Genomic DNA, 137,591 nt, shown 5'->3' with positions numbered 1-137,591 from the left:
GTAGTATGTCATTCCTGGCCTCAGTTGGATAAAGTACAAACCTTTCATTACCCTTTGGCCTGTGAACAACTCTGGGTATGTCTGCCACAAAAAATTGTTTATCAATCCAACCTTACAATGAGGTTCAGTTTCTCAATGGCATGTCATCCTAGCAATGAAGAGAAGAGATTCTGAACAACATAGACATCCACTTTCAACTGTTCCTCATTTTTTTCTGGATGGAAGTAGTAAACATTCCTTTCACGCTAAGTTTATATTTCCCTGGCCCCATGAGCACTTCCTTTGGTGGGTTTAGCATAAGCCCTGTTTTCTTCACCAGTTTTGTAATCAGACATTTGGGGATGTCCATTTTGAACGCCACTGCCTCATATTGCAACTGAACTGTAGTACATCAGCCTTGTCTATTTGAATCTATCCCCCAAGAAAAGCTCCCTCTTCATCTGAATCATGGTCTTCTTTGACTTGCTGAAGAAATGCTTTTGAGTGACACTGGATTTTATGAAGGCCTAACTCTATAGCATTGGTGGCATTTCATTTCTTTTGTTTTTCAGAGCTCTTTGATGTGGAATGGAGACTTGCCGCATCTCTTGTTGTTGGACATTTCACCTGCTCTTTGTTTTGCTAGTCTGTTTTGTTTGAGCCGAGCTCAACTGTCACCTCTTTCTGTAGTCTTGCTGACTGCAACTTTTTTCTACCCTGCTCTTTGTACAGCTTCTAACTTTACCTCAGCATCGTTTCTGTGCCTGAGTTCTACCTGTTGCTGATGAACATTCTCACTCTGCCTGACCATAGTAACAGCTTCCTCTAGTGAGAGATTTACCTGCAACTGAAGTTTCTCTGACAATTTGGTGTCTAGTAGCCTGACACAATTCCAGTCTCTAATGAGCTCATCTCTCAGATTTCCATAAGCACAGTTGTCTGTCTGTGCATACAATGCTGTGATGAAGTCATTTACACTTGAAGACCCTGAATGATTTTGTGGGGTTACACTCATCAACAACTGTTTTAATAGTCTGTATCAACCATGGTGTATTCATTCAGATCCACAGATGAGTCCTTGAAAAGGGCCCTGTCCACTGACTTGAACCAATCCCATTGCTGCTCCTCTCGTCTGGCTCCTGTTTTCTGGAGTTGAACTTTGTCCTCTCATATGTCACATTTTGCTTTCCTGTCTTTGAATTTGTTCTGCACTATTTTGTATTCCTTTTTCTGAGCATCTGTCATTCCTAATCCACTCATGCAGTATATCAGTGTGTTTACTCGATGCTCTTCTGAAGCCTGAAAGATTACTTGTAAACCTAAATCTCTCAAATCATCTGAGCCATTTCTCAAAGTCCCCTGTAAATTATTCCATGATTAGGCTCGGAGTATTGTTGGGCACTGCAGCTTGAAGGGCCAAGAAGAGCTTATTCCCTACTGTCTCTCAATAAATTATTCCAACAGCCCAGTCAGCAGCAGGAGCAGGCCTCAGCGATGAGGTTTCTCGCTGGTCACTGATGCTTGTTTAAAAGGAGAGCTTCATGGGCATTCCAATGGTCTAATCAACAACAGAAGCAGGCCACAGCTATGAGGTTTTTCGCGGGTTGGTGACGCTTGTTTAAAAGTATAGAAGGAACAAGTGGGAAAGCCATTATTGGGAGTAGTCCAGTGGTGAGAGTAGGAGTACTTTGGCCCAAAGAAGGCTTTGGCTTGAAAGAGGCGTTGGCTCTGGGTAAGCTTCTGTTGAGTCCCTTTTTTTTTCCTCTTACTGTACCTGCTGTAGTAAATGGCTGTGGTGTGCTCTTCATGCCAGATGTTGGTCCTGGGAGACTCAGAGTCTCCCCAGGAACTACATCTGTGTGAAATGCATCCAGCTGCAGCTCCTCAAAGATCGTTAGGGATTTGGAGCAGCAGCCTTCGGCTTGTACAGGAGAGCGAGGAGATAATCAATCAGATTTACAGGGAAGTAGTTATCCCTAAGATGTACTCAATAATAAGTATACTGCTTTGGATACTGTTGTGGGGGATGACCTCCCAGGGGAATGCCACGGAGACCGGGTTACTGGTACTGAGCATAAGTCCTTGGTGCAAAAGGGAAAGTAGGAAAAAAGGGGAGAGGTATGATAGGGGACTCAATATTCACAGGAACAGACAGAAGATTCTGTGGATGTGAACAGGACACCTGAATGATATGTTGCCTCCCAGGTGCCAGGGTCAGGGACGTCTCAGATTGCGTCCACAACGTTTTGGAGAGGGAGGGGGAGCAGCCAGATGTCTTGGTACATATTGGTACCAATGAAATAGAAGGAAAAGCAAAGAGGTCCTGAAAAGAGAATTTAGAGAGCTAGACAGAAAGCTGAGAAGCTGGACTTCCCGGATAGTAATTTCAGGATTGCCGTGCATGCCACGCACCAGTGAGGGTAGAAACAGGGTGATTTGGCAGATTAATGCATGGCTGAGAAGCTGGTGACAGGGCTTCAGGTTCTTGGATTATTGGTATCTCTTCTGGGGGTAGATAAAACCTGTTCAAAACTGGTGGGGTGCTCTTGAACCTGAGGGGAACCAATATTCTGGCAGGCAGGTTTGGTAGAGCTGTTGGGGAGGGTTTAAACTAATTTGGCAGGGGATGGGAACCAGAGTGAAGGGAGTCAGGATAAGACAGATGGAAACAAGCAAAGATAGTGTGCAGTCAGACTGTCAGGAAGGGCAGACAGCTGATGGGACATCATTGCAGCCATCAAGAGGGAGTATCAGTGCTCTAGGGATGCAGAATCAAAAAGGGTAGCAAATACAATACTCTCAGTGCACAGAGTATAAGAAATAAAGTGGATGATCTTGTTGCACTAATACAGATGGTCAGGTATGATGTTGTGGCCATCACTGATTGCTGGCTAAAGGATGATTGTAGTTGGAAGCTGAATGTCCAAGGTTACACGTTGTATCAGGGGGATAGGAAGATAGGCAGAGGGGGTGGTGTGGCTGTGCTGGTAAAGAATGACATCAAATCAGGAGAAAGATGTGACATAGCATTGGAAGATTTTGTATCTTTGTGGGTTGAGCTAAGAAACTGCAAGGGTGAAAAGAAGTTTTATGGCATTTATGTACAGGCCTCCCAACAGTAGCTGGGGTGTGGTCCACAAATTACAACAGGAAATAGAAAAGGTGTGTCAAGAGGGCAATGGAGATAGGCATGGGAGATTTCAACATGCAGGTTGATTGGGAAACTTAGGTTGGAAATGGATCTCAAGAGAATGCTCTTGTTGAATGTCTGTGAGATGGCTTTTTAGAACAGTTTGTTGATGAGCCTACTAGATCACAATATGATTAAGCTCAACTTGAAAACTAATAAGGAGAAAGTAAAGTCTGACATAGCAGTATTTCAGTGGAGTAAAGGAAATTACTGTGGTATGAGAGGGGAGTTGGCCAAAGTAAATTGGAAGGAGATGCTGGCAGGGATGATGGCAGAGCAACAATGGCATGACTTTCTGGGAAAAATGAGGAGGGTGCAGGATAGATGTATTCCAAAAACAAAGTAATATTAAATAGCACTATAGTGCAACCATGGCTGGCAAGGGAAGTCAAAGCTAATGTAAAAACAGAAGAGAGGGTATACAACAAAACAAAAATTAATGGGAAAACAGGATTAGAAAGCTTTTAAAACCCTACAGATGGCAACTAAAAGAATCATTAGGAGGGAAAGATGAAATATGAATGCTAGCAAACAGTATCAAAATGAATAGTAAAAGCTTTCCCAATTATATAAAAAATAAAAGAGTTAAGAGTGGATATCGGACCACTAGAAAATGAAGCCAGAGAAATAATAATGGGGGAAAAGAAGATGGCAGATGAACTAAATTTTGCATCAGTATTCACTGTGGAAGACACTAGCAGTGTGCCAGATGTTGTAGTGTGTAAGGGAATTGAAGTGAGTGCAGTTACTATTACAAGGGAGAAGGTGCACAAAAAACTGAAAGACCTAAGGGTATATAAGTCACCTGAACCAGATGAACTGAGGTAACACCTGAAAGAGGTAATGGTAGAGATTGTGGAGGCATTTCAAAAATCATTGGACTCTGGCATGGTGCCAGAGGAATGCAAAATTGCAAAAGTCACTCCACTCTTTAAGAAAGGAGGAAGGCAGCAAAAAGGAAATTATAAACCAATTAATCTGACCTCAGTGGTTGGAAAGATGTTGGAGTCAATTATTAAGGATGAGGTTATGGAGTACTTGGTGACACAAGACAAGATAGGACAAAGTCTGCGTAGTTTCCTTAAGGGAAGATCTTGCCTGACGAATCTGTTGGAATTCTTTGAGGAGATTACTTTTAAAACAGATAAAGGGATGCAGTGGACTTTCAGAAGGCCTTTGACAAGTGCCACACATTAGGCTGCTTACCAAGTTAAGAGCCTATGGTATTACAGGAAAGTTACTAACATGGTTGGAGCATTGGCTGATCAGAAGGAGGCAGCGAGTGGGAATAAAAAGATCCTTTTCTAATTGGCTGTCAGTGACAGACTTTTTATGCTGTATATCAATGATTTAGATGATAGAATAGATAGCTTTGTTGCAAGTTTGCTAATGATACAAAAATTGGTGGAGGGGTATGTACTGTTGAAACAGGTAGGCTGCAGAAGGACTTAGACAGATTAGAAGAATGGATAAGAGAGTGACAAATGAAACACAATGTTGGAAAATGCATGGTCATGCACTTCTGTAGAAGACATAAATGTTCGGACTATTTTCTAAACGGAGAAAATCCAAAAATCTAAGATGCAGAGTGACTTGGGAGTCCTTGTACAGAACACCCTAAAGGTTAATCTGCAAGTAGAGTCAGTAGTGAGGAAGGCAAATGGAATGTTAGCATTCATTTCAAGAATAGAAGAGTAGGGATGTGATATGGAGGCTTTATAAGGCACTGGTGAGGCTTCACCTTGAATATTGTGAACAGTTTTGGGCTCCTCATGTAAGAAAAGATGTACTGACATGGAGAGGATTCACAGGAGATTCACAAAGATGATTCAGAGAATGCAAGGATTATATGAGGAACGTTTGATAGCACTGGGTCTGTACTCGCTGGAATTTAGAAGGATTAGAGGAAATCTCATTGACACCTTTCGAACGTTGAAAGGCTTAGACAGAGTAGAAGTGGAAAAGCTGTTTCCCATGGTGGGGGAAGTCTAGGGCAAAAGGGCACAGCCTCCGGATAGAGGGACATCTATTTAAAACAAAGATGTGGAGAAATGTCTTTAGCCAGAAGGTGGTGAATTTGTGGAATTTATTACCACAGGCAGCTGTGGAGGCCAGGCCATAGGGTGTATTTAAGGCAGAGCTTGGTAGTTTCTTGATTGGACATGGCATCAACAGCTATGGGGAGAGGGCAGAGGAGTGGGGCTGAGGAGGGGGAAAAAAGGATCAGCCATGATTCAGTGGTGGAGCAGACTAGGCAGGCCAAATGGCCTAATTCTGCTCTTACGTCTTAAGGTCTTATTGTTACAATGTATCCACTTTTGGGTGCAGCTTGAAGGCAATGCCTAACAACCCTGGCCATTTCTCAGCTCAGCCTCGTGGTGCATACAGTCTAGCAAACAAGCTATTTTTTCATAGATCTATTTGAACAAAATCAGTGTTACTGAAAATTATTTCTTGTTGGGTCTGTAGCACAAATTCATTGACAAACAACTACTTCTGACACTGTGTTGTGTTCATTATTGAGGGATAGTGCTGAGAGACACTCAGAGGCCAGCTTTGCAGGATATTCATCTGAACATTATTGATGACACTGCTTGTACCCCTTCCAAAGGGCTACCCAAGTGGCATAGGACTACTACTATTAACTACTACGACACTCCTGACCCTTTCCAATGCCAACATGTCTTTTCTTAGATAAGAGCCCCAAAACTCCAAGTGGAGTCTGAACAATCCCTTCTAAAGCCCCAGCATTACATCCTTGCTCTTATATTGTAGTCTTTTCAAAATGACTGCTAACATTGTATTTGCCTTTCTTGCAACAGATTCAACCTGCAAGAAAATGTTTAGAGAGTCCTGCACAAGGACTTCCAAGTCCCTTTTTAACTCTGATTTTTGAATTTTCTTCCCTTTTAGAAAATCGTCTACGCCTTTATTCCTTCCACCAAAGTGCATGACTGTACACAATATTCCATCTGACGCTTCTTTACCCATTCTCCCAATCTGTCTGCAGACTCCCAGCTTCTTCAGCAGTATCTGCCCCTCCACCTATCTTCATATCATCTGCAAACGTGGCCACAAAGCCATCAATTCCCTCATCGAAACCATTGACATATAACATGTTGGCATCAGGAAGGAGGTACAGAAACATGAAGGCGCAACAGGAACATGAAGACACACACTCAACAATTCAGGAACAGCTTCTTCTCCTCTGCCGTCCAGTTTCCGAATGGCCATTAAATCCATGAACACTACCTCACTACCTTTTTCATTTCATTTTTTTTGCGCTACTTATTTAATTATTTAATATATACATATATACTTACAGTAATATAGTTTTTTCTCTATTATTATGTATTGCATTGTACTGCTACCACAAAGTCAAAAAATTTCACAACATACGCCAGTAAAGTTAAACCAGATTTTCATTCAGGTTCTGAAAAGAAGCAGCCCTAATATTGAGGAACACCATTAGTCAGCAGCAGACAACCAGAATGGGCCCCCTTTATTCGAATTCTTTGTCTCCTGCTGTCAGCCAATCTTCTATCCATACAAGACTCTTTCCTGTAATATATCGCGGTCTTCTATCTCCTTAAGCAGCCTCATGTGCAGCAGCTTGTCAAAAGGCCTTCTGAAAATCCAAGTAAATATATCGGGATCAGGTTTATTATCACCCGGCATGTGTCATAAAATTTGTTAACTTAGCCGCAGCAGTTCAATGCGATATATAATATAAAAGAAAATAAATGTATGTATATTGAATAGATTAAAAATCATGCAAAAACAGAAATAATATATATGAAAAAAGTGAGGTAGTGTTCACGGGTTCCATGTCCATTTAGGAATCAGATAGCAGAGGGGAAAAAGCTGTTCTGAATCACTGAGTGTGTGTCTTCAGACTTCTGTACCTCCTACCTGATGGTAACAATGAGCTAGGGCATGCCCTGGATACTGGAGGTCCTTAATAATGGACACTACCTTTCTGAGACACTGCGCCTTGAAGATGTCCTGGGTACTTTCTAGGCTAGTACCCAAAATGAAGCCAAATAAATTTGCGTCTCTCTGCAGCTTCTTTCGGTCCTGTGCAGTAGCACTCCCCCCCCCCACCCCGCCCCCACCCATACTAGACAGTGATGCAGCCTGTCAGAATGTTCTCCATGGTACATCTATAGAAGTTTTTGAGTGTATTTTTTGACATAGCAAATCTCTTCAAGCTCCTAATGAAGTATAGTCCATGTCTTACCTTCTTTATAGCTGCATCAATATGTTGGGACCAGGTTAGGTCCTCAGAGATCTTGATACCCAGGAACTTGAAACTGCTCACTCTCTCCACTTCTGATCCCTCTTTGAGGATTGGTATGTGTTCCTTCATTTTACCCTTCCTGAAGTCCACAATCAGCTCTTCTGTCTTACTGACATTGAGTGCAAGGTTGTTGCTGTGACACCACTCAACTAGTTGGTATATCTCACTCCTGTGCGTCCTCTTGTCTCCATGTAAGATACTACCAACAATCATCAGCAAATTTACAGATGGTATTTGAGTCTAGCCACACAGTCACAGGTATAGAGAGAGTAGAGCAGTGGGCTAAGCACACACACCTAAGGTGCACCAGTGTTGATCATCAGCAAGGAGGAGATATTATCACCAATCCACACAGACTGTGATCTTCTGGTTAGGATGTTGAGAATCCATTGCAGAAGGAGGTACAGGGGCCCAGGTTCTGTAACTTATCAATCAGGATTGTGGGAATGATGGTGTTAAAAGCTGAGTTATAGTCGAAGAACAGCATCCTAACATAGGTGCTTGTGTTGTCCAGGTGGTCTAAAGTTGTGTGGAGAGCCATTGAGATTGCGCCTGCTGTTGACCTATGGTGGCAACAGGCAAATTGCAGTTGATCCAGGTCCTTGCTGAGGCAGGAGTTCAGTCTAGTCATGATCAGCCTCTCAAAGCATTTCATCACTGCCGATGTGAGTGCTACCGGGCAATAGTCATTAAGGCAGCTCACATTTTTCTTCTTAGGCACTGGTATAATTGTTGCCTTTTTAAAGCAAGTGGGAACTTCCGCCCATAGCGGTGAGAAGTTGAAAGTGTCCTCAAATACTCCCACCAGTTGGTTGGCACAAGATTTCGGAGCCTTACTACGTACTCAGTCGGGGGTTTCTGCCTTGCGGAGGCTCACCCTCTTCAAAGACAGTCTAACCTCGGCCTCTGAGACAGAGTTCACAGGGACACCGGGTGCAGCAGGGATCTTCACACCTGTAGTTATATTCTCCCTTTCAAAGCGGGCAGAGAAGGCGTTGAGTTCATCTGGTACACAGACTACACCAGTCTGTTGGTCTGGTATGATCTCCACAGAAAGGCTCAGAAGTTGTGCATTCACCCATCAAGGTATCTGTATGCACCTGCAAATGACATTCTATTGTTCTTGTGTTGTGAGCTGGAAGAATGTCTAAGGCTACAACAGGATAGAGATCACCTGGAAAGTTGGGTGGGGTGTTGGCAGATGAATTTTAATCCTGATATGTGCCAGGATTGAAGGAGTATTGTTACGGGGAGAGATTGGATGGGTTAAATTTATTTTTCCTGGAGCAAAGGAGGCTAAATGTTGACCTAATACAAGTATATAAAATTGTAAAAGTCATAAAATCATACAGCACAGAAAAAGGCCCTTCAACACAACTCATCCATATCAATCAGGATATCTACCTAAGCTAGACCAATTTGTCCATATTTCATCTGTATCCCTTGAAACTTTTCCTATCCGTGTACCCCTCCAACTAGTCTTTTACTATAAAATTTGATGATGGAATTTTTATCTGGCCAAGATGGCACCAAGCTTTGATATTTGTTGATACCGTGGTTCAGGCTTAGTTGCTTTATTTTTAGCTTTGCAGGGAAAGTTTTGGGGATAGCGAGAGTTAGGAGAGTTAGGGAGTTAGGAGACAGGTTAGGATTTGGGGACAGGGATGAGGAGGAGTTAGAGGCCATGGGATGTAAATGAAGAGTCTGGGTAGGAGCTATGTTCAGAGTCTAAATTGGAGCCAAATGTTTGTATAAAACACTTCAAAACTTTTCAGCTGCCACATACTTGGTAAACGTTTTTGTGAAGGTGGAGAGTTGGATACTGGACACCAACAGCATTATAAAGCTTTACGGGTTTCAACTGAATTAGTACTTTTTAATTACATTGTTATGAATTACTGATTTTATTGTCAGAAAAATCAATTTTTAGTCCATTGTAATTAATCATTTACCACTCCAGGGACTACTGGGCAGCAAACAACCTGTTGTCACATGGCAGTAATTAAATATTTATTGTACTCTAATTTTAAGTAGTTGCAAGTAAATCACATATCATTAGCTAAATACTCTTCACAAACTGCAGGCTGTAGGTAACTAACACAAATAGTGAACAGAACCAAATACTTTGCTGATGAATCTGGAGAGGTGGATGCTCTGTGATTCAGGAGGATTTGATATGAACACTGCAAATAGATGGAATATTCCAATTGATTGAATAATAAGTGAAATCTAGGACAGCCTAAAGGTAAAAAAACAACTGGAGCAAGAGAATATGGGGAAATTACAAACCAGTGGCTATCAATGAAATAAATGAGAAATGATCTCCCACTATCACACTGTTTTCTAACTTCAAGCCAATTAGCCAGCTCTGTCTGGATTCCTTCCTGAGCAGCCTGCTGTATGTAATCTTATTAAAGCCCCAGTGCAATACAGCTCAAATGCCATCTATAGTTATTGTTGGCAGAATTTCAGGTGGTGACAAGGAGATGTACAGGAGAGAGAGAGATCAGTTGGTTGAGTGGTGTCGCAACAACCACCTTGCACTCAACGTCAGTAAGACCAAGGAATTGATTGTGGACTTTAGGAAGGGGAAATTGAGGGAACACGGAGACCTCATTGAGTGATCAGCAATGGGAAGGTCGAACAGTTTCAGATTTCTGCAAGTCAGCATCTCTGACAATCTATCTTGGGCCCAACAACATATTGATGCAATTCCAAAGAAGGCATGACATCAGCTATATTTCATTAGGAGTTTGAAGAGAATTGGTATGTCACTGAATCCACTGTCAAATTTCTGCAAATGTACAATGCATTCTAACTGTCTGCTATTTGGGGACCAATGCACAGGATCATAAAAAGCTGGAGAAAGTTGTAAGCTCAGCAAACTCCATCATAGAGCCTAGCTTCAAAAGGTGATGCCTCAAAAAGGCAGCATCCATCATTTAGAACCCCCATCACACAGTACACACCTTTTCTCATTATTACCATCAAAATGGTGGTACAGGAGCCCGAAGGCACACATTCAACATTTCAGGAACACCTCCTCCCCCTCCACAGTTAGATTTCTGAATGGACAATGAATCCATGAACACTCAGTCACTATTTTTTCACTAGTTATTTTATAAATATATATATGCTACTTATTGTAAATAAGTTTGTTATATATTGCAGTGTACTGCTGCCCCAAAACAAACTTTACGACATGTGCTAGTGATATTAAACCTGATTTTGATTAGGGTTGAAAAGGATAATCAGCCATGATGGAATGATGGAACCAACTCTATGGCTTAATTCTGTCTCTATTTGTTACTAGTAAATAAAAATGATCAAAAATAGCAACAACTGCTTCAAAAATGGACAGGTAAGTATCTGTAATCCTCATTTGATGTTCTCAGTGCACTACAAGATTTTTATCCTATCAACCAAATTTATCTTCTACTGAATGCATGTGATCTTTCAAATGTCAGACAAAGTTACCATGTCTCTACATGAAATGCCATGTCCCATTTCCATTAATCAATCCCTATGTCTATGATAAACTAAGTCTAAAATTCAGTCACCTCCATATTCCAGTTTCAAAATAAACCATCTCTCCAAGATTCTTTCAGTTTACTTTCTAAAATCAGAATCAGGTTTAATATCCCGTATATGTCATAAAATTTGTTAACTTGCAGCAGCAGTACAATGCAATACATGATAATACAGTATAGAAAAAACTAAATTAAAGTATAGATTAAATAGTTAAATAATTAGTGCAAAAACAGAGGTAAAAATAGTTATGTTCATGGGTTCAATGTCCATTCAGAAATCTGATGGTAGAGGGGAAGAAGATGACACAAAGTTTGGGGGTGTTGTGGATAGTCTGGAGGGCTGTCAGAGGTTACAGTGGGACGTTGATAGGATGCAAAACTGGACTGAGAAGTGGCAAATGGTGTTCAACCCAGGTAAGTGTGAGGTGGTTCATTTTGGTAGGTCAAATATGATGGCAGAATATAGTATTATGTATTAATGTTAAGACTCTTGGCAGCGTGAAGAATCAGAGGGATCTTGGGGTTCGAGTCTATAGGGCACTCAAAGTTGCTGTGCAGGGTGACTCTGTAGTTACGGTGGCATATGGTGCATTGGCCTTCATCAATTGTGGGATTGAGTTTAAGAGCCTAGAGGTAATATTGCAGCTATCTAGGACCCTGGTTAGACCCCACTTGGAGTACTGTGCTCAGATCTGGTCACCTCACTACAGGAAGGATGTGGAAACTATAGAAAGGATGCAGAGGAGATTTTACAAGAATGTTGCCTTGATTGGGGAGCATGCCTTATGAGAATAAGTTGAGTGAACTTGGCCTTTTCTCCTTGGAGCAGCAGAGGATGAGAGGTGACCTGATTAGAAGTGTATAAAATGATGAGAAGCATTGATCCTGTGGATAGTCAGAGGCTTTATGCCCCAGGGCATAAATAGCTAACACAAGAGGGCACAGTTTTTTAAGGTGCTTGGAAGTAGCTACAGAGGAGATGTCAGGGGTAAGTTGTTTTTTTAAAAACGCGGAGTGGTGAGTGCGTGGAATGGACTGCAGGCGACATTGGAGGAGGTGGATATGATACACGGAGCTTAGAAAATAGAGGGCTATGGGTAACCATAGGTAATTTCTAAAGTACGTACATGTTCAGCACAACATTGTGGACTGAAGTGCCTGTATTGTGCTGTAGGTTTTCTGTGTTTTTATGATAAACTTAGAAGCAGAAGTTGTGGAAAACTTGTAGGAAGGGTTGAATTGGTGCTTCCAGTCTTAGGAAGTGTATAAACAAGAAAATTAAAACGTCAGTTTTCAGCCTCTTTTGTACAAATTAATTTCCAAATATCTATACTCAGCATGTTTTTTCTAATTTTCAGCAATTTCCCTTTTAGATATTGAAGGTTGATGTCTGTCCAGTGATGTTTATCTGCAGTCTCCCAATACCATGTATTCTAAACAGACTTACAGTGAAGTACAGATTCTTATATGGTCATTAGAGAACTGTTGCAAAATTTGCTCTAGCACCATCAATTGAAAAGAAAATCCTTATTGAAGTTTTGATCTATCACAAATCCAGTTATTCATTTTTTTTTAAATTTAACCTTTCCTCCGTGGTGTTGTGCCATTTCTCAACTGATCTACAAATGTTGAAAGTAAAACCAACCTAATAGAACCATGCAACATCACTGCACAGAAACAGGCCCTTCGGCCCTTCTTGGCTGTGCCAAACCATTTTTCTGCCTCGTCCACTGACCTGCACCTGGACCATATCCCTCCATACACCTCTCATCCATGTACCTGTCCAAGTTTTTCTTAAATGTTAAAAGTGAGCCCACATGTACCACTTCATCTGGCAGCTCATTCCACACTCCCACCACTCTCTGTGTGAAGAAGCCCCCCCCCCCAATGTTCCCTTTAAACTTTCCCCCCTTCACCCTTGTGAACCCATGTCCTCTGGTTTTTTGCTCCCCTAGCCTCAGTGGAAAAAGCCTGCTTGCATTCACTCTATCTATACCCATCTTAATTTTATATACCTCTATCAAATCTCTGCTCATTCTTCTACGCTCCAGGGAATAAAGTCCTAACCTATTCAGCATTTCTCTGTAGCTCAGTTTCTCAAGTCCCGGCAACATCCTTGTAAACCTTCTCTGCACTCTTTCAACCTTATTAATATCCTGTCTGTAATTTGGTGACCAAAACTGCACACAATACTCCAAATTCAGCCTCACCAATGCCTTATACAACCTCACCATAACATTCCAACTCCTATACTCAATACTTTGATTTATAAAGGCCAATGTACCAAAAGCTCTCTTTACGACCCTATCTACCTGTGATGCCACTTTTAGGGAATTATGTATCTGTATTCCCAGATCCCTCTGTTCTACTGCACTCCTCAGTGCCCTACCATTTACCTTGTATGTTCTAACTTGATTTGTCCTTCCAAAGTGCAATACCTCACACTTGTCTGCATTAAACTCCATCTGCCATTTGTCAGTCCATTTTTCCAGCTGGTCCAAATTCCTCTGCAATCTTTGAAAACCTTCCTCATTGTCCAGTACACCTCCAATCTTTGTATCATCAGCAAATTTGCTAATCCAATTTACCACATTATCATCCAGATCATTGATATAGATGACAAATAACGATGGACCCAGCACTGATCCCTGTGGCACACCACTAGTCACAGGCCTCCATTCAGAGAAGCAATCCTCCACTACCACTCTTTGACTTCTCCTATTGAGCCAATGTCTATTCCAATTTACTACCTCTCCATGTATACTTAGTGACTGAATCTTCCTAACTAACCTCCCATGCAGGACCTTATCAAAGGTCTTACTGAAGTCCATGTAGACAACATCCACTGCCTTCCCTTCATCCACTTTCCTTGTAACCTCCTCGAAAAACTCTAATAGATTGGTTAAACATGACCTACCACACACAAAGCCATGTTGATTCTCTCTAATAAGTTCCTGTCTATCCAAATACTTGTAGATCCCATCTCTTAGTACTCCTTTCAATAATTTACCTACTACTGATGTCAAACTTACCAGCCTTTAATTTCCTGGATTACTTCTAGAGCCTTTTTTAAACAAATGAACACCATGAGTTATCCTCCAATCCTCCAGCACCTCACCCGTAGATACCGACATTTTAAATATATCTGCAAGGGCCCCTGCAATTTCAACACTAGTCTCCTTCAAGATCCGAGGGAATACCCTGTCAGGTCCTGGGGATTTATCTATTCTGATTTGCCTCAAGATAGCAAGCACCTCCTCCTCTTCAATCTGTATAGGTTCCATGACCTCATTACTTGTTTGCCTATTTCCATAGACTCCATGCCAGTTTCCTTAGTAAATACAGATGCAAAAAAAACATTTAAGGTCTCCCCCATTTCTTTTAGATCCATACATAGCTGACCACTCTGATCTTCAAGAGGACCAATGTTATCCCTTACTATCCTTTTGCTCTTAATATACCTGTAGAAGCTCTTAGGATTATCCTTCACCTTGACTGCCAAAGCAACCTCATGTCTTCTTTTAGCCCTCCTGATTACTTTATTAAGCTCTTTTTGCACTTTTTATACTTAAAGCACTTTATTTGTTCCCTGTTGCCTATACATCTCTCTCTTCTTCTATATCAGAGTTCCAATATTGTTTGAGAACCAAGGCTCCTTATTCACTTTGGCTTTAATCCTGACAGGAACATACGAACTCTGCACTCTCAAAATTTCTCCTTTGAAGGCCTCCCACTTACCAGTCACATTTTTGTCAGCGAACCTGTCCCAATCCATACTTTTTAGATCCCTTCTCATTTCTTCAAATTTGGCCTTTTTCCGGTTTAGAACCTCAACCCAAGGACCAGATCTATCTTTTTCCATGATCAAGTTGAAACTAATGGTGTTATGATCACTGGAACCAGTGTTCCCCTGCACACACTTCCGGCACCTGTCCTAACTCGTTTCCTAATAGGTGATCTAATATTACATCCTCTCTAGTTAGTACCTCTATATTGATTTAGAAAACTTTCCTGAACACATTTTACAAACTCTAGCCAATCTAGACTTTTAACAGTATGTGAGTCCCAATCAATACATGGAAAATTAAAATCCCCTACTATCATAACTTTGTTTCCTGCAGTTTGTCTGCTATCTCTCTGCAGATTTGCTCCTCCAATTCTCGCGACAATTGGTTGGTCTTTAATACACCCCCATTCATGTGGTCATGTCTTTCCTATTTCTCAGCTCTACCCATATGGCCTCTGTAGACAAGCCCTCTAATCTGTCCTGCTTGAGCACTAATGTAACATTTTCCCTGACTAGCAACGCCACCCCTCCACCCTTCATCCCTCTGTCTCTATCACGTCTGAAACATCTAAACCCTGGAACATTAGGCTGCCAGTCCTGCCCCTCCTGTAGCCAAGTTTCACTAATGGTTATAATGCCATTATTCCATGTGTCAATCCACGCCCTCAGCTTGTCTACCTTCCCCACAATACTCATTGCACTGAAATAGACACACCTCAGAAGATTACCACCACACACAAATCTTCTACTTGTGACTTTGCATGAACTTTTAACATCATTTATTTTCACCCTCGCTCCACTATCTGCTCTGTCACTCTGGTTTCCATCCCCCTGCAAATCTAGTTTAAACCCTCCCCAATAACACTAACAAACCTCCCTGCAAGGATATTGGTCCCCCTGTAGTTCAAGTGTAACCCATCTCTCTTGTACAGGTCCCACCTGCCGCAGAAGAGGTAAAAAAAAATCACAAAACAGTCTCACCAACAAGTTGGCTGTGGTCTGCAAATTTTCAAAATCAAATTTGCTATCATTGACTTATAAGCTGTGAAATCTACTGTTTTGCTTCAGCATTACAGTGCACAGATAAAATAACTCTAAATGACAAAAATAAAGTGCAAAAAAGGAGCAATGAGGTAATGTGCATGGAGCATTCAGAAATACTTTGTGGGAAGGGAAGAAATAGTTCTGAATCATTGAGTGACTGTCATCAGGCTCTTTTATCTACTCCACAATAGTAATAATGAAAAGACATGCCCTATATAGTTGTGGATACATAACAGACTGCAGCTGCTAGAATCTGGAGCACAATCTGCTGGAAGAACTCAGGTCAAGTAGTACCTGTGGGGTGGGATGGGATGGAGAGGAGAGGAATTATTGATTCATCAAGTCAAGCTCATCCGGCAGACTGTTTGTAGCAACAGGATGTGGATGATTTTTTTGGGAGCAGTGTGCCAGACAAAAAGGTCAGAAAATAAATGAAGACAGGACAAAATACAATTCTATTCAAAAGCCAGATCAAACAAACTTGCTCAGCAAGATCTGTGCTTTACCACAGTCACCTGTTATACTACATTTATTAGGTGGAGGACATGTTTATGCCATAAATATAATTCAATATCATGATATCAGTGTAATCACAAAAGCACCAGCTATGGTTGGAACTTTAATTTGTGAACAGTTGAGCTTAACTCTCACTGGACTCTTCATTAACTGAGCTTTTTTTTATATACACACACACACAGTACCTTCAGTCATTTTATACACTTGGTTAGCCAAATTGATCAGTTATATATAGTTCACATTACTCTTGTGGTACTCAATCAACAGTTACTTTTTTAATTTAATCACCAAAGTAGGGAAAGGGCAAATTGGAAAAAAAATGAAATTTAAGAAAAAAGACTCAAAGGTTCATTGAATTCCCAGACAAAAGTCATATTTATTTAAACACAAATACATTTACAGCATGCAGTCAGTCAAAACTAAATGATGGCTTAACCAAAACAGAATTTTATGTGCCTTCTGCTGTCCGACTTCTTCTGCACCATATTCCACAGGCGGATTATCTTAGTGTCATCTCATGTCAAATTTAGAACTATTACAGTAATTTCTTTAGCATTGTTTAAATAATGCAAATAATTTAGTTCATCACCATGAATAAATAGTAAGTTTTTATTCAAATGGTTTTAAAGCATAAACTCGATTATTTCTTGAAGATGTGAGGAACAAGCTTACAATAAGCACTTGAAGAGTACACTGCAATGCAATCAGGACAGCGAGGCATTTACTATTCAACAAATAATAAATTTGTATTCAACACCCAGCTAACAGCCCCGTCCAGAAGATTTGCAATGGTAACTTTGATACAGATGTCACAAATTGGAAATTTGCAAAGTATGCAATATCGAAAAATTGGCCCTTAAACTAGTTACTCCTTCGGCAGTGACTGCACCTAGCAACCAATTCTGAGTGTTAGATCTAATATACAGATTCTCTTATCTGCAAAAAAAAAGCCATACATAAATATGCAAAATCAAAACATTTACAATATTGGTGAGACAAAATTACAAAAAAGTGTTAAGTTCTGTCTTGGACAATGTGTGTAGCCTTATTCTGGTCTAAATACTTCTAATTACAAAAGAACATGGTGATACCGTTCTTAGGAATAAAAAATAATTAAATTTAAAGATGTTTATCATAAATACAGCTCTCGAGTTTTTGACTAAGCTGATTAGCATTTAGAATGTCAAATACCCATGGATTAAGTCTACAACAAAAAACCCCCAAATTAGATCTTCACCACTGCTTGAAACATGTTAGCACTGTGTTTACTTCACATTGCTTTACTGGCTGATTTGTTGGTCAGCCTCCAGCAACTGTAAACTTTAAAAATGCTAGAAAATTACGAGGCAAAAATACAATACAGTGCCAAAAATAATAATCACCACGTTTTTAAAAAGATGCATCATGGGTCTTGGTTTAGTCATTTAAGCTGCACTCTTCCCCAAACTGACCACTTAATAGGTGAATTTTCATTTGCATACAAATGAAATTTAAGCATCCAACAGTCAAGGCATGAACACTGACAAAGCGTAATCCATTGAGTTTAGGATAAACAGCCTTTTACCAAGAAGTTGTATACAATATCCTAACACAAACCTAAATGAATTTGCAAAGAGACCTGTATATTTGTGAAATTACAAATATTACATGTGGGATTGAAGCACTTTTAAAAAATGTACCATTTTAAGATACACCTAAAATTTATACTCGGTTGAGAATATTTGGGGACTTTTCTGTGAGGTTGCGTAGTTTACCTCATTGCTTTCTCACTTATTCCAATTGATTCACAGCAATGCAACTTTGTGCATCATTTAAATGGTTTGTTCCTTTTTGATTTGGGTTATTTTATTTTGCAAATATCTTAACTGCACAAGCAAAATGGTAAAAATTGAGTTACTTACGTAAAAAATGATTTGGTTATTGGCTTAGACTGTTTAGAGTCAACATAAGCATTTCATGCCATTAGAGTTCATCATAGTATTAATGTTTAGTACTTACCTACAAAGAACTAAATACAGTAAAACGTTTCCCATTTGTGACTCCTTTCTACATGCTGCATGTTAATGGCTACCTTACCATCGTGTATGGTAATCAATAGCATGTACCAAGCATTTTTTTTAAATTAGGTAAGAGCAAAATGTTTAAACACTGGAAAAAAGATTAACAAGTGCCATTCATTTAAAAAAAATTGTACTTCAACTGAAACCAATTATGCAACCAGAACAAGTGCAATTTCTTAACTCAAAAGCTCTTTTTTATGTTGTTTTATTATATAGCAAGCCCAGTGGTGACTGTTAGTTCATCATTAATTAAAAGAATCTGGACAGGAGATGCAGCTGCAAGTTCCTTCCGTTTCTAAATTTTAATGCCTTTTAACTTTTTCTGTTTACATTTATGGTCAGCATTACATTTTCAGCAGTTTAATCTGTTCTTTCCAAAACCTTAGCCAATGCGATGTCTATGTTAAACAACCTCTTCAAAACTTCCCAGAATTTTATTAGCAGCTTTTTTCCCTGTATAATCCTAGCTCCTTGCTCTAACCACAGTCAAAAATGCACCTTCAGTTTTCAAATTGTACTACTCCTCTTCATCTTAAATCAAAATAAAAATCCCATTTCAAGAAAAAACTTCAAGTACTGTCTTAATTTACACAAGAATTATAGCTGGGTCACTCCAAATATTTTTCCCCACTGTAAAACAAGCTTATCAGATCTACTTGGCGACATTGTTTCACAAGTCCTAAAACAATGAAATGTACACAAATTAGGCTTCAATGCTTTTGCTAAAGTTTTCCTGCAACAACGTACATTCAACTTGGCACAGTGCAGACTAAATTTAAGACATGAATGACAATGTACTGTGCAATGAAGCTACACATTAAATCACATGTAGTATTTGCAAGATGCCTACATTGCACTCTTATTTTGCAAGGATGTAGCTGTACAGGCCAGTTTTTATTTCCAATTTTTCCAAAAATAATCCTGTCAAAAGTCTAAGTTGCAGAGTTCACACTGCCTTGGAATGATGGGGTTTTTGGATGACATCTGCTTCTCCTTGATTATGTTGTTGCTTTAGCAGCTGGAAAATACAAGCAATAGCATACAAAAATTAAGCATTAACCAATACAGGTAAAAGCTGATTAGTTGAGACAAACACCTGCACTAGGTTGCAATACTGGAGAACTTCATAAAATGGCATGTTTATGCACTAAATAGCCAAGAGCAGAACATGAGCAACAGATCATTTTAAAAAAAATCAAAGAATTTAATTAGTGATTCTTCTTTAAGGTGATGCACTTTGGATGCAAGGAGAGTTGGAGGGGCCAGGTTTAACTTCCCTGGAATGAAAGAGAGGGGATGTGACTGAGATGTATAAAATTATAAGAGGTATAGATAGGGTAGACTGCAGGAATCTTTTCCCCTATCAGAGATGAATGGAACTAGAGGATGGATTTAGGGAAAATAATAATAGATTCAGAGATGATCAGAGAGAAACCTTTTTCACCTAGAGAATGCCGAGTACCTGGAATGCAAAGCCAGAGAGTGGTGGAAGCAGAATCCCTGACCTTGTTTAAGAGGAGTCTAGACGAATATTTGAACCATCTAGGCACTGAAGCTAAGGGACAAGCTACAAAATATAGGATTGATCTGGATGGCTGCCCACTAGCCGGCGTGGATGTGATAGACCATTTTCATACTGTAATTTCAAGGATTTTTAGCATTTGCTGAAAAGTTAACTGCATAATATTATGTTGACAATGTTGAAGCTAAATTTAAAAAATGTTCATTTGTCATTAAGTGATGTGGCACTTCAGAAGGATGAACCTTTTTTTTGTTGAATGATGACTGCTGGTCAATAATTTATAAAATTTTCTAACTCTCCCCCCAGCATGAAAAAGCAAAATACTATCATAAAAGCTAGACATTTTTCTATATTAAGGAAAATGGAATACACTGTCAGAAAGCATCAAGATCAATATATTTGAGTATGGCACCACAAAAATAACTGATCTTTTCTTTAAAAAGGTAGATAAAGTTTGAGCAGTCAGCTCACTTTTTTTAAAAAAAAAAGGATTTTAATCTGCAACACTAACTACCCTGATGGCTTCCAATCAAAATTTCAGATAATGGGAGGATTATCCATGCTCATCTTTCCAAACAGAGCAGTTTCCTGGTTTCCTGCTTTCCCATGCAGTTAAAATGGGTACTTGTTTCAAAATGGCATCATTACTAATATTAAAGGGTGCAGAGGAGATTTACAAGGATGTTGCCTGGACTGGGGAGCAAGCCTTATGAGAATAGTTTGAGCGAACTCGGCCTTCCTTTTCTCCTTGGAACGACGGAGGGTGAAAGGTGACTTGATAGGGGTGTACAAGATAATGAGAGGCATTGATTGTGTGGAGAGTCAGAGGCTTTTCCCCAGGGCTGAAATGGCTAGCACGAGAGGGCATAGTTTTAAGGTGCTTGGAAGTAGGTACAGAGGAGATGTCAGTGGTAAGTTTTTTACTCAGAGAGTGGTGAGTGTGTGGAATGGGCTGCCGGTGGCAGTGGTAGAGATGGAAACGATAGGGTCTTTTAAGAGACTGCTGGATGGCTACATGGAGCTTAGAAAAATAGAAGGCTATGAGTAAAGCCTAGGTAGTTCTAAGGTAGGGACATGTTCGCCACAGCTTTGTGAGCCGAAGGGCCTGTATTGTGCTGTATGTTGGAATCAAATGCAGCAGGTAAAATTATAACGATTTCTAGACAATGCTCAAACTTACTGCAAACTACCTGAATGATGACAAATGGAACAGGAGAGATGATTTATGCATACAATTATGTAAGCCCATTGGACTACTGAATGCTTAAAAAATCCACAAGTAAAGTTAGAAGAGGTAATTTCTGCTTAAATCATCTCTAATTTCAGATACAGGAAGGGAATTAACTACTAACACATCTGAAAAAAGTATTCACCTATTATCATTTATATCTCTTGGGCCATCTGCATGTTCCATGAAAACACAAAAAGAGAAAATGCAACAACACTGTCAATAATGTCATTGATTTTTGGAATAATTTGCTTAGCAAGCAGTGAAAAGACTGATGATATTGCTTCACAATGATTTTTTTTGTTACAGCAGCTTCTCCAAAATATACTGTCCATAGCTGCTGGTAGAGATTTCCAAGGTGAAGCAGATAGAGAAACACTATCCCTTCTGATGCACGAGTCAATAATGAAAGATACTGGTCAACAGGATTTATGCCAGCTGCTTAAACTGGTTCACACCTACATTGCCAATATGATTTTACAAATACTAATGTTAAAATTCAGCCAAAATCAAGTTGTTCATATTAGCACTATCAATTAGAGCTGAACACTCTATATTTGATCTTGTAAATACAAAAGTAATAAGTTACCTTGTTACAGAGCAGTTTACCAATAGATTAAAAATACATGATTGTTTATTCAAATTGATGAAAATTTGAATACTGTATATATTCTTAACTAACAATTAATCCACGAGTTTCTGTAGATGCCATATAAATGTGGAAAAATTATAATTCAAGAAACACAGCAACACTGTACTCACACCATTTCTAAATGCAATTAAAGGTCAGTTATTTACATCAAGAACTTTCAACCTGAATCATTCACTCTATTCCTTTCTACAGATGCTGTCTGACCAGCTGAGCACTTCCAATATTTTCATTCCAGACTGCAATATTTTCCTTATTCTGAACATAATTAACATTCTATTTGGAAATATTTAAAATAATCTCTTACATTTTATTGTTTATGATTAACTCAGCACAAAGATGACTTACCTTTAACAGTTGAAGGCAAGAAGCCAGTATCTCCAATTTCAGCATTATTAGCCATCCCTCCAGGGACACTAAAATAAAGTTAAGTTCTTGTTTAGTACACTTCTGGACATTCAAACAAATTCTGTATGATTATGCTTTGGAAGAAAGATCTAAGCATGCAATATTAAGTCTCCATTTGAATGACTGAAGAATTTAGCTGGTCAGAGGTTTGTAATAAAAGCAAAACAATGATTTACAAGCATGGTGCTCATCGTTTGAAAGATTTCAATCATTGCAAGTTGAACTTTAGGCATATTACTATGCAGCCAGGCCTTCTTCCACATTTCTGCTCAAGTAGCTGTAACTACCCACTATCATAGACCACTTCCCTTTTGATAGCCTCAGATCCTTCCTGAGGCAACATCACATCACACTATGATACCACCCACCACTGCTTCAAGTCAGAAAGTACGCATCCTTGCACAGATGTTGCAGTGCCTCCATTAGATTGATTGTTGTTCTTGCAAACTCTCCTTTCAGTTTGATGAGCATCAACTTTAAGTACCAAACAAAAAGATGGAGGAACTCAGCAGGTCAGGCAGCAACTGTGGAGGGGAATGTTCAGACATCTTGGGTCAAGACCCATTATCTGGACACCAATCCATTTCCCTCCACAAAGTTTGTTGAGTTTGGTGCTTAAGGTTCCAGAATCTGTAGTCTCATGCCTCCATTCTCCTTAGGCATCCTGAATTTCACTTTTCCCAAATACTCAGACCATAAGACATAGGAGCAGAATTAGGCCATCTGGCCTATCGAGTCTGCTCTGCCATTTAATCATGGCTGATCCTTTTTTCCTCCTCTATCTCCTTCTGAACCCCAGTTCCCGGTCTTCTCCCTGTAACCTTTGATGCCATGTCCAATCAAGAACTTATCAAGCTCTGCCTTAAATACACCCAAAGACCTGGCATCCACTGCTGCATGTGGCAACAAATTCATCACCCTTTGGCTAAAGAAATTCCTCTGCATCTGTTTTGAAAGGGTGCCCCTCTATCCTGAGGCTATGCCTTCTTATCCTAGATTCTCCCACCATGGGAATCATCCTTTCCACATCGACTTTGTCTAGGCCGTTCAACATTTGAAAGGTTTCAATGAGATCCTCCCCCCCCCCCCCCCCATCCTTCTGAATTCCTGCAAGTACAGACCCAGAGCCATCAAATGTTCCTCGTATAACCCTTTCATTCCTGGAATCATCCTTGTGAACCTCCTCTGAACCCTCTCCAATGCCAGCACATCTTTTCTAAGATGAGGAGCCCAAAACCCTGTTCACAATACTAAAGGTGAGGCCTCACCAATGCCTCAGCAATACATCCTTGCTCATTTATTCTAGACCTCCTGAAATGAATGCTAACATGGCCTTTGCCTTCCTCACAACCTGCAAGTTAACCTTCAGGGTGTTCTGCACAAGGACTCCCAAGTTCCTCTGCATCTCACATTTCTGGATTTTCTCCCCATTTAGAAAATAGTCTACACACTTATTTCTACTACCTAAGTGCATGCCCATGCATTTTCCAACACTGTATTTCATTTGCCATTTTTTTGCCCATTCTCCTAACCTGTCAAAGTACTTCTGCATCCTACCCATTTCCTCAACCCTACCTGCCCCTCCACCAATCTTCATATCATGTACATACCTGGCAACAAAGCCATCTATTCCATTGTCTAAATAATTTATATACAGCATAAAAAGAAGCGGTCCCAACACCAACCCCTCCAGAACAACACTAATCACTGGCAGCCAACCAGAAAAGGATCCTTTTATTCCCACTCGCTGCCTCCTACATATCAGCCAATGCTCTAACCATGTTAGTATCTTTCCTGTAATACTATGGACTCTTAACTTGGTAAGCATCTCATGTGTGCACCTTGCCAAAGGCCTTCTGAAAATCCAAATATACAACATCCACTGCATCCCCTTTATCTATCCTATTTGTAATCTCCTCAAAGAATTCCAACAGGTTTGTCAGGCAGGAATTTTCCTGAAGGAAACCATGCTGACTTTGTACTACCTTGTCCTGTGTCACCAACTACTCCATCACCTCATCCTTAACAACTGACTCTTAACATCATCCCAACCACTGAGGTCAGGCTAACTGGTCTATCATTTCCTTCCTACTGCCTTCCTTTCTTAAAGAGTGGAGTAACATTTGCAATTTTCCAGTCCTCTGGCACCATACCTGAGTCCAAAGATTTTTGAAAGATCATTTCTAATACCACAATTTCTAATGCTACAATTTCTAATGTTATCTCTTTCAAAACCCTAAGGTGCAGATCCTCTGGTCTGGGTGACTTATGTACCTTTAGGTCTTTCAGCTTTTTGAGCAGCTTTTCTCTTGTAACAGTAACTGCAGCCACCTCTTCCTTCACACAGTACATCAAGCATACTGCTAGTACACTCCACATATACTCCCGACACAAATCCATAATGCTACTTTGATCAATCATTTCCTACCTACAAGTACTCAGCTTAGTCAGATTTAATAAGACCACACTGGTTATCCTTGATTAGTCATTAACAAATTAAAGCTACTGAATTTAGGTGGCTCGTCTCAAGTTTCCTAGTTAATCTTTCATGTTTCTGAAATGGTGTACAAGGGAGCAACCCACCAGTACTGCAATAATTTGTATTGTATATTAGTTTCTATGATGTTTTTTTCTGGTCAGGTAGAAAACTGGGATCCAAAGAAAACAAAAAAAGCAAAGATAGATTTTTCCAACTAAACTAAAAAGTGTTATCCTTATTAAAAAAAAATGTTTACAGAGCCACACCAAAGATCAATACCCCAGTAATTAGTGAATATTTAATTCAAGAAATTTTTAAGTGTTTTAAAACTATTATTAGTCTTTTAACCATTCTCACCAAAACAAACATTGCTATCTTCTTCAGAGAAGAAAGAAAAGCAAATCAACCCACACAAAATATTTTGAAAACTGTAATTGCAGCTTTCCAGCTAGGATAAAAAGCTAATGAGCATCATAACACACACAAGAAGCACCAAATTAATATGGTTGCTATTAGTAACATTTCTTTGCCTGTTCTTTTCACAAAATAACAATTTTTAATACAATAGTAGCTAGTTTATATTGAGGTCAAAGTAAATAAATGTAACCATATACAACCCTGAGACTAATTTTCTTGTGGGCATACTCAATAAATCTGTAATGGAATAGCCATTATAAAATCAATGGAAGACTTATCATGAAACAATTTCAGATCCACAAGGTAGATTTTTGCTTATTACTGGTCTACTTTTTAATCAAAAAGTTGTTTTAGTTAACGTTTATGCTCCAAATACTGATTGTCCTGAATTTTTTAAATGCTTATTTACATCCTTTCCTAATCTGAATCAATATAGACTGATAATGGGTGGGGATTTTAACTGTTGTTTAAACCCTGTGATGGATAGATCCAAGCCTACCCAAACTCTTCCGAATAAATCGGCTTCTCTTATTCTCTTTTATGATTGATTCAGCTATTTGTGAAATTTGGCGTTTTCTACACCCTAATGACAAAGAGTTTTCATACTTTCCCCCTGTTTATCATAATTACTCAAGAATTGATTACTTTTTCATTGATTACCATTTACTCACAGATCTTACAGATTGTAAATATGACTGTATTACCATATCTGATCATGCACCTCTGAAGTTATCTATTAAAATAATGGATTCATATATCAATGCTAAATTTTGGAGGTTTAATCCTATTTTATTGCAGAATTTAGACTTTATTAAACAACAAATTGATTTGTTTTTCTCAACAAATTCTACAGCAGAGATCTCTAGTGGAATTTTGTGGGATACTTTTAAAGCATATATTCGTGGACAGATTATTTCATACTCTGCTGGAGTTAGGAAATGAACTAATTCTAAAATATTAACATTAGTTGATAAAATCAAAGCAATTAATAAGATTTATTCAATGACCCCTAGTAAAGAACTTTACAAAGAAAGAGTGGAACTTCAAATGGAACATAGTTTATTATTATCCTCTTCGATTGAAAGTCAGTTAATTAAATCAAAAACTCAATTCTATATGCATGGAGATAAGTCTGGTAAATTATTGGCTAATCAATTGAAAATTGTTTCGGATAAACGACAGATTACTAGAATTCGTAAACAAGATGGTACTCTGACGATCGACCACAAAGAGATAAATAGAGCCTTTCAAGATTTTTACAACTCCTTATATCAATCAGAATTCATTAAGGACTCTTCTATAATAAATGAATTTTTAAGGAAATTGAATACTCCAAAAGTAACTGTTGAGGATAACGTAATTTTAGATACACCTATTACGGAGTCTGAAATAGAAAAGGCTATTTTTTTAAATGAATTCTGGTAAAGCTTCTGGTCCAGATGGTTTTCCTGTAGAATTTTTTTTAAATCTTTTTCTCCTATACTTTCTCCTTGGCTTTGTAAAATTTTTAAAGATGCATTAAGTGTAGGTAAATTACCACAATCTTTTTATGAAGCTTGGCTTCATCTCAACGAATGATTGCATTTGTTACATTAATGGCTAGAAGATCTATTTTATTGAATTGGAAAGAAATTAATCCTCCAACTGTATTTCAGTGGTTTTCTCAAACTATTTCTTGTTTGAGTTTAGAAAAAATTAGAAGTGTGGTTTTTGATCCTTCAGTTAAGTTTGAAGAAACTTGGAGACCTTTTATTCAACATTTTCATGAGTTGAATTGTCTTTTCCTAAACCTTACTTATATTATCCTTAATTAATTGGATGGAGGTTCGGAGTTATTGGCACTACTGTATATGTACTTTATATTATTCAATGGCCCATGTTGGTTAGTGTTTTTTTTTTGCTTTTTTTTTTCTCTTTTTTTGGGTTTTTTTTCTCTTTTTACTTCTTTGTTCATTAATGGTCTGAGTTTGAGAGGTTATATATTTTTATTATTACATATCTGAATGTCTATTTAAACTATTAATTATGTACTCTCAAACATTTTGTATTCATGTTTCATTTATGTTTGTTTAAAACTAATGAAAAGATTTAAAAAGAAAAGAAAGACGACTGCACAAATCTGGGCATTCAACCAGCGTGCAAAAGCCAACAAACTATGCAAGTACAAAAATAATAATAATGCTAATAAATAAATTGGCATTAAGTATGAGAACATGAGATGAAGAGTCCTTGAAAGTGAATCCACAGGCTGTGGGAACAATTTCAATAATGGGGCAAGTTGAGTGAAATTATCCCCTTTGGTTCAAGAGCCTGATAGTTGAGGGGTAATAACTGTTTCTGAACCTGATGGTGCGAGTCCTGAGACTCTGGTACCACTTTCCTGATGGCAGCAGTGAGGAGAGAGCATGCCCTGAGTGGTGCGAATCCCTGATAATGGATGCTGCTCTCCTGCGACAACACTTCATGTTGATGTGCTCAATGGTGAGAGGGACTTTACCCATTCAAGGGCATTGATATTTCCATTCAGCCAGTCAGAAAATGAAAAACACATGTTGACAACTTTCAAACTACTTTGCCAATCTTATGCGATTTTGAACATGCTTTAATGTGGCAATATACAAGGTACAGCTCAGAAATGTCCTTTGCACAACTTTCTCACAAGTAGGTCAGCAAAATGGCAAAATATTTCCTTGGTCATATTTGTGAAATATTTTCTTGTTCATATTTATCAAATTGTGGCATGTTAGCATTGTGGTTAGTACAACACTTAACAGTACCAGCAGTCTGCTGCCTGAAAGGAGTATGCATGTTCTCTCTGTGACTGCATAGGTTTCCTCCCAAACCAAAGACATACTGGTTAGTAGGTTCAAGCAACACACACAAAATGCTAGTGGAACGCAGCAGGCCAGGCAGCATCTATAGGAAGAAGTACAGTTGACATTTCAGGCCGAGACCCTTCATCAGGACTAAATGAAAGAAGAGATAGTAAGAGATTTTGTGTGTGTTGCTTGAATTTCCAGCATCTGCAGGTTTTCTCATTTTTGGTCAGTAGGTCAATGGGTCACTGTAAATTTATCAAAGATTAGGCTAGGGTTAAATCAGGAGTTGCTGGGCAATGCAGCTTGAAGGGATGGAAAGGCCTATTCTGTGCTGTATCTCAATAAATAAATAAAATCAAACTGTTTAAGATAAGATTAAAAAAAGGCTTTGAAAGCTGAAAGCAGAACTCAAAACACATTACTAAAATTTTCACTTTCGACATAAACCTCAAACAAATCTGAAGAGCATTTTCGTTTGAGGTTTCTATCAAATCCAGAAGCTGAATTTTTAACAAACTTCCTATTCAATCGCAAGTGAGCCGCAAGACCCAATGATATTTCCTCACTCCGCAATACAATTTAAGTTCAGAATCAGGTTTAATGTCACTGGCATATAATATGTCGTGAAATTTGTTGTTTATGGCAGCAGTACATTGCAATACATTATTAAAATTAAATTAAAAGTACACACAAAAAGAAATGGTGTAAAAAGAGGGGGGAAAAAAGTTGTTCCTGAAACAGCTGAGTGTCTCTCTTCAGGTTCCTGCATCTCCTCCTTGATGATAGCAATGAGATGAGGGCATTTCTTGAGTGATGGGTTCCTTAATTACTGATGTCATCTTTTAAAGGTGTCCTGGATGCTGGGGAGTCCTGTGCCCATGATGAAACAGGTTGAATTTACATTTTTCTGCAGCTTTTTCCAATACTGTGCAGCGACCCCTTCACATCAGGTGGTGACTCAAGCAGTTAGAATGGTACATCTGTAAAAATTTGTGAGTGGCTTTCGTGACATACCAGGTCTCCCCAAACTCCTAATGAAATGTAGCTGCTATCATGCCTTCTTTGTAATTGCCCAGGATAGATCTTCAGAGATGTTGACACACAGGAATTTTAAACTGCTCACGATTTCCACTGCTGATACCTCGATGAGGACTGGATGTATTCCCTTGACTTCCCTTTCCTGAAGCTCACCCTGCTGTTCTTGGGCTCTGGTATGATTGTTGCTCTTTTGAACCAGGTGGGAACTTCCGGCTGCAGCAATGAGAAATTGAAGATGTCGGGTCCTTTGGTTTCCTCCCAGATCCCAAAGATTTATCAGGTAGGATTTTTGGTCATTGTACTTTAATCCTACCCTAAACACAGGATAATCAGGTTTGTCAGGGGTTACTGAGCTGCATGGCTCGAAAAGGCGGAAGGACCTACTCCCCACTATCTCTAAATATATAAATGGTCTTGTACACTCCTGCCAGTTGGTTGACACAGGTTTTCAAATCCCTATCAGGGTTCCATCAGAGCATGATGCCTTAAGGTCAATCTCTTCTAAGATTTTCTGATGTTGGCCTCTGAGACAGATCACTGGGTCACCAGATGCTGCAGCGATTTGCACAGGTGTTCTATTCTCCCTTTCAAAGTGGGCATAGAAGGTATTAAGCTCATCTAAGGGTGAAGGATCACAGCCATTAATGATGTTAAGTTTCACTTTGTAGGAACTAAGGCCTGCAAACCCTGCCAGAGGTGACATACATCAGATTCCACCTCTAACCTCAATAGGAATTGTTTTTTCACCCTTAAAATAGCCTTCCATAGGTCGTACCTGGACTTCCTGTACAATTCTGGATTACCAGTCTTGAATGCCACAGATCTAGCCCTCAGCAGATACAAATATCCTGACTTTTGTTTTGTGTATTTTTGGTATGATCTTGAAGGCATACTCATCCAGAGATCTTGATGAAGTTGATGATAACTGCGGCATATTCATTCAAACTAAAAGATGAACCTCTGAATATTGTCCAGTCCACCGACTCAAAGCAGTCCTGCAAGTGCTCCACCACCTCCTTTGATCATAACTTCTTGATCCTCACCACTGGTGCTGCATCCTTTAGTCTCTGCCTTTACACTGGGGGTAGAAGTGATCAGACCAGGTGATCAGACTTCCCGAAGTGTGGGTGTGGGATGGCACAGTAAACGTTCTTGATGGTGAAATAACAGTGGTTAAGTGTATTGGCTCCTCTGGTTTCCAGATGATATCCTGGTGGGTGGCTGCTCGGAGACTTCAAACTGGCCTGGTTGAAATCAACCGCAATCATAGGGAAGGCATCAGGGTGTGCAGGTCGTGCCTACTGATTACAATGCTCAGCTCCTGCAGTGCCTGCCTGATGTTAGCCTGAGATGGAACATACACTGCTATCAGGATGATGGCAGAAAACTCCATTACCAGATAAAATGGACAATACTTGACCGTTAAAATAATCCAAATTGGGTGAGCAGGTCTGAGGCAGGACTGGCATATTTGTGCACCACGATGAGTTAATTGTAAAACACAGCCCACCTCCTCTGGCTTTAACAGAATAAATATGCAGTGTTGTCTCCAAAATAGTAGGAACAGCCATGTTTCTGTGAAGTACACAGCAGTCCCCAATGTCTTTCTGGTTCAGCAATCTTGCTCTAAGGTCTTCAGTTTTATTCACCAGCAGTTTAGTTGTGAGGGTCTAAAGCAGTGATTCTCAACCGTTTTTTGGCCACAACCCCTTTAGGAGCTCTTCTCAGGTTCCAGGGCCCCCCTTTTAAACAGGGATACAACACAAAACAGATAGGACAGAAAATCATTTATTATTGAACACTAAGAAAACTTGAACATTCTGACTTACTGGACAAAACTTAAAAAAAGACTGTATGAAATTAAACATCTATCAGGCCTAATGTGATCCCTTGAGCTTGGTGTTTTTCTGCAAGTTTCATGATTTTGGGCTTTAAATTAGACAATGACAGTCAGAGGTCACCTCTTGTTGCGATATCAATTCTGTTCCTGGATCTTGTCAAGGAAATTACCTTGCAGAATCTGCTCTCAACCAAATATGTTGAGGGAAAGGCAATAAAAAAAATCTTTGGGCTTTTTCTCACAGTGTTGTAAACTTATTCGGCAGATCACTCTTGATCCAAAAATCTTTTTGAAACTGACTGAACTGATGGTGTGCAGTTATATCACTCTGAAGATCAATCAAACTCTCTTGAATTTCTGCCTCAACTTAGGTGGGTTGTACTTCAAATGGATTCAAAATCCAATCCGGGATACTGAGGTTTAACAGGTCATTAAATCTTCCTTGAATATCCTAGTGTATCTTGACTCCACTGGAGGTTGCTGCTTAGGTATTTCATCAGTTCAGTTATCAGGGCCCCCATAAACACTTGGGGCTCCCCTTCTCACAGTTTTCAGTCAATGGCCCCCTTCAAATGGGCCCCTAAGGGGGCAAGAATGGCTGGTCTAAAGCCTCTGTGTTTCAATGGCATCTGTAATCCAGCACGGCATTGTGTCCCCACTTCCATTTTCTTACTGATCAACTTATTTGATTAGCCTTCGTCTTTATTTTGTATTTATTGTATTAAGCACTATGAATATCAAAGGTGCTTTGAATTAGTCATTTTCATTACCCAGTTACAGCAGTGGCAAAAGATGACAATGCCAAAGGAGATGCAAGTACAGTCATTAATTACGATGTAAAAAGAAAAACAATTAAAGCAGCAATGTCCTGTAAAATTTGGAAAAAAAATTAGAAAATGGTTATATGTACACAGATAATTAGCTTGCAGAGTTATGAGACAAGGGAGTAGGTTAAACGGTCACTGTAAATTGTCCTGTGATTAGACTAGTGTTAAATAAGTGGATTGTTGGGCGGCACATCTCATTGGGCTGGAAGGACCTGTTTCATGCTGTATTAAAGTTCGAAGTACATCATCAATGTATACATTACACAACCTTGAGATTCATCGCTTAACAGGCAGCCATGAAAAACTAAAAAAAACACCCAATGTGCAAAGAGAAAATTTTTTAAAAATCAAGCAAACAATAAATGCAAACCCTGATTAAATGTGCTGTGTAGTGGCATCTGCATCGGCTTTGAGGTGAGTGGTCCTAGGTTTGAATATGACTGCTCCTTACATGCTTTCCAACCGTGCTGGGTTGAGTGTTGAACTAGCAACTCAGTCTCGTAAACAAAAAAAACACAGAAAAATGCTAAAGAAAATTCAAGGTTGTTGCCCAACGAACAGAAAGGAACCACTAAATAAATAGAAAAACAAGATTACTTAAGTGAGGTAACTATTTTGGAATTTACACAGAGCAATTTTTCACTAGATACACACATCTTATCTGATTTTACGCCACCACCACCTCCACGTACTGCAACTGCTTGACTGTTATGGAAGAATCCACCACCTCCACGAATTGCACTTGGATGAGTTGGAGATGCCATGGGGGGTTGACCAGGACGGATGGGTTTAGCTAGAGAGCAATAAAAACAATTTAAACCTTACTTGAAGGCCAAACAATAATTTTGCACTTGCTACCTACGTTTATAATGCAAGAAACCAATTACCCATTAGATCCAAACTTGCTGTCATTCTCTTCCTTTCTTCCCAGTAGATGCAACTTATTCCCTTTCACATGCCAATCAACTTGACAGTCCAGTTCCCTCTTGTATTTGACGAATTCTGACTGTACCCATCGATACCTCCCACAAAGTACAAACACCAATTACAGTGGCCTGATAACCTTTTCGGATGTGGAGGAAACCAGGATGCAAATTTGCATGTGCATTACGTATAATTAAAGGAGGCCTAGAGCAAGCTTGCCTTCATTTGCAGACTTCTTGACTTGTGTGCAATTGTACAAATACCTCATATAGGCCATATCTATAGTATACTGTACTATTCTGGACACAGTATTACAGGAAGGATATGGAGGCTTTAGAACTTTGTAGAAGATGTTCAACATGACGTTGGCTGAATTAAAGAGCACTAGCTAAAAGGAGGGCTTGGACAAGTTTGGATTGCTTTCTTTGGAGCTTCTGAAGCCTGGGTGGTGGTGACCTGATCAAAGTATATAAATTTGCAGGAGGTATCGACGGGGATAGTCAGAAGCTATCAAATACAAGAGGGCACAGAATTGTCAAACTAGTGTCAATGGAGTAAAGCTTTAAGGTAAAAGGGGCAAATTTAAGGAGATTTACATGTATTTTAAGCACATAGAGTGGTAGGTGCCAGCAACATGCTGTCAGGGTAGCAATGAGAGAAGATACAACAGAAAGGTTTAAAAGGCATTTTGATAGGGACAGGACAATAAGTAATTTAAGGATTATAGATAATATACAACTACATATGCACTTTAAGTAGGCATTATGTTCTGCACAGACACTGTATGCCAAAAGAGCCTTTTCTATAATGACTATCCCCCAGCACCTTCCCAATTTGGTCTCATACAACTTTATCTCAGCAGAGCTTTGCATGGTGGGAATTGGCAGATTGCACTGCAAATCAGCAAATTCAGAGCTTTCCATGTTTGTCAATGAATGTGGGGAAAACCAGGATGTGCTTCCAATTCAACAAGCAAACAGAACCTTTGGCATTTGCCAACAAGATGCAATTTCATTCTCTGAATCAATGGGATTTTGGTTTGATCAGAACTGATGGGGGGGAAAACCAACAATATCTGGCTCCAACATGACTTGAAATGGGAAATAAAATTAAGATATTTAAGCATGAAGAGTGCTAATGATGTCAAATATCCAGCATTACATCAAATATTTAGTATCCAATTGATCTCCTTTCATAAAAGCTAAAAGGGATTGCACATGTAAATTTACAGTCTGATTGCACTTCAATGTAACAAACTATTTCCACAATCTACAAAAATAGTTCTTCCTCAATCATACATAATAGGACCACAGTTCAATTTATTCAAAAGGAAAAAAGCAAAAAGAGAAAACTGTAGACATTGAAAACACACAGATGCCTTTATTCCTTCCTCTTCTGTACTTGTTCCAGAACTCCAGCAAGATGCCACTAATGAACACTTGCATTAGTTACAATCTTCTTTTAGTTTAAGGAAAATTTGTTGAGATCCACAGATATTGCCTTATCCAATTACTTACTGCATATCTTAATATTTTAAGATTAAAGAGATCAAATCATGACTAGATTATGTGTAAATAGTAATACCAGCTCGGCACTACCGTTAAATTTCTAAACGTACCAATCTGTGCAGAGTGTACTCTCCTTGCAATGTTCTTTGCTCGCACAGCTTCCTTGATGCGATCTACTTCCTGCTGGTAGCGTTTGCGATCTCGAGCTGCATTCTCTTTCGCTTCCTTTAACGCAGACTCCAAAGCCTTGACCCTTTCAGCTGTAGCTCTAAGGCGTTTCTCCAATTTTGGAAGTTCACAACGAAGGTCTGCATTATCTCGTACCAACTGAAGTATAACAACATTACAATTAGAAATTATGATGAGATTTCATCAGGACTTCATAAAATTACAATTTAAACATAATGAATTGAACAATACCAATCTCTGAAAAAGATTATACAATACTTAAATAGAATTTGCATTATCTCATCTATGTATAAAACACCAGTGATCTGCAAGAATATCAATGACTGTTAATGTCTTCATATCTATAGGAAATACTTCGTGGGTCAACACAAGTGTTAGAATTCTGGAAGTTAAAATAGGAATAACAGCAGTTCAGTATAAAAGAATGCCCATTGACCATTTTAGGCATTTTAAAAATTTATAAATAAATAATAGAAAAAGCGTTTATGATGATTTCTGCTTGATGATTGTAAGCTTGCACACTATTTGACAGAATAGTCCTGTAACTGGGAAATAAAAAAATTCTGCCGCTTTTAAACTGCTGAGATCAAAGCAAAATCGCTACCAGTAAATTTTATCTTCCAAGTCAGTAACAACAGATTATACAAACCTGCACAGCTCTGAATGGTTTTCTAATCTGAAGATTTATCCACTATAACAAAACTATAAGTAAATTCAAGACAACAAAGATCCAATTGTTTTTACACAGTGCTGCTAATTTCGCTCATTTGTGGGCTAGATCAAAGCTTTGTTTAAAAGGGTTGTATAAATTCTTGGGATGCTTTGAAAGCAAAGCTCAAATCCTTTTGAATTTGCATTTGTTGAAAACAGAACTTGTATGTGTTTATTCAGATGTTATCGAAACAAATAACAAATATGAATAAGCTGATTGGAAACTAATGCTTCTGATGTACCTGTTTGTGAACCTTAGTGAGCTGTTCAAGATTGTTCTCAAGAAAGGAGATCTTTTGTTTCTGTGCAGCACTACCACCAGTATCATCAGAATCCATTTCAGCACTCTAGGGATACAAAATACACAAAAAGTGACAAAATCAGATATTAAAACAGATTGCATACAAACTTTCATCACAGTAAAACTGTTTCAATTAATTATTTGACAAAATCGTGCTGGCATACAGCTAGTATAGAAGAGAACAGCCCAGGACTCTCCAAGCTCACAATATTGTACTGAGCTACTGTGCTAACAACACCCATTTCCTTCTGGCTGCACATGGCACTCCATACTCAAGTGCTGATCTAGCAGCCTGTTAAATGTCTTTACCACTACTCCTAGCAGCATATTCGGGGTAGCCAGCACTATGTAAAAACATTGTCACACACACCTCCTTTGAACTTTACCCCCCTCATCTTAAATACATTCCTCCTAGTATTAGACAGTTTAACCTTGGGGAAAAGTCTCCAGATATCTCCTCTATCTATGCCTCACGATTTTATAAACTTCTATCAGGCCTCCCCTGTAATGAGGCAATCAGTATTGAACGCAATATTCCAGATATGTCCTAACTAGAGTTTTATAAAGGTGCATCATAACTACCCTACTCCCGAACCATGCCAAATGCCTTTGTTACCACCCCACTGACTTGTGTGACCACAGGGAACTATGGACTTGGACCCCAAGATACATAAATACAGCTAAAGGTCATGTGATTAACTGTGTACTTTCCTTTCATCTCCCAATCTCACCTGCCATTTATCCATCCATAATCATAATGAATCTACACCAGCCACAATACCACCAATGTGTGTCATCTGCAAACTTACTAACCAACCCATCCACACTTTCAAAGTCATTTACATACAATCACGAAACAGCAAACATCTCAGTATGGATCCCTGCACAACATCAATATTCTAGCCAAAATAAAATCCGTTGCCCACTACCATCTGGATTCAGAATTGGCCTGCTTTTAGAAGACAAACTGGCATGCCGCTCCATGCATTTGAGCCTACCATAAGAGATCTTGTTGAATACCTTACCAAAATTCACGTAGACAAGATCTACAACTGTAATCTTCAATCATCACCATCACTTCCTTGAAAAACTCAATTAAGTTAATAATTATCTATTTTGCACATTTTCCAAATGTTCATAAATCCCATACCTACGAATCCTCTCCAATATCTTCCCTGCTACTGATGTAAGACTCACCAGTCCATAATTTCCAGTATTATCCCCATTTCTCTTCTTGAACAAAGGAACCTCAGTTACCTGACAGTCTTCAGGGACCTCGCCTGTGACTAAAGACTTAATCAGCAATTACTAGTGTTACATTCCTACAAAGAGTACCAAACAAGGCCCATTCTTCAAATGCTTATGCCTTTATTCGCTCCTTGGGATCTGCTTACTTGTTATTTTTGCCAATCAGAATCTAGAGGATTCCAGTTAATTGGGCCATCAGTTAATCGGGATAACGCTTAAAAACTAACCAAAAATATAGCTGGAATTCCTTTTATTTATTTGAGACACCATGCTGCTTAATTCTGACAGGAGACTGGGCTGAACAGTTTCTAACTAGTATTAGTTGCATGCACTTTTGTGGCAGTAAATACTACACCTTGCTTAGAGAAAACTTTTTAAAATGGTATCAGTTGTGTGTGTTCGTGTTTTGTTATCTATTTGGGTTGGCAGATGCTTATTCAAAAAGTAATTTTTGGTCATTTTGATTTTTATTTTGACTTGAAAAAATTTTTAAGATGCCACAAAACGATTTGAATTTGCTGAAAAAAAATTAGCATACTGGAATAAATTGAAAGCCATCTGCCTAACACCACTCATCAGCTGGCAGTGATAACTGGATTTTGTGCAATTGATTTCTACAATGCTGATGAAGTGGACCTATTTTTATTGTGCCAAGCTGGACAGTTCCCTTTTCTACAAACATGCAACAATCAGGTTCAAAGAAAGCAATGGATTGCATAACTATTGTGTTATTCAAATATGTCAGGATCTGATAAAAGGAAATTGTTGGTTTTTGGGGAAAGCGTTAAGCCTCGATGCTTTAAGAGGCTAAGAATGGATAGTTTACCAATCTGTACTAGGTATCTGTATTGACTTTGTTCATTTACAAATAATCAAAAGAACACAGCAGTGTACATTTCTTTCTTCTCTCTTTCCACAAACCATTAGACTTTTAAATTCACATGTCTGTACATTGCAACAAAGTCATAACACAGGTTGTGGGATGGATGTAAGATGTAAATAAATTCTAATTCTAAATTCTAATGAATTTCTCCATCAATTACTATTAGGAACTAATACAGTTTTAAAGAACTGTAGTAGCACTGGTAATGTTATAATTTATTCTATAATCCATTTAAACAATGTGTTACTCAGAGTATTAGTGTGTCTTTTCTATACCTTCTGAACTATTTTCATGAAACTTTGCCTAATTGGGACAGTCGCTCAATTGGGCCAAAATGTACTGGTCCCAATTAACTTGAGTCCACTGTATTGTAATTTCCCCCCACTGTAAATGCTCACTTTACAACTTTACTCTTTGGATTTCTCCATAATTTGAAACATCTGTCTTAAGCCCCTCCTAACAAGTTTGCTTATCAAACCACCAACCTTACAGTCCTTTATTTAATTATAATCAACTTTCTTATTTTTAAATAAAAGAGCCTTAGTTTTTCCTCTATAGTGTGATTACACCTGCTCAAATCTGGTATCAGGCTTATGAACACCTTATATGACAGACTTATGGGGTCCAGCTGACCAAACACACAATTAGTTTGGCAGCATTCTCACTGAGGATCTAACCATCTTCCAATCACTAGTTGTAGTTTAGAGATTGCTGATAAAAACTGTAATTAAGGACAAAGGTGAAGTATTTACATTATAAAATGGAAACATGGAATACCAAATACTGGCCAAATTATTGAACTAGTCCAGTGATTCAGAGTTCTAGGTTAATACATAACACATTTGGGATTAAATACATACATTGATTTCAGGTCAAGACTCCCGATTCACTCAGTGCTTTTTGAAAAGGGTAATTAAGTGCATAGCCACTTACTGAAAAAGCATTAAGTTTTGAATTAGTAAAGTATTGTTAAATTTATATTGCATACTGGAATAATGTGCATGGAGTTGGCCTCCTTATTTAAGAAAGAGCATACACGCCAGTCAAAAGGAAATTCACTAGACTTATTCCTGGAATGAGAGGGCTGCCCTATCACTAGAAATTAGGTCCATATTCTTTGGAGTTTAGAAGAACAGAAACAACATCTTATTGAAGCATACAAAACTGAGGTCACTTAATAGGGTAGATGTCAAGGTGGTTCCAAATGAGGGGCCGAGGTTACAAAATATAAAACTGAAGTGCATAGGAATCTTCTCTCACAAAGGGTGGCCAATCTTTTGAATTCTCTAACCTGTAAGGTTAGATCATTGTGGTGTTTAAGAGGAAGCTGATGATTATTTGGAAGATCCAGGAATTGAGGTTACAGTGAGCTAGCAAAGAGATTATGCTTGATGAAATAACATTGAATGGTAAAGCAGGCCAGAAAGACCAAATCACCTAACTCTTGCTACCATTTTCTTATAGACACTGCCACTTCAATTCTACACTAACATTTGACTGGTTTCTGAAGTGCCCTTGCAAGTTGTATCAAATGGTGAATAGCTTCTCAGTGTGTGCCACAACCACCTTTTGTAAATACTGTTTCCTTTAAAAACACTCAGAAAATGAGCAGATTACATGTTAAATTACATGGTGTCACAAACATTGACAAAATGTGAGCAATTAATCCACCCACTAATCTTGGAATAATCCAAGCATCATACAATTCATCCAAAACAAAATTAACTACATGGCACATTATAAATTAGATTAACATTGCCATAAATAGAAAACATTCCTCAGGTACAAATCATTGTACACAAAAAGGGAAATAGGCGATTATTATTGAACTGTATTTTAAAACATTGAAAGTAAAGCACATTTATAATTCACAAACTGTAAATGTGGTGCAATTGCAAATTTAAGAGTTTTAGCTTTCAAAAAGCATCAGTCATCTTGACTAACAGCTTGCACATGACCTCTAGTGGTTCCAAGTGTCTACTGCAGCAGCTGTCAAAGATCTCCAGAGGAGTTCAAAGTATATTTATCAAAGTAATGTATGATATCATATATAACCATACAACCCTAACATATCGTTTATGACTGTCTGGATAAGCACAGCTCCAAAGCCATAGTTAAGTTTGCTGATGACATCACTGTCACTGGATCAAAAGTGGTGACGAATCAGCATATAGGAAGAAAATTGAGTGGTGCCACAACAGTCCTGTCCTTAGCTCCAGTGTGGGAGAAAAACCTGTGTGCAAGCGAACTTTTCAGCAACAAATATATACCAAAAACAAGAGGAAAACTATTTCCTGGCTCACTTGAGGTTATTGGCTTGGACTCCGTTTTGACTGCATTTTCTAATAGGTGAGGAGGGCAGGATTGTTCCAGTTCAGTGGGAATGTAAATTTTAAAAACAGACTTTTTTTTGGGATCCTGACATTGTCTGAGATACCATTTATTACCCATCAAAACTGCACCATGAAAGTGGTAGTGAACCCCTGGTATCGTTCCAGGCCTTCTGGTGAAAGTGGTGCATGGTAAGGAAGTCTAGGATTTAGATCCAGCAATGACCAGCAAGATAGTTCGAAGTAAAGAGTAGTGTGCAACTCCCATGTGGAACTGCAAGTACACTCTTCTCCTTCTTGGTGGGTAATGTCATGGATTTGGGAAGTGTTTTCAAGAGTAGCCTAAGTGAGTTATAACTGCAGCCATGATGCATCTGTCTAGGGGGTTGGATATGATGCCAATAAAATGAGCTGTTTTCTCATGAGCTTCTGGTAATTATTAGACCTACATTTTTCCAGCTTTTGTCTAGATGGTGGAAATATTCTTGTGCTTCAGGAGACAAATTTTGAGCTACAGAAGATCAGGCCTCTCACCTGCTCTTTTTAGACAGTATTATTGTAGCTAGATCAGCTGACTTGTCAAAGATGATTCCTAAAAAATAGGGATTCAGCATTGGTAATTACATTGAATTTCAAGGATAACTGGTTAGATGCTTTTGCATTACATTTTTTTGCCTGGCAACTTTTGTGACAGGATGTTACTTGCTAAATTGTGTCCATAACTTGAGTTTATTTGCTCAGTTATACGTAGAATTCTACTTCCAACATTAGGATGAAAGGAAGGGTGGTTATTGATGAAGCAGCTGAAGATGCCTGGACATAGGAGGCACTTGATGTCCCGGAGCTGAGGCAACTGATGAACAACTACAATCATCTTCCTTTTGTGCAAAGTACAACTACAGCCACTGGAGTGGTTCCCCTTTAAAACTATTTATTTCTGTTTTGACAGGGTGTATAATTAATAAACCGTAACTATACTTTGAGGGATCTTCCTTTTTTGCATCAGCATACAAAATGGTAACTGTTACTCAAGACTAACATATTAATTATTTAATTAACTCTATTAAAAAATAAAAAAAATTAGAGTACCCTGAATTTATAATAAAGTAACACAAACACAGAATATGCTAGGTCAAGCAGTAAGTGTAGGGGGCAGAGACAACGTCAATATTTCAGATGGAAGTTTGACCTGCTAAACACTGCCACCATTTTCTGCTTTTTGGATTGCAAATACATGTAAAATTTTGTTTTAAATGTAAACACTGTCAACAGAGTTTCTAGTAAACACGCTTCAGTAAGTTATTGATACAGATATTGCCTTGAGATAAGATAGCAATTTACATACCTTTTTGACTCTAGTTGCCAAGTCTTGAACAAACAGCTTTCTAAGATTATGGAGTGTCTGGAGTTCTTTTGCCTAAAAAAAAGAGAATACAACAATCCAATAGTGCATAATAATTTTATTGGACAAATCAAAATTAAAAATCTGTAAGACCCAAAAAGAAAATCCTTAATTTCATTTACCACTGTCTCTTCTAGTCCTTTGAGGTCCTGCCTTGCTTGCTCTCGACGATCTTGCATAATGCTAAAAGCAGTACAATGTTTTATTTAGAATAGATATGATCACACAAGTATTGACATTTTACCTGGACTTTCAAATACCAAGTTCATTCCTGTTTATGTAAATAGATAAGCAACTGCAATTTTTGGTGCTAGTACTATAATAAGCATTGTCCTATAAATTCACATAATAATTTAGTACCATTAGAGTTGTAACTTCTAAGAATACTACACAGTCTGTTTTGAAAATTTAGTTGTCTTGTCATTGACAGATGTATAACTAATCCATCCACCCCATTACTTACGTTAATTCATGTAATTTACGACTTTTCTCCTGATCCACAGTTTTTAGCTTTTCATGTTCTAAATGTAGTCGCTCCTGCTCCAGCATCATTTTCTGATTTTGGCTGCATCAAAGTGGAAAGAAATTGAATTCACTTTACTTAAATCAGTGGGCACTGTTATTAATTTGTCTGACAAATTTATATCCCCTCCCCACTTGTGTAACTAACAGAAATTAAAAATTTGCAAGGAAATAGTTATATTGATAATTAGCAGTTAACATTTAAAATCTCATCCTACTGTATCTTTTGGGCATCAAGATTTCAATCAATTATCTTCATGTACCACTATACATTTTTTTATTAAAATAAAGATGAAAGCATAGATGGGTAACATTTATCGAGCATGACTCATGAGTTTAAATGCTTTGGGCTGGCATCAACCCGAGAGGCAAAAGCAACTTTAATGCTGTTAAAAATGCACTGCATATTTGTCTAAAAAATAAGTTTTTATTTGTGAAAAACTTACCAACAAATACCATGGATTAGGAAATCACTTTAAAGAAATTTTAAACATACAAAAATCTTCCTATCACAACTGTTTATTAATTTACTGTGCATTAGAAACAATGATATAACTTGTGAAACATACTCTTGAAGATCAGTGATGAGTTTCTCTTTCTTTTCAATCTCATCCCTTAAACAGCTGATCTGTTTTTGGTGCGCCTCACGGTGGCTCTGCATTTGTTGCTCTACAGCTTGCTATAATGCACAAATAAGTACGTATTAATGTTATACAGAAGTCTGATCCTGAAAAAAAGATTGTTTTACAGGATTTTTGAAAAATAAATTAGTTTCAGTGTGTTACCTTCACTTCAATTGCAGTTTGTACTTTGTTCAAGTGTTCCTTTTCCATTTCATGTACTTTTTCTACAGATTCATAATAAATACCATAAATATCATTCCAAAATTTCAACATTATCTAGTTTACAAGGTGAATTTATCAAGATTTCTTTAAAAAATTAATCACAAACTATAAAACCAAGATAAACTTTCCCCAAACTGAAGAACAGAATTCAGTGAAAATTTCTGGCCTATTTCACATTGCAATGAAGTAAACAATTCCCTGGAAAACCAACTCGAAGTACATTTTGTTAAGTCAAATGGCCTGGGGTAGGTAGAACATACACACTAAATGATAGTAAATGTTGATGTACAGTGCCTAGGGGTTCAAGTCCACAGTTCAATGGTCAATGAGGTAAATAGTACACTTACCTTCATACATCAGAGCACAGAATATAGGAATCAGGATGTTATTTTACAGCTTTACAAAATGGTGGTTAAGCTGCATTTGCAGTATTATGATGGTTCTGGTCACTCAAAGGATGGATGTAGGTTTGGATTCATAGGGATGTTGCCTAGATTGGAGGATTATTTATGGGGAAAAATTGGATTGGCTGGGCTTGTTTTCCTTGGAGCAAAGGAGGCCAAAGGATGAATTGAAGGATGAAATTTGAGGAGATTTGGTGTGTCACCAAAGACACTCACAAATTTCTACAGGTGTACCATGACAGCATTCTAACAGGTGCACCACCATCTGGTGCGGAGGGGCCACTGTGCAGTATCAAAAAAAGCCGCAGGAAGTTATAAACTCAGCCATCCACATCATGGACATCAGCCTCCCCAGCATTGAGCACACTTTCTAAAGGTAATGCCTCCAAAATGTGGCATCCATCATTAAGGACCCCATCACCCAGGAAGTGCCCTCTTGTCATTGCTACCATTGAGGTGCTAGTACAGGAGCCCGATGAAGCACACTGTTTCAGGAAAATGATTCTTCCTCTCTGCCATAAGGTTCCAGCATGGACAATTAAACCATGCACCGCATCTCATTTTTTTTTCCTTCTTTGCACTACACATTTACATTTTATATATTTCTGGTTGTAACTTACTGGCTTTTATTATTGGGTATTTCATTATACTGCTGCCACAAAACAAATTTCATGATATTTGCCAATGATATTAAATCTAATTCTGAATCTATGGAATTCTCTTTGGAGGTTCAGTCAATAAGTTTATTCAAAACCGTGATCACTAGATTTCTTGACATTAATAGAATCAAGGGAATTTTAGACTGTAAAACTATTCAAAATTAATGAGCATTAATTATAGATCCTACATTAAAGTTCCTACATTAAAACATTAGCTCCACAGTCAAACCCAAAATCTATTTTGCTAGAAAAAAGATATGAATTCTGCTTCTGGAAGAAACCTGAAAGCTGTGAATTTCGTACATACCTTGTGCTTGAAGCTTGACCAAATCTTCATTTAGTGAATCAACAGACTCTTCTAGATGTCTCTTTTTATGCTCAACATTTTGCAGATATTCTGTGAGTGACTTGATCTTTGCCTCGTGCTAGGATCATTAACAAAACAAATGGTTCACTATACCATTGAAAGTCCAGACGCAGCAAACTGTATCCCAACTACCCATATAATCAGCTAATGCAGGTCCTAATCTTGACTTCATCAACCTCCTCAGAACACACAGCTCTGGAATGGAAGCAAGTCATTCTTAATCCTGAGGAACTCACTCCAAGAAGAATGGAGTAGCATTCACAAAAATATGCAAGTTTTCCCTGATGTCTCTAAGGTGACAGATACCATTGTCTGCACTTGGGTGTGGCTAAATTTATGTAGGTTTCAACCTGAGATACATTATAAAAACATGGAAAACTAAGCTTATTCCCCCCCACCATTTCCTGTCACTGAACATCAATACAAGCTTTTGATGAAAGTGCAAGTCAAATGTGTTCTTTATCTGAGAAAAAAGTGACAGAAAAACAAACTTATCTGAGTAAGTTTACATCAACTTATCAATCACAGCATCAACTGACAAGAGAATCAAATGTGACATGTTTATGCTACAATTCTATTTTGTGATGATTATAGTTTAGGTTTCATGCAAAAGCAGAAAACAATGACAAATGCATACTGAATACACTAACTATAATTGCTTTATTAAAATAATTCCTTACAGGATAGCTACTTTCTAAATGATACGTCCTCTCATTGGTAAGTCTGAGAGAGTCAACTACTTTCCATTATATAAACAAAGTGATCAGACTCAATGCTCAAATTATTGATCAAGCTAAAACAGAGGGATTTGATAAATTCTACAAAAGTGCCTTCTCTAAACATCCCTTTGAATAGAAATGATTCCTTGTAAGATAATTAAAATTAACCAGCCAGTCTTGAATTAGTCCATCAATTACCTGAGAGATGCGAAGTTGACAAGCTGTCAGTTCCTTTTCATTCTCTTCTAACTTCTGGTTACTCTCAACTTGCGTACTCTCTAACTGCTTGCAGCGTTTTACCATGGTCTTAACTTCAGATTTCATTTTACTAATGTACAGCCGTGCTACTGTAAATTCCTCATCCAGAAGGCCACTTCCTTCAGGCTGTGGAGAAATAAATTTATGTACTTTGTTAAATTCATGAACTTTGTTATAATGTCATCACTGCTCCCAGATAAACAAATGTAAATTAATGTGATATGTGAATAATCAGCAATTTGTGACTCAAGTTTTCAAGATAACATTTTTATATAGAAGTTTTATCATTCATTCTGTTGGGAGGAAAGACCACTAACTGACTTGTGTAGTATTTCCATGCAAGATAAGATTTTAATGTTCTCCAAAAAAAAATCAAAATATGAATTAGTCACCTGTTAAAGAGATGATAGAGAGTACAGTTTAAAGGATATCTTTACCATGCTGGGTTGAAGGGTGAAAAAGGAAGGGAGTGGAATTCCACAAACCAGGAACAAAAGAAAATCTGCAGATGCTGGAAATCTGAGCAGCACACACAAACTGCTGGAGGAACTCAGCAGGCCAGGCAGCATCTAGCAAAAGAGTACAATCAACGTTTCGGGCCAAAATATTGACTGTACTCTCCTAGATGCTGCCTGGCCTGCTGAGTACCTCCAGCATTTTGTGTGTGTTGCTCAGAACTCAGGATCTCGGCTGCTACGATGATGAAGTATCCCAAAAAAAAACTGGAGTGCAGAGATCAGGAAGGATTACAGGATTTTAGTGTGACAATTGCTTAGAGATTGAGGATATTATCAAGTAGCAAAACCATCTTCTAGAGCTTTTCAACAACATGCTGTGTTGAACCTGATTGACAACTTACCATTTGGCACTTATTCTTCTGATTATGTTATTCAGTCCCTCTATCTCCTGTAGCAATCAACTACTTCAAAGCTGATCTGCACTGGAATTCCACTTTTCCAAAATTACCTGATGTAAATCAGTGAGTACTAAAATTTTGACTGTGCCTAGTCATGCAAATTGCAACATCACTCTTAATTAATTGCCCTAATTTTACCATCATGCCCTCTTGTCCCAACTTCCCTCCCAAGACAAATAATCTTTGAATGTAATATTTCTGAACTCAGATGCAAAGAATACATGGAGTTTATATGACATGTCCCAGAATTTAATCTCTCATGGTATTGCAGGATTTTCTGGAGAATCTGCATTGTACTCCCATGGGAATATGATGGGAGCCTGTATAGCAGCTGTATGTCAGGTTGATTAGAAGTTGAAGAAATAGCATGGCTTGGTATGGCAACTGCTCTACCCACGACAGCAAGAAACCAGTGTTGTATATTTACCTCAGAACATCACAGAAGCCAGCCTACCCTCATGGACCCATCTACACTTTTCCACCCACCCCAACAATCCACTCTTCTCCCCCTGCCATCAGGTAGAACATACAAAAGCTGAAAGTGCCTGTCACCAGTCTCAAGGACAGTTTAGATTCCACTTTTATAAGACTACTAAACAGTTCCGTAGTGCAATGAGATGGACTCAACCTCAATCTACTCAATTATGACCTTGCATCTCATTATCTACCTGCAGTATTTCTTTCTAACTGTAGCACTTTATTGTATTATTTTACCTTGTACTTCCTCAATGCACTGTTTTAACTAATTGATCTGTACGAACCATATGTAAGACAGTATTTCCACCAGACCTCTGTATACAAGTGGTAATAATAAAACCAACTTAGCTACACAACATCTCAGCATACATTTAGAATAGTTGTTCAGTGCAGATAGTTTTCTTTAAAAGAACTAAATGAATTGCTTGAGGAGTATAAAGAATGTAAAAGGAATCTTAAGAAAGAGATTAGAAAAGCTAAAAGAAGATACAAGGTTGGTTTGGCAAATAAGGTGAAAGTAAATCCAAAAGGTTTCTACAGTTATATTAAAAGCAAGAGGATAGTGAGGGATAAAATTAGTCCCTTAGAGAATCAGAGTGTCAGCTATGTGTGGAGCCGAGGAAGATGGGAGAGACTTTGAATGATTTCTTCTCTTCGGTATTCACTAAGGAGAAGGATATTAAATTGTGTAAGGTGTGGGAAACAAGTAAGGAAGTTATGGAACCTATGACAATTAAAGAGGTGGAAGTACTGGCGCTTTTAAGAAATTTAAATGTGGATAAATCTCCGGGTCCTGACAGGATTTTCCCCAGGACCTTGAGGGAAGTTTGTGTAGAGATAGCAGGAGCTCTGACTGAGATCTTTCAGATGTCATTAGAAACGGGGATTATGCCGGAGGATTGGCGTATTGCTCATGTGGTTCCATTGTTTAAGAAGGGTTCTAGAAGTAAGCCTAGCGATTATAGACCTGTCAGTTTGACATTAGTGGTGGGTAAATTAATGGAAAGTATTCTTAGAGATAGTATTTATAATTATCTGGATAGACAGGATCTGATTAGGAGTAGCCAGCATGGATTTGTGCGTGGAAGGTCATGTTTGACAAACCTTATTGAATTTTTTGAAGAAGTTACGAGGAATGTTGACGAGGGTAAGGCGGTGGATGTAGTCTATATGGACTTCAGCAAGGCCTTTGACAAAGTTCCAAATGGAAGGTTAGTTAAGAAGGTTCAGTCGTTAGGTATTAATGCTGGAGTAATAAAATGGATTCAACAGTGGCTAGATGGGAGATGCCAGAGAGTAGTGGTGGATAATTGTTTATTGGGATGGAGGCCAGTGACTAGCGGGGTGCCTCAGGGATCTGTTTAGGGCCCAATGTTGTTTGTAATATACATAAATGATCTGGATGATGGGGTGGTAAATTGGATTAGTAAGTATGCCGATGATACTAAGGTAGGAGGTGTTGTGGATAATGAGGTGGGTTTTCAAAGCTTGCAGGGAGATTTATGCCAGTTAGAAGAATGGGCTGAACGTTGGCAGATGGAGTTTAATGCTGAGAAGTGTGAGGTTCTACATTTTGGCAGGAATAATCCAAATAGAACATACAGGGTAAATGGTAGGGCATTGAGGAATGCAGTGGAACAGAAAGATCTAGGAATAATAGTGCATAGTTCCCTGAAGGTGGAGTCTCATGTAGATAGGGTGGTGAAGAAGGCTTTTGGAATGCTGGCTTTATAAATCAGAGCATTGAGTACAGAAGTTGGGATGTAATGTTAAAATTGTACAAGGCATTGGTAAGGCCAAATTTGGAATATTCTGTACAGTTCTGGTCACCGAATTATAGGAAAGATATCAATAAATTAGAGAGAGTACAGAGACGATTTACTAGGATGTTACCCAGGTTTCAGCACTTAAGTTACAGAGAAAGGTTGAACAAGTTAGGTCTCTATTCATTGGAGTGTAGAAGGTTGAGGGGGGATTTGATCGAGGTATTTAAAATTTTGAGAGGGATAGATAGAGTTGATGTGAATAGGCTGTTTCCATTGAGAGTAGGGGAGATTCAAACGAGAGGACATGATTTGAGAGTTAGGGGGCAGAAGTTTAAGAGAAACACGAGGGGGTATTTCTTTACTCAGGGAGTGATAGCTGTGTGGAATGAGCTTCCTGTAGAAGTAGTAGAGGCCAGTTCAGTTGTGTCATTTAAGGTAAAATTGGATAGGTATATGGACAGGAAAGGAGTGGAGGGTTATGGGCTGAGTGTGGGTAGGTGGGACTAGGTGAGATTAAAAGTTTGGCACGGACTAGGAAGGCCGAGATGGCCTGTTTCCGTGCTGTGATTGTTATATGGTTGTTATATGATGTTGATATCTAATGCTCACTAGGAATAATCTTCACCTAACTCAGCCAACATCTGGAACTGGAAATGCTGCCCCTAAATATGCTGTCCACACAATTTCACTACTATTCCATCATCTCAAAACAGAAATAAGCACTTTTCGCCACATGATGAGAATGAAATGATATCTGGAAGGCTGCTTACATCTAAAGCTTGTAAACTGATTTTTTTTTTTGGCATTGTTCTGCTTTGAAAAGCTTTAAGATTCATTCACACATTTCAAACTTCAACTAATTTCTAATAGAATATATTTTGGTTTTAGTGTTAAATTTATTTGAAGACCTTTGAAGTATAACAAAATCTGAAGTATAACAAAATTGTAATAGTAAACTTTTTTTAGTAACCTATTTTTGGTGCCATTGCCCAATAGCAAATTATGCCAAGATTCTTAACTAACAGAAGAGTATTAATGGGGGAATTTGAAATTGAACAGATACTGCAATCTTCAACTTCTCATTCTATTAGAGTAATTCAGAGATCAGTAGTATGTTAGCTCACAGGCTCATTTATCACAATGTAAAAAAACTATTAACAAACAAAACAAATGTTGAGGGAATTGTGCACTTTATCAACCAAAATTTAGTACTACAAAAATCTCAACTACCCAATTTAGAAAACTAAATACTTAACAGATCAGGCCACATCTGTAGGGAATGAAATAAAATTATGGTTTCAGGCCAAATACCCTTTTATCAGAATAGGTCTGAACCAAAATGTTAACTGTTTCTGAACTGGTAAGTATTCCCAGTATTTTCTGCTTTTATTTTAGAACCATTGGGAGCTAGGGATTGTAGAGCTTTGAATGTCAACACAGCAGTAACATTTTATTCTCAGATTCTTAAGGCAGTGAAAAACTGACTCGCAGATAACCATTAGGAAACCTTTGGCCAACAGTCACTATCTGAAAAATCAACTTTCCAGATTGTGTTCCTACCTTAACATCATTGTTTCCAACTGCAATTCCAATTTCTGCAAGATCCTTTAACAATGATGTCATCATTTCAGTCACTCGTTTTTTCTGATGATTGGTCATCTCCTTCAGTTTTTGCAACTCAGCATCAAGTGATGTCAATGTTGCCTGCAATAGCATAATTAGTCCAATATGAAAACAGTAGACTTAAAATACAAAATGAACTAAGGAAACTAAAAAAAATTTAAGCTAAGCCAACCAAGAATGAACAAAAGGTTTTAATTAGTATAGCGGCTACTTAAACCAGGAGAAATACCCTACCACACAGCATAAAAGTTTTATGATAATTATTTAGCATAGAATTTTCATTTTTATAGCACACCATATTTCAAGCTACCAGTCCAGGTTTTTATGTAACTTCAGAGACATTGCACCTACAGCAAACTCTTACCGATTTTTGACCGAGTTCATCATTCAGTAACTCAAATTCCCTTGTTTTGTCCTCTACTTCTTGTGATTTCTGGTCATAGTTCACTGCAAGTTCTTCCAAGGCTTGCAATACTTCTTTCACTTCCTCTTTGGAGGCATCATTCTCAGCCTGCAGACGATTCAGCTCTGACTGCATATTATCTTGATCTCGCCGGGTGGATGCCAGAAGCTGTGTAATGAACACCACAGAATTTTTTTTTTAAAATGTATATGTACAACTTGCTCCAATCTACAAAAGTTACATGGCTTCAAAAATTCAAGATGTTGTAAATCAATGACTGCAATATTCAAGATATTTTATTCCAAAGATATATACAGTTTCTCATTAGTCAGATACATTTAAAATTTCCCAATAACTTAATATGCTTATGTGCCATTATACCATAGCAATTAAGAAGTCCCCAGTACAAGTTCTGATTTGTTCCCGTTTTCTCAGCAAAAGAATAGAGTACTACTAGCACAAATGGCCTAGATGACCCAGGCAGGAAGCAGAAAATATACTAAAACTTCAGAATCACCAGTTATATGCATGGGGCTCTGTTTAAAAAAAAATGCTGTGATGTGTTCCATGATTGAATAGCTTCAGAATTATTAACTGCCTTTTGGAGATTTTAAAGAGAAGGTAATCAGCAAAAATATCAATGTGTGGCGACCCATTTCCTGGCACATCCGAACCGGCTCACAATTAGATAGCCTACGGGGGTTTGCGAGCACAGAGCTTTGGAGCCTCTGCGCCACGGGGGGCAGGTTGAGGGAGGCTTAAAAGTGAGGCTGAGGATTTCGAATAAAGTTTTTCCTTCGACTGCAGTTACCGACTCCGTGTCGTAATTTTAACGCTGCATGTAGCACACCGCTACAATTGGTGACCCCGACGGTCCAAACGATTTTTGGACCAGAAATGACCGACGCCGCCTCTGTTCATGCGGTTTCGTTGAAACTGCCGGGTTTCTGGACACAGCGACCGAACCTATGGTTCCAGCAAGCCGAAGCCCAATTCCACGTTCGCCAGATCACCTCAGAAGACACCCGCTACTACTACGTGGTGAGCTCCCTCAACCAGGACAGGTCGCGGAGTTCGTACAGTCACAAGCAGTGGCCATCTTTAACTATGTAATTATGGTTCAAACTTACTTCTTCTTGATCCAACATTTGCTGCTTAAGTTTTTCCACCAGCTGGCTCTGCTGGTTGATCTCTTCATCCTACAATCAGAATTATAGAAATATTCTGCATTTAGTGATTTAACAGCAAGGCTAACATATTTCCTTGTACACTCTGAAATATTATGTCAATATTGCATGCTCATGAAAGGCTACAGGTGAAATGTTAATGATTTCGCACCATAGATACTGTCTGACTAATTGAATCTTTTCAGCATTTTGTTTTAATTTCTGATTTCCAACCATTGTAATTATCCTGGCTTCTAAGAACAAAGTAAACGAGCTTTCGTGAGCCAGTTTTGTTTCATATGTGTTTTTGGTATATAAACAGGAGATGAATGAAATTCAAAATTACCAAAGAGACAGGGAAAATTATACTGAAAATAATATAGATACAGAACCAGAATGGATGATTATTTGATATTGTCTTCAACGGAGACTCCAAGTGAGCATAAATGGAAAATGATGTGCTTTTCCCCAAGTATATGCTGGGTTTCAATGGAATAACTTAATAGGCCACAGATGGTATTTAGCGTGAGAATGGGATGGAAAATTAATCTGACAGGTTTAGGATCCCCTAGCCAATTGAACAAAGGTTTCTGCAAAATAGTCACCTAACCCTGCATTTGGTTTGCACAAATGAAAGACTATATTCTAGACTACAGTGTGCTAAATTGGAAGACAAATAAACCTCAGCTTCGTGTGGAAAGAATATATTTTTTCCTTATTCTACTAGTTAATATTGATTTCATTTAATCATCTTCTCATAAGTGAACATAATGACATTCATTTTATGCATGTAATAGATGTCAACAATTTAGAATACTCAATCACTTGTCAATCCAAACTCCCAAACTAAATTTAAATACTGCTTTTCCCTTTGAATTATATTATCTCATGCACCAGACTCCACATTAAACTTGCTTTACAATTAGCTGATACTATAAAAAATAATCTTATTTTACAATTATTGATCTTAATACCGAATGGATGGATAAAAATAAGTTGAGCAACTAGCTTAAAAGTCAGACCTTTTAACACCCATAGTGCAAAGGCCAATTCCATATCAAAGTCAGTTACAGAATAGATGTTAAAAGAATTTGATATTTTCCATTGGAAGGTTGAAGGAATAATTCAAATACAGAAAGGTTAATTTCACAGTAAAAAAAAAGATTACTTAAGTTGATGCTTCTCTGTGCCACTGATAAGGGATGAAAATTGCAAATTGGCCTAATATATACCTTATCATCAAGTTGCTTGTACAGTTTAGAAATTTCTGAATCCATCTTCAGTTTTTCAGCATCAGTGAGTTTGACTGTAGGAGATTCCTCTATTTTGTCATTAGTGAGAACAATCTCAAGTGCTTCTTTGTTTTTCTCTTTGTCATACTGTTCTTCTAGAGGTACAGTCTCACCTTTAGTAAATAACATCAAGCATACAAAATCATATCCTGGTTAAACAGTTCCAAATCATTTCATATGATGACAAACTGGTTTTAAAAATTATAATACAAATGAACAGATAATGACTTTGAAATCTAAGTCAATTTGCTTTGCCTGCAATGAGTCTCAAGTAATCATTAACATGTGGCTTCATAGGCTTAGGAATCAAAGGTTTTATTTCTTGAAATGTATCTGGAGTTTCATCTTTGCCAAGAGATGGGATGATAGTAGGGTCAGAGCATAAGACTCATGATGATATGCTCTGCATTTCTGTTAAATGACAGTCCAATGAATAATAGTCCATTTATTAAAAATGACCTCAAAAATTGTTAAAGTTTCAACAAGTTTAATTTTGAGAGAATTTTTTTTTTGTATTACAAAATTGAATGCTTTCTGGGATCAGAATGCCCTAAACAAGACAATTGTTGATACAGAAATGCAAAGATCTCAAGTCTAAACTTAAAAATAATACTGATAATCTATCGCAAAACAAATTTAAAAGAACGTTGGAAGAAAAAAAAATTATGAGCTAGAGCAATTGACTTAAAAATTTGGATACCTTTTCTCCATCGATTGAGCTCATTTTCAAGCCATTGTATAGTATTTCTCAGTGTCTTGTTCTTGTCCTTTTCTCTCTCGTATTTCTTCTTCCATTGTTCTGCTGTTAGCTCAACATTAACTGTTACAGTATTCTTAATAGTCTTGGCTCTAAGAAACAAAAATGATTAAACTGCAAAACTTTTATATAACCCAGAATTCCTCAGAGACATACAAGGTATACTCTATATTATCTTGTGGCTCTCCACTGGAGGTCAACCATAGATGCTACATCCTAGCTATCTATGTTATTGGTGCAGTGCTGTCTGTGGTTGACGAGACCAATGCGAGAGTGGCAGTCTCTGTAAGTGATCTTAGCCCTACTGGAGATGCAGCATTCCTTTATATGGATTCACATCTTCTGCCACTTACAGGAATTTTTCCTTGCCTGGCTTAAGGTGTTATTTCTGGGTGCTTCTGCACTTGGTGCAGCTGGCTGCCAGTTACTCCTAGACAATGTCGATGTCAGGCGCCTTCACAGTCCACTTGCAGATATCCTTGTAGCGCACTTGCAGGCAATCAGCAGTTCTCTTGCCTGAAACCCGCTCACTGAAGAGGATGGCTTTTGGAATGTGGCAATTCTGTATGTGGCAGACATGGCACAGCCAATGTCATCTGAGCACAGCGTACACACTAAGGAGGCCAGCATGAGAGAGAGCCTCGTCATTGGGTACTGTCTCTTTAGGAGATGCCCAAAATGCAATGAAGGCATCTTAAGTTGAAGGTTTCGAGCCTTCTCTCCTGCTAGGTATATTTTCACACCTTTCATATCTGGGGCATTAACTTGACTTAACATTATTACATTTTGTTCATGATAGTTAAGACGCCATACATTTTTTTAAATGAACTTGCACCCAAATAGGGAGAAGAACCAAGAATAGGCATTCCCTACCTTCATCCTGGAAACTCAAAGGCTCAAGTGTTAGAAGAAATTTTCATTAAAACTAGTCATCTGGCCTTCAGAATATTCCTTGTTCTCCATCTGCTTCACCACTTTTTCCTGATGAAATCTCATCTATGCTACAACTTTAGACCTCCTGTAAATTTTCAAATGACACCACTAATTGTTGACAGAATCTCAGCTGGTGACGATGAAACGTACAGGAGTGAAATGGGTCAACTGGTTCAGTGATATTGCAACAATAACTTTGCACTCAACATCAGCAAGAACAAGGAACTGCTTGTAGACTTCAGAAAAGGGGAATCGGGAGAACACATACCAGTCCTCATCAAGGGGTCAACAATGGAAAAGGTAAGCAGCTTCAAATTCCTGAGTTTCAACATCTCTGAAGATCTATCCTGTGCCATATTGATACAATTATGACCAAGGCATGCCAACAGCTATATTTCATTAGGAATTTGAGACGATCGAGTATCTCAAAGACTAACAAATTTCTATAGATGTACAATGGGGAGCATTCTGCATCACCACCAGGGATGGATAATCCAATGCACAAAACTGAAAGAGTCTGCAAAGGATTGTAAACTCATCCATCAGGGACATCTTAGAAACACAGAAAACCTACAGCAAAATACAGGCGCTTCAGAGTGTCCTATAGACTTGGACACCAAGATCCCTCTGATCCTTCACACTGCTAAGAGTCTTCCCATTAATATCATATTCTGCAATCCTATTTGACCTACCAAAATGAACCACTTCACACTTATCTGGGTTGAACTCCACCTGCCACTTCTCAGCCCAGTTTTGCATTGTATCAATGTCTCACTATAACCTTTGACAGCCCTCCACACTATCCACAACACCCCCAATCTTTGTGTCATCAGCAAACTAACTAATCCTTCCCTCCAATTGCTCATCCAGGTCATTTATAAAAATCACGAAGAGAAGGGGTCCCAGAACAGATCCCTGAGGCACACCACTGGTCACTGACCTCCATGCAGAATATGACCCACCTACAACTACTCTTTTGCCTTCTGTGGGCAAGCCAGTTCTGGATCCACAAAGCAAAGTCCCCTTGGATCCCATGCCTTCTTACTTTCTCAATAAACCCTGCATGGGGTACCTTATCAAATGCCTTGCTGAAATCCATATACACTACATCTACTGCTCTATGTTCATCAACATTTTTAGTCACACCCTGAAATTCAATCAGGTTTATAAGGTATAACCTGCCTTTGACAAAGCCATGCTGACTATTCCTAATCATATTATGCCTCTCCAAATGTTCATAAATCCTGCCACTCAGGATCTTTTCCATCAATTTACCAAACACTGAATTAAGACACACTAGTCTATAATTTCCTGAGCTATCTCTATTCAATTTCGTGAATAAGGGAACAACATCTGCAACCCTCCAATCCTCCAGAACCTCTCCTGTCCCCATTGATAATGCAAGGATCATTGCCAGAGTTTCAGCAATCTCCTCCCTCACCTCCCACAGTAGATTAGGGTACATTTCATCCAGTCCTCGAGACTTATCCAACTTAATGCTTTCCAAAAGCTCCAGCGCATTCTCTTTCTTAGTGTCTATAATGCTCAAGCTTTTCAATCTGCTTTAAGTCATCCCTACAATTGCCAAGATCCATTTCCATAGTGAATACTGAAGCAAAATATTCATTAAGTGCCTCTGCTATCTCCTCTGGTTCCATACACACTTTTCTACTGTCACACTTAATTCTCTTACATCTTATCCTCTTGCTCTTCACATATTTATAGAATGGCATAAGGTTTTATTTAATCCTGTTCGCCATGGACTTATCACTGACCCTTCTGGCTCTTCTAATTTCATTCTTAAGCTCCTTCCTGCTAGACTTACCTTCTAGTTCTCTACTATTGCCTAGTTTTTTGAACCTTTCGTAAGCTTTTCTTCTCTTCTTGTCTAGATTTTCAACAGCCTTTGTACACCACGGTTCCTGTACCCTGCCACCCATTTCCTGTCTCATTGGAATGTACCTATGTAGAATGCCTCACAAATATCCCCTGAACACTTGCCACATTTCTGCCGTACGTTTCCCTGAGAACATCTGTTTCCAATTTATGCTTCCAAGTTTCTGCCTGATTTCCCCTTCCACCTATTAAACGCTTCGCTAACTTGTCTGTTCCTATCCCTCTCCAATGCTATGGTAAAGGAGACAGAATTGTGATCATCATCTCCAAAATGCTCTCCCACTGAGATACCCGACACCTGACCAGGCTCACTTCCTAATACCAGATCAAGTACAGCCTCTCCTCTTGTAAGCTTATCTACATACTGTGTCAGGAAACCTTCCTGAACATAGCTAACAAACTCCACCCCATCTTATCCCCTCATTCTAGGGAGATGCCAATCAATATTTGGGAAATTAAAATCTCCCACAACAACCCTGTTATTATTACATCTTTACAGAATCTGTCTCCCTACCTGCTCCTCAATGTCCCTGTTACTATTGGGTGGTCTATAAAAAACACTCAGTAGAGTTATTGACCCCTTCCTGTTTCTAACTTCCACCCACTCAGTCGACAATCCCTCCATGACTTCCTCCTTTTCTGCAGCTGTGACACTACCATTGATCAGTAGTGCCTCGCCCCCACCTCCTTTGCTTCCCTCCCAGTCGCCTCTGAAACATCTAAAGCCTGGCACTCTAAGTTACCATTCCTGCCCCTGAGCCAACCAAGTCCCTGTAATGGCCACAATATCATAGCTCCAAGCACTGATCCACATTCTAAGCTCATCCACTTTGTTCATGATGCTTTTTGCGTTAAAATAGACACAACTCAAACCACTGGTCTGAGCGTATCCCTTCTCTATCACCTGCTTATCTTCCCTCTCGCACTGTTTCCAAGCTTTCTTTATTTATGAGCCAACCACCCCTTCCTCCATCTCTTCAGTTCAGTTCCTTCCCCCCAGCAATTCTAGTTTAAACTCTCCCCGATAGCCTTAGCAAACCTACCTTCCAGGACGTTGGTCCCCCTCAGATTCAAGTGCAACCTGTCCTTTTTGTACAGATCACACCTGTCCCAAAAGAGGTCCCAATGATCCAGAAACCTGAATCCCTGTCCCCTGCTGCAATCCCTCAGCCACACATTTATCCTCTACCTCACTCTACTCCTGTACTCACTATCGCATGGCACAGGCAGTAATCCCGAGATTACTACCTTTGAGGTCCTGCTTCTCAACCTTCCTTCCTAACTCCCTGTAGTCTGTTTTCAGGACCACCTACATTTTCCTACCTATGTCATTGGTACCAATATGTACCATGACCTCTGGCTGTTCACCTTCCCACTTCAGGATATCGTGGATGCAATCAGAAACATCCTGGACCCTGGCACCTGGGAGGCAAACTACCATCCTTGTTTCTTTCCTGCATCCACAGAAACGGCTGACCGCCTAACTATAGAGTCCCCTATAACTGCTGCCAACCTCTTCCTTTCCCTACTCTTCTGAGCCACAGGGTCAAGCCAGAGGCGTGGCCACTGTTGCCTCCCCCAGGTAGGCCATCCCCCCTCAACAGTTCTCAAACAGGAGTACTTATTGTTAAGGGAGCCAGTCACAGGGGTACTCTCCAGCATCTCTTTCCCTTCCCTCTCCCATTATCCACTTATCTGTCTATCAGCTCCTCACTTTCCCTGACCAAACGAAGGCAATTCTTCAAAAAGTTGGCACCAATCATTAAGGACCTTTACCATCTGGAATACATCCTGTTCTCATTAGCACTATCATTACAGGAGCCTTAAGAAGCACACAAAATGTTCAGAATAGCATCTTCCCCTCCACCACCACATTCCTGAATGGTCCATGTGCCAATGAACACTACCTCACTAATATTTTTCTCCACTATTTATTTCTTATTGTAGCCAAGTAATTTTTTTTCATTTGTACTTATTGCTGCCACAAAACAACAAACATCACAATAACCCCAGAGACCACTCCTCCAGTTCTGAATTTGATCATTTGTGAATATAAGCATCTCTTTTATTCTGTGGTAAATAAAAACCAGAGTCTTTATTTACCACAGCCAGGCTACATCTGCACTCAAGATCTCTCTGCATCCAAGATTTTTCTTAAAACTTAAATTTGACCAAGTTTTTGCTTCAATGACTCAGTAGCAAATTTTGCCAGGATTCCCATAAAGCATATTGTTACCATTTCCATCAATAAATTTACCACACAGGTAGCTCATAAGCACGAGGTTCTGTAGATGCTGTAAGTCTTGGGAAAATGCAGGAGAAATTCAGCAAATCAGGCACCATCTATGGAGGGGATTCTTTCTGAGTATGACCTTCATCTCATTAGGGACAAAATTTAACTAGAGATGAGCAAGCGTTAAATGCAAGTGATTGTGCAGATGCTGGAAATCCTGAGAAACACACAAAATGCTGGAAAAGTTATTTCCCATGGTAGGGGAGTCTAGGACAGAGGGCATGACTTTAGGATTGAAGGATGTCCAGTTAGAGTAGAGATGCAGAGAAATTACTTTAGTCAGAGAGTGCTAAATCTGTGGAATTTGTTACCATAAGCGGCTCTGGAGGCCACGTCATTGGGTGCATTTAAGGAAGAGATAGATGGGTTCTTGATTAGCCAGGCAATCAAAGGGTATGGGGAGAAGGCAGGGGAGTGGGGATGACTGGAAGAATTGGATCAGCCCATGATTGACTGGCAGAGCAGATTCGTTGGAATGAATGGCCTGCTTCTGCTCCTATATCTTATGGTCTTAAACTCAGCAGGCCAGGCAGCGTCTATGGAGGGAAAGGGTTGACATTTGAGCTTAAAGCCTTCATTTCTTTATATTGAAACCTGCTAACATTTTTCAATAGATTTTCCAAGCCAAAGTTCCTTAAAATATGCCAAGGCGATCCAACTCTATTCAATCATAAGCAAGAGAAAATTTGCAGATGCTGGAAATCCAATGTTTCGAGCTGAAACCCTTCCCTGTAAACTTTTCAGGGCAGTCATTGCTGGAAGAGACTTTGCAGTGTAGTAATCCAATCACAAACAAGAGAAAAATCTACAGATGCTGGAAATACAAGCTGAGCAACTCTGTTCAAGGGATTTTACAGTGCAATATAATAATTCTTGTTGCTTCTTTGGTTGGCACTATTAGTTTAGAGAAGTACAGTCGGCCGTCCTTATCCACAGGTTCTGCATGTGTGGATTCAACCAACTGTGGATCGGGAAAATCAGGAAGTTCTCTCTCCAGCACTCGTTGTTTGAGCATTGTTTGCCTCATGTCTCGTTCGGTCACTACTTTGTTTCTGTCAAAAAATGGCTCCTAAAAAGCAATTAAGTGGTCAAAGCAATTCCTCAAAGGCTGAGACCATAACAATTCCTATAACAATGCTTCTAACTAAAGCATTTGCAATTGTGAAGTCTCGATCTTCAATGCTTGAAGATCCTCAGCCCTCAACCTCCACAGATCCTGACTTTAGCAGTATTGAACCTCCTCCAAAGCGTCCTTATTCCCTAAACAATAGTGTAACAACTATTTACACAGCATTTCCATTGTATTAGGTATTATAAGTACTGTAATCTAGAGATGATTAAAAGTATTACTCGTTTGAGCATTGTTCGCCTCGTATCTCATTTATTCGCTACTTGTGTTGTGAGCGAGAGGAAGGAGTTTAAGCCTAGTAAGGAATGGCTGGCTAGCTATGTAAAGCACTACAGCCTCAAGAACTTAAAGATCACAGGAGAATCGGGATCAGCTGATGCTGAGGCAGCATGCGCGTTCCCAGAAGAGCTACTATGGTTGCGTCTATACTGAACATGTACAGACTTTTTTCCTTGGTTATTATTCCCTAAACAATACAATATAACAACTACTTACATCGTATTTACATTGTATTAGGTATTATAAGTAATCTAGAGATGACTTAAAGTATACAGGAGGATGTGCGTAGGTCATATACAAATACTACACCATTTTATATAAAGGACTTGAGCATCCACATTTTTTGGTATCCACGGGAGGTCCCAGAACCAATCCCCCGCAGATAAGGAGGGACGACTGTAATGAACATCTTTCAGTGGTAAATCAGCTGCTTGCAGTGACAGCAATTTATCTAGCTTGGAATTTATGGGCAACTAATTAGTCTGAAATCGTTAGAGGCGATTGGAGACCATTACAAATATCACTAGAAAAACTAAATTTTTTAAAAAAAGTGAAAACTTGAGTCACACAAATCAAATTTCCCCAATCAGCAGCTGATCCTAAATCGATCAGAACTGAATAAACTTGAATAAAAGTAAATTAAACGTCCTAGTAGTTTTACGATTTCTGGGAGATTTGAGTGTGCAAGTATGACTGGGGCAGCCATCACTGGGGGTAGACGCTGCAACGAGGCCAGATAGTGGACGATGAACCCATGGTCAGCTCCATTACTCCATGCCAATTAAAGCATCAAGCAAGATTAAAATGTTGAGGATGAGTGCAGGAAACAAATCTGTGTTCAACACCATCTGCCTGTGCTTGACCGGTCTCCCTCTTTCCTTGCTACTTCCATTGGATGGGAAGTGCAGCAGTCTTGGGCCCCACAATGCGAGGTTCCGGAGCATTTGTTGCCCTGTAGCCATAAGGCTCCTGGACATGCTTCACGCACTTCAGTGCTGAACAGGGTCTGCAGCTGTGCACTCATTTTCGGGGACTCTGCAATTCATATTCCACATTTTTGTTTATTTTTTTTTAACTATCTGCATGATATGATCAAGACGTCAAGGCCGAAGAACAAACTGGTGTTCAGCTCACTATTCCCAGGTTTACTAGGTTCAGCACTGAACTAAATCCGCAGTTGTGGCCTGCAACCATTGGCACTCACCTCAGCATTGTACGTGCTCTGTGACTGCAGTTAACTTTTTTATTGTTTGCACGATTTGTTCTTCCCCCCCCCCCGCCCATTTCATGTTATGTGATTTTTTTAAAATTGGTTCTATTGTGTTTCTTTGTTTTGTGGCTATCTGCAAGGACAAATCTCAAAGTTGTAAACAGTGATAATAAATGCTCTGAACTTTGTATGGGTATGTAATTATACAGAAGATAACTATAACATTGGTTTGTATTACTGAGATAGGAACAGAAAATGTTTATCCAATCTGTTTGTATCATAATAACACCATAAGATATAAGAGCAGAATTAGGCCATTTGGCCCATCAAGTCTGTTCCACCATTCAATCATATCTGATCCTTCCACTCCCCCACCCCGCCTTATATTACTGTAGCCCTTTGCTGAATATAAACATATATTAGACAACGTACACCATGCAAACCATGATGATGTCTACATTGGAAACCATTCTGCTTTAAATGCCTCTAACTCTCAATATAGAAGATCCGCAGAAAGTAATGGAGAGCAACAGATATCTGAATGAATGACTTCACAGCCAACATTTCTATTTGAAAGTGAGAAAGACAGCAAGAAGAACTGAGTTCCATATTTGACTGTAATTAACTTGATTGTAAACTGTTAAACTGGTGTCAATTTGTTCAAAATTTTCTGTCTACAGAAACAATTTAGCAGGAATGATTGTTTGTGTTCTACCTTCCATTTCTACACAAAACATCTTAACTTGCAATTTCCTTACCTTTGACCAAACATCAATGTGCTTTTAGTCTCTGCTTCATTATAGGTTGATGGAGAACAGCAAATAACTATCGTTGTTCTGCAGTTACCACCCAGAGAATCCTGCAAGATCCTTGTCATTTTGCTGTCACGGTACGGTACATAAGACTAAAAGAACCAATATTTTAAGAGTATTACCCATGCGCAAGTAGATTTTTGTTAAGCAATTAACTGCTTTTTCATAGCAACTTTCAATGAAACAGTAATTTTAACAAAATTCATTCCGTTTTCCATTCCAGTTTAAAATAAAGTAATCAAGCCTGGAGGGTTTAAGAATAAGAAACAGTAGCTAAATTTTAGTTGAACAGATGATGCATTTAAGGGCACATAAATAGATACAGGGCTTTGGAAGAAATTGGGTTGGATAATGAGATAAGGAAGAGCCAAGGAAAGAATGCAAGGATAGAAAAGGCAATGAATACATTGCCTATAAAATGTATTCTCCACTCTTCCCCCCCCCCCCCCCCCAACAGAAGTTTTGTTTCATTGATTTACAACATTGAATCTCAGTTGATTTAATTCGGCTTTTTTGACACTGATCAACTTTGACTTGTGTCAAAGTGAAAACAAATTTCTACAAATTGGTCTAATTTATTGTAATTATTAAACAAAATAATTGATTGCATAATTACTCATTCCTTTCAAATCAGTATTTAATAGATGTACTTTTAGCAGCAATTATAGCCTTGAGTCTGCGTGGATAGGTCTTTATCAATTTGCACATCTGGACTCTGCAATTTTTCCTCATTCTTCCTTACAAAACTGCTCAAGCTCCATCAGATTGCTTGGGGATCATGAGGGAACAGTCCTTTTCAAATCTAGCCATAAGCGTTCAATTGGATAGAGATCTGGACTCTGACTTGTCTCTCTCCAGGATATTAACTTTGTTGCTTTTAAGCCATTCCTGTGTAACTTTGGCTTTATGCTTGGGGTCATTGTCTTGCTGGGAAAAAAATTTCCAAAGTTGTAGTTCCCTTACAGACTGCAACAGGTTTTCCTCCAGGATTTCCCTGTATTTTGCTGCATTCATTTTACTCTCTACCTTCACAAGCCTTCCAGGCTTGATGTGATACAACTTCATGATAGGGATGGTGTGTTTTTGATGATGTGCAGTGTTTTGTCTGATAGCTAAAAAGCTCAATTTTGGTTTCATCAGACCATAGAACCTTCTTCCAGATGACTTCAGTTTCCTACATGCCTTCTAGCAAACTCAAGCTGAGATTTCATGTGAGTTTTTTTCACGCCTAACTCTTTGCCCCTCTCCCATAAAGCTGAGACTGGTGAAGCACCCAGAAAATCGTTGTTGTAAGTGCCATCTCCCATCTCAGCCAATGAAGCTTGCAACTCCTCCAGAGCTGTCATAGGTCTCTGGTGGCCTCCCTCACTCGTCCCCTTCTTGCACGGTCACTCAGTTTTTGAGGACAGCCTACTCTAGGCAGATTTACAGCTGTGCCATATTCTTTCCATTTCTTGACATTTGACTTAGCTGCACTCCATTGGATATTCAGTGACTTGGAAATTTACTTATATCCATCTTCTGAGTTGTGCTTTTCAAAAGCCTTTTTACGGAGATGTCTGGCTTGTTCTTTTGACTTCATGGTGTAGTTTTTGCCAGGATACTGTCTGACCAACAGTTGGACCGCCCAGATACAGATGCATTTTACTACAATCAATTGAAACATTAACTGTACACAGGTGATCTCCATTTAACTAACTATGTGACTTTTAAAACCAAATAGCTGCACCAGTGATGATTTGGTGTATCATATTCATGGAGGTGAATACTTATGCAATCCATTATTTTGTAATTTAGAGATCTTTGTAGAGATCCTGTTTTCACTTTGACACTAATTTTTTTCTGTTGATCGGTGTCAAAAAAGCCATATTAAATCCACTGTGATTCAATATTGTAAAACAACATGAAAACTTCCAAGGGGAGGTGAATACCTCTTGTAGGATCTGCAGATCATAGGATCCACATTTTCAAACTGGTGCACTCACGTCTAGCAGCCAGGAGTGGGGGTGGGAATCAGTTTAAAGTCGTACAATGGGACAGTATAAATTTAAGAAAAATTAGGAAGGTTACCAGTTTAATTACAAATTATTAAAACTGAAGAGAAAAATGTAGTAACAGTTTAAAAGATTTTGGTTATATTTAGTTAATTTTCCTTTACATATTGAGAATTCTGCTGAACCATTTTGTTGCTTCCCAGACCCATTAGAGTACTACAGTTTAGAAATTGTAAATTGGTTAATGAAATTTGCAATGTCTAAGTGCAAGAAACACAATGTATTCTTAATACTCACACTTGATTCTGCCAGAGAAGCAATGACATTCCCCAATGCTGACAAAGACCTGTTGATATTCTTGGCTTCATCGAGAACTGCGCCTTCTGCTCCAGTTTTACTAACCTAAGTGGGGAAGGTTTTAAAAAGTGACTGCATGAACATATTATCAACACCTTTACAATGATTCCTAATGTACTTTTTTTTTAAAGTTCCTTATTCTTTCATATTATTTACTGTTACACCCAGTTTACTGTCACAAATTAAGCTGGCATTACAAACAAGTTTGGGCCTAGATTTTTAATACATAACATTGCTAATGAACAATCTAATGTTACCAGGTCGAGCACATCTCATTGATGGCCTTTACCTCAAACAAGGCAGGTGAGTTTTAAGTGAGAAGTATTTTAAAGTGACACAATTTTAATATTCAACTTCATTAGCAGTCAAATTTCATTTTTAATAATCATGTGATGCAGGCATTTCAGGCAGGGCCATCATTTATGTCCCCAACATTGGGTACCCTGGGAAGTTGAGCCCTGCAGTCACAGGAAGGTGCTTTCAGAATGTTATACTAGCTTGAAACAACTAAATAATTGCCTCTGAAGTGGCTTAGCAAGCCAAGAGTCAATCGATGTGGAGTCACAAATGGGCATGACCAGGTAAGCATTGCAGGGTTCCTTCCCTAGAGAAAATTTAGCGAAACAGGTCAGTTTTTAAATAAGAATCTGATGGCTTAACAGCCATTTACAGAGACATTTTTTTTAATTCCCAAATTTTAACTGAATTCAAGTTGTCAAGAACTGATAGCTGGACCTTAACTCTAATTTTTTGGATTATTTGTCCAAGCTGCTGAAACATTCAGTTATGAGAGTGTTAAAGTAACACTTCCTTCTATAATGAGAAATAGATTTTTAACCAATAGTAGCATTCTTTTGAAAAACAATCAATACATCTGCAAATCAAATTTCTAAAGTCCAACAGTACTTCAGTACATTTAGGAAACAGTGACAGCAAAGCATAATGATGGAAATTCACATCAGTTGGAAAACTTTGGTAATCAGGGGAGTCTGTCTGTAAAAGTCAAAATTCTTGCAAAAATAATTCAGATAATTGTATTCTTGTTGGTCAAAATGGCTTTTCAAATCAAGCCCACTGTACACATTACACTACATCAATCCTTATCAGAATACTTACAAGGGTTAAATTAGACTAGGCTATATTTTAGAGACCAACAAAACTATAACCTTTTCCCATCTTTGCTTTACTTCAGTAATTTGCATTGACTCTTGACTAATTTCACTGAAACACTTGAACAGAAAGCTTTTCTCATCTCCTTTGGATACTCCTAACTCATGGAAATTAGCCTCCCCCTCATCAACTCTATAAACTGCCAGCACATTCAAAGACCCCTCCCACCCTGGAGATACTCATCTCTGTATTCTCCCACCTGGCACAAGATATAAAAATTTGTAAACACATATCACCACATCAGCTTTTACCCCACTGTAATAACACTAGAGAAAAGTTGCTTATGTTAACATGGACTTTTTACCTCAAAAATAACTGTTTCACTTTATTCTGCACTGCGCTTTTGTTTTACCACATACTAACTCAATATATTGTGTAAATGATTTGATATGTATGAATAGCATGCAAGACAAGCTTTTCATTACACTTCAGTACATGTGACAGTAAACCAAATCAAATTTCTTGTGCAAAAATAGCTTCTGCAATGAATGACCATGTTCCTTGTTTCTCAAAATCATTTTAAACTTACACCTATATCCACAGATAATTCCTTTCACCATTAAGACAACTTGATCAAAGCAGCGTTTCTAAATTGCCGAAAATATATTCAATTTGATTACTAGTATATATTTCTCAGATGCTTGAGACTATCAGCAGTACATTGTATTCAACACAGCTGAGCAGTAACTTAGTTTTGCTGCACAAATATTTATCAGATCTAGTAAGTAAAAGCTGATACAACATAATTATGTTAAGCTTTTAACCTCGTTTTGTGGGTCATCTTACAATCTAACAAGTAATACTACCCACACTAAAATCACAGAAACTTTCAAAAGTTGCTCGATGATCCAATTTTTTTCTTTTGTTTTTACTGGGGGGAGGGGGAAGAAAAAATAAACATACCTTTTCACTGCCTGCCAAGTCAACCAGATAAAGCTTGCCACTTAGCTTCTGCTCCGTTGCAGTGTTTTCTTGTTTGACATTAATAAGAAAGATACTGTGGCTACGTGAGCTGTGCTCATTCATATCTGAAATAGAAACAGATGCTACTGCTCAACAAATAGGCAGACTGCAGATCCTTAACATAACAAATTAGGGCTTTAATAGGAAGTGCTGGAAATTCCTACAAAATTAAGTAGTGAGAAACTGTTAACACTGAGAATTTACAGGATAGATATTGGTGACGGTTTCCAAGGTGGAAGAGTCAAATACGAGTGGGGATAGCTTTATGGTGACGAGACAAAGTTTAAAGGAGATTTACATGGCAAGTTTTATTTGCACAGAGAGAATCAGATACACATAAATCGGGAGGGAATTGAGGAATGATAACTCTTCCTAAACCTGTCACATGCCAGCAGATAGACAGTTTAAATTGACATATTGTTGGGACAGACATTATTGGCTGAAGGTACTGTGATGTACTCTATTTCAAATTGATAATTGATCATTGATTTGAAATAGTGAAGATTTGTAAAGTCCTTAAAATGTTAATTTCAGTTCTTGACAGATGCTACTCAATCTGAATACTTTCAGTATTTTATGATTTTGTTTCAAATTTCCACCATCTCCAATTTTTGCCTTTGTCGTCTTACTTATTCAGGCCTCTACTTTTCCAGGAAGTTGGGAAAAAAGAAAACTGAGTGACATCCAATGATGTCACAGAAAAGCATCGTCTGCTGAGCTTCCCAACTTCAGACATGCAACCACAAATCCAAATGGATCAGCCACTCAATTAGATCAGATAATCCTAGCTTCTGACACCTAACCATCATTAAAAACACACAAATCAGAAGCAGCACCAACGCTCATTGAACGCTATCCAGGGTAAAGTAGGCTGTTTGATAGTGGTCCACTATGAACCTAAGCAAAACAAAGGGATTTTCTCTTCTTTAAACACTCCAAAACGGACCATTCCTTCCCTCACTGCTTCATGATTCCACCTTCAATACACCCATCTTCTCATAACATCTTCAATGCCACTGCAGGAGATGCAACACCTACTCTTTCACCTCCTCCCATTATCCAGGACACCGGATGCTCATTTTAAATAAAGCAGCAGTGTATTTGTGCTCATCATTTAGTCTATTGCAAAATGCTTCTACTGATATGGTCTCCTCTGCAGTAGAGATATCATATGCGGAAATGTGTGACAATTTACAGAACTTTTGTAGTCTGTAAATGTGACCTGAGCTTTCCTTGGCCTGCCACTGTGATTCCCTATCTCACTCTGAACTCAGTCTTTGACCTCTTAAAACATTCCAGCAAAATCCAAAGCTCGAGGAAGACACAACAGCAAACAACACTATTTAATGAAAGATAACACCACAAATGCAACATTTAGGAAATAAAATACTGGAAAACCCAGATCTGGCACATTTGTGGAAAGAGAAACAGTTAACATTTAGGCTGAAAATCCTTCATCAGACCTATGGCAAAAAAGTTGGTTCTAAGTTGCAGGGAAAGTAAAAAACTTTTTGATAACAGTAGATGGAAAGCAAAAATGTTAACTTTTCTGCTCAAAGGCTCTTCATCAGAACTTTGAGAAACAAGATCTCCCTTTCTTGGAAGAGAGGCCAGCAGACATCCATTGCAAGACAACAAATCCTCAGAGCTATCTCAAAATATTTCCTTCAACCATTCTATTATTTAGCACTATTCATATTCATCCATTTCTACTGCACATGTTCTGATGACAAAAATGCTTCAGCAATGCCTCCCTTCTTCCCGAACCATGGCTTTCCCTTTAGCAGAATTGAAAAAGCACTTGATTGCATCTCAATTATGCCCTGCATCTTGGCTTTTACCCTTTCTCCTGAGCAATTGCTAGTCGTTTGTTCAATCCCTGTACGGGCCAAATTATTTGGAAAGACAAATGCCCTTGAACAGAAAACCCTACAAAAAGTAGTGGACATGGCCTAGTCCATTACTAATAATGCTCTTGCCACCACTGAGCGCATCTACACGAAGCACTGTCGCTCAAAAGGGCCCCCACCATCCAGGACACGCTCTCATCTTGCTGTTGCCATCAGGAAGGTGGTACATGAGCCTCAGGACTATACCATATAACAATCACAGCACAGAAAAAGGCCATCTTGACCCTTCTACTCCATGCCGAACGCTTACTCTCACCTAGTCCCACCTACCTGCACTCAGCCCATAACCCTCCATTCCTTTCCTGTCCATAAATCTATCCAATTTTTTTTTCTTAAATGACAAAATCAAGTCTGCCTCTACCACTTCTACTGGAAGCTCATTCCACACAGCTACCACTCTGAGTAAAGAAGTTCCCCCTCGTGTTACCCCCAAACTTTTGCCCCTTAACTCTCAACTCATGTCCTCTTGTCTGAATCTCCCCTACTCTCAATGGAAAAAGCCTATCCACATCAACTCTATCTATCCCCCTCATAATTTTAAATACCTCTATCAAGTCCCTCCTCAACCTTCTACACTCCAAAGAATAAAGACCTAACTTGTTCAACCTTTCTCTGTAACTTAGGTGCTAAAACCCAGGTACCATTCTAGTGAATCTCCTCTGTATTCTATTTTGTTGACATATTTCCTATAATTCAGTGATTAGAACTGTACACAATACTCCAAATTTGGCCTCACCAATGCCTTGTACATGCCTTGACTAACACAAGGTCATGCTGCATTTAAGTCAAAGAATAAACATACTTACTTGTAACTGCTACGTGTCTGTTGGATTTTCCTTCATCAATTGTATCCATTACTTCATCAGGACTGCAAACAAAACGTTCAGTGCAACCCTGTATTATAGAAGGAATAATAAAGTTAGTTTTATACACAAAAGTTTCAGAATATTATGGGAAAATGTAATTGATATATTTTACTTACCTTGACATAAGGGACTCTATTTTTATCTTCATGGACAGAGAGATTGGTCTTGGATACTGAAAAGAAAAATATTCCCATTATGCAACATTTCCTATCATTAAGATAGTTATACAAATAAAAGTGTACTTAATGACACATTAATATTTGGTATTCATTATGAGTGTAAAATTATGGTGATACAGAGTCCAGATATCTTAAACCCCAGAAGAAAGAACTGATGGCCTAGAATTTGCTTACTACAATGAAGGAAATGATTCTAACTTCAGAAATAAGTTCATGAACAATTAAACAAAAATTCAGTAGTTTCTACCCACGCAGCCTTCAGTGCAATATTTGATATCAGTGAATTGAAGACAATTTTGAACATATTCAATCTTTCTGGCCATTATTATAAAAGCCTGAAACGTTGAGAGAAGATGATAGTCTGTCTAAAGTGTACTAAGCCACAATATTGTGCTCACAACCCAGCTGGCCTTGAGAAGCTAATTTTGGTTGAAATTATGAAATCAAACAATTGCTACAACACAAAAGGCCAAAATCTAGCCAATCCCTGTTTAAAAAAACTGTAATCCCATCAGCTCAATTACCCTCTTCTTCTGTCATAGTTCTGCAAGTTATTCTTTCAGTGAAAGCATAGCTCAATTCCATTTCCTACAAGAAATGAATCCCAGATCCTAACTATTCTGAGGTGCTTCTCTGTGGATTGTCACCTTGTCGTGACAGAGAAGCTTTGGTGGTCCTGAGATCCCGAGAACGATCCCATCTGGAGCTATGCTCCTGGTAGGGTCACCCATGGCAGTAAGGTTGAGGGTGAGGTCCCTGACAAAGAACAATCCAACCAAGACCTCAGCCTTAGAACAGGCTGACAAGGTTACTTTGAACTCAACGGATGTGAAGGCGGATGAAGGCTGCAACAAATCCAATAGCTCCAATCGCCGTGGTTTCCATGCCATTGGAATCAGTTGGTTGATTTGTGAAGTATCGTGTGCTTCTTGGAGTGCAACATTAAGTACACATTAAACAAATACATGCACAGGCGTCTTCATTCTGTGGAAACGGAACGAAGGCCATCATCCTCGACCTCAAGGGATAGCCATGATGACGATTCTGAGTTGGTTTGATTCATTATCACATTGCTCTAACAAAGGTGACTATTCCATTCTTATTTATAAGAGACTCATTAAGTGATCATCAAGAATACCTTTTCCAAACACTGCTGTATTGCTCTCCCATATCAAAAAAGCAATACCCTCTTCTCCCCCCACCCCACCCCTCTTACCTGTTCCTCTGTCATGCTTAAAACATCAGCATCCCACTAAGCTTCCATTCTGCCCTTTCTCTGGGATGTGTACTATGGCCAAAACTTCCTAGTCCCTAGAGCATTCCGCCAACTGAGTTCATCCACTTTACCTGTTTGCCACGGTTTTACACAACTGCTGATGCTTCCTATTTCAGCTTCAATTAAAAACAACGTAAGCACAATAGACAGCATTTCACCTTCCAGCTTGGCATGTTACAGTTCTCAGGATAGCTATGAATATAATAATTTCAAATAACCAGTCTGTCCTGTTCATGTCAGAATTTGCTATACAAGGGCATCAATCTGTAACTATTTTTCTCTGCAAAAATACTGCCTCATTTGCCAGGTGAGGCCAGTTTTAATTAAATCAGAATTTGCAACAATTGTTATAGCATGTAACTTATTCCAGCATTTTTCTTCCTCTTCCCTATTTTCATACATTTGTCCAATATCTACTTCCTTCAAACAGATTTGTTACATTTAAGCTTCAATCTTTTCAGATGACACCATCATCACTTGCATTATCCAGTTTACTTTGGTCTACTCAATGCCAGCAGTTCCATTTGAACTTGTCATCTCTCCATCTCCTCTGCAATTTAAACCTTGTTTTTTTTTTAAACTTTTCTAGTTTCAGATGAAGGTCTTTGACTTCAGATATACTATTTCATTTTCTCTTTTATCCTCTGCTGCCTAACTTGCCGAATGTTTTTATTTCAAATTTTCGGCATCTGCACAATCTAGATTTTATATCACATGGTATCAAAAAATATTGGTAAAAAACCTCTATTAGCATGAAACCAATACGAAGTAATGAAGAGATTCATGTAACACACATTTTTCTGTGAAAGCAATAGCCAAAAACAAAGTACTGCATAATATCAGTCTCCAATAGCAAGCTATCTGAAAGTGGCAATTGGCATTATCAAGATACCAAATGAAAACCATTTTGGGGGGAGGGGGGGTGGAAGGAAGAGGGAGCAAAAAAATCTAATAACTCAAATGACAGACTATAGTAGCTATCATTTTTTTCCTCCTTCACACCATTTCATTCAAATTTAATGCTTATATTTCAGTACATTGAAGAACAGAAATCTTTTTTCTACCTTTAGTTATGTAAAATAAACTTTAAAGTAAGATAGTTTGATTGATTAAGTATTTTCATGGCAGAGTAAAGTTTTAAGAACTGCTGGCAGGTTGACCCTGTTATGTGGAAATTACGTAACAGCATGGCAGTATAAAGTGCCACTTTAAAGGCTGCACTAGGTTGTAAAGCAACAAAATCCACTCTTGACTATTCTTTAGTAGCAGTAGCATTAAGTGACATTGATTAACTTCCACATATTTCACTGTGCACCTAATCAGACTAATATACTTTATTTTAAAGAGGGGAGATGCTGGGATTACTGAGAAAATCCATGCTAAAGAGTGGCTGCAGGGTAGGTGCTGAGGAATTCTGATTTTAGAATCTATAGAGCTGTAATTCTGCTAATTTCTCTAATTCAGCCCAAGATTCAAAAGCTTGTTTTTGATCAATCCCAAATATATAAGTCACACATAAAAGGAAACCTGATTAGTGTTATAATTTAAAAATATATCATTTTTGGCAACTTACCATCCAAAAGATCCCTAATCTTGTCCAAATATATTTCAAAATATGAAACCTGAAGAACAATGATGACAGTTAAGCACAGAAATAGCCAATGTAACTTGTACATTTAAAAAGCTGAAAACAGACAGAAAAAAAGCAATTGTGGAGAGAAACAAAGCTGATGATTCAGGTCAATAATTTTCTATCTGAAAACTAACCTACAGAATGTTTCCAACACCTTTGATGTTTTTTTTATTTTTATTAGTTATTTTTAAAATGATTTTGATTACTGGATTGTTATTTTACTAGACTAATAATCCTAAACACAAGTTAAACACTAGAAGTCTTTTATAAATCTACAAATATGCATTACAAATAACAGAGACTAGTTTTTGGTCATAATGAATAAGGACTTGACTGGGTCTCTTTTGTCAAGGAATCACAAATTTTAGCAGATATACTTGCCTTTAAACCAATGCTGGTCAAAATGGATCTACTTCAAACATTTCCATTTCAATCCAATCCATCAATTTTAGTTGTAATACTTAAAAGTGCTGAACCAATTACACTTGTTTTTGGGGGAAATAATGGTTTGCAATTTTTGCCTTCACCATTATCTAGATGGGAAATATTTTTCTGAACTCCCCTTTTACTCTTTAAATTACCTTAAATCTATACTAACTCTTGAAATATGGTCTCACAATATTAAATAACAAATGAATCAAGGCTCAACTTTTCCCTTCCCTCACTCTTTCAAAGACAATAAAATCTGCAGTGTCAAAATCAATCAACATTAAAATTCTTCAGTTTTGGTAACACCTTCAGAAAACTCAACTGGACTCATTGTAATTCCACAAAATCTGTCTTAAATATGGAGATCAGAACAAAAAATTCAAAGTCCTCAGTGTTCCTAATGAAAGAAAATCAGACACTTAATTGGTTCCATCCAGATGTGACTCCAACTCCTTGAAGATGCAGCAAAAACTATACATGCTAGAAACCCAACATCAAACCAAGTGTTGGAAATGCAAGATTAATTAGAAGTAGCCAAGGAAAAGCTAAACAAGCAACATCACAAAAATTTAACTGGGACTAAAATAATGGGAAGTAAAGTGCATTTTCATTCGGAAAAAGAATGGAGAGAAGTGGGGATTTCTGTGACAGGGCGCAGAATAAAGTTGTCAAGAAAAAAAAGTAGTAAATGGAGACAGAAAAGAAGAATGAAACAAATTAAAAGAATACAGCTACATAGAAAATAGGTGCAGTAGGCCATTCGGCCCTTCAAATCTGCACCGCCATTTAGTATGATCATCCAACTCAGAACCCTGTACCTGCTTTCTCTCCATACCCCCGATCCCTTTAGCCACAAGGGCCATATCTAACTTCCTCTTAAATATAGCCAATGAACCGGCCTCAACTGTTTCCTGTGGCAGAGAATTCCACAGATTCACCACTCACTGTGTGAAGAAGTTTTTCCTCATCTCTGTCCTAAAAGGCTTCCTCTTTATCCTTAAACTGTGACACCTCGTTCTGGACTTCCCCAACATTGGAAACAATCTTCCTGCATCTTGCCTGTCCAATCCCTTTAGAATTTTATACGTTTCAATTAGATCCCCCCTCAATCTTCTAAATTCCAGTGAGTATAAGCCCAGACGATCCAGTCTTTCTTCATATGAAAGTCCTGCCATCCCAGGAATCAATCTGGTGAACCTTCTCTGTACTCCCTCTACGGCACGAATGTCCCTCAGATTAGGGGACCAAAATTGCACACAATATTCTAGGTGCGGTCTCACCAAGGCCTTGTACAACTGCAGTAGAACCTCCCTGCTCCTGTACTCAAATCCTTTTGCTATGAATGCCAACATACCATTTGCCTTTTTCACCGCCTGCTGTACCAGCATGCCCACCTTCAATGACTGGTGTACAATGACACCCAGGTCTCGTTGCATCTCCCCTTTTCCTAATCAGCCACCGTTCAGATAATAATCTGTTTTCCTGTTCTTGCAACCAAAGTGAATAACCTCACATTTATCCACATTAAATTGCATCTGCCATGAATTTGCCCACTCACCTAACCTATCCAAGTCACCCTGCATCCTCTTAGCATCCTCCTCACAGCTAACACCACCGCCCAGCTTCGTGTCATCCGCAAACTTGGAGATGCTCCATTTAATTCCCTCATCTAAATCATTAATATATATTGTAAACAACTGGGGTCCCAGCACTGAGCCTTGCGGTACCCCACTAGTCACTGCCTGCCATTCTGAAAACGTCCCGTTTACTCCCACTCTTTGCTTCCTGCCTGCCAACCAATTCTCTATCCACATCAATACCATACCCCCAATACCATGTGCTTTAAGTTTGCACAATAATCTCCTGTGTGGGACCTTGTCAAAAGCCTTTTGAAGATCTAAATATACCACATCCACTGGCTCTCCCCTATCCACTCTACTAGTTACATCTTCAAAGAATTCTATAAGATTCATCAGACATGATTTTCCTTTCACAAATCCATGCTGACTTTGTCTGATGATTTCACCTCTTTCCAAATGTGCTGTTATCACATCTTTGATAACCGACTCTAGCATTTTCCCCACCACCGATGTTAGACTCACTGGTCTATAATTCCTCAGTTTCTCTCTCCCTCCTTTTTAAAAAAAGTGGGGTTAAATTAGCCACACTTCAACCCTCAGGAACTAATCCAGAATCTAAGGAGTTTTAAAAAATTATCACTAATGCATGCACTATTTCTTGGGCTACTTCCTTAAGCGCTCTGGGATGCAGACCATCTGGCCCTGGGGATTTATCTGCCTTTAATCCCTTCAATTTACCTAACACCACTTCCCTACTAACATGTATTTCCCTCAGTCCCTCCATCTCACTAGACCCTCAGTCCCTTACTATTTCTAGAAGATTATTTATGTCCTCCTTAGTAAAGACAGAACCAAAGTAGTTATTCAATTGGTCTGCCATGTCTTTGTTCCCTATGATCAAGTCACCTGTTTCTGACTGTAAAGGACCTACATTTGTCTTGACCAATCTTTTTCTTTTTCACATCTGTGGTGAGAGAGAAACAAGAGGGTTACCTAAAATGGTTAATCTAGCTGTAAACTAACCCCAATTAAAGACAAAGTTCTGTCCACTAGTGACTGCAAAGGAAGAGCAAGCCAGGAAGACACAGAGGGAATAGACTGCAAGTGGAAATCTGCTGTGGATGAAAGAACTTATGGAAGGTGATCAGTTGAATGTTGGAGTACAGTGGCAAGGGGAAACCAAACCTTGTTCTGACTGGGATGTAAAGATTTGAGAGCAACCGTGTGGGCAATACAAAATTTAGATGTTCATTGTGAAGATGAATCAACAAGGACAAGATAACTGACTCTGCAATAGAAGAGAGAGGTGTCATAGAGGGGAAGGAACTGGACAATGGGAGAAAGTAGAATCAATAAATTCAATGGGCAATGGAGCCATTTAAGGAAGCCACCTTTCTCTTTACTTAAAAGTCAACACCTTTGTTTTGATTTTCTCTTCTGTCCCCAATTAGTGTTTTTTAAAAACTGTTGCCCTGACAAATTTGTTCAGCACTCATCACAAATTTCTCCTTCCCTTCGCCCTCACTCTTTCCAACCTAAAACACATTTGTCTTCTACTATTCCTTGTTAAGATGAAAGGTTGTTGATCCAAAAACATCAACTGTTTATTTCCCATTGATCCGTTTTGCAGTTCCAATGTTCTTTAAAATTTGCCTTGCCAATTTTTAAATGGTGTTTTTTTAAAAAAGGCTCAACATTATCTTCAACTTCAAGGACAACTTAGGATAGACAATAAGCACCAGTCTTGGCATTGATATTTTCAAAGATGCAAGTGTCTTGAGGAAACATTTACCTTGATGTGGAATTCCAAATTCTCATCCATGGAGTAAATATAATTAAAAATATCTTGGGCTATTCTTGGAATTATTCCCATACAATCAGGATCATGAAGTGTTCCCTATAATTAGAAATAAAGATGCAAATTACATCTAATGCCATGTTTTCTTAACTAAAAAGTTAACTTTATTCAGACCAAATCCAGAGTAATATTTCAGTTTCACCCATGTGGATATTCCTAATTCCAAATTTCAACTGTATGCACTTCACTTTTGAAATAATGTACAGTACTTTACCATTGAGTCTTAAAGATCACACTGGAATAAAAAAGTACAAAAGTCTTAAAATGCTACTTGTATTTTTGAGAGAATTCAAAAGTTCTAATTTATTTGTTCAACTTTACAATTTTTCTTACAAAAACTTCTGTTGCTGTTTATCGCTAATTCATCTGGAATTGCCAAATCCAGATCAATAACAATGTGCAGTAAATTGAGTAATGGATGAATACCAGACCTACTCTTTCGACTGATCTCAAGGGACTAAGGAATTACTTACCTCCATTGTGTGAGTTTTACCGGAGGCAGTTTGACCATACGCAAATATTGTACCATTATATCCATCAAGTACATCTGGAAGATCAATAATACAACATCACCAAAGAAATAACAAATCTTGACAATATTTTCTGCAAGCACTTTAGCCAGCAACAAAATCAAATAATGGCCGAGTAAGATACACTTGGCTTTAAGCTTTCAAATTTAGTGGAACGACAACACAGGCCCAGCTTACAGATCTGAAGTGGACTTTTAAGTTGCATGTTACATTATTCCAGCTATAAAAACTTAATTTCTAACCACATTTGCTTCCAATTTTAAAATTGAAATATACCTTGACTGATAGGGTAACATAGATAAAAGCAAACAAGTTCTCTTTGAAAACATTTAATGGATCACATCATCAACCCAAGTCTTTTGTTTTAGGGTTCCACAACAAAGAGTTTCTAATAAAATAATGGAATGCTTGTTGTTAGTCACAAGGGGAAAAAATCCACCCTGCTATCCCAAAGTGACTAATTCTAAATACAAAATAACTGATGCTTTTGTAGCTCTAGTTTATGTTGTCAGAAAATGTCATGTGGTTTTCTCCAATACAGCATTTTAGCACTTGAATGTAATAATGAAGAAGAACAGTATTGCTGACATCAACTGACATGTCAAGATAATGCACTGTATACAATTTGGTTTGTATGTCCTGTGCTCATCTTTTAGTTCCGTATCTTCCAAACATATTCTGAAGACTCTCACAACAACAAGCAATTACTCAAGCATTAATCATAGAGTCCTGTTACAATGGAAATTTGGTGGAAGAGTCATCACAAGGACTTCAAGGTAGGATCTGTCTGGTTCAGTGTTGGTTAGAAAATATAACATTAAAAGTAGTTATAAAATAAAATTCTAACTTCATATTGAATATAGTTTGAATTATATTAAACTATACTTTTATGCTTAATATTTTGTAATGAAAGGCCCCAAGACAGTACAAATAATGTAAATTTTACTTGCATTTACATGAACTTTTCTGCCAACTCAGATTTTACACTGTCCTCTCCTTGCTCTGCTTACAACAGCCTTGAATATTTTCATGCCCATTTCACTTTTAATCCCTTCTCATTTAACCATATCTTTATATTTCAAACTAAAATCTTATTCAATTGTACAGCATGTATATTTTTCCGTACACCTTTAAGAGCTTTGGAATTTATTATATAAAGGCTCTGAATCACTGCTGCAATGTAAACAAATTGAACATGGAAATGCTATAACATTCTATACTTTTTTCTAAAATATACAATTCAAGGTAAACCTAGAATGAAAAAAAAACTAAGAAAGAAGCACTAAATATTGAATTAAAAATTACAGACTGACACAAGGTTAGGGCTCATCATATGGATTGTTGCTCAAATCCTGAAATTTTGATTGTTGATTTAATTCAGCTCTTCAAAGAGCAAGCCCAAGTTTCTTAGGTTTATAAATTTAAACCATTCAAGGGAAGTCAGCTTGATCTTAAGAAAGCTCAGAAGACAAGTAACAGAAGTTCTGACTCGAGTGTGCTCTATTATTCAAAAAGAATGCAGGCAATCTGATCTTGGTCTCAGCTTCAGCTTCCCAAGTGATTCTCACGAATACGACTCCTTTGAATTCCAGTCATTTATTTCAACATCTACAAGTCCACAACCTACCTGAGGGAAGCAACTGTGGCTGTGCCTCTGGCACCGAGTCTGGCCTTGTGCCTCAGAAGGGCAGGAAACTGAAGAGGATGGCAGCAGTAATAAGGGATTTAACAGTTAGGGGGACAGATAGGCAATTATGTGGATGCAAAAAGTAAACACGGAAAGTAGTTTGTCTCCCAAGTGCCAAGGTCCACGATGTTTCTGAAATCATTGTACATATTGGTACCACCAGCTTAAGAAAAAAAAAGGAGTTCCTGAAAACAGAATTAGGAAGGAAATGGAGAAGCAGGACCTCAAGGATTGCTGCCTGTGCCACGTGACAGTGAGGATAGGAATAGAATGAGGTGGCAGACAAATGTACGGCTGAAGAATTAGATTTTTGGATCATCAGGACGTCTTCTGGGGCGGGTGTGACCTGTACAAAAAGGAAGGGTTGTACTTGAATCCAAGGAGGACCAATATCCTTGGGGGCAGGTTTGCTAGAGCTATTGGGAATAGTTTAAACTAATATGGAAAGGGGGTGGGAACCAGTATGATGGAGCAGAGGGTGAGCCAGCAAGTTTACAAGTAGATGATATAATATGCAATATGAATATAAGGAAGGGTAAGCCAATGACTGGGTACAACTGCAGACAGAACAAAGAGTTACGTTGCACCACAGAGGCAAAATTCATATGGGCGAAGAATGCAGGTTCTTCATTTATATCAACAGAGCATTCGGAATAAGGTGGACAAACTCGTGGCGCAATTAGGGATCGGGTCAGTATGACATTGTGGCATCACCGAGTCGCGGCTGAAAGAGAGCCATAGTTGGGAGTTTAACATCAAAGGATAAACTTTGCTTCGAAAGGACTGGCGGGAAGGCATAGGCAGTGGTGTGGCTCTGTTGATAACAAATGGAATTACATCTTTGGAACGAGATGACATAAGGTCAGAATCTCAAATCTTTGTGGGTGGAGTTAAGAAACAAGGGTTAAAAAACCATTATAGCAATCATACATAGCCATCCAAATAGTAGCCAAGATGTGGAGTTGAGATTGCAAAGGGAGCTGGAAAGGGCAAGTAATAAGGGTAATGTCACAATTGTAATGGGGCACTGGGAAAACCAATTTGGTGTCAGATCTCAAGAGAGGGAATTGTTGAATGCCTAACAAGGTGGCTTCTTAGAGCAGTTTGTGCTCGAGCTTACTAGGGGAAAGGCCATTTTAGATTGTGTGTTGTGTAATAACCCCAATTTTATTAGTCAGCTTAATGTAAAGGAACCCTTAGGAGGCAGTCATCACAATATGATTGAATTCATTCTGTGATTTAAGAGGGAGAAGCACAAGACACATGCATCAGTATTGCAATGGAATTCAGGGAATTACAGAGACATGAGAGAAGAGCTCGCCCAGGTGTATTGGAGGGAAATACTGGTGGGGAGGGATGGCAGAATAGAGATGGCTGAAGTTTCTGGGAATAGTTAACAAGGCACGGGATAGATAGGTCCTACAGAAGAAGTTGGTCTCAAATGGCAGAGGTAGGCAGCCATGGCTGACAAGGGAAATTAAGGACTACATAAAAGCCAAGGAAAGAGCATATACTGTAGCAAAAGTGAGCAAGAAGTTGGATGATTGGGAAGCTTTTAAAATCCAACAAAAGGCAGCTAAAAAAAAAATCTAAGGGGAACATGGAATACGAGGACAAACAAGCCAATATATAAAGCAGGATACTAAAAGTTTTTTCAGTTATATAAAGAATAAAAAGGGGGGTTGAAAGTTGATATTGGACCACTGGACAATGATGTTGGTGAGGTAGTCATGGGGACAAAGAAATGGCAGATGAACTTAATAAGTACTTTGCTTCAGTCTTTACTGCGGAAGACACTAGATGTATGCCAATGGTCAGTAAGTGTCAGGGAACAGGAGTGAGCGTCAGGGAACAGGAGTGAGCGTCAGGGAACAGGAGTGAGCGTCAGGGAACAGGAGTGAGCGTCAGGGAACAGGAGTGAGCGTCAGGGAACAGGAGTGAGCGTCAGGGAACAGGAGTGAGCGTCAGGGAACAGGAGTGAGCGTCAGGGAACAGGAGTGAGCGTCAGGGAACAGGAGTGAGCGTCAGGGAACAGGAGTGAGCGTCAGGGAACAGGAGTGAGCGTCAGGGAACAGGAGTGAGCGTCAGGGAACAGGAGTGAGCGTCAGGGAACAGGAGTGAGCGTCAGGGAACAGGAGTGAGCGTCAGGGAACAGGAGTGAGCGTCAGGGAACAGGAGTGAGCGTCAGGGAACAGGAGTGAGCGTCAGGGAACAGGAGTGAGCGTCAGGGAACAGGAGTGAGCGTCAGGGAACAGGAGTGAGCGTCAGGGAACAGGAGTGAGCGTCAGGGAACAGGAGTGAGCGTCAGGGAACAGGAGTGAGCGTCAGGGAACAGGAGTGAGCGTCAGGGAACAGGAGTGAGCGTCAGGGAACAGGAGTGAGCGTCAGGGAACAGGAGTGAGCGTCAGGGAACAGGAGTGAGCGTCAGGGAACAGGAGTGAGCGTCAGGGAACAGGAGTGAGCGTCAGGGAACAGGAGTGAGCGTCAGGGAACAGGAGTGAGCGTCATTGCTATTACAAAGGAAAAAGTGCTAGGCAAAATGAAAGGTTTTTAAGTGGTTAAGTCACCTGGACCACATCCCAGAGTCCAGAGATAGATTGCTGAAGAGATAATGGATGCATTGGTCATAATCTATCAAGAATCACTTGATTTTGGCATGGTCCCGGAGGACTGGAAAATTGCAAATCTCATTCCACTCTAAGAAAGGAAATTATAAACCGGTTAGCCTAATCTCAGTAGGTGGAAAAGTATTAGAGTCCATTATTAAGGATGAGGTTTTGGGGTACTAGGCCAAGTCAAAGTCAGCATGGTTTCTGTAAAGAGAAATCTTGCCTGACAAAACTGTTAGAATTCTTCAAGGAACTAACAAGCAGGGTGGACAAAGGAGAGGCAGAGAATGTCATTTACTTAAGATTTTCCGAAGGCATTTGATAAGGCGCTTCACATGAGGCTGCTTAACAAGATAAAATCATATGGTATTATAAGAAATATGTTGGCATGGACAGAGAAAAGACTGACAGGCAGGAGGCAGTGACTGGGAATAAAAGCGGCCTTTTTTTGGTTGGCTGCCATTGACTAGTGGTGTTCCTCAGGGGTCAGTATTGAGACCACTACTTTTCATGGATGATGGCTTCAAGGCAAAGTTTGCGTTTGATACAAAGATGGCTGGAGGGGTAAGTAGCGCTGAGAAAGCAATGCGATTGCAGGAGGACAGATAAATTGAAAGAATGGGCAAAAAAGTGACAGATAGCATAGTGGAGGGAAATGTTTGATCATGCATTTTGGTAAAAGGAACAACAGTGCCATCTAAATGGGGAGAAAATTTAAACAGAGGTACAGTGGGACTTCAGAGTCCTCGTGCAAGACTCCCAGAAGGTTAATTCACATGTGGAGTCTGTGGTAAAGATGGCAAATGCTGTGCTGGCATTAATTTCAAGGGGAATAGAATATAAAAGCAAAGAGATAATGCTGAGGTTTTATAGGACACCAGTTAGGCTGCACTTACAGTTTTGTCAACAGCTTTAGGACCCTTATCTCAGAAAGGATGCATTGTCATTGGAGGGAGGCCAGAGGAGGTTCATGAGGATTATTCCAGGAATAAAGGGGTTAACATGTAAGGAGCATTTGGCAGCTTTGGTCCTGTACTCACTGGAATTTAGAGGAATGTGTGGGGATCTCATTGAAAGTTACCGAATGTTGAAAGGACTAGATGAGGTGGATGTGGAGTGGAAAGGACGTTTTCTCTGGTGGGGCCATCCAGAATTAGAGGGCACAGCCTCAAAATTGAGGGTCAACTTTTTAGAACTGAAGGAGGATTTTTTTAAGCCAATGAGTGTGACATCAAGGGAGATGGTGAGAGGGCAGGTGTATGGGGTTGAATGGGATCCAGGATCAGCCATGATGAAATGGCAAAGTGGACTTGATAGGCTGAATGGTGTAATTCTGTTCCTCTGCATTATGGTATTAAGTCTCTGGGGTACAGAATTTCACTAAGGCCAAACTCTCAAATGAAGTCAGGCCATCAGGCAACTGGACAAACTCAGTATTCCTTTAAGTATACAAGCAACCCAAGTAAGCATATATAGTGATCAAGTCAAAACATGCTATTTATGTCATTGGAACACTAAATTATACAGACAAAATGGTGAAGCTCAAGTCATGCTCAAACAGTAATGTGCATGGTTCAGATCATACCTTGAGCGTGCCCTAACCAGATCAATCCAAGGAACTGTTTGAAGACCTTCAGCTGGCCAAGAGACTGAATTTTGTCTCAGTATGATATATTTTAAAAGACTGGGAGAAGTCCTGAGCATTTAAGTCATGAATGGAAATATTTAAGGGGTAAATATTAGTACAAAAATACAACCAATATGTAAATATTTAAACCTCCAGCTTAAAATTATCAGGCCTCAATGTGCTAAGAGGAAGAGTGCAGATGCAAACTAGAAAAAGGCAAACTCTGGGTAATTCAAGCAATTTCAGCAACAATAGAACCAATTACAAGCTTTGAGGAGGACTTTTAAACAGAACAAAGACAGTTGAGAAAAGGGAGTCACAAAGAGAGGCAATTCCAGAGCTTTCCAGAAAAAAGTGGTATAAATGCAATGGATTCCTCATTGATTAGTCAAATGGAATATCACAAAATAATTTAGAAATATGATACAATAAGCCAAAAAGCACATTGATTACCTTAACAGGTCAAATCTTACTCTTCTCTACTTAGTAAATTTAGCTTAGGTTTAAAACTACTCGTACCATAGCAGAATTTGTGGCTGGTTTTAAATTATTTTACCAGTCTGGCATCCATATCCATACTTATTATCCCTTCGAGAGATATAATAAATCAGCCATGATGTAATGGTGAAGCAGGCTTGATGGGCTAAATGGCATTGTTCTATTCTCATTTCATATCGTCCTTAAAACAAATTTGAATCAACTGAAGTTGACCAGTCCACTTCTTGTCATTATTTTATTCATAAAACCCACATATCAGTGTGCATTACAATATTGTGCAGTTATTCTGTAAATTCTTTAGCATTAGAGGGTTCAGGAAACAAATTCAATACAGCTCTTTCATCAACATGACTTACCTTTGACAATATTTTTCGCACATGCATTGTATACTTGTTCTTGTGTTGCATTTGATGGAAAAACACGGTCATACACATAGGACTTCCCCTGTAAAATTATTGAATCAATTAAAGCTGCATATTCAAAATGTTTTGAAGAGTACTGAAAATAACTTGATTCTTATTTGTAATTTATACATGTTAAATTAAATACAACTAATCTCCCTAATTCAGATCCGCAAGAATGTTGCTGAAATGCCAGGTGAGTCTAAATCTAAGGTGTTACATTTCAGAAAGTTCAGTGTACAGAGACTGTATAACTACATGAACTAAGGTATATGAAGCACATGCAGGCTGAAGAGAGTTAGCTTAATTTTGCATCATGGCCAAAGGATATGTCCCTGTGCTATACTATTCTGTATGTAAACAAAGTGGGATTAGTGTAGGCTTACTATAGGTGGGTAGAAGGCCTGGTTCCATTATGACTAATTGAAGGCCAGAGAAGTCTTGGGTGTGCAACCCCCTAGGGCTTGGGGGGTGGTGGGATGGGAAGGAGGGTGGAATCAGGTTGTAACACACCTTGAGACAAACTCTGGTATAGGCAATATTCATTATGTCATCTCACTAACAGCAAAGTGCTCTATTTCTAGCCAAATAACTATCCATTAAAAATATGGAAGTCACACCTACACTGTAGTCAGGGTTGGGCATTTAGTGAAATACACCTTAACGAAAGCAAGCATTAATGGCTGAGTCATTACTTGCAAAACTAGTTTCCACCAGTGCAGGAATTTATGATTTCTCCAATCAATAAAAAATCTGAATGGCTACATTAGAGCAAGGCAACTGCTGTACTTGTGGAGGAGACAACATGAGATGCTTCTGAGCACATTGGGGTGGTGAAACAGGCATGGGCAGGAGCTTAAGACAAAGCAAGACTTACGACCAGCGCAGAATGAGAAACCATTTCAAATTTCTAGAAATGGCAAACTGGGGAGTGGGATTAGGCTTTAGCTGAAGTAAATGTGCAATACTAAACCTCAAATTCAAATGGAGCAGGCAAAAAGTTAAAGAATCAGGTAAACTTGACATGGTTAGCAAATCAAACAAATTCACAAATACAATTTATGCAACAGTAACATACAAGGCAGTAAACAATGAGTTTAACATCTGTTTTCCTGCTGATGTAAAAGCTTAGACAATGGGCACTAAATCCTCATTTTGTCAATGAACCCTACTCGAAAGGAGTAATATAAAAAACTGCAGAAAAAGCAAACAATGTAGTTGAATAAAGACAAGTTGGTTAATTTAATGTAAAAAAAGTGAACAGTTTGGGAGAAAAACCTGCAAATAATCAACAGCAAAAGACAAAATGAGAATAGACAGTAGGTGCAGGAGTAGGCCATTTGGCCCTTCTAGCCAGCACTGCCATTCACTGTGATCATGGCTGATCATACACAATCAGTACCCCGTTACTGCCCTCTCCCCATATCCCTTGACCCCGCTATCTATAAGAACTCTATCTAACTCTCTCTTGAATGCATCCAGAGACTTGGCCTCCACTGCCTTCTGGGGCAGAGCATTCCACATATCCACCACTCTCTGGGTGAAAAAGTTTTTCCACATCTCTGTTTTAAATGGCCTACTCCTTATTCTTAAACTGTGGCCTCTAGTTCTGGATTCACCCATCAGCGAGAACATGCTTCCTGCCTCCAGCGTGTCCAATCCCTTAATAATCTTGTATGTTTCAATCAGATCCCCTCTCATCCTTCTAAATTCCAGTGTATACAAGCCGTCACTCCAATCTTTCAACATATGACAGTCCCGCCATTCTGGGAATTAACCTTGTGAACCTACGCTACACTCCCTCAATAGCAAGAATGTCCTTCCTCAAATTTGGAGACCAAAACTGCACACAATACTCCAGGTGGGGTCTCACCAGGCCCTTGTACAGCTGCATAAGGACCTCTTTACTCCTATACTCAATTTCTCTTGTTATAAAGGCCAGCATGCCATTAGCTTTCTTCACTGCCTGCTGTACCTGCATGCTTGCTTTCATTGACTGATGTACAAGAACACCTAGATCTCGTTGTACTTCCCCTTTTCCTAACTTGACTCCATTTAGATAGTAATCTGCCTTCCTGTTCCTGCCACCAAAGTGGATAACCTCACATTTATCCACATTAAACTGCATCTGCCATACATTTGTCCACTCACCCAACCTGTCCAAGTCACCCTGCAATTCTCATAACATCCTCCTGACATTTCACACTGCCACCCAGCTTTGTGTCATCAGCAAATTTGCTAGTGTTACTTTTAATCCCTTCATCTAAATCATTAATGTATATTGTAAACAGCTGCGGTCCCAGCACCGAACCTTGTGGTACCCACTGGTCACAGCCTGCCATTCCGAAAGGGACCCATTAATCGCTACTCTTTGTTTCCTTTGATGATCCTTTGTTGAGAAGGATCCAGTACAGCACAGTTTCAGAAATGTAAAACAATCAGGAAATAATCAGTTAATACAAATGATTGCCCATCTTCAGCACTGCATATTCAGATGACATTTTACCTTTTAGTCAAGATACAGCAGAGTTAACTAAGTGGTACAACATTAGGGTGGGGAGAGAGAAGAAGCAAAAGGAAGGGCAAAAAAGTGACTGGTCACATAGAAAAGGCAAAGGTCATTATTAGGGGAAAAGATCAACTGAACAGCTTGAGATTCTGCATTCTGAAAGACAAATCTGCATATTGTACTCTATTAGACCTAGTATATGTTCTGCAAATCCATTCATTTTGATAGAGAAGAATGGCTCCAAGGGAGAGGCAATTCAGGTAATCACATTTTGTGAAATATATATTTAATTGCTTTAAGCATTTTTATTTTAAAATTTTCCATGCTAAGAAGTTGTCATTCGAATAACATGGCTCACTTTAAAATTCTTAATACCTTTCAATGTGTGTGAATGTCAGAAATTCTAATTCTTCAAAAAGGTGGTAAATCTGATGGGTTGGCTTTAACCGACTGTCAAAGGATTTCTGAACAGGGACAATTTATGGAAGAAAGGCCCTCAGTAATCAGGGCAGACATGGAATAACAACTGAAAAGAGGCAGCTGAGTGGGTGGTCTGCTGCTCAATGAATCAAATGTGACTCAAGGTTTCAAGATTCAAAATTGTTTAATGTCATTTCCAAAACACAAGTGTAAAGAACAAGATAAATGTCGTGCACCGCTGTTCTAAAATCAGTGGTTCCTGAACTTTTTGAATGAATTACGCACACAGCAAAATATTTGTAGCAACCTGCCTATCCTCAAACACCTGATAATAGGTGATGGTGAAGGCAGCCTTCAGGCTCTTGAACCAGAAGGAATAACCTCATTTGCCCAATCACTGAACCTATGGACTCATTTTCAAGGTCTCTTCATCTCATGTTCTCAGTATTTATTGTTTATTTAATTATGAGTTTTTTGTATTTGCATAATTTATTGTCTTTTGCACACCAGTTGTTTGCCTTGTTGGGTGCAGTCTTTCATTAATTCTATTCTGGTTATTGGATTTACTGAGTACGCCAGCAGGGAAATGAATCTCTGCATAAATGTGACCCAAAATATGATCACACAAGTCCTAAAACTAGATGAAGAGAACCCAATTAGACAAACAAAAAATATACTTATTCATTATTTATTGAGGAAAAATGATCCAGTCTTACATGTTAGAAAATGTATGTATACCTTTGCTTTCAGTAACTGGTGGCACCCCCATGTACAGCAATAACTTCAACCAAACGTTTCCAGTAACTGTTGATCAGTCCTGCACATTGGCTTGGAGGAATTTTAGGCCATTCCTCCTTACAAAATTGCTTCAACTCTGGGATGTTGGTGGACCTCCTTGCATGAACTGCTTACTTCAGATCCTTCCACAACATTTCTATACGATTAAGGTCAGGACTTTGACTCTGCCATCTCAAAACACAAATTTTCTTCTTTTTAAACCATTCCGTTGTTGATTTACAATTGTCTTTCAGATCATTGTTTTGTTGCATTATCTAACTTCTATTAAGCTTCAGGTGATGTTCTCCTGTAAAATGTCTTGATGTGGCGACCCATTTCCTGGCACATCCGAACCGGCTCACAATTAGCCAGCTTTCCGGCTAAGGGAGATAGCCTACGGGGGTTTGCGAGCACAGAGCTTTGGAGCCTCTGCGCCACGGGGGGCAGGTTGAGGGAGGCTTAAAAGTGAGGCTGAGGATTTCGAATAAAGTTTTTCCTTCGACTGCAGTTACTGACTCCGTGTCGTAATTTTAACGCTGCATGTAGCACACCGCTACAATTGGTGACCCCGACGGTCCAAATGATTTTTGGACCAGAAATGACCGACGCCACCTCTGTTCATGCGGTTTCGTTGAAACTGCCGGGTTTCTGGACACAGCGACCGAACCTATGGTTCCAGCAAGCCGAAGCCCAATTCCACGTTCGCCAAATCACCTCAGAAGACACCCGCTACTACTACGTGGTGAGCTCCCTCGACCAGGACACAGCGGCCCAGGTCGCGGAGTTCGTACAGTCGCCCCCGGCAGATGGCAAGTACACGGAATTCAAAGCCCTGCTCCTCAGGACTTTCGGACTCTCACGGCGCGAGCGGGCTGCCCGTTTACTGCACCTGGATGGCTTGGGCGACAGACCTCCTTCGGCTTTAATGAATGAGATGTTGTCACTGGCCAACGGACACACACCCTGCCTCATGTTTGAGCAGGCATTCCTGGAGCAGCTGCCCGAGGACATACGCCTGCTGCTGTCCAACGCGGATTTCAGTGACCCCTGGAAGGTGGCAGCCCGGGCGGACTTGCTGTGGAACGCCAAAAAGGTGAGCGGGGCATCCATCGCATAGATCTCCCAGCCATGCTCCCAGCAGCAAACCAGTCCAGGCCCGGCCGCAGAGCCCGCCAACCCCCAGCCCAATGAACACTGGTGCTTCTACCACCAGCGGTGGGGTGCAGAAGCCCGCCGTTGTTGCCCACCCTGCAAGTTCCCAGGAAACGTCAGGGCCAGCCACCGCTGATGGCTACAGCGGCTGGCCATCGGGATAGCCTCCTGTATGTGTGGGACAGAAGGTCGGGACGCCGGTTTTTGGTCGACACTGGTGCCGAGATCAGCGTTTTACCTCCGACGAGTTACGACACCCGCAGCAGGGCACCGGGGCCCCCCCTGAGGGCCGTGAACTGCAGCACAGTAAGGACCTATGGCACCCGTCAGGTGCAGCTACAGTTCGGCTCCAGCCAGTTCACGTGGGACTTTACACTGGCCCCCGTAGCCCAACCGTTTCTGGGTGCGGATTTTTTGCGGACTCACAGCCTACTGGTCGACCTGCCCAGGAAGAGTCTGGTACACGCCGAGACCTTTCAGACGTCCTCCCTGGGTGCAGCCCAGTTGCCAGCCCCTCACCTCGGCTCCATCACGCTGTCCGACAACGACTTCACCAGGGTCCTGGCGGATTTCCCATCGGTTCTGGCACCGCAGTTCACAGCGGCCATGCCCCGACACAGCGTACAGCACCACATCCCAACCCAGGGACCACCCCTCCACGCCCGCGCTCGGCGGCTTCCCCCGGACAAGCTCCGACTGGCGAAGGAGGAGTTCCAGAGGATGGAGGAATTGGGGATCATCCGGCGGTCCGACAGCCCATGGGCCTCCCCCCTGCACATGGTGCCCAAAGCGACGGGAGGCTGGAGACCGTGCGGCGACTTCCACAGGCTGAACGAGGCTACCACACCGGACCGCTACCCTGTGCCGCACATTCAGGACTTTGCAGCAAACCTGCACGGCGCACGGATCTTCTCCAAGGTAGACCTCGCCCGAGGGTACCATCAAATCCTGATGCATCCTGACGACGTCCCCAAAATGGCTCTCATCACCCCGTTTGGCCTTTTCGAGTTCCTCCGCATGCCGTTCGGCCTGAAGAATGCCACACAGACGTTCCAGCGGTTAATGGACACGGTGGGGCGGGACCTGGACTTTGCGTTCATCTATTTGGACGACATCCTCACAGCCAGCAGCAGTCATCAGGAGCATCTGTCCCACCTCCGTCAACTCTGCGCCCGACTGAGTGAGTACGGTCTTGCAATCAACCCCGCCAAATGCCAGTTCGGACTCGACTCTGCCATCTCAAAACACAAATTTTCTTCTTTTTAAACCATTCTGTTGTTGATTTACAATTGTCTTTCAGATCATTGTTTTGTTGCATTATCTAACTTCTATTAAGCTTCAGGTGATGTTCTCCTGTAAAATGTCTTGATACAATTTTGAATTGTTTCCTCAATGACTGCAAGCTGTCCAGGCCCTGAGGCTGTAAAGCAGACCCAAGCCACGACGCTCCTTTCACCATGCTTGAATTGGGATGAGGTTTCGGTGTTGGTATGTAGTGCCCTTTTTCCTCCAAACATAGCAATGTGCATTTCTGCCAGAAAGTTCAACTCCTGCCTCATCTGTCCACAGAACATTGTCCCAGAAGTATTATAGAACATCCAGGTGGTCTTTTGCAAACTTGAGGCGTGCAGCATTGTTTTTTTTTGGAGAATAGTGGTCCTAACTTGGAGTGTGGTGACACTACTTTGTGGATTGATCGGAGGTGGGGGTCAAAGATTAGGGCACAATCTGTAGATGACATTAAGTCAATTATGTGCACTTCAGATTGCCACAAAGTAGGAAACTAGTGCCCTAGAAAGTGCTCAGAGGGGATTCAGCAGGTGTTGCCTGGATTAGAGGATGTTATTTATGGGGAGAAAATGGATAGACTAGATCATTTCCCCAGGAGTAACAGAGGTTGAGGGGTGACCTGATGGAGACATATGAAACAATGAGATGTACAGATGGTTAGATTTTTATCCCCATTGGAGGGAATATCAAAAGCATGATTTAGTACAGAAGAGGGAGTTTTAAAAAAGTGATTTGAGGGAATGAGGTTCTTTTTTTAAAAAAAGTTAAATATATTGAATGCACTACTAGGGGAAGTGGGCCAGATATCATCAATATATTTAATGATAGACAGGCATAAAACTATACAGACCTAATCCACACAAATGAGATTTGGGGAGATGGGAAAAAAGGCTGTGTATGAACATGGCAGACCAAAGATCCTGTTTTGGTGACTGTACAGTAATAAATATAATAAAATTGCAGTGTATGCAAACAGACCAATGTACTTATTGCCATTATTAAATACTGCATAGAGCATGGCAGCAAAGTGATTATGTTCTTGGCCTAATATTCAGACGTCTAGACTATTAAGTTTGAATGTCACTATTTCAAGTAACAGTATATTTGGAAAGAAAGCCAAAACCAAGAATGACGACAATGAAATTACTGAACTGCTGTGAAGCCCATCTAGTTCAATAACAGCTTCAAGGAAGGAAGCTTAGCATCCAGACTTCACCTCATCAATATGTTGTTTGATACAGTCAACTCAACTGCCCTCTGAAATTACCATAGTTCAAGCAGTATTTGGAAATGTGTAGCAAGACAATGCTGAGACTGCATGGGGTATATTGTGTGCAGCTCTAGCCACCATTCTATACTGTCAGAGAAATACAACACAGAAACAGGTCATTTAGCACATCTAGTCCATGCCAGCCTGGTCTTCTGCTTAGTCCCGTCTATCTGCACCTTGGCCAATGCCCACCATACCTATCTCTCCCATGTACCTATCCAAACTTCACTTAAATATTAAAACTGAACTCATATCTACCAGTTCTGCTGGCAGCTCGTTCCACACTTGCTGCACCCAGTGGGAAAACATTTTAAAACTTTCAGTAGATTTGCAATTGTACAGTTACTTTGAATTTCTCAATGAAAAAAATCTTAACATTTTCTGGTCTCTTCACCTACAGGGAGCACAGCAAAATTTCATCAAAATTTCTTGAGATCGTCCAAAAGGACCATGACTTTATTGTGGTTTGAAGGCTTGCAGCCCCAGAGCTATGCTGGCTGGAGTTGATGATTTATACCTTGGATCTTGGTAGGATCACTCATGCCAAATAGGTCAAGGGAAAAGACTAGACCGAGAGGGGTCCATTGGTTCTCAAGGTTTGGGGGTTCATCTCTGGGCTAACAACCCTGATTGTAAAATAAAACTTTTATGAAAAATGCAATGAAAAATCCCTCTACATCTGAATGGCAAAGGACAGAGATAAAGGACCTTTATTGCTGCCCTAAACAGCAGTAAGTTCCTAGGATAACGAGTTTATCATATGAGGAAAATGCTATTTGCTAGAGTTCATAAAATTGAGAGGAGACAACTGCAAGATAGGAAATTAAAATCAGGCTTAAAATCACTGGCATATGTTGTGAAGTATGTTGCTTTGTGGTAGTAATACATAATAAAACACTATAAATTACAGTAAGAAATATCTATATTCAATTATTAGTGGAAAAGGAGAGCAAAAGTGAAGCAGATCATTCATTCAGAAATCTAATTGCAGTGCAGAGGCTGGTTCTAAAATGTTGAATGTCTGTCTTCAGGTCACTGTATCTCCTGCTTGATAGTAGCAAGGAGAACAGGGGTTCTGACTCATCAAGAGTCTAGAACCAATGCTCAGTCTCAAAATTAGGGGGCAGGCCACTTTTAGCAAGTCACTCCGGCCTAAAGTCTTGGAATTTTCTACCCCAGGTGGCCGCAAAGACTCAGACATTGATTACAATCATAAGAGATAAGAGATTTCCAACTATTAGAGAAATCAGGAATTATGGGTAATAGGAACAGGTATAGGTACAGAAAACATTAAAGTGGAAATGATCGTAATCTTGTTGAACACTACTGAATGTTCAATAGGGAAAATGACTTTTTATTCTATCAAGAGAAAAAGGAACAAGTGATATCTGCTTCTCTAAATTAGACAGATACGAAAAAAAAGATTGCAAGTTAACCAAATATAGATTTTTATAAAGCTCTCACTGTAATACAAGTTTAGCAAAACAGGATGGAGTGATCTTCCCACTCCTAAAATTATGTATAGAATACCTGTATAAACAGTGTACATTTGTATATTGTTTTACAATATAAAAGGCTTAGAAAGACCTAGATGTGGTTTTAAAATAGATAATTCTCTAGCAAATTATAAAATGAACAAGATATAGAAATCTGCTTGAAAAGTATATATAATAAAGGATAAAAGTAACAAATTCATTGGACCAGACTTCTTTTAAGTGAGCAGTAGGCTAGGCTAGTATTTCTCATTTTCTGAGATGTCAGCATGGCATCTTCTTGATTGTGAAGAATTGTGTCTGTACTCTTACATTCCACTATTCCATAAAAGTCCAATGCAATGCTTCAGAGAAAAAAATATAGTGCCAAGGAAACAAAGATGTAGAGAAAAATTAATATATTCTATCAAACAATAGCTATTACTATAATGAACCAAATAGCATACATCGTACCATAACTATCTAAAGGCCTTGCTATACAGTTAATCCTTAATTATACAGGGTAGTTGGAGATGGTCATGATCAGATATCAAAATAATTCTTTCAAATATTCCACACAAAGATTGATGCTTTAGCAGAATATCGGGTTATTGGAAATAACCCAAAACACCTGGTTACTTGGGGAGCAGCTCATAAGGACATTAGCACAGATCAAATTCGATGTGATTACCAGAGTTGAAATAAGCAGGTTTTATTCCAGCCGGAAAGATGTAACCAATGGAATATCCCAAGGATCAATTACCTACCATTTGCAGTAATGAACATGAGAGGGCACTGTGCAAGTTACCAGTTTGCCGATGATAGGAAAATAAGTGAGAAAACAGGCTCATTTGAACATGCAACAAAACAGATAGGTTGAGTGAGTGGGTGATAACCTAGCAGTTAGAGCTTGATGTGGGAATGTGCAAGATCATGCATATCAGAAAGATGATCTGAAGGCAGACTTACCCACATGGAGAATGATTGCAGATGAACAAAGTACAAAAGGGATCCCAGTGTTCTTTTGCATGAATTACAAATAATTAGCAGGCAGGCACAGTGAGTAATTAGCAAAGCAAATAGGATACTGGCATTTATCGCAATGTGTTTTGAGCTTAGAAATAATAAGTCAAACCTGGAGTACAGTGTTCGCCTTGTTTTAAGTAGTTCTATACTGGCACTAGCGGTAGTTGAAAAGCGATTCACCGGGCTAATTTCTGGAATGAGAAGTCCATCCTATCATGTATATGATTAGATTTTGAACTTCATCTCCTGGTTCATCTATGGTTTCTGGTTTGAAACACCCAGGTGGACCTCTTTTGTACACTGTTCTCTACACACTTGCTGGTAAAGTGCATGTCAGTGGTGAAATTCTCATCAAGGTTAGCTGCTGAGTTGTTGAAAATGGACCACTCCAATAACCTGAAGCAGTCACATTGAAACTCACCCATTTCCTCAGATCAGCGCTCTACAATTTTCTGCACTGGGTCCTCCTTTTCAGTTTCTTTGTACACGAGGAGAAGAGACAGAGATTTACCAAACTGTTCACTAAACATCTTTGATGATTTGATAGCAATGGCAAAGGTGTTTAAACTCCTGGTGAGACAGGGGATATGCTGGAAGTATTTTGATATTCTGAAACCACCAGCTATGATAAAGAAAGCTTCAGTGGACTGAATCTCAAATAACAAAGAGTTCATGTACATGAAGGAGACAGATGTATAGCGGCCAGCACTAGCGATTGGAGTTCAATTCAATCCATTGTAAGCAGCTTGAACATTCAGTGACCACATGGGTTTCCTCTGGATGCTCCAGTTCCAAAGGCAGGTTAATAAGAGTTAATAAGTTGTGAACACGCTATGTTGACATTGGTAGTATGACAACACTTGTAGGTTGTCCCCAGCACATCCTTGCTCCGTGTAGATCATTGACACAAACAATGCATACAGTAGTATGTTTCTATTCACGTGTGACAAATAAAGCAAATAAAACTAATCTGCTGGTATAGTATCATGACAACAACCTTTTGCACAAGGTCAGCAAAACAAGAGAGCTGGTAACTGACTTCAAGAAAAGGATGACACAAGTGTTCTTCTGAAGAAGTTGAAAAAGTCAAGAGCTTCAAGTTCCTAGAAGGGAACATTACCAATAACCTAACTCGCTCTGACTATTTAGACGTCAAGGCCAAACATCTCACTAGCACTTTTAACTCAGAAGGCTAAAGAAATTTGGCATGCCCCCTTTGACTCTCACCAACTTTTAAAGGCACACCACAGAAAATACATTATCCAGATACATCATGTTTTTTTTATGGCAACTACTCTGCCTGACACTGCAAGAAACTTCAGAAGGTTGTGGACACAGTTCAGCACATCATTCAAACTAAATTTTTCAAGAAACTAAATATCAAAAGGTCTGCAATACCATCACTGCAGAGTTTATCCTCAAAGTGTACCAAGATAATACATAAATTTGGTACACTTGGCAACTTATTTTAAACATTAGCCAAAGTCAAGGTCTGACAAGATTTGAAATAGAACTTTAAGATATTTTAAGGTTTAGAAAATGTTAAAAATACTTGTCAAAGGAATGATCTGACAAGTTTTTAAAACCTTGGGTTCCATTACAACACTGCAGCACAAACTTTAAAAAACACATTGTCTTAATAATGGAAAGCACAAAAGTACTGAATTGTCATATTAAAAAAATCAAATGGGCTTACATAGGTGCCATGGAGCACATTGCTCATTCTTACCTAATCTGGCCTAAATACGGGTCATACCCACCAATGTTGTTCCCTTTTAGCTCCAATTAGAATTGGGCAATAAATGCTAACTTTACAAAGGACAGCCTTATGCCTGGAATAATAAACCAAATCATGACTCTGATGTATAGGGAAGCTACGGAAGATTATCTTTTAAAAAAAAATCTGTGTACACAGAGTCTTTTGAAATATTTTTAAGACAAACCTAGATGGATTCTTGATAAATAAAGGGTTCAGTGTGGATTAAGGTTATAGTCAGATCAGCCATATTTAAATTGAACGGCGGAGCAGGTTTGAAGGGCTGACGAACCTATTCCAATTCTTAATTTGTATGGCCATTCAACTCCTGTGTTGCAAACCTTCAACAAGCAATCATAATATTTTAACGTTAGGTGCATCATAAGTTGAAACCAAGGTATGCTTTGGGAATATTGAAGATTTTTTCTTCTACTGGCACTGAATAAATTTTCAAAAAGTTACCAACAGTTTCTAATCAAGTTCCAGTGCATAAGAGTAGTCATTGTAAAATTATAGTTCAATGTAAGATTGGTCATAATTATGACTGCTATGCAAAGCAGAGAACATCATACTGCTTTAGCAGATACTCTGAAGTCAATACTTACACTATAACCGAAAATGCTTTATTTAGCCCATGCCGGACCTGACTTCAAAATGCCAGTGGGAACAGTGGGTGCCAGATGCAACTGTTCCACTTCTTGGCACAGACATCAGTGACCTTGATTATTTTTAAAATAAAGTCAAACGAATCTGCAAATACGCATTGGATGAATCGACTTCTGGAATCAATATTCTCAATCTTACTGCATCTAGTTCTGTAACTTTTGTGGTCAATGATAATGGTATAATATTTAGTAAAACAAGAATATTCAAAAGGTCCTCATGAAGTCTGGTAGGTCAAACAATTGAATTAGGTGGGATTTTAAAATTACAATAATTCCTATAAATAGTATTTTAATTTGAGAGGTTAGGGTCAACTTAAAATTCATTTTATTATACACTTAGCAAGTTATTGAGAAATGCAATATTAGCAAAATGAAGCTACAAGGAAGATCAGTGAAAATTAAGTGCAATCTAAAATACAGAGATATTTTCACTGGCCATAGTCTTGTATTTTTCATGTTTGACATTTGCTCCCAAAAGCATGCAGGATCAATCATCCTTTTGCTTGACCCACAGTTTGTCCAGCAGTTTGTTGCAGAAAACAAAATTGTGAACTGTTGCACATTGGCAACTAATTTCTCTCAATATTTTTAAAGAGGGCACAATAAGCAAACATGTACAACTAGAGTAACAGAAACATGATGTAGATCAATCCAATTCCACATAATGACTAATTAAGTCAGGCACTGATTGTAGCACAATTACAAAAAATGCAAAAAGTGGTCAATACTGTCTAATATTCCTTCATCACAATTAAGTAGTTTGCATCATAGAGACTTGCTCAGCACAGAAACAGACTTTTTGGCCCACTGCATCCACAACGAGCACTGCACCCATCTACTCCCATTATTAGGTCCATGGTCTTTGAAATAAAATGGGCAAAAGCCGATAACATGCCCAGACAAAGTAACACTAATTAAAGTAAGTTGAAAGTCAGGAATATTACATTGGTAATATACTCTAGTCAGACTATGAAATATGGTGACATTGACAATGAGAGAAAAAAAACTTGCCTTGACAAAAACTGCCAAGCAGTTGAACAATGAGCATGTCTACCAACTGGTTTCCACAGTATAAACTAGAATAGAAGACTCCAGAGTTCCTTGCAACTATGTACAAATCATTGACAGATTGCACAAAACAGAATGAATCATTCACATCAGTGGTCCAGTAAAACCATAAGTCTGAACTTTCCAACTCTGAAATGGAAACAACACAGTGGTCTTCATATAGCTATATAAGATGTAAAATAGCAGTGTAAAGAGAAATCCAGGCAACAAAACTGTGGTTAGTCAAGGTTCAAATTCAAAGATGACTAAACTTGTATACGCATTGAATGAAGGACATTCGGAAATGACTCTTGGTAAGAGTGGAGGAAAACTACAACCTTTACACTGAAGCAAGGTAAAATGTTTAAAGTTGTGCTTTCATTTTGCCAGTTATTGTCCTGCTTGATTAGATTTAAATCAGTGATATCAAAATTTAAATGACACAGAGGTTGATAGGCTCTTGATTAGTAAGGGTGTCAAGGTTATGGGGAGAAGGCAGGAAAATGGGGTTGCGAGCGATAGCAGCCTCAATGGAACTAATGGCCAAATTCTGCTCTGATGCCTCATGGTGACCAAAAGTTTCATGACACTCAAAATGTAGGAAGTAAAATATAAACTGGAAATCTAACAACTTAACAAATAATAGTATAAAGAAGAACAAACCAAGAACAGGCTGTCATGTAGAGCTGCTGTCAAGTTCTTAGCACCACAGGAGAAGCTCAAAGTAGGACAAAAGGCAATATTGTCACAATAAAAATGAAAAATATGCTCCCAAAAAATCAAATCACATTTGATACACAAACAGTCCAAGAGAAAACGACTAATAGTGAGTGATTGGCACAAAAGCAAAATTAGAAAGTAGTTGTGCCACAGAAGAATGTCCAATCAAGTGTATACCGATTTCTAACAGAGGATTCCTATCCATCTCACTTCCCGGTTCTCCACCCAGGAAAAAAGGAGACAATTCCAGATCAAGAAGTACTATTTAAAAATATCCTCCCCACATCCCCCTTGAATCTTTTGTCCAAATTTTATAAAAGTAGAGAAACAACTAGGATGACCTCTGCTCTCTATCAGGAATTATCATGTTAGTGTATTTCAAATTCCTACTGTAAGAAATATTAAGAACACTTGGCACAATCAAGGTCACAGATTTAATGCAAAGTCAACCTTAAATTTTAAAGTATAGACTTCTCAGGAAATTGCTGTGTGGAAACTATCCTGCAATCCCAGCCATCTTTCCATAACCAGCAGGCCATGAAGGAAAAGTGAAAATATTGGAAAGTGTTTTAATCAATGCAAAACTATAGACTTTCAAAATTTACGTACACTCTTGGAACAGATATCAGGCAAGTATTGATCCTTTTTCTTTTTTTTTAGGTAATCTTTTTTCTTCGTCCCCATGATGTTTCAGATTTGACCGGAAGGATTTTCCCCCTTTTTTTTGTAAATATATCCTCAAATGGAATGCCTAGTCATTTTTTTTAGATTAGTTTAGTGGGATATTTTCTTCTTCTCAATAATAGAAATTGAGTCTTTTTTTTCCCACAAATTGTTAAGAGTTGTGGTTCCTTTTATATATTAGCTCAATATTATACTACACGATTTTGACAGTGTACACTCCTTTTTTTGTTTGTACTTTTATTGAAATATGTATTTGATATAACTTTTCAGATTTGTATTTATTTTTTTTAATCAATAAAAGATTAAAAATGAAATGATCCTTGCCCTTTCACTATACCTTTCATACCATGTACTTATCATAGAGAGAGATAGGTACTTAATTGACCCCAAAGGAATTAGTGTCATAAGTGCACAAATATTAGAAAAATAGAAAGAATAAAAAATAATTTACCTCAAACAGTTTAACAGCAGGGGTTCATCTCTTCCCTGGCTATAGGTTAACTCACTATAGAGCCTAATGGCAGAGGGCAAGAATGACCTCCTATAGCACCCTTTGGAGCAGCACAGTTGTCTTAGTCTATGTTAAAATTGTTCCTCTGTTCAGCCAAGGTGGCATGCAGAGGGTGAGAAGCGTTGACCAGAATTGCTAGGATTTTCCATTGGGACCACAGCTTCCAGTGGGTCCAGTTTGACTCCTGTACCAGAGACAGCCTTTCTAATCAGTTTTTGAAGTCTATGTTGATGCCATTACCCAGCACTGCAAAAATTGTACTGTGCAAGCCACATTGAAAACTAGTTATCAGAAACAAAAAAATTCTCATCTGTCCTTTAGTTGCTGTCAAAATCTAGTGTATTCATATTTTGCCAACTTCAGTTTTGTCTTCGTTAAGAAGTCATAATAAAAAATTATTTTCTGTATTAATGCTCCATTCTGCCTATGTTTGGCCCTGAATCTACATCCTTTTGTAAATTTTACAATATCCCTGCCTCCCCATTAAACTCATCAACTGCATCATTATCCATTTGGTATGCAGAAGCACTGTCTTATGTAAGCGGAGGTCATTCAGATTTACTTCATTAAGCCTTGGGTGGTACAGGGATTTAATTTCTGAACCATGGATTGTGTAACTTCTCTGAATTAGTACTGAGAGTCAGGGCAAAGCAAGTGAGATATTTTAAAAAAATAATGAACCAAGAACAATTAACAAATGAAACAAAATGCAAAAATCAATTACACACTGATGATTTGGATTAGATGTTCCCATCTTAAGATTTCAAAATCAGTTGTTCTAAGAAAAAGGCCTGCGTGGCATGTGAGCTCTTTGATAAGGCCAAAATCTGAAATCAAGGAATCTGAGCATCACAGACAAGGCCTGCATCATTTTCTGATGTTCCTGAGAAAGTGGAAAGTCATCTTCCTGAACCACTGAAGTCCTGGTAAAGGTACTCTGAAATGTTAAGGAGCAAATTCAAAAAATTAAACACATTTAACAATAAAGGAATAGTGCTGTGTATTCAAATCCAGTTGAAATACAGACTACAAATTTCTTACATCTGAAGTTCTTGCCCTCCTTATTGGCAGAGATGACACATTTAGGAGGTACGTGGAGATTTACGAGGCACGTGGAGTAGCCAAGATGAGTAAAAGAGATGCATTTTGTAGAATGGATTTAACTGCAGCCATAATGCATGTGTGATGGATGGAATAAATGTGTGAAGTTCCCAAACTGTATTTGGAGTTGTATTAATCGATGCAAAGTTATGACTATAAAATATTGGGATGTTAGTAAACAAGTTGCTTTTCATAAAACACTTTATATGATCCATCTTGCTGTTTCAATGGTAACTCCAAAAATGCTGATAGCAGGGAACACAGCACTGATATTGCCTTTCAATGTCAATGACAAGTGGACAATATTCCTTCATGCTGGAGATAGACATTACTTGGCACTTTTCAAGCTCAGCTAACAGGAGCACTACGTACGCAGGGCCCTTATCATTGTCAGTGATTCCTCCCATTTGTCCAACAATCTTTGGCCCCTCTACTACCAGAACTGTTAGGATAGGAAAAAGCTTCTTCTCACTCTCCTCCCCTCCCCCACCCCCGGCAGTAAGACTACTGAACTCTCTGCCACACCCAGGTCACATAACATATGAAGTGCCAGGAGCATTATACATTAAAAAGTAAACAACACTGTAAATGCACCTTATTGTTTGTTCATTTGTGGTAATATTACTTCATGTATATTGTGTTGTGCACCTTGATCTGGAGGAACATTGTCTGTTTGGCAGTATACATGTGTACGAATGAATGACAAACTTGAACTTGAATTCTACACGTTATAGGTCAAGTATTAATATAGAATCAAATGTGCATAAATACCAGCATGTTCTGTATATTATAAGTACACTATAAAAAGTGGTTAAAGTGTTTACAGTGCAGTGATTGAAGTAATGGAAGGGGGGGGGTGTAAATGAAAATGATTGATCAGATTAACTGTGTGGGGGGGGGGGGATTTTAAAATGCTGTGGTTTTTGTTTTAGTAGCCCTATAGTGCTTTCCAGAAGGGAGCTTTTGGAAAAGGCAATTTGCTGGCAGTGTAATGTCTGCGATGCTTTTTCCTGCCAGCTTCTTTGTCCAAGTCCTGCAATGATGGTCGACCACAACCAATGACCTTATCTGCTAACCAGACAGTTCAATTGAGTTTTCGTATATTGTGAGAGGATGCTACGCCAAACTGGACAGTGATGGCTGAATAGAGGATGCTCTCTATGACAGTGTAGAATTACACCAGTATGTTCTGGGGAAGATAGAATTTTACCAACTGCTGCAAGCAGTCCAACCTCTGTTGAGCCCTTTTGTTAGTGAAGGAGATAGAACTGGTTGAACAAAGAGCTTCAGACTATTATGCATTGCTTTCCATATATAATGACATGCACAGAACTGAAAATAAATCTTGATCCTCATTAAACTTTTGAAGGCCGTTTATCTATTTAAATCATGGCATATGAAAAATTACAATCCTCTGCTTCACAAAGATGCACAGAAAGCTTCTATCAGATATTGTAATCCCAAAAGAAATACATTTAAGATATCGTACATCTTATTCTCAAATACTTGGTGGAAGTGTAGCTTTTCTATAACCACTGATGCTCATTTCTCATGTTTTAGAAAAATGAAAAGAATGTTTATGAAGGAAAACCAAACTATTAAAATGTCATTTGATGGCTAGTAAATTAGTGTGAATTAAATACTGTAAATTAGTGTTTAATTTAAGCTTACAAATAAAAATAAAATACTTAAAATACTGTAAAACATGTACTCAGAGTGAGGCTTGTTATTGAGCGAACATGTCTATAATAGATCTCTCCCTTTTGAATTCTTTCAGCTGACTCACTGAGCTAGAGAATGAGTTGAAGACATACTTGACGTTAAAGGAAGGGCAAGATGTTCAGGATTGGGTGTTCCAGACCTTGATTATACTTCATAGAAAATTACAGGATATGATTGGAGAGAAAATAATTGATAAGCCACAGGGGGAAATGCATTTACCATTCCTGGGAAGAAAGCTGAGGACTGAGAGTTAATAAACAGAAATAATAAACATGGAGGAGGGTGAACAGTAATATGATAATTGAAGGTTATTCCATTGCAGCAACACACACAAAATGCTGGAGGAACTCAGCTAATCAGACAGTATCTATGAAATGAATAAACAGTCAGTGTTTCAGGCTGAAACCCTTCTCCAGAACTGAAAAGGGGGGGAAATGGTGTGGGAGGTAGGAGGAGGAGGATAGCTAGGTTATAGGTGGGGAAGCTAAAGGGCTTGAGAGGAAGGAAGCTGATAAGAGATGAGAGTGGACCATGGGAGAATGGGAAGAACAGGATGCGGGAGTTAGTAACAGGCAGGTGAGAAGAGGCAAGAATGCTGAATAAAAGAGAGGGGAGGGGTTTTTATTTTACAAGAGAAATCAAGTTGGAATCTACTCATATGGAATACTAGGTGGTGTTCCTCCACCCTGAGGGTGGCCTCATCTTAGCATAACAGATGACCATGGATCAACATGTTGGAATGGGAATGGAATTCAAAATTAAAATGTTTGGCCATGGAAGTCCCACTCTTGGCAAATAGAGCAGAGGTGCTCGATAAAGCAGTCCCCCATTTACAACAGGTCTCAGCAACGTAAAGGAAGCCACACTGGGAGCACTGGGCACAATAGATGACCCCAGTAGATTTGCAGGTGAAGTGTTGCCTCACCTGGAAGGACTGTTTGGAGCCCTGAATGGAGGCAAGGGAGGTGGTGAATGGGCAGGGATAAGTGCCAGGAGGGAGGTAAAGATAAATTTAGTCATAGAATCCCTTTGGAGATGGCTGAAGTTGCAGAAGATATTCTGCCTATCATGTGTGTATTCAGGACCAGAGGCACATTATTAATGGTGCCTACCTCAGAAGATGATCTCTCAATGGGGAATAAAAATCAAAAAAGGAGGAATGAAAATGTCTTGAACCATGCTGGAACCAAAATAAAAGATGGCAAGAGACTTTGTTTTTAAAAACCGGAAAATGACAGCCAAATCAAAGAATTGGCTATCTAGGTTACATTTTTGCATTATTACCTGAATCACATGCAAATTAGCATTGGAATAAACAAATTAGAGGAGACAAAATACATGATCTAAAGAGTGGTATGGAAAAGAGGCGCCATTTTATGTGATATTGGCATCAGTCTTAGATTGGGATAGAGCACTAGATAAGCACAAAATAAATGGTGGCTGGGATCCTGTGACATCCCAAGTGAAAAATGAGTCAGGTTTTTAGCAGGGTGTCTCAAGAAGAAAAAGTAAATTATGAAATAGAGAGAGGAAGGCAACAGACTAATTGCCAGGTGCAGACCTTTAGCACTAGTAAAATGAAATGTTGGAGGACATGAAACGACCCAGAAGAGAGCAATATGTGAGGTTGATGTGAGAGCATCCTTCAGGAGGATGAACCCATGGTAAGTATCAGACAGTATACCTGGCTGAGTTTTGAAGACCTGTGCTAATCAACTGGCTGAAGTGTTTAATGACATCTTCAACCTCTCTTTGGCAGTTTTGGGTACCCACTTGATTCAATCATACCAGTGCCCAAGAACATGGTAATCTGCCTCAATGGGTATTGTCCAGTAGCACTTACTTGAAGTGCTTTGAGAGGTTGGTCATCTGCCTGACAAGTGACTTGGATCCACTCCAATTTGCATATGTCACAAAAAAGTCAACAGCAGATACCATTTCACTGGCTCTTCACTCAACTCTGGAACAGCTGGACAGTGAAGGTGCCTACATCAGGATATGCTCTTCATTGACGACAGTTTAGCATTCATCACTACCAGCCCCTCGAAAGTTATCACTGAGCTCCAAGATCTAAGCCTGGCTATATCCCTGTGCAACTGGATCCTCAGTTTCTGCGCTTGTAGGCCCCAGTCAGAACGGATTGGCAACACTGTCTCCTCCAGAATCACTATTACCACTATGCGCTTAGCTCTGGGCTCTACACACTTTACACCTATGACTAAGTACTGCTCCAATGCCATATTCAAGTTTGCTGATGACACTACTGTGGTTGGCCAAATCAAAGATAGTGAGAAATAGGAAAGAGATTGAAAATCTGGTGGAATGGTGCCACAACAACCACCTTCCACTCGACATCAGCAAAACCAGAGCTGACTAAAGGAGGAAGAAAACAGAGCTCCATGAGGTAGCCCTCATTAGGACAGCAGAGGTGGAGAGGATCAGCAACTTTAAATCCCTTGGCTTTATTATTATCAGAGGACCCATCCTAGAACCTGTACGCAAGTGCCATCACAAAGAAAGACAGTGCCTTTACTCTTTTGTAAAGAAATTTTCATAGATTTGGCATGTCATCTAAAACTTTGAGAAATTTCTATAGATGCACAGTAGATAGTTTCCTTACCGGCTGCATCACAGCCTGGTATGGAAACACCAATGCCCAAAATCCCTCTCTACCATTGAGTAGATCTATAAGGAGCACTGCCACAACAAAGCAGCATCCATCAACCTCACCATCCAGGTCATGCTCTCTTCTCACTGCTGCCATCGGGAAGGTGGCACAGGAATCTCAGGTCCCACACCACCAGGTTCAGGAACAGTTATTACCCTGTAAACATCAGGCTCCCAAACCAGCTCATTCAAATCATCTCCAAATCCAAACTGATTCCATAACCTATGGCCTAACTTTCAAGTCTCTACAACTGAGACTTTCAGGATATTTTTAAATTTACATTTTTTGAATCGGCAGTTTGTCCTTTGCACATTAGTTGTTTGCCAATCTCTGTGTAGGTTTTCCATTGATTCTAATGCAAGTTTAATGTCTAATTCTTTGTTCTAATATGAATGCCTGCAAGAAAATGAATCTCAATATGGTGACATATATGCACTTTGATAATAAGTTTACTTTGAAAATCCCAGAAGGAAATGTTGGGCCAAAAAGGCGTTCTTTATGCAGTACGCTTGCATACAGAACAAGTCAAGGTAAATGACTTCAAAAAACTCAGCTCGGCAAATAAGTTACGATGGCCATTTTCATGGCACAATCTCAAAATAACCAGAACTAGGAACTAAATATAAAGATCTACAGAACAGGCAGGAAAAATGGGGGAAGAAAGAACAGCCATAGTGAACAGGCACAACATTACATATTTGATAAGCTACCAAGCAACAAGAAGCCACAGCGGAGGAGAGCATTTTTTTTTAAAAGAGTTACGTAGCAATGGCAGTGTGTTTCCAATGGAGAGTTAGAGGCTGGGGGGCAGGGGGGAATTAATACTCATAGCTGTGTACAAGTAGAATGCTCTCTTCTGAAAGGCATAGTATCAAATCACAGAACAGTTTTCTCCAATATTACATTCAGGACCGAACAAAGAGGCCAACAAAGATTTTGTAAGGACAAATTTGAAATACTTTATAAGATGACTGATTTTAATATTTAAGAGAATACATAAAATAGCTGAGGTATGAACAAGGCTTGCAACCATGAAACAGACTTCACAGTAAACTGAGCCAAACCACAGTGGAACAGAGAGAGAGGACTACTGTGATGTGCGCCTCAGTGAATGAGTTTTAACTAAAATTAAAAAAGGAACAATATACGTATAAAAGCATGTGTAGAAGACAATATAGAAAGATACAAAATATTGCAAATAAAGATAAAAACAGAAGTAAAAGGGTGAAATGAAACTTTTAAAGACACAAAAAAGTTATTGCAGCCTAGCTAAGAGAAATGGTTGTTTGCATTAAGGTTAATAAAAGTGAAAAATAATCATGTTGAAAGACTTTGCCTGGAAACAAGTCTTAGAGGACAATACTGTACCCTGTGATAAAGAAAATAAATTACTGGATGAGAAATGGGCAGAGCCAAAATCATTGCAAGCAAAAAGCTATAAAAGAATCTCAAAATTCATAACAAATATACAGGACTAGATTGCTTTTATTCCAGAATTTTAAATGACTTAGCTGAGAACATTGAATATTGGAATCCAAGAGCATCTGCAATCTATTTGGGAAACTTTCCTTTGTAAGATTTTATGGTAAAACTGAGTTAAACCACAGAATTACAAAATACTTAACAAGCTTCAGTTATCAGTAAATTATGAGAGCCTGTAATTAAGAGTGATGGCTATAATTCTTAAACTTTCACCTGATCAGCAATACAGAATGGATTTATCAATGAGAAATCATGCCAATAAATATTTGAAGAGATTACTGAAGTAGAAAACAAGAAATGGTCAACAGAAATAATGACATCCAAAATCAGTTGAAATCCTTCAGTAGAGACAGTAAAAGTTAAAGCTCATGCAATTGAAAGCAACTTATCATGCTAGCTACTAAACAGAGAGGTTAGAGGCACTCAAGTTAACAGGATTTAACTGCATTCCAGCTAAGACCCTTCATGGGTCTCCCAAGGATCTGCCCTGAGGTTGCAATTAATCAACCTATTTATAAAATGAATCAGATGATGAGATTCAAAAGCACGTACACAAGTTTCTCAATACAGCAAAGATGTAATGTAGGAATTATCAATGGTTTTGGAATGAGTACAGCACAGACTTATCAGAATGGTACTATACTACTTGATAAATTATGCCATAATATTAAAGTTGAGACTGCCAAAATTTACATAGCAATTTTATTGGAACACCTCCAGAGAAATAACTTTCTGTACACTGGAAACCTAGGTTGGGTCTAAGAACTGGACACAGGTCTTTCAGAAATGAAGGAAGGAAATATTTCTATGTGAGGAGGATAGTAAAACCTTAGTAAGCTTCATCTGCAAATACAAATGAACATTATGACAATTGTCAACTTTGATTCTGAAACTAAAAGACCCTTATTAACCAAAGAAATTGATCAGGAGAATGATTGGTATTAATTAGACTAAAGGATCAATTATACCATATAAAACCAGAAAAAAAACCTGCCACAATAAATGACCCATTCATAATGTGACTCCTGTGCTTATAGCTCTTTATAAGCACTAGTGACAAATTTTGATTAATATTCCCCTTGTGTAACCTCATGGAACATTTTAGAATATCCACCATAAATATTTAGCAATCAGAAAAGTATCCTTAACAATAAAAGGTTCTGTGAGATGCAGGGGAGGGCGAAGTTCAAAAGAGTGATGAGATAACGTTAAGCTCTGTAAGCACTAATGTGAAAAATGCTAAAGCAATATAAGCAAAGAGTAACATGTAAATGAGAACACCAATAGAAGATACAAGTTAAATTATTCGGTACACCACAGAAAAGGATTCATAAATATTTATCATACTTCCTGTAAGAATACTTTTTTCGAAACTTACTTCTTGACCAAAACCAACGTTCAGGGTTGATATGTTTTCAGTCTAGACCAGTACTCTATCTAAACTAGTCATCTCTTGCAACTTCTCAATATCCACATTCAATTTCGATCAACTGAAATATATTCGAACTCACTAGCATGTAAAGGAAGTCTGGTTTAGTTCCTATAAGAATGAAAGCTTTTGCGAGGGTCTGCCTAAGAAACAGAATAGATTATTCCAAACTCTCCTCTCAAAATAAATACACAATAAAAAATGATCGACATCTATGTCAACATAAGACTAGCCTATTCGCCTGAGGTCTAAGAATTACTCCCAGACGAAGAGATAGAGGATTTTTTTCGTTCATTTTAAAATATCCACACCCAATTTGGTGTGCTTTTCGACTCGAACATAAAACGTGGCACTTCGCAATATTCCAGGTGTGAAATAAACTTCTATTCTGCTGTAAAAATAAAATAGAAAAACAGTAGCAGATTTGGGAAAGTTTTTTTTTAAAACATCAGACAGCCCGAGGTGACGCCTTGACAGATGAATGCACTGGGATCTGCAGCTCCAACCACTGCTACCGATTTTGGCAAGATTCACTCGCGGACCAAACTTGAGTAGCTAGTTTAACATAACAAAATATTTTACACGATTAACTTTATTGAGCCACGCAGGGTGAATGACAGCACAAGCAGCAGAAAATCCACACTCACCCCGACCGCCACCGTTTCATCCCCTTGAAATTTGCAGATACTTTTATCACCGCGTTGGATTTCCGACTCATTCAGCGGCCTGAAACGGCACATCACTTTTATATTGCACTCAGCCGGATCCGCCATTGTCCTTTTTTATTATATTGGGGGGGAAATTTAAAACCATACAAAATAACTAAACTTTCCCCCCCGGGCGACGCTTCCTTAGCTCTCGCTGTTAACGGCCGATCGTCCTCTCCCAACTACGGAGAAACAGTTTCCGTTGCTAGCGACCGGTTTCTGAATTTTTTCCCCTTGTCCTCTCCCTCCATTTCACTTCCGATCCAACATGGCCGCCATTAAACCGGCGAACTCCCGTTGCCCAGCCGTCGCCTCGCTCTCGCTCAGTACAGGGGCGGGCCCAGAGGGTCGTGACGTCAGCTCGCCGGTCCCCTCCACGCGGCCGCCCCACACGCTGCTCCAGCGTGACTTCAGCACGCATGCGCGTTGAGGGCGCACCTCCCGCCCTCTTTGCCACAAGGCGTTGCGTTTGAGGGCGAAGGAGTGCGGTTATGAGATTGTAGGGTGAACTTGTACATGTTATTTTTTTTTAATGGTTTCACTTAATTGTAAAAGGGACCAGGACAGGTTGTTGACCGACTGATAGGCGGATGTTATTCTTAGCAGAAGGAAGAACCTGGATTCGTTCCCTTAATCTGGCGTCACGCCCATTGGTTTGTGAGAGAAAGAAAGAACAGGCGACAAGAATAGACTGACATCATCTACAAAATGATTATCGCGAGATTGATGATTACAGTGCTGAAAGTCAATCACGTGCCAAATTTTAACCATTAAAACTAGAATTTAATGGTATTTGGGTTTTGTGAACAAAACCTAGTCCCCCAAAAGTTTAGGCATTTCCTGCAAAGGATGATAGGCAAATAAAATGCAAGAAGCAATTTATCCAAATTAAAATTTTCTGTGGGTAATACTTCAGGTCAAATTGGGCACACATATTACTCTCATCATAAGACTTTATACCTTGTCAAACAGTCTTAAATCTCCTCATTAATCAAAGCAAAGAATGGCCAGCGTTCACAGAGAGAGGGTCAGAGTTAATGGGATAGAGTTGATAACACATTAGCCTTTCTTCAATGCTTTAGATGCTTCCTGGACAATATAAGACAGGAATGATGACAGTAGATTGGGAACAGCTGTTTGGTAAGGGGTAGTGGTAAATTCACATTTGAAATGTGGGAGGCTTAAAAAGAGCCATGTGAGACGAGCTCAGGACAGGTAAGTTCCTGTAAGGGTAAAAGACAAGGATGGCAGAATGATGGATCTTGGATAATGAAATATTGTAGGTTTACTGAAAAAGAAATAGGAAGAAAATGGGCTGAAATATTTATACTGTGCTGAATGTAGTGTTTTGTGTTCTATGTGTAGGGTTCAGGAGGCTGAAATTAGATAAGACCCTTGAATATAAATGAAGAAAATAATTAGGGAAACAGGAAGGCTAAAAGAAGCCATAAAAGTGTTATTTTGGCAAATAGGATTAAGGATAATCCCAAGGCATTTTAGGTGCATATTCAGTTCAAGAATTTAACTCAGGAAGCCCACTTTAGGACAAAGGAGAGCAGGTATGGGTGGAGAGGAAGTGTACGAGTTCCTAACTGAGGACTTTGTATTGATAATCACCAAGATAGATTTAGATCATGAGATCAGTTAATGTTCTAGTGCACGTTAGTATTAAGAAAAGAGGTGCTGGGTGTCTTGAAAAAATATTAAGGTGTATAGATCCTTGGAGCTTGATGAAATCTAGCTAAGGATACTGTGGCGGCAGGCAAGAGAGACTGCTGGGAACTGACTGAGATGCTCGTATTCTCTTTAGCCACAGGGAAGGTTCAAAAGACTGGAGAATTACCAATGTTGTTTATTTGTTTAAGAAGTATAACAGGGAATAACCCAGAAGATAATAGGATGTTGAGTTAAGCATAAGACTTAGGAGCAGAATTAGGCCATTCAGTCCATCAAGTCAGTTCTGCTATTCAATCATTTGCTGATTTATCCCTCTCAACCCCATTCTCCTGTCTTATCTCTGTAATCTTTGACACCCTACTGATAAAGAATCTATTAACCTCTGCTTTAAATAGACTCAGAGGGTACTTTATTAGGCACAGGAATATATTTATGTATGTTCAAAAAATCAGCGTACTTTGCATTCAGAGATGCTTTGATGAACACCATTGTTGTAATGTGTCACCTTCCTGTCAGCTTGGTCCAGTCGGGCATTTTTGCTCACAGAACTGCTGCTCACTGGATTTTTTTTGTTATTTGCACCATTTACAGTAAACCAAGGGTTTGCAACCTGGGGTCCATTAACTCTTCAATTAATGGTAGGAATCCTTGGCATAAAAAAGGGTAGGAATCCCTGCTGTAAACCCCATTGACAGTTGTGGATGAAAATTACAGGAGATCAGTTGTTTCTGAGATACTCAGATCTCCCCATCTGACACCAATAATCATTCCATGGTCAAAGTCACATTTCTTTCCCGATGCTGATGTTTGGTCTGAACAATAACCTAACCTCTTGACTATGCCTGCATGTTTTTATGCATTGAGATGCTACCATATGATTGGCTGATTAGATATTTGCAGTAATGAGCAGGAATACTGTACATATTAAAGTGGCCACTGAGTATATACCCAATGACTTGGCCTACATAGTCGGTGGCAATGAAATTTGTTCTCATCACTAAAGGGATATCCTCGTATACTGAGGCTGTGCATCCTGATTCTAGACACCCCCTCTATTGGAAACATCCTTTCATTTTCTTGCCCATTCAATATTTAAAAGGTTTCAATGAGATTCCCCCTACCCCCACCCCCATTCTTATAAACTCCAGCAGGTACAGGTCCAAAGCTATCAAACACTCATCATAAGTTAACTCTTGTATTCCTGGGATCATATTTGTAAACTTCCTCTGGACACTCTCCAATGTCAGGACAACCTTTCTTAGATATGGAGCTCTAAACTGCTCACAATACTCCAAATGTTGTCTGACCAATGCCTTATAAAGCCCCAGTATTACATCCTTTCCTTTATAACCTAGTCCTCTTAAAAATCACATCTAATTCACAGTGAATACTGTTGAGTTAAATGAGATGAAATTCACTGTGTGTTGGTAAATTGAATACAAAATTGGCTTGGTCATATGCAACAGAGGATAAATGATGGAAGGGTGTATTTTTTCTAACGAGGTCTGCAACCAGTATTGAACTACTGGGATCAGTGCTGGGTCCTCTATAGTATAAGCAAATGGTTTAATTGAATATAAGAGCTTTGATTAATAAATTGGTACAAACCTGGTGGAGTTGTGGTTAGTAAAGAAAGTTGTTAAAGAATACAGCAACATATAGATCTGTTGAAAGTTTGGAAAAAATGACAAAGGGAGTTTAATCTGTATAAGCATGAGGTGATGCATTTTGGGAGGCCAAGTGCAAGAGAAAATTATACAGTAAATGACAGGACACATAGCAACATAGATGTACAGTGGAAGCTTGGGATGCAAGTCCACAGCTTCCTGAAAGTGACAACACAAGTGTCTAGGATGGTTAAACAAGTGTCTGGTTGCTTTCCTTCATTGGTCTGGAATTTGAGTATAAACAAAGACAAGCATGATATACTTCAATGAACTTTTGCTTGTGGCACATTTTGAGTATTGTGTGCAATTCTGGTTGCCAAACCATAAGATAGAGGCTTTAAAGTGGGTGTAGAAGGGGTTCTCCAGGATTGGGATGTATTAGCTACAAAGAGAGATTGGACAAACATAGATTGTTTTCTCCAGAGTGTCGGTCATTGAACGGTGACCTTGTATAAAATTACGAGAAGGATAGGTGGGGTAAATAGAGTTGTCGCAGGGCAGAAATATCAAATATTAGGGGCACGGGTTTAAGGTGAGAGGCAGAGAGTTTAAAGAGATGTGTGAGGTGATTTATTTTATGAGAGAGTGGTAGATACCTGGAACATACTGCTGGAAATGTTAATGGATGTAGATGTGATAGCAATGCTAATGAGGCATTCATGCAGGGTCATTGCAGACAAATGGGATTAATTAGGATAGCATAATGGTTAGCAGAGACTTGATGGGATGAATGGCTTGTTCCTGTGGTGTTCTGTCATTTTCTAAGTCAGATGAGGCTAATAAATACATGTTTATAGCAAATGGAATTTTAAAAATTGCTAACATTGTGATTGTTATTTTCCACTACTGTTATTCACAGCAGTAGCTAGGTAATTAACTCCTGGGGATTAGGTAATTAAAGGAGAATTGGAAAGCATAGTATGTTTCTTTTTCTGAAGATGCTCCCAAATATTTCCAGCATTTTCTGTTTTTATTTCAGAGTACCAGCACCTGCAGTTTTTGCTCTTTGGTTAGATTTTTTTTCTGAGCTGTAGTGTGGAATTCTCACACAAATCATCATTTGAATCCAAATTAGATTCTCCAACTAAATGGATATATATCTGAAGGTCTAGTCAAATAGATTTCTTACTCCACCCTTGTATCCTGTAGCCTGCTCGGGATCTTTTCATCTTTATTGCAGATGAGACAACAACAGGCACTCCTCTCTCTTCTTTGAAGCTTACCCCTCTGAATGCACTATCCTTCACTTTCTCCACACCAATCCCAATCTCAAACCCACAGACAAAGGGGGTGCTGTTGTAGTGTGGTGGACTGACCTCTGCCTTGCCGAGGCCAAGCAGCAACTCTCAGACACCGCCTCTTACTTGCCTCTTAATAAAGACCCCATTCAGGACCATCAGAAAATTGTATCCCCCCATTGTATTGATACCATCACCAACCTCATCAACTCTGGAGATCAAAATCAGAATTCCCATCCATGGCCACCAAACTCACGGTTCCCTTACCCCATACTGCTGGTTTCTACCTCCTACCCAATATCCACAAACCTAACTGAACAGGTAATCTCATAATTTCTGCCTGCTCCTAACCCAATGAACTCACATCCACATAACCTTGACTCCATTTTATCCCCCTTGGTTCAGTCCCTTCCCACCTATATCCGCAACTCTTCACATGCTCTCAATCTCCTCAACAACTTTCAGTACCCTGGCCCTGATCATCTCATTTTCACCATGGATGTCCAGTCTCTATTAACTTAAAGAAGGCCTTAAAGCCCTTGGTTTCTTTCTTTGCAACAGACCCAACTAGTTCTCCTCCACCACAACCTTCCTCGGTTTGGCGGAACTGTTTCTCACCCTCAACGTTTCTCCTTCGGCTCCTCCCACTCTCTCCAAACTCAAGGTGTAGCCATGGGCCCCAGCTATGCCTGTTTTTTTTTTGTTGGCTACATGGAACAGTCCATGTTCCAAGCCTTCCCTGGTAATGCTCCCCAACTCTTTTCGTGCAGTATTGACCATGCACCCATACTGAGTTCATCAGTTTCATCAACTTTGTCTCCAATTAGCACCCTACCCTTTAAAGTCACAGTCTATTTCTGATACCTCTCTCCCCTTTCTTGATCTCTGTCTCCATCACTGAAGACAAACTATCTACTGATATCTTTTATAAATTCACCGATATCCCCAGCTATCTCAACTATACCCCTTCCCACCCTGTCTCCTGTAAAAATGCCATTCCCTTTTCTCAGTTCCTTCTTCTCTCAGGATGAGGCTTTCCTTTCCAGGACATCAGCGATATCCTCCTTCAAAGAACAGGGTTTCCTGTCCACCATTGATGCTACCCTTATCCACATCTCCTCTATATGCTGGACATCTGTGCTTACCCTATCTTCCCATTGTCCTAACAGGGATAGAGTTTTTGTTATTCTCATCTACCATCCATGAGCCTGTGCATTCAACACATTATTCTCCACAACTCCTGCCATTTTCAAAGGGACTTACCACCAAATACATCTTTACCTCCCCCGCCCCCTACTCTCTGCTTTCCACAAGGATTGCTCTCTCTGGGATTCCCTTGCCTTCCCACTAATCTCCCACCTAGCACTTAGCCTTATAAGCAAAAAAGTGTTATACCTGCCCTCTTAACTCTGCTCCCACCTCCATTCATGGCCCTAAATAATCCTTCCAGGTGAGGCAATACTTCACATGCGAATCTGTCAGGGCCGTCTACTGTATCCAGTGCTCCCAGAGCAGCCTCCTCTACAGTGCTGAGACCTGCTTAGAGGATCTGCTTTGTTGAGCTGCTCAGTTGCACCTAGAAAAATTAGAATTTCCCAGTGACCAGGCATTCTCATCCCCATTCCTGTTCCAGCTTTTCAGTTCATGTGCTCCTCTTCTGCCATGATAAGGCCACTCTCAGGTTGGAGGAGCAACACCATAGTCTGTCCAGGTAGCTCCGACCTGACGGCATGAACTTCGATTTCTCCAGCTCCTGGTAATTTTTCCCCCTCCTCCTTCCCTCTTTTTCATTTCCCCACTCTGGCCTCTCACGTCTTCTCCCCACCTATCTATCACCTCCCCCAATGCACCTCCTCCTTTCCTTTCTCCCTTGATCCCCTCTCCTCTCCAAACAGATTTCTTCTTTTCCAGCCCTTTGGCTTTTCCACTTATCACCTATCAGCTTCCTACTTCATTCCCCCCCCCCTCCCGCACCCACCTGGCTTCACCTTGTCCTCTTCCCCCTCCCTACACCTTCTTATTCTGGCTTCTTGTCCCTTCCTTTCCAGAACTGTGAAATTGTTGAAAAGTCTCGGATCATTTGTTCATTTCCATAGATGCTGTCTGACTTGCTGAGTTCCACCAGCAATTTTTGCATGTTGTGCTGTAGCTACACGTATGTTTCACAGAGAGAAAAAACATTTCAATAACACATGGGTGAAGAGGTTCAAAATGAATCGATTCCTTGCATTTGAAATATGAAATCATTTTATTAGTTTTGCAGTAGGAAGTAATGCTGAAAAGTTCCGGAACATACAAATAAAATATTGTGTTCTTAATTTTAATTACTTGATAGAAGAGAATATTTCTACATAATTTCTGTCAGGAATCTGTAAGTTTCTGTTTGAGTTAATTAACCTTTTTAATAGTCCTTGGATGGCATACAGTTTTGGATAGTTATGGACAGCTGCTGTTAGTATTCTATGAATCTGAGTAAACAATGTCATGTCACTATGTTGCTACCACTGGCATTTGGTTTGCATCATATATCTTGATTCAAAGTTCAAAGTAAATTTATTATCGAAAGATGTATATGTATGTCACCATATACAAACCTGAAATTCATTTTCTTGCAGGTGTTATGAATGTGAAGCAACTCTGAGGGTTGCCCCCTCCTTTTTGAGAATCGCAAGTTCGCTATTAATTCGGCTCTGGGACCCAGGAAATGAGAGAGACACACACGGAATACACAAGGTTTGGAATGTGTCCTGGCCTCAGCTGAACTGATAACGGCCATTGTCTCTTGGAGACAGAATTGTGTATTGAGTATTGTACTATTCATTGAAAGCCCTCAGGACAACCAGAGTGGTCTGGTTGAAGGATTGCACCATCCCAACCTGATTGACATCTGAGACCCCGTGAGTAAGGATAAAAGAGGGTCTGGGGAACACCCCTTTAGACGCACCAGGAGAAACGCTAGAGATCCTGTGACAGCATTCCATAGCAACAGCCAGTGAGGGCTTGTGTGCGTCCTCCCTTGCCGAGGTGGTGGGCTCATCACGGAAGAATGGTTTAGCTAAAGGAGAGGCCACAAGTGAAAGGCCATGACAATGAGACTCCTGACGGATCAAAATCATAAAAGGAAAGCCGGCAAGTTTTTCTCCAAATCTCTCTCTCTCTCCAACCTTTGCAACACAGCAGTCCCCAACGGCTGCAGCCTGCATGAACTGAGTGAACTTTATATTTCCATCAGACAATACAATATCCCCTAGACAACGATAGAGCTTATTTCTTATTGATTATTATTATACCCGCACTTTTAGATTTAGTATTGATGATGTATATTATCTGTATATTTGCATTGATATTATTTTTGTTTATTTTTACTAATAAATACTGTTAAAAATAGTATCATCAGACTTCAACGGACATCTCCATCTTTGCTGGTAAGTGACCCAGTTACAGGGTTCGTAACAAAGTGGGGGCCTCGTCTCGAGATTTGATACCAAATTGGAGGGCCAGTGAATTGGGCTTTTAAGTCCAAACTTGGATCTGGTTGAGCGGGTAACCAGATGGGAAGCCAGCAAAGATGGACGTAGATGAATTTATAGAAAACCCAACGCTAGAGGCTGCCACAAAGTCGGACTTGATAAATATTGTGAAAGGACTAAACCTCGCAGAGGTGAGGTTGTCGATGAAAAAGCGGGAGGTGCGGAAGGCCATAACTCAGTATTATATTGTGAAGAATGTGCTTTCAGCTGAGGTATTGGAAAATATCCCTGAAAAGGTACCAGCTAGTGGGACGGCTCAGTTAGAGCTGGAGAAATTAAGGTTGGAACACGAAATTAAGTTAAAACAGCTGGAAGCAGCTGAAAAAGAGAAGGAGAGAGCCAAAAAGGAGAGGGAGTATGAGGAGAAGGAGAAACAGAGGCAACATGAGTTGGACCTGGAGAAGTTAAGGAAAGAGTGAAGAGCTCAAGGGCCAGACCGAGAAGAGAGATTTAATGTTAGTAGGGAGTTTAGGTTAGTACCTCCGTTCGAGGAGAAAGATGTTGATAGTTCTTTCTTGCATTTTGAAAAGGTGGCAGTGAGTCAGAAGTGGCCCAGAGATCAGTGGCTGGCGTTGTTACAAAGTGTGTTAAAAGGGAAGGCACAACGGGCATATGCGGTGTTGTCCATGGAGGAGGTGGAGTCTGAGAATTATGAGAAAGTAAAGGAGGCCACTCTTCAGACCTATGAATTGGTACCTGAGGCCTATAGATAAAAGTTCAGAAATTTAAAGAAAGGGTGGAATCAGACGTATGTAGAGTTTGCCTATGAGAAGGGTGTGCTCTTGGATCGTTGGTGTGCAGCAGAAATAGTGGAAGAAGATTTTTAGTGTCTCAGGGAGTTAATTCTGATTGAGAAATTTAAAAGTTGTGTTTTGGATGATATCTGGATGTATTTGAACGAGAAGCCGAATAAGTCCATATCTGAATTTGCTAGGTTCACAGATGAATATGCCCTAACCCACAAGACAAAGTTTTTCTCGAATAACAGTTACCAGAAAGACCATGGGAACGGTCGAGAAAGCCCGCCGGCTGAGGCAGAGATTCAGCCGGGAGCTAGTGGTAAAAGTAAGGAGGAGGAAAGGCAAGACGGCAGGAGAGGTCCTGGCTTGACCTGTTTTAATTGTGGAAAGGTGGGTCATATTGCATCTAAGTGCCTTGCTCCAAGGAAGGAGACAGGAAAGGGGAAAGCAGCAGTCCCTACAGGATGTATTGTGGCGATCAGTAAATCAACGAGAAAGCCCCAGGTAGACAGAATACGAGAGGGGCCTGAGAAATTTATTACAGAAGGAACCGTGTATGTGAAAGAGGGAGACACGCCAGTTCCAGTGCGGATCTGGAGAGACACTGGAGCTGAGCTGTCATTAATTCGCAGTACGGTACTAGATTTTGGTCCTGAGACTGAAGAGGTAGCTTTGAGAGGCATAGGAAAAGGGATGGAAGCTTTGCCTTTGCATAGGATCATTATAGATTGTGAGCTGGTATCTGGACCAGTTGAAATAGGGGTGTGATCAGAATTTCCGAGAACTGACGTAGACCTCCTTCTGGGTAACGATTTAGCTGGTGGTGACGTTTGGTTGGCCATGGAGCTGACGAGCCAGCCTGTAAGTGTTGAGGACCCGACCCTAGATTCCAAGATCTATCCCGCATGCGCGACCACTGGCAACATGTCGAGAAAGGCAGCTGAGAAAGAGGCCAGTATCAATTTGGCTGAGACGTTTTTACCGACCCTGTACCAAGAGGGTTTAGAGGGTGGTAAAACAGAGAATAGGGAGGTGAAAGAGAGTAAAGGAAAGGAGGTAGACCTGCCTTTAGCCAGGAGGAGATTTATAGAGGCACGGAGTAAAAATGAGAAACAGATAAGGCTGTTAGAAGGTCCAGGGTTGGACATGGATGATCTGTCTGGTTTGACAGAACTGTTTGAAGAAGTTGAAGATTCTAAAGATGTTCCCGATAATGAAATGAGGGCAGTCCTAGATGAAAAGGATGCCATTACCTTGAAGAAGTCTGCTGGGTTGGCAGTTGAGGTTGTTTCAGCCCACGGGGTTGAGTTTACTCCGGAAGGGAGTTGCCCAGAGAGTAACTGGGAGGATCAGGGGAATTCAGAATTTGAAAGGAGGATGGGTATCGAAAGCCTGGAAGAGGCAGATGTCCCATTTGAGTATGTTCAAGATGTGAATGCACGTGGTACTGAACCTAGTAATGGAACTCAGAAAAAGTCTGAGGTATTTGATTCAGTTGAAAAGGAATGCAGTCCTTGTGGGTCAGATGGACTTGGTTCAGTGAAGAAAGGGTTAACCTTGGTACTAGTGGGAAGTGAGAATTCCCAGTTGTTTGTGCTCGAAGGTGTGTTAAAAGTTAGTGAGGAGATAAAAGGTGGTGATGTGAATATTATTATTGAAGGGAAAGGGAAAAGTGTAGTTCCTAAATTGAATGAAGAAAATTTAAAGTCTAGATTGATGTCAGAAGCAGTAACCAGGCTGAAGGGACAATGGCTTGTTAACACGTGCCTGCGAATCAATTACAGGTTGATTTAGAATGTAAAGGTGCCCCACACGCTATTGTTATTCAAGGGTGTGCTGTGAAGAGGCAGAATTTGAAATGCTGTTTGGACAAAGAGCTTGCAGATCTTAAATTGAGAACTAATAGAATGAAGGGTCCTGAAGATAAAATTAACAACTTGCTTAAAAATAAAGAATTGTGTGGAAATTCGGCAAATGGGCTAAGTTTAGAAAACATCGTTGATAAAATAACTCCTATGAAAGGAGCATGCAAAAGCCTATTCCACACTGGTATACAAGATAACCACATGGGAATTAACTGGAAAAGGAGCGAGGGTTGATGGGATGCCACTTTAATTAACAGGATCCGGTTTTAAGGGATTTCGACAAAGCATGTGAATAATAAAGACAACCCCATGGACTGTTAAGTTTGAAAGTAACATAAAGATTCGTATTTGCATGAACTTTTGTAGTATACACGTAAGCTAAGATCACAACTCTTTAGTTTTGTTTTGCTGAAGTAAAAGAAAAAAAAAGGGTGGTTATTAAAATGCTACAAGAATTTATTAAGGTACAAGATGTTAAGATATTAAAGGAAGTGACAATGTAATCGCTAACTGTTTAGATGCTGAAATTGAATGTATAACTGTATTACTCTGTAGTGCAAAAAAAAGTCTTTTGTATTGTGTTAGATTCTGAAATCCTGTAAGACTCTGTATTAATTAATTTTTACCTGTGGAAAAAATCTTAGAAGGAAGGGGGTGTTATGAATGTGAAGCAACTCTGAGGGGCCGAAGGGTACAAAGTTGCACCCTCCTTTTTGAGAATCGCAAGATCGCTATTAATTCGGCTCTGGGACCCAGGAAATGAGAGAGAGAGAGAGAGACACGGAATACACAAGGTTTGGAATGTGTCCTGGCCTCAGCAGAAAGGAGCCACTGATAATGGCCATTATCTCTTGGAGACGGAATTGTGTATTGAGTATTGTACTATTCATTGAAACCCCTCAGGGGACAACCAGAGTGGTCTGGTTGAGGGATTGCATCATCCCAACCTGATTGACAACTGAGACCCGTGAGTAAGGATAAAAGAGGGTCTGGGGAACACCCCTTTAGACGCACCAGGAGAAACACTAGAGATCCCGCGACAGCATTCCATAGCGACAGCCGGTGGGAGCTCGTGTGCATCCTCCCTTGCCAGGGTGGCAGGCTCATGACGGAAGAACGGTTTAGCTAAAGGAGAGGCCACAAGTGAAAGGCCACGACTACGAGACTCCTGACAGATCGAAATCATAAAAGGAAAATCAGCAAGTTTTTCTCCAAATCTCTCTCTCTCTCTCCAACCATTGCAACACAGCGGTTCTCAACGGCTGCAGCCTGCATGAACTGAGTGAACTTTATATTTCCATCGGACAATACATTATCCCTTAGACAATGATAGAATTTATTTCTTGTTGATTATTATTATACCCGCACTTTTAGATTTAGTATTGACGACGTATATTAACTGTATATTTGCATTGATATTATTTTTGTGTATTTTTACTAATAAATACTTAAAAATAGTATCATCAGACTTCAATGGACGTCTCCATCTTTGCTGGTAAGTGACCCAGTTACGGGGTTCGTAACACGGGCATACTCAATAAATCCAATAACGAAAATAGAATTGATGAAAGACCGCACCAACAGTGTGCAAAAGGCAATAAACTGTACAAATATGAAAAAAAGAAATAATAGTACATAAGCAATAAATATCAAGAACATAAGATGAAGGGTCCATGAAATAGAGTCCATAGATTGTGCAAATAGTTCAGTGCTGCAGCAAGTGATGTTATACATCCCCTCTGGTTCAAGAGCCTGATGGTTTAGGGGTGATAACTGTTCATGAAACTGGTGGTGTGAATCTTGAGGCTCCTTCCTGTACCTTCTTCCTAATGGCAGCAGTGAGAAGAGAGCGTGACTTGAGTGGTGGGGGTCCCTGATGATGGATATTGCTTTCTAGGGACAACATTTTGTGTAAATGTGCTCAGTGATGGGGAGGGCTTTGCCCATGATAAACTGGGCTATATCTACTACTTTTTATAGGATTTTCCATTCAAGGGCATTGGTGTTTCCATACCAAGTTTTGAAAGTCAGCATAATGAACCAATTTGGTTTTTTTGCTCCAGTGTGAGATAAATATTGAAATATATAGTAAAGGCAAAATTAATAAACTAGCTTCTAGTGTGTTAGTAAACTAAGCTTTATTAATCAGTCTATTTTCAAAACTGAGAAAACAAGGTTGCCATTATTGCTATTTAACCTTGTTTGTGTTGCAATTTTCCAATATGTTTTGAAGCTGAGTTTGAAATGATACAAAAGTAATGAAAGACATAACAACAGAATTAGGCCATTTGGCCCATCAAGTATGCTCCACCATTTCAGCATGGCTGATCCAGTTCCCTCACAACCCATTCTTCTGCCTTCTCTCTGTAACCTTTCATGCCCTAACTAATCAAGAACCCGAGTACCTCGCCTTAAATACACCCAATGATCTGGCCTTTGCAGCTGCTTGTAACGAATTGCACTGGTTCACCACCCTCTGGCTAAAGAATTTCTTCCTTATTTCTATTCTAAATGGACACCCTGTAGTGATGTGCTACACACAGCGCTGAAATAACTTCACACAGTCGGTAAGTCGTTTCGAGACTATTCAAACTTCGCGGCGCTGGCATTTAAATCGCCCGGAGGCGGAAATTACGTCAAAGGTGCATTACCAAAGTCTCCCCCCGCGTGCTGGCTATTTGTGAGCCGGTTCGCCTGTGCAGAAAGTGGGTCACCACATAACCACCCCCCCAGAACTGGCAATACACCCCCCAATGTCCACAGTCTGGATCAGCCTCTGTTGGGAGGTCTGCTTCTGCGCCGCGGTGCCTAAACTACGACCGGCTGCGCCAAGTCCATATGGGCTGGTTTGAGTCGGTCCACCGTGAAAGCCTCCTCTCTCCCCCCAATGTCCAGAAAGTACGTGGACCCGTTGTTGTTGATCGCCTTGAACGGCCCCTTGTACAGCCGCTGTTGTGGTGCCCGGTGTCCGCCCCTTTGTACAAACACAAACTTACAGTTCTGCAAGTCTTTGGGTACATGGGTTGGGGTCCGTCCATGCTGTGAAGTTGGTACGGGGGCCAGGTTGCCGAGCCTTTCATGTAGCCTGTCCAGGACTGCTGCGGGTTCTTCCTCTTGTCCCCTTGGGGTTGGTATGAACTCTCCTGGGATGGCCAGGGGTGCGCCGTACACCAACTCGGCCAACGAGGCGTGCAGATCCTCTTTGGGCTCTGTGCGAATTCCAAGCAGGACCCAGGGAAGCTCATCCAACCAGTTAGGTCCTCTCAGGCGGGCCATGAGAGCTGACTTCAAGTGACGGAGGAAGCGTTCCACCAGTCTGTTTGACTGTGGGTGGTAGGCAGTTGTGTGGTGCAGCTGCATTCCCAACAGGCTGGCCACAGCCGACCACAGGCTGGTGGTGAACTGGGCGCCTCTGTCGGAGGTAATGTGGGCTGGTACCCCGAAGCGTGCTACCCAGGTTGCGATCAGTGCTCAGGCGATGGAATCAGCAGATGTGTTGGTGAGCAGGACCGGCTCTGGCCACCTCGTGAACCAGTCTACCATTGTTAGGAGGTACCGCGCTCCTCGGGACACTGGTAGGGGGCCCACGATATCCACATGAATGTGGTCGAAACTCCGGTGGGTGGGTTCGAACTGCTGCGGCGGGGCTTTAGTGTAACGCTGCACCACTGGATATAGCCCAGTTTGGCACTGTGCACACGTTCTGGCCCATTCACTGACCTGCTTGCGAAGTACGTGCCACGTGAACTTGCTGGAGACCAGCCAGACGGTTGTCCTGATAGATTGGTGCGCCAAACCATGTATGGAGTTGAAAACTCGCCGCCTCCAGGCTGCCAGGGCGATGGGGCGAGGTTGGCCAGTAGCCATGTTGCACAGGAGGGTCCTCTCACCTGGGCCTATGAGAAAGTCCTGCAGCTGCAAACGCGAGACTGCGGTCCTGTAGCTGGGCATCTCGTCGTCTGCCTGCTGCGCCTCCGCCAGTGCTGCATAGTCCACTCCCAGGGACAGGGCCTGGACAGCTGGTCTGGAGAGTGCGTCCGCCATGACGTTGTCCTTTCCTGAGACATGCCGGATGTCCGTCGTGTACTCGGAGATGTAGGACAGATATCACTGCTGGTGAGCCGACCAAGGATCAGACACCTTCGTGAATGCAAAGGTCAACGGTTTGTGGTCCGTGAATGCGGTGAACGGCCTGCCTTCTAAGAAGTACCTGAAATGCCGGATTGCCAGATACAGTGCCAACAGTCCCCAGTTGAAAGCACTGTACTTGAGTTTGGGTGGTTATAGGTGCTTGCTGAAGAACACCAGGGGTTGCCAGCACCCTTCGATGAGCTGTTCCAGCACCCCACTGACTGCTGTGTCGGATGCGTCCACTGTGAGTGCGGTCGGAACGTCTGTTCTGGGGTGCACCAGCATCATGGCATCTGCCAAGGCCTCCTTGGTTTTAACGAAAGCGGCCGCAGCCTCCTCGTCCCAAGTAATGTCCCTGCCTTTACCTGACATCATGGTGTACAAAGGGCGCATGATACAGGCTGCTGAGGGGAGGAAACAGTGGTAGAAGTTCACCATACCAACGAACTCCTGCAGGCCTTTGACCGTGTTGGGCCGGGCAAAGTGGCAGATCACGTCTACCTTGGCGGGCAGAGGTGTTGCCCCGTCTTTGGTAATCCTGTGGCCCAGGAAGTCGATGGTATCGAGACCAAACTGGCATTTGGCCGGGTTGATCGTGAGGCCGAAATCACTCAGACGGTAGTAGAGCTGGCGGAGGTGGGACAGATGCTCCTTACGACAACTGCTGGCTATAAGGATGTCGTCCAAATAGATGAACGCAAAGTCCAGGTCGCATCCCACCGAGTGCATTAGCCGCTGGAACATCTGTGCGACATTCTTCAGGCCGAATGGCATTTGGAGGAACTCGAACGGGGTGATGAGTGCTGTTTTAGGGATGTCTTCAGGGTGCACTGGGATTTGATGGTATCCCCGGACGAGGTCTACTTTGGAAAAGATTCATGCCCCGTGCAGGTTTGCTGCAAAGTCCTGTATGTGTGGCACGGGGTAGCGGTCTGGAGTAGTAGCCTCGTTCAGTCTGCGGTAGTCGCCGCATGGTCTCCAACCCCCGGCTGCTTTGGGCACCATGTGCAGGGGGGAGGCCCATGGGTTGTCGGACCTCCGTACTGTCCCCAATTCTTCCATCCTCTTGAACCTCTCCTTCGCCAGGCGGAACTTTTCCAGGGGGAGGCTTCGTGCATGGGCGTGGAGGGGTGGTCCCTTAGTCAGGATGTGGTGCAGTACCCCGTGTCTGGGCATGGCTGCCATGAACTGCGGTGCCAGAATCGATGGAAAGTCCGCCAGGATTCTGGTGAATTCGTTGTCCGACAGCGTGATGGAGTCCAGGTGTGGGGCCGGCAACTTGGCTTCACCCAGGGAGAACCTCTGGAAAGTCTCGGCATGTACCGGTCTTTTCCCTTGCAAGTCAACCAGCAGGCTGTGAGCTCGCAAGAAATCCGCCCCCAGGAGTGGTTGGGCCATCGCGGCCAGTGTGAAGTCCCACGTGAACCAGCTGGCGCTGAACTGCAGCTGCACTGTGCGGGTGCCATAGGTCCGTATCGTGCTGCTGTTTGCAGCCCTTAGGGTGGGTCCTGGCTTCCTGTTGTGGTTGTCATACCCCATCGGGAGCAAGACACTGATCTTCGCTCTAGTGTCAACCAAGAAACGGCGTCCCGACTGTTTGTCCCAGACGTACAAGAGGCTGTCCTGGTGGCCAGCCGCCATAGTCATTAGCGGCAGCTGGCCCTTGCAGGGCGGGCGACAACGGCGAGCTTTTGTGCCCCACCGCTGGTGGTAGAAACACCACTGTTCACTGGCCTCCTCACTCCTGCCTCTGTGTTGTGTGCGCCCTCCTGCCGGGCCTGGTCCAGTCTGCTGTTGGGCACGTGGCCTGGTAATCTGACCGACGGATGCCACGCTCTCCCTCTTGGCTTTCCACAGCACGTCTGCCCGGGCCGACACCTTCCGGGGGTCGCTGAAATCTGCGTTGGGCAGCAGCAGATGTATGTCCTCAGGCAGTCACTCTAGGAACGCTTGCTCGAACATGAGGCAGGGCTTGTGTCCGTCAGCCAGGGCCAGCATCTTGTTCATCAATGCTGATGGCAGTCTGTCTCCCAAACCATCCAGGTGAAGCAGGCGGGCACCTCGCTCATGCCGTGAGAGGCCAAAGGTCTCAATGAGCAGCGCTTTGAATGCTTCATATTTGCCTTCTTCCGGAGGCAACTGTATGAAATCCGCAACCTGGGCGACCGTCTCCTGGTCAAGGGCGCTCACCACGTGGTAGTAACGCGTGGAATCAGAGGATATCTGCCAAATCTGGAACTGGGCTTCTGCTTGGCTAAACCACATGCGTGGTCACAGCGTCCAGAAAGTTTGCAGTTTTAGTGAAACTGCGTGAACAGATGAAGAGTCGGTCATCTTTGGTCCAAATCCCGTTTGGACCTTCGGGGTCACCAATGTAGTGATGTGCTGCACACAGCGCTGAAATAACGACACACAGTCGGTAAGTTGTTTCGAGACTAGTTTATTAAAACTTCACGGCGCTGGCATTTAAGTCCCTAGTGCCCGCCCTCTCCGGGCAGAAATGACGTCAGAGGTGCATTACCAAAGTCTCCCCCTACGCGCTGGCTATTTGTGAGCCGGTTCGCCTGCACAGAAAGTGGGTCGCCACAACTCCTCAAATCTGAGATTGTGCCTTCTGGTCCTAGACTCCCCCACTGTAGGATATATACTCTGCATGTTCACTCTATCTAGGGTTTTCAATATTCAATAAGTTTCAATGATATCCCTTCTCATTCGTCTAAGCTCCAGCAAGTACAGGCCCAGAGCCATCAAGCACTCATCATATGATGTCTTTCATTCCCAGAATCATTTTAATGAACCTCCTTTGAACCCTCTCCAATGTAAGCACATCCTTTCTTAGATAAGGGGCCCAAAACTGCTCACAGTAGTCCAAGTGAAGCCTCACTAGTGCTATATAAAGCCTCAGCATTATATTTTTATATTCTAGTTCTCTTGAAATGAATGCTAACATTGTATCTACCTTCCTCACTACCAACTCAACCTGCACAAGGACTCCCTAGTCCCTAATCCCTTTGCACCTAGTTTTTTTAAAATTTTCTCCCTGTTCAGAAAATAGTCTACACTTTTATTCCTTCCACCAAATTGTATGTCTATAAACTTCCCAACACTGTATTCCATCTGCCACTTCTTTGCCCAATCTCCTAATCTAAGCCATTCTGCAGCCTCCCTTTCCACAACACTGCCTGCCTCTCAACCTATTATCCACAAGCTTAGCCACAAAGCTATCAATTTCATCATCCAAATCACTGATGTACATAGTAAAAAGAAACTGTGCCAACACCAACTCCTGCAGAACACCACCAGTCACCAACAACCGATAAGAAAGGGTTCCCTTTATTCCCACTCCTTGCCTCCTGACAATCAGCCAATGCTCAATCCGTGTTAGTATATTTCCTGTAATACCATGGGCTCTCATCTTGCTCTGCAGCCTCATGTGTGGCACCTGGAACATCCACGATTTTCCTTTGTCTATCCTGCTTGTTATTTTTAGAAACATAGAAAGACTACAGCACAATACAGGCACTTCAGCCCAAAATGCTGTGCTGAACATGTCCTTACTTTAGAAATTACCTAGGGTTACCCATAGCCCTCTATTTTTCTAAGCTCCATGCACCTATCCAGAATTCTCCTAAAAGACACTTTTGCATTGTGGTAAACTATGTATACCTGTGGACACGCCCCTCTGCTGACTGTTCCTGTTGCTCCTCCCACAGACCCCTGTTTAAAGGCGATTGGGGCACTGCTCCTCCCTCGGTCTTCGAGATGTCGTGCTCCCTTTTCGCTGTTAATAAAAGCCTATCATTCATTTCCAGTTTCCTAGAGTTATTGATGGTGCATCATGCATGCATGTCAGCAAGAGTAGGCCACTTGTTCCCCGTCAGTGAGATCATTAGTGACCTGTGACCTACCTCCTGTGATGAGAGTCCTAAACGAGGATGATAAGGATTCAAGTGTTAGAGTATCCAAGACTAGAATTGAGCATGATATGACAACAGGGTTCTAAATGAGACACTAGATGAGAATCCAAAGTAGAGCTGATGATTGAGCATCAAACCTAAGTTCAGATACTCTTTAAATATTAAAATCCTGGTGCCAAAGCATGACTGCCAATTTTTAAAGGAGATGTGCCTGCTATCCGTACTCTGGAGAATTGGAGTGTCTAAACCTCAGAAGCTGGCACGGTCGGGTACGTTTGGTAACAGGGCCCCCTCCACTATGGCTAACTCCTGACGGTCTTGACTGCTCAGAATAGCATTGATGGTAGTCTTGGATGAGAGCTGGATCCATGATGTCCCTTTCTGGAATGCAGCACTGTTCCTTGGGTCCAAACCTTTCCCAGTCAACAAGGAATTGCCAAACATCCTGAACAGTTCGTGAATCCAGAATTCTGATGGTGAAAACCTGTTCCCCATCAACAAATCTGGGTGGTGGTGGGCTAAAGGACTGGTACTCTCAGGCTTCAATTGGGAAGGTGGGATTGATCTAAAGTGGGGGTCCGCAACTTTTTTGCTTCTGTGGGCTGGATCGTGTATTAATGTGCAGAAGGTGGGCTAGGTAAATGCCATGAAATATGGGAATTATCCATTTAAATACATCTAGTTGTGTTTTGTCTCAAATTAATGAATAACGCATACTAGAAAATCATTTGTGCTTGAGGTTGCCTACCCTTGATCTGAAGGATCTTGGGGAGCTGCAAGGTGTAAACTACTGGGTTCACTTTCTTAATAACCTTGAAGGGTCCAATTAACTTGGGTGCCTGTTCCCTGGACTCTACCTGGAGAGACAAGTACTGAGTTGACAGTCAGACGTCTTGCCCAGGCTGCAAAACTTGTCCCTCTCTTGTGTTTGGCCTTACAGATAGAGGCCAACAAAATCTCCCTCGCCCCAGTTCATTTCTCCTTGTAGCTTCAGATGAGATCTTCAGTAGCAGGAACCCCCAACCTTGGCCTCCTGCTCAGGGAAGAGTGGCGGACAATACCCAGATCGGCATTCAAATGTGGACATCACTTGCGCAGAATTATGTAGTGTGTTGTGGATGACTTCAGCCCACATCAAATGATCACACCACTTATCTGGTTTTCCTGACGTCAGGCATCTCAGGGTTTGCTGCACATTCTGGTTCACCCACTCCATCTAACCATTGGACTGTGGCTGAAATCCAGAGGCAAGGCTTGCTGTAACCCCAATCGACAAACAACACCTTCCCAAAACGTGACACAAATTGTGGATTATGATCCGACACAATGTCCACTGGAAATCCGTGGATCCTGAAGACCAGATGAAGGACAATATCAGCTGTCTTCACCAGAATTGATGTCCAATGCTATGCATTTCTAGGCTTTCGAGAAGCGATCCACAATTACCATGTTAATGGTCTTCCCTTTGAAAGGCAGAAGACCCATGACAAAGTCCATGGAGATGTGTGCCCATGATCTGTCTGGAAAAGGTATGGGTTGAAGGACCCTCTAAAGTTGGGCGTGGGTCTCCTTGTTCCAGGCTCACTCCTTGCATCCTTGCACGTATTGTCAGACTTCCTGAGGCACTCCAGGCCACCAGCATCTCCTCTTACTGAACTTGAGGGTTCTGGTGACTCTTTGGTGAGCATTGACTACCTTAGATCTAACCCAGTGAGATGAACTGACAATCCAAAGGACTGTTCTTGGAAATCTCCCCTTGCACCTGGGCCTTGTGAACAAGTGTACCAATTCCCCAGTGAATGAGTGCTATCACCTTAGCTTGGGGCAAAAAGGTAGTAGGCTCTTACTCCCTTTTGGTTCCCCGGATTGACAAGATTGACAAGGTTTTAGATTCTTTGACTCTAGTAGATAAGTCAGAACAAAATTGAATTGGTTAGGGAAAAGGGACCACCAGGCCTCACTGGAATTCAGTCTCTTGGCTGGTGAATATGAGCCAGGTTTTTGTAGCCTGTCCATACAATAAAAGGGTTCTTGGCCCCCTCAAACTAGTGACACCATTCCTCCAATGCCAACTTGACTGCGAGCAGCTCTCTATACCGGATATTGTGGTTCAGCTCCGCCGGGGATAGATGCCTGGTGAAGAATACATGTGGGTGTAACTTATTGTCTGAGGGTGTCAGCTGAGACAAAATGGCACCCACTTTGAGGCCCAAGGCATCCACCTGCACTACAAAGGGAAGGTCTGAGTTAGGCAAGCCCAAAATAGAAGCTGTCGTGAACAGCTGTTTGAGCTCTGCAAAAGCAGCCTCTGCTTTGGTAGTCCAAACAAAAGGGCCCGAGGATCTCTTAGTTAGTTACTGTCAGCAGGGCCACCAGTGATCTGAAGTTCCTGATGAACTTATTGTAGAAGTTGGCAAATCCCAGAAATTGTTGGACTTATTTCACTCTGGGTGATTGTGGCCAATCTCTGACTGCCTGTGCTTTAGTAGGGTCCATCTTAAGATTGGCATTAGAGATGATAAAAACCCAAAAATGAAACTGTGGTTATGTGAAATTCAGATTTTTCCAGCTGGACATAAAATCCATGATCTAGAAACCTTCATAAGATATCTCTGACATGAGTGACGTGCTCCTCCATAGACTTTGAAAAAAAATTGGGATGTCATCCAAGTAGACAAAGCAGTATTTATGGAGACCATCCCAGAGCACATTGTTTATAAAGTCCTGGAACACTGCTGGCTCATTAGCAAGGCTGAAGGGCATTTCATCATGGCTGATCCAATTTTCTTCTCAGTCCCACTCTCCTGCCTTCTCCTCTTATCTCTTCATGCCCTGAACAATCGAGAATCTATCAACCTCTGCCTTAAGCATACATAAAGACTTGGCTTTCACAGCTGCCTTTGGTAAAGAATTCCACAGATTTACCACTCTCTGGCTAAAGAAATTCCTCCTCAACACCATTCCAAAAAGATGTCCCCTTATTCTGAAGCTGTGTCCTCTGATCTTAGGCGCACCCACCATAGGAAACATCCTCTCCACATCTACTCTAACAAGGCCTTTCACCATTTGATAGGTTTCACTAGTCTTCTGAATTCCAGCAAATACAGGCCAAGAGCCATCAAATGCACTTCATTTGATAAGCCATTCAATCCCAGAATAATTTTAATGAACCTCCTTTGAATCCTCAACAGTTTCAGTGCATCCTTTCTAAGATAAGGGGTCTTAAACTGCTCACAATACTCTAAGTGAGGCCTCATTAGTGCTTTACAAAGTCTCAACATTACATCCTTGCTTTTATACTCTAGTCCTCTTGAAATGAATGCTAACTTTGCATTTGCCTTCCTCACCACAGACTCAACCTGTAAAATAGTGTTCAGGGAATCCTGAACAAGGACTCCCAAGTCCCTTTGCTCCTCAGTTTTTTGTATTTTCTCTCCATTTACTAAATAGTTGACATTTCTTCTACCAAAGTGCTTGACCATACACTTCTGACACTGAATTTCACCTGCCATTTCTTTGTTCATTCTGTCTAAGTTCTTCTGTAGCCTCTCTACTTTCTCAAAGCTCTTGCCTTTCCACCTACAGTATCTTCATATCATCTGCAAACTTTGCAACAAAGGCATCAATTCCATCATCATTGACATATAACATGAAAAGAAAGGGTCCCAACATAGACCTCTTTGGAACATCAATAGTCACCGGTAGCCAGCCAGAAAAGGCTCCCTTTATTCCCATTCTTTGCCTCCTGCCAATCAGCCACTGCTTTATCCATGCTGGAATCTTTCCTGTAATACCATGGGCTCCTAGCTTGTTAAGCAGCCTCATGTGTGGCACCATGTCAAAGACTTTCTGAAAATCCAAGTACACATCATCAACCAATTCTCCATTGTCTATCTTGCTTGTTACTTCTTCAGAGAATTCCAACAGATTTGTCAAGCATGATCTTTACTGAGGAAACCATGTAGTCCATGGCCTATTTTATCATGTGCTTCCAAGTCCTCTAAGACCTCATCCTTAATCATCAACTCCAACATCTTCGCAACCACTGAGGTCAGACTAACTGGTCTATAGTTTTCTTTCTTCTGCCTCTCTCCCTTCTTGGACAGTGGAGTGACATTTGCAATTTTCCCGTCTTCCAGAACCATTCAGAATCTTGTGCTTCTTGAAAGATCATTACAACGCGCTCCTTGGGAAACTGGACTGGTTGGAGTTCCAACACCAATGAACACTAGGTAAGGAAGCCATGGCAAGAACCTGGGTCACTGATCAATCTCTCCAGCCAGTTAGCCTAACCTCAGTGGCTGGGAAAGATTTGGAGTCTATTATTAAGGATGAGGTTTCAGGGTACTTGGAGACTGGTGATAAAATAAATCAAAGTCAGTATAGTTTCTATGAAGGGCAATCTTGCCTGACAAATCTGTTCAAGTTCTTCGAGGAAGTAACAAGCAGAGTGGACAAAGGACAGGTAGTTGGGGACACTTACTTGCATTATAAGAAAGCATTTGATAAGGTGCCAAATATGCGACTGCTTACAAGATAAAATCCTGTGGTGTTACGGGAAAGGTACTGGAATGGATAGAGGAATGGCTGACAGCCAGGAACTAGCGAGTGGGAATAAAGGGTTGGGTGGCTGCCAGTAACTAGTGGTTTTCCTCAGGGATCAGTATTAGGACTGCTACTTTCATATTGTTTGTCAATAATTTGGAAAATGTAATTGATGGCTTTATGGCAAAATTTGCGAATGATGTGAAGGTAGGTAGAGTAGTAGATAGTGCTGAGGAAGCAATGCAATTGCAGCAGGACTTAGACAAACTGGAAGAATGAGCAAAAAAGTGGCAGATGGAGTACAGTGTTAGGAAATGCACAATAATGCATTTTTGTAAAAGGAATAATAGTGTAGACTGTTATCTAAATGGGAAACATCAGAGGTGCAGAGGGACTTAAGAATCCTTGGACAAGACTGCCAGAAGGTTAATTTACAAGTTGAGTCTGTGGTAAAGTAGGCAAATGCAATGTTGCTATCTGTTTCAAGGGCAATAGAATATAAAAGCAAAGAGGTAATGCTGAGACTTTATAAGACATTAATCAGGATGCATAGAATATTGTCAACAGTTTTGGACCCCATATCAAAGAAAAGGTGTGTTGTCATTGGAGAGAGTCCAGAGGAGATTCACAAGGATTATTCTGGGAATGAAGAGGTTAACATATGAGGAGTGTTTGGCAGCTTTGGGCCTGTACTCATTGGAATTTAGAAGAATGCGAGGGATCTCATTGAAATCTACTGAATGTGAAAGGACTAGATAGGGTGGATGTGGAGAGGATTTTCCTGTGATGGAGGTATCCAGAACTAGAGGGCACAGCCTCAAAATTGAGAGGCGACCTTTTAGAACAAAGATAAGGAGGAAATTTTTCACCAGAGAGTGGTAGATCTGTGGAATGCTCTGCCACAGACTGCGGAGGAGGCCAAGTCCGTAGGTACACTTAAGGCAAAAGTTGATAGTTTCCTGATCGGTCAGGGCATCAAAGGATATTGAGAGAAGGCAAGTGTATGGGATTAATTGGTATCTGGGATCAGCCATGGTGGAATGGCTTATGGTCTTGTGGTGAAATATGGACTGACTCCGCAGTGTGACCAGCAGCCTCTCCCGAGCAACTCTGGCTTCCTCCTGTCGACATGGCAACCTGGAGGTCATGTATCTCCAGGCTCTGTCTTGAAATTTTCTCATTGTGGCTGGCCACAGCTGATGAGAGGCTGCAATACCCCGCTGGGTCCATAGTAGGCTCAATCGTACTGTGACAAGAGACTTAGGCGAGGACGGTAAGAACCCAAGTACTGAAGTATCCAAAACTAGAATCAAAATACAAGACTGAGACAAGGTTCTAAACCAGACACTAGATGAGAATCCGAAGTAGAGCTGATGATTGAGCATCAAACCTGAGTTCGGGTGCTCTTTAAATATTAAAATCCTGGTGCCAACACATGTCCACCAATTGTTTAAAGGAACCATGCTAGCTATCCATACTCGGGAGAATCAGAGCGTCTAAACCCCAAAAGCTGGCGCAGTTGGGTGCATATCATAACAATTCCATAAAACTACTTTTTTCTAGTAATTTTCTTTATCTTGGGTTATCAGTATCAAAGTTCCAGTCCCTATACAAATACTTCTTTACTTCTCAAAGAGATGGCTCATCATTTTTTGTTAGAATTATTCCTTAACAAGGACCCTTTATAGCATGTCTAGAGAATGAAAGGGTAGTGATTCAATTCAGAAAAGTCCAGGTGAGAGACATTATGCTGTCTCAAAGAGGTGGCTCTGTGGAAAATACTGCTACAGTGTGACCATGCTTTTATGTGGATCTGAGAGCATGTAATCAGATGTAAATAGAATTGTGGTATGCTTCTTTGATGCAGGCATACATAGCAGACAGATGGAAATTCTGTAAAAGAAAAGCATGACCAAAATAGAAATGTTCCAGCAAGATTACATTGCAGAGTTGTGCCAGGCTTTTAATATATTAAATGCTCTGTGGTAACATTTAAATAAATCATGTGTTTATGAATTCTTCCTATGCTTGGAGGATGATTGGAAAATAACCAGATAAATAGCAGATTTGTTTTCATGAGGAGTGGCTACAACCTCCTTTTAACGAACCAAATGAGACTTCAAGTTGAGGGTGTGTATTAAGCCTAATGTTAGGTCTGTTAATTTATAATGATCAAGTGTCCATTTTCCACTCTTTGCTCGTTTACCTGGGATTTTCACTAATGCTGAGTTACCTCGCATTTTTCTGTCATTCATTCTTTGGGGTTTTCTCCTGTTCCGTGGATGGCTGCGAAGAGTAAGAATTTCAGGTTGTATACTGTATACATTCTCTTGTACTAAATAGAGTGATTGAACATCAAGAAGTATAACTTCAATTTTGTGTTCAGCTTGGATTCAGACTATCAAATATGCCTGAAATGAAAACTCCCCTTCCCCCAATATTTAACTGTACTGGGGTTCATGAGTAGAAGGTTATGTTCTTGGACTGTTGTAGCTCTGGAAAATAGTTTAAAAATCTGGCAGCACGGAGAAAGTAGGTGTTTTGATGCAAATCCACACTTAGCTCTTTGGGATTCATTTGATCCAATGTCAATTTTGTTTTTATCATATCTTGTAGCCTATGTAGCTGTGAAATTGAAGGAAAGTCCATTGCTCTAAAGGTTCACTAATCAAATATTTCAATATTGAAATGAGCCTATCAGTAAAATGTAATGTCAATTTGCTCCAGCAAACAAGATGAAGGAGAATCCCAAGATCTTTTACAGATTCTATATTAATAGCAAAAGGATAGCAATAGACAAAATTGGTTCTCCGTAAGATCAGGGTGGATATCTATGCATGGAGCCAGATGAGATGGGGAAAATATTAAAAGGATTTTTTGCACCTGTATTTACTCAGGAGAAGACAGGCACAGAGTCTATGGAAGTGAGGTAAAACAGCAGTGAAGTCATGGACCATATATAGATTACTGAGGAGGTGGTATTTGCTGTCTTGGGGAAAATTTGGGTAGATACATCTCCAGGGTCAGACTAGGTTTCCCCTGGACCCTGTGGGAAGCTAGTGTAGAAATTGCAACGGTCCAAGCAGAGATATTCTAAATATACGTATCCATGGGTGAGATGCTAGAGGATTAGAGAACAGCTAATGTTCCTTTGCTTAAGAAAGGCTTTAAAAATAAGCGAGGAAGTTATAGGCCAGTGAACCTGATATCAGTAATGTATAAGTTATTGGAAGGCATTCTAAGGGACCGGATAGATTAAGTAGACAGGGACTGATTAGGGATAGTCAACGTGGCATTGAGTTTTTAGAGTTTTCAAGGAAGTTACCAGGAAAGTTGATGAATATAAGGCAGTGGATGATGTCTTCATGGTCTTTGCAAGGCCTTTGACAAGGTCCCATACAGGAGGTTAGTCAGGAAGGTTCAGTCATTCAGTATTCAAGACGAGGTAGCAAATTGGATTAGACATTAACTTTGTAGGAGAAGCCAAAGTGCAATAGATGATTCCTTCTCTAACTGGATGTCTGTAACTAGTGGTGAGCCCAGGGATCAGTCTATTGTTGTTTGTATCTATATCAAAGATCAGGATGATAATGTGGTAAACGAGAGTAGCAAATTTGCAGATGACACCAAGATTAGGGGTGTAATGGATAGCAACAAAGACTATCAAATCTTGCAGTGGGATCTGGATCAGCCGGAAAAATGGCAGATGGAAATTAATGCAGACAAGTGTGAGCTATTGCACTTTGGAAAAACAACCATGGTAGGACTTCCATGGAGAACACTAGGACAGTGAGGAGCATGGTAGAACGGAGGGATCTGGGAATACAAATCCATTATTCAGGTAGATAGAATTCTAAAGAAAGCATCTGGCACATTAGAATTTGTAGATCAAAGTATTGAGTACAGGAGTTAGGATGTAATGTTGAAGTTGGATAAGAAATTGGTGCATTGTGTGCAGTATTGGTCACCTACCTACAGGAAAGACATCAATAAGATTGAAAGAATGAAGGGAAAATTTACAAGGATGTTGCTGGTACTTGAAGGCCTGAGCATTATGGGAAAGGTTGATTAGGTTTGAACTTTATTCCCTAGAGTGTAAATGAATGAGGAGGATGTTTGATAGAGGTATACAAACTTTTGAGTATAGATAGGGTAAATGCTAGCAGGCTTTTTCCACTGGGGTTGGGTGAGACTACAACTGGAGGACATGGGTTAAGAGTGAAAGGTGAAATGTTTAAGGGGAACATGAGGGGGATTTTCTTCACTCAGAGGGTGGTGAGAGTGCAGAATGAACTGCCAGCAGAGAGGGGGGATGCGGGTTCAATTTCAACATTGAGGAGAAATTTGGGTGGGTACAAGAGTGAGGGGATATGGAGGGCTACAGTACAGGTGTGGGTTGATGTGGCTCGGCAGATTAATGGTTCGGCACAGACTAGGTGGGCCAAAGGGTCTGTTTCTATGCAGTAGAGACTATGACTATTTATATCGTTAGGCTGCCCTTGGGTATTTTGAACAACACAGATGTTAAGGGCCACTTTGAAAGACAGTCTAAGTGAAAATAAAGGCATTCCATTAGTAGATGCTGTAAGTGCTCTAAATGGATCATTGATGGGGTTCGATTAAAGTGCCCTCCAAGGAGTCTCTGTACGTCCACCATATGGAATGCATGGGTTTCTGAGTCCTCCAGTTTCCTCCCACAGCCCAAGGATGTACCAGGTAGGTTGATTGGTTATTGTAAATTATCCCACAATTAGGTAAGGGTTAAATCAGGTTGACAGGGGTTGCTGGGCAGTGTGACTCAAAGGGCTGAAAGGGCCTATTCCGTGCTGTATTTCTAAAATAAACAAAAAGCTCAACCCACTGAACAAATTGAAGAGATTGCAGAATAAAGAAAATATAAACAGAATTTGTAGGAAACACTCAGAAAGTCAGAAAAAAATGAAACTGTTAATCTTTCAATCTTGGACTCTATCACTGGGAAAGAAGGTGAAAATAGAAAGAAACAGGGTAATGGATGGAACAAAGTAAATTTCTCTCATAAGGTTAAACCTAATATGGTCATTGAGATCAGATTAAGCTTTTATGTAACTGAGCCAAAATGTTGGTAGGTAGTTATCTAAAGTTGAAAGAATTCAACATTGAACAAGGCTGAAACAAGTCCAGGCAGGAAATGTGGCATTTCTCCTCGAGCATGGGTTGGGTATTCCAGGGAAATCCTGGACATCTTTGGAAATTTATGTCAACTATATTACAGTAATTCAGAAACTAACTTTTATATGCTGCAGGTCTGCATCAAGCTGTTTCCAAATTTCAGGTCTCCTTTCACAGTTTTGTCCATCTTTGTACTATTCCCCATTTAATTAACACAAATTTTAATTCTCTGACTGTCATGGTGAGAATTCAATTCAGGTCAATAAGCTTCAATATCTGGTGTTTGGGATGTTGGTCCAGTAACATAAACAAGTTCATCTAGATAGCATTCCTTATGTTGTTACTGTTCCAGTTTTATTTTTTTCTTATTAAAAGGCACAGGAAAATTTGGTACTGAAATCAGGAAATGGTTTCCTCAGCTTGATTAAGTGGCTGCTGTAGATAATTGCTTTCTTCGGCATTTGTCAGATGTTCTAAGTATTTGCCAAGTATCGCTGAGTGCTTCAAATTGATGAAGGCTTCTTTAATCTCCTCAGGGGTATCTCCATTAGATATCAAAGAAGCATATCTTGCAATTTTCCTTTATTGATGAGTGTTTGAGATGGAATTCTGTGCAAGGATCTGAGGAGCTGATGGTTCTTTTTGTCATTGCTGTAATAAATGTCAACTAGAATGTGGACACTCGAGAACTGAAAAATAAAATAAATGTCAATATTCCAATAAGTTTTTACTACCAAGCACATGTTCTCCACTGTCACCACCCCACCCCCTGCACACACACTTCTTTCCAGTCTTTCAAAGGGATCGTTTTCTTTGCAACTCCCTGACCCTTTGCAACTAGCAGTTATTTCCAAGAACCCAATCAGTCCTTCCAGGTGAGGCATCCTTCTTCCAATATAGAGTACTGCACTTGGTATTGACAATGTGACCCTCACTACAAACTAAATGCCTGAACAGCATTGCAGAATAATTTCCGAACAACTGTGCTCCATCCTCGGGAGTGGCCCTGAGCTTTACGTTGCCTGCCACTCTAATTGACCATCCCACTCAGACCTTTCTGTCTGTGAACTCCTGCAATGTTACATGAATCTCCTGAACTACCAGATATTTTAAATCAGCTTCCTTATCTGATCTTGCTCAGGTACCACTCCTGATACACAAATATATCATCTCTGCTCTGCCCTCAGAAATGATCTGGTCTGAGAAAGGAGGTCCATCAGTGTTAGGCCTGGTACATAAATTTACTTTATTAAATCAATAAGGAATATTAAATTCAGCATTCAATGATGAGTCCCATCAC

General features: G+C 40.1%; 1 protein-coding gene across 1 annotated transcript; it reads right to left on the bottom strand.

The window, feature by feature from the left end:
* Positions 1-16,697: 16,697 nt before the first annotated feature.
* LOC132395412 (kinesin-1 heavy chain) lies at positions 16,698-108,163 on the bottom strand. Its single transcript, XM_059971957.1, has 27 exons — positions 107,771-108,163; positions 83,378-83,465; positions 76,544-76,617; positions 76,005-76,109; positions 72,144-72,192; positions 69,232-69,287; positions 69,056-69,143; positions 66,280-66,404; positions 64,147-64,251; positions 61,802-61,947; positions 53,247-53,395; positions 52,487-52,659; positions 51,219-51,287; positions 50,050-50,256; positions 49,623-49,766; positions 44,844-45,029; positions 43,867-43,984; positions 42,437-42,498; positions 42,221-42,330; positions 41,593-41,694; positions 41,252-41,312; positions 41,073-41,144; positions 35,208-35,312; positions 34,176-34,392; positions 32,288-32,426; positions 22,154-22,221; positions 16,698-19,424 (listed from the first exon to the last, which is right to left on the bottom strand). The coding sequence occupies exons 1-27, from the start codon at positions 107,894-107,896 to the stop codon at positions 19,405-19,407; spliced, it is 2,964 nt and encodes a 987-aa protein (XP_059827940.1). The 5' UTR covers positions 107,897-108,163; the 3' UTR covers positions 16,698-19,404.
* Positions 108,164-137,591: the final 29,428 nt, after the last annotated feature.

This window comes from Hypanus sabinus, chromosome 6, assembly GCF_030144855.1.
Source record: "Hypanus sabinus isolate sHypSab1 chromosome 6, sHypSab1.hap1, whole genome shotgun sequence".
Classification (NCBI taxonomy): domain Eukaryota; kingdom Metazoa; phylum Chordata; class Chondrichthyes; order Myliobatiformes; family Dasyatidae; genus Hypanus; species Hypanus sabinus.
This window is presented reverse-complemented; position numbering and strand designations above follow the sequence as displayed.

Excerpts from the sequence above, each read along its gene's own strand:
- LOC132395412 (XM_059971957.1), bottom strand. The coding sequence starts at position 107,896 with ATGGCGGATCCGGCTGAGTGCAATATAAAAGTGATGTGCCGTTTCAGG. Across the intron at positions 34,393-35,207 it reads TCACTAAGGTTCACAAACAG|TTGGTACGAGATAATGCAGA; the intron begins GTACATCAGAAG and ends GTTATACTTCAG. Across the intron at positions 22,222-32,287 it reads GGCGTAAAATCAGATAAGAT|TGTCCCTGGAGGGATGGCTA; the intron begins GTGTGTATCTAG and ends ACTTTATTTTAG.